Here is a 144,179-nt window from a genome sequence, read left to right as displayed (position 1 = left end):
TCCTCCCTAATTGCCCTTGAGAAGGTGGTGGTTCTTGAACTGCTGCTCTCCATGTAATGTAGGTACACCCACTGTGCTATTAGGGGGAAAGTTCCAGGATTTTGACCCAGAAACAGTGAAGGAACAGCGATATATTTCTAAGTCAGGATGGCCTGGAGGGGAACTTGCCCGTGGTGGTGTTCCCAGATATATACTGCCATTTTCCTTCTAGATAGTACCGGTCGTGGGTTTGGAAGGTGCTGCCTAAGGAGCTTTGGTGAGTTCCTGCAATGCATCGTGTAGATGGTACACACTGCTGCCACTGTGCATTGGTGGTTGTGGGAGTGAATGTTTGTGAAAGCAATCAAGTGAGCTGCTTTGTTCTGGATGGTGTCAACCTTTTTGAGTGTTGTTAGAGTTGCACTCGTCAAGTCAAGTGGGAAGTATTCCATCACACCCCTGACTTATGCCTTGTCGATGGCGGACAGGCCTTTGGGGAGTCAGGAAGTGAATTATTCGCCTCTGTCTTGCTCTTGTAGCCACAGTCTTGAGTTGTTACATCTGTTCTGAATCTATCCCATTTAGCACAATGATAGTGCCACACAGCACGATGGAGGATATCCCCAATGTGAAGGCAGTACTTCATCTCCATAAGGACTGTGTGGTGATTACTCCTACCGATACTGTCATGGACAGATGCATTTGCGGCAGACAGGTTGGTGTCGATAAGGCAATATGTTTTTCCCTCTTGTTGCTTCCCTCACCACCTGTCGCATTCCCAGTCAACAGTCATATCCTTTCGGACTCAGCCAGCTCAGTCAGTAGCAATGCTACTGAGCCACTCTTGGTGATGGACATTGAAGTCTTCTACCCAGAGTAAATTCTGTGCCCTTGCCACCCTCAGTGCATCCTCCAAGTGGTGTACTTATTATAGACAAAAACAGAAAATACTGGATAATCTGAACAGCATCTGTGCAGAGAGAAGAGAGCTTACATTTCGAGTCTGGATGTCTCTTTGATTGTGGAGTACTGATTCATCAACTGACAGTGGACGTCATGTGATAATCAGCAGGGTGCTTTCTTGCTCATGTTTGACCTGAAGCCATGAGGCTTCATGGGGTCTAGAGCCGATGTTGAGGACTCCCAGGGCAACTCCCTGCCGACTGTGTATCACTATTCCCCACCTCTGCTGGATTTGGCTTGCCGGTGAGACAGGACATACCCAGGGATGGTGATAGTGGTGTCTGGGACTTTACTTGTAAGGTATGATTCTGTGAGTATGACTATGTGAGTGTGGGGCGGCACAGTAGAACAGTGGTTAGCACTGTAGCTTCACAGCGCCAGAGTCCAGGATCGATTCCCGGCTTGGGTTACTGTCTGTGCGGAATCTGTACGTTCTCCCCGTGTCTGCGTGGGTTTCTTCCAGGTGTTCCAGTTGCTCCCACAAGTCCCGAAAAACATGCTGTTAGGTAATTTGGACATTCTGAATTCTCCCTCTGTATACCCGAACGGGCGCTGGAATGTGGCGACCAGGAATTTTTCACAGTAATTTCATTGCAGTGTTAATGCGAGCCTACTTGTGACAATAAAGATTATTATTATTATGTCAGGCTGTTGCTTGACTAGTCTGTGAGACGAGTCCCAATTTTCCCAATTGTGGCACAAGCCCCTAAATGTTATGAAGGAGATTTTGTAGGGTCAACGGGGTTGAGTTTGCCGTTGTCATTTTCAGTGGCTTGGTCAATGCCATTTAGTCCGTTCAGTTTATTTCCTTTCTTACTGCTGACACAGTAGTTGGTTTCTGAAAAACAACATTTTTTTCTAGTTTAGCTATTAGGAATAATACAAGCCTGTCATCGTGTGTTGTTGAGGACGTTAACATGCCACAAGCTTGAGTATTCAGGCCAAACAATCTGGACCTGATGATGAGGGACTGTTTACAATTAAATACACAAATGAATGCCAGACTGACCCAACCCAACTTCTTTGTCTTCCTTTGACAAATGGTGTGTCCTCTCTCAGGAAACACTGAAGACAGCTTTAACATTAATAGAATCCTGGCAAGTAATCCGTTCAAAATAAACAAACTCTGGTCTGAAAATGCAACCTCGGATGAACCTGGTTTTACCACAGCAGACTAATGTAGGAGTAAATGAATCTGGCCTGGAGCCAGAATTTTGGCCAACATTTTATAATCATAGTCAAAGAGATATATGATCCTATAGGACACACTGGTGTTGAGATTTTCCCCTTTTTGTGTACAAGGGTAATTATGTCTAATTTGACGGACCCGCGGAAGGTACATATCTCCTCTGGGTGACAAGGCAGCTTAAATATCATTGGCTACATATTAAGGATTTGCAGTAAATCGCAATCCTGTTCCCGAGATTTGGCCAAATTAAAGGCCTGTAACACTCTTTTGGGCATTGGCAGCAGTTTTCCTCTGTCAGGAAGGAGGGCGGGAACTTGGCCAGGAACTGCTGAATGATGGCTCCATCGGGGTCTCTGGTGATTTGGAAAACTGATTTTGAGGTTAGATGTAATAGTTCTGTTCCATGCCTGTGCCAGATGGAGTCTGGGAATTTTCCAGATTGGCCATCTTGTCTGCACATTATTTAACGGGATGGGGGTGTTAGAATGTTTCCAATCTCTCCTTGTAGCAACATTGTTAATTCCTTCAATAATATTTCTCTTTATTTCTTGTAAAATCATAAACATGTTATTTTAAAACAGGTTCAATATTTCACTGGACAGAATGAATGGAGAAGGTATTTAAACACATTTCGTACGTAACCACAAATAATGGCAAATTCCCATCCTGGGTCCAATGACATGTTGATATGATTTGCTATAACCAAGCAGTAAGCTGCATTTTGAGGGTATTTGACACAAAGCTTGGAGAGATCCCTCTTCAATTCTTTAATTCATCGATGAGGCTACACATGTGTGTTTGGATTATTCAAGCTGAGAATGACAATGTTTTACTCTGTCAAAAGCACAAGATAAATTAAAGTTGTTGATTCATTGAACATGATTCGGAACGGTGATCAGGGAATTGAGTCAAGTGCTGAGTTATAGAGATAGACTGGGATCATTCGACTGAGAACAAAACGGAATGATTGAAGTTGAAATATTCCACACAGCTACCGATGATGATCGATTTTAAAAAACTGCCCACAGTTTGGTGTAAATCCCAGATGAACTGGGAAAACTGAATATGTCACCGGATCCGCTAATATGGAAATGAATCACTCACATTGTTACGGTTACATTGTGAGAGTGAATGAAGAGAATTTTACCTGTCTGTGTTTTGGAATACCTGCCCTTAACAGAAAGCGTGGGAAAATATTCCTCTTTTCTGAATCTCTTGCCTCAATAAAGTCAAAATATAGCAAAGAAAATTAAAATATGAAGGGATGGAGGTGACAGGGATCTCCTGTCCTGTCCTGGCAGAGCCAGCAGGAGTCCAGCATCACCTATTTCAGGGAAGGCCCATTGAATTAAGTGCTACTCAGGCACTAAAATGGGCCTTTCCTGAGATCAAGGACACCGGCAGTTCTGCCTGTTGAGAACTGCCAGTCAATCAGAGTTATCATGGCTAGATTGCAGATTACAGTTGAGTGATGGCAGGAGAGGGATCGTGATAGAGGAGTGGAAGGATTGACAGCAAGGCTAGAGAGGTAGCTCTCAGCAATCCCTCCCCTTCTCGATTAGATACTGGGTACCTGACAATGAGGGGAATCCCCCCCCCCCCCCCCCGCCCCTCCCCGTCTCCTGGGATTGTTCTCCCAACATTGTTCACCCCCCCCATCCCTCCCTCGCTCACTGCTGGATTAATAACAGTGCATAAACTCCTGTATAATTCAAAAAGCTTGAACACTTTTCTCCTGTAGTATAAAATGTTAGTGATGTTCTAAAATTTGATATTCTTGTGTTTGTCCTGAAGAATGCACGGTGAAAAGCTTTGGCAACATGTCTCTCATTTCATCATGTGGAGATGCCGGCGTTGGACTGGGGTGAGCACAGTAAGAAGTCTTACAACACCAGGTTAAAGTCCAACAGGTTTGTTTCAAACACTAGCTTTCGGAGCACTGCTCCTTCCTCAGGTGAATGGAAGGAGCCTTCCTCACCTGAGGAAGGAGCAGTGCTCTGAAAGCTAGTGTTTGAAACAACCTGTTGGACTTTAACCTGGTGATGTAGGACTTCTTACTGTGCTCATTTCATTAGCACAAAAAGTTAATTGGCACTTGGAAAAGTATGGGTTTATAAATGAAATGCTTGATTAACTCGATTGTGTGTTTTGATGTGAAAGAGGATGGTAAGATGCTTGATGTATCAGAATCCAGGAGGATGTGGACAGAGAGGTAAAATGGGCAAATACATGGCAAGTGAAATTTAACACAGGAAATTGTGATCCATCTCGGCATGAAGAATGGGTTGAGGTGATATGAATTAAATGTTGCAATTTTTAAGGTTGCGCAGGAATGGATTGACAAGGTAATGTATGTAAAAATAAAGAATATGAAGGTGGCAGAACAAGTGAGAAAATTATTAAAAAGGTGTACAGAATCCTTGGCTTGATGCAACCAGAAATGCAAGGAAGTTATGCAAAGCCATTATAAAACACTGCTTAAGCTTCAGCTGGAGTATTGTGGCCAATTCAGGGCAACACACTTTAAGAAGGATGTCAAGGCTTTCGAGAAAGCACAGAAGAGATATAGAGATATGCTGAGATTGAGAGGCCTACATCATGAGGCTAGTGGGTTTCCCTGTGCAGGCTGGTGGTAGACAAAGTTAATGGACCCACTAGGCCCATCAGATGCTAACCCCGCCCCCTCACCCAACAAGGTTTTATTCTCCCAGACAACAACATAGAATACTGGAAGAACACAGCAGGTCTGGCAGCATTTGTTAGGAGAGAAAACAGAGTTAACATTTCAAGTCATTTGGCTCTTCGTCAGAACTGAAGGGAGGGAGAATGTGTTAGAGCTGTAAGAGTTTGCAACAAACAGTAGCAACTTTAAGAATAAAAGACTGAAGGCCTAGTGTGAGAGGGAGATTTTAATTGAGATAATACATGATAATACATGATATTCAAAAGCGGGTTTAAGATGGAGGAGAAAGGTCACAATTTATTTATTTATTTTTAAAAATATGTTTATTCAAGGTTACTATCTAACAAACTAAGAACAAAAATGGGGCAAACGCCCCTTACAATAATACAAACAAGCCAACCCCCACCCCCCCTCTTCACCCTGGGTTGCTGCTGCTCTTGACCTCTACCTAACGTTTCGCGAGAAAGTCTAGGAACGGTTGCCACTGCCTGGAGAACCACTGCACAGACCCTCGCAAGGCAAACTTTATCCTCTCCAACTTGATGAACTCTGCCATGTCATTAATCCAAGCCTCCACGCTTGGGGGGGTTTCGCATCTCTCCACATTAGTAGGACCCTCCTCCAGGCTACCAAGGACGCAAAGGCCAGAACTCCGGCCTCTTTCGGCTCCTGTACTCCCGGCTCATCTAATACCCCGAATATTGCTATCCCCCAGTTCGGTTTTACCCGCGTGTCCAAGACTTTGGACATAGCCTTTGCGAAGCCCCTCCAGAACCCCTCTAGCACTGGGCACGCCCAGAACACATGGACGTGATTTGCTGGGCTCCCCGAGCACCTCACGCATCTGTCCTCCATCCCAAAAAACTTGCATATCTTTGCCCCTGTCATATGTGCCCTGTGAACCACTTTGAACTGGATCAGGCTAAGTATGGCGCAAGACGAGGAGGAGTTAACCTTGCCCAGGGCCTCATCGAGTTTCTCGCCCAGCTCCTCCTCCCACTTGCCCTTCAGCTCCTCCTCCCACTTGCCCTTCAGCTCCTCCACCGAGGCTTCTTCCGCCTCCTGCAGCTCCTGATAGATCGCCGAGACCTTGCCCTCTCCCACCCATACACCCAAGGTCACCCTGTCCTGAATTCTCCGTGCGGGAAGCAGCGGAAATTCCCTTACCTGCCTTCTCACAAACGCCCTCACCTTCATGTACCTAAAAGCGTTTCCGGGGGCTAACCCAAGTTTCTCCTCCAGCGCCCCCAGGCCAGCAAAAGCCCCATCGATAAATAGTTCCCCAATCCTTTTAATCCCAGCCTGATGCCAGTTTAGGAATCCGCCATCTATCCTGCCCGGTGCAAACCTATGATTATTCCATATTGGGGACCAAATTGAGGCCCCCAACTCACCCCTGAGCCGTCTCAACTGCCCCCAGATCCTCAGTGTCGCTGCCACCACCGGGCTCGTGGTGTACCGCGTCGGCGGTAGCGGCAAAGGTGCCGTCACCAGCGCTCCCAAGCTAGTGCCCACGCATGACACCGCCTCTAATCTTTTCCACGCCACCCCCTCTCCCTCCATTACCCATTTCCGAATCATTGCCACATTGGCTGCCCAGTAATAACTACACGGGTTCAGTAGTGCCAGCCCACCCTTGTCCTGACTACGCTCCAGAAACAGCCACTTGACCCTCGGGGTGTAACTTGCCCATACAAACCCCATAATGCTCCTGCTTACTCGCTTAAAAAAGGCCTTGGGGATGAGGATGGGCAGGCACTGGAACAGAAACAGGAACCTAGGGAGGACTGTCATCTTAGCGGACTGCAACTTGCCTGCCAGGGAGAGTGGCAACATGTCCCATCTCCTAAAGTCTTCCTCCATCTGGTCTACCAACCACGCCAAATTAAGTTTATGCAGGGCCCCCCAACTCCTGGCCACCTGAATACTCAAATATCGGAAACTCCTCTCCATCCTCTTAATCAGCAGTTCCTCCAGCCCCCTTTCCTGGCCCCCCGCATTGACCACAAAGAGCTCACTCTTCCCCACGTTAAGCTTGTAGCCTGAGAAGTCCCCAAACTCCCTAAGGATCCGCATGACCTCCACCATCCCCTACAATGGGTCTGCGATGTACAAAAGCAGGTCATCAGCATACAACGAGACCCGATGTTCCTCCCTCCCCGGACCCACCCCCTCCAGTTTATAGATTCCCTCAACGCCATGGCCAGTGGCTCAATTGCCAAAACAAACAACAGAGGGGACAGGGGGCACCCCTGTCTCGTCCCATGGTACAACCTAAAATATTCTGATCTCTGCCGGTTCGTAGATACGCTCGCCACCGGGGCCTGGCATAACAATTTGACCCATCCTATGAACCCCTCCCCGAACCCAAACCTGCCAAGCACTTCCCATAGGTACTCCCACTCCACCCGATCAAAGGCCTTCTCTGCGTCCATTGCTGCCACCACTTCTGCCTCCCCACCCTCCGAGGGCATCATAGTCACATTCAGGAGCCTCCGCACATTTGCATTTAACTGCCTGCCCTTCACGAACCCCGTCTGGTCCTCGTGTATCACTTCTGGGACACAATCCTCAATCCTTGTGGCTAGGACCTTTGCCAGCAACTTGGCATCTACATTAAGGAGCGAGATCGGCCTATCCGAGCCACACTGCAGCGGGTCCTTGTCCCGCTTAAGGATCAGCGAGATCAGCGCCTGAGACATTGTCGGGGGGAGAATCCTTTCCTCCCTCGCCTCGTTGAAGGTTCTCCCCAGCAGCGGACCCAGCAGATCCACAAACATCCTGTAAAATTCAACTGGGAACCCATCAGGCCCCGGGGTCTTGCCCGCCTGCATGCTCCCCAAACCCGTAACCAGCTCCTCTAGCCCAATCGGGGCCCCCAGGCCTTCCACTTGCCCCTCCTCCACTCTCGGGAACCTCAATTGGTCCAGGAACCGCCGCATCCCCTACCCCCCCTCCGGGGGTTCTGACTTATACAGGTTCCCATAGAAATTCCTGAATACCTCATTTATTTTAGCCGAACTCCGTGTTCCCCCCTCTGTCCCTGATTCCTCCAATTTCCCTCGCCACCTCCCTCTTGCGCAGCTGATGCGCCAGCATCCAGCTCGCCTTCTCCCCATATTCGTACACTGTCCCCTGCACCTTCCTCCACTGGGTCTCAGTTTTCCCCGTGGTCAACAAATCAAATTCCGTTTGGAGGCTTTGTCGCTCCTTCAGCAGCCCCTCTTCAGGGGAATCCGCATACCTCCTATCCACCCTTAATATCTCCCCCACCAACCTCTCCCTCTCCATCCTCTCTCTCTTCTCCCTGTGAGCCCTAATTGAGATTAACTCTTTCCTAACCACCTCTTTCAGAGCCTCCCAAACCACACCAACCGGTACTTCCCCATTATCATTGGCCTCTATGTATCTCTGAATGCACCCCCAGACCCGCCCATAAACCTCCTCATCTGCCAACAGTCCCCCGTCTAAGCGCCACAGCGGGCGCTGGTCCCTTTCCTCCCCCAACTCCAACCCCACCCAGTGCGGGGCATGGTCCGAAATCGCTGTGGCCGAATATTCCGTTCCCTCTCCTCTTGGAATCAGTGCCCTGCTCACCATAAAGAAGTCTATATGTGAATAGGCCTTATGCACGTGGGAGAAAAAAGAGAACACTCTGGCCGCCGGCCTAGCAAACCTCCGCGGATCCACCCCCCCCAGCTGATCCATAAACCCCCTGAGAACCTTGGCCGCAGCTGGCCTCTTGTCAGACCTCGACCTGGATCGGTCCAGTGCGGGTCCAGTACCGTATTAAAGTCTGCCTTCAGACCCGTGAACACCCGGGCCCTCTTGACCGGCCCGCTCAGGCCCCTCATGTTCCATGTGATCAGCAGGATCGGGGGACTGCCCACAGCACCCCCCCCCCCCCCCCCCCCCCCCTGCCGACAAGCCATCTCCTATCTTAGGCCTGCCACGAGCCCACGCTTCCCGCACTCTCCAATCCCCCAGGCTCCCCAGCCCCCACCCCGACTCTCCCTCTCACCTCCAGCTCCCCTTCGGTCAATACAGCAGCAACCCAGTTCCCCCCCCCCCTCGGCTAGAAAACTGTCTAGCCCCCTTGCTCCCCCCATTGCACTCCTGTAAGTCAGCTGACTCCTGCTGACCCCAGCCGCTCGCGCCTTGACCACCGATCCCCCGTTTAGATTCCCCATCAAAGTCCCCCCCTCCCCCTTCAAGTCGATACGGACACCCCTCTGGCACTGCCCCTCCTGTCGGGCCACGCCCCCCCTTCTTTAGCGTGGCTAAAAAGCCCACAATTTTCTACCTGAGCTGACCTCGCCCCCTGTGACGCAGCTCCTTTCTCCTGCAGCCTCTCCTCAATTCCCAACGACCCAGGACCTCTTGCCCCCCCCTCCCCCCTTCGAACGTGAGGAGCGGCCCCTCCAAAACAATACCCATGCCCATTAAAACACACATCACATCCAATCCCCACTTCCCACTCCCCAGCTTCCCCAAAGCCCACAGCAAACCATTAGTTCAAGTCCAATTTTTCGTTCTGAATAAAGGTCCACGCCTCCTCCGGCGTATCGAAATAATGGTGGCGGTCCTGAAAAGTGACCCACAATCGCGCTGGCTGCAACAGCCCGAACTTCACCCCCTTTCGGTGGAGAACTGCCTTGGCCCGGTTGAATCCTGCCCTCTTCTTGGCCAGCTCTGCACTCCAGCCTTGGTAGATGCGGATTTCCGTATTCTCCCACCTGCTGCTCCGTTCTTTCTTTGCCCATCTCAGGACGCACTCTCTGTCCGTGAAGCAGTTAAACCTCACCACTACAGCCCTTGGCTGCTCATTTGCCTTAGGCCTCCTTGCCAGGACTCTGTGAGCCCCATCCAGCTCCAGGGGCCTCAGGAAGTCTCCCGCGCCCATTATCGTATTCAGCATCGTGGCTACATATGCCCCGATGTCGGACCCCTCCACACCTTCAGGGAGACCCAGAATCCGGAGATTCTTCCTCCTCGACCTGTTCCCCAAGTCCTCAAACCTTTCCTGCCACTTTTTATGCAGCGCCTCGTGCGCCTCCACTTTCACCGCCAAGCCCAGGATCTCGTCCTCGTTTTCAGAGGCTTTCTGCTGCACCTCTCTAATCGCCGTCCTTTGAGCCTTCTGGGTCTCCACCAGCCTCTCAATCGATGCTTTCATTAGGGCTAGCATCTCTGCTTTCAGCTCTGCAAAGCAGCTTTTCAGGAACTCCTGCTGCTCCCGCGACCATTGCGCCCACGCTGCCTGGTTTCCGCCCGCCGCCATCTTACTTTTTCGCGCCCGTTCTCCTCTTTTCTCCAAGATCACTTTTTTGACCGCTCCACTCCTGGTCCCCTCCATGCAATGCTGGGTGAACCTTACTCCTGCCTTCCCACAGCAGGAATCATCGTCCAAGTGCCGCTGGGGTTCCTCAAGAGGGCCCAAAAGTCCGTTCACGGTGGGAGCTGTCGAACATGCGACCTACCCAGGCTTAGCCGCAACCGGAAGTCAAAAGGTCGTAATTTAAAGTTGCCGAACTGAATTTAAGTCCTGAGGGATGCCTTGTGCCCAACCAGAAGATGCGATGCTGCTCCTCCAATTTGCGCAGGGCTTCATTGGAGCATTGCAGAATGCCAAGGCCGGACATGCGGGCATGAGAGTGTGGTAGTATGCATTAGGGGTCATGTGGGACTGTGAAGCCATGATGTCATTGGCTGACAGATCCCGGGTCCTGGTTGGACGTTGACCTCTTGCTCCGCCCTGAAGGCGGAGTATAAGTACCTGGAGCTCTCCCCCGCAGGTAGTCTACTACTGAACTGTGGGGGAAACAGTCACGCTTAATAAAGCCTCATCGACTTCACTCTATTCGTCTCTCGGAGTCTTTGTGCGCTACAATTTATTAAGCGTGCCTAAAAAGGACTATGGAGCTCAGGATCATCCCGGAATGCCTGAGGATCAGCCCCCACGCAGTGAACGCGGCAGCAGCTTTCAAGCATTGGCAGACTTCGAGGCCTACCTCAGAACGGCCACCGGCCGGGTCACAGAAGACCAAAAACTACAGGTCCTGCACTCGAGGTTAAGCACGGAGATTTTCTCTTTCATCGAAGACGCAGAGGATTTCCAGACGGCGTTCGCAGCACTGAAAAGTCTCTATGTCCGCCCAGTAAACCAGATATACGCTCGCTATCAACTTGCAACGAGACGGCAAAGTCCCGGAGAATCGATAGATGAATTCTACGCCGCGCTACTAATTTTGGGACGAGCCTGCAGCTGCCCGTCAGTGAACGCAAATGAACACACGGACATGTTAATGCGCGATGCTTTTGTGGCAGGTATGAACTCCTCCCAAATCCGCCAAAGACTTCTAGAAAAAGAGTTGCTAGGACTCTCAGAGGCACGGGCCCTAGCAGCCTCCCTAGACGTGGCCGCGCGTAATACCCGCGCCTACGGCCCCAACCACGTGGCAGCCCATTGGGCTCCGTACGTACCCGTCGCGACAAACCCCCCCCCCCCGGACACCCCACAGGCTTGCGCGGTCCAAACACCAAGTCGCACCGGGGGCGCCCGCTCCAATTCTGCGGCCAGGCGAAACACCCCCGGCAGCGCTGCCCGGCCCGTGCAGCAATCTGCAAGAGCTGCGGGAAAAAGGGCCATTTCGCGGTTGTGTGCCGGTCCCGCGAGGTCGCCGCTGTCCCGGGAGAACAGGGAGCCCTGCACGCCGCTTACGCTCACCAACCCCCCCAGCGCCCCATGTACGACCCGCAGGCGCAGCCACTCTGGGTCCCGACCACCGCGGTCCCGGGTGAACAGGGAGCCCTGCACGCCGCTTACACTCCCCAACCGCCCCCCCCCGCGACCCATGTATGACCCGCCGGTGCTACCACTTTGGGTCCCGACCACCGCTCTCCCCGGGGAAGAGGGAGTTCTGCGCGGCTCTAACGCCCCCCAAACCCCCCACCGCGCCCCACGTATGACCCGCCGGCGCTACCAATTTGGGTCCCGACCACCGCTGTCCCCAGAGATGAGGGAACCCCGCGCGTTCCTAACGCTCCCCAAACCCCCCAGCGCCCAATGTGCGACCCGCAGACGCCGCCATTTTGGGTCCCGGCCACCACAAGGGGAGGAAGGGCGCCGCCATCTTGGACCACCCCAGACCTGTACGACGCATGGGGGCGGCCATTTTGTCCACCCCCGCCGCCATCTTGTGACCCCCAGCCATGTGCGATGCATGGGGGCAGCCATTTTGTTCATCCCCGACGCCATCTTGGACGGCAACAACGGACCCCAGTGTCGACGGCTCCACGGGGTTCGAAGAAGACGCTCCACTACTACAACCACGTCTCGCTGCAATAACGCTGGACCAAGCTCGGCCCCGGACACTCCAGACGACGACGACAACGGTGCTGATAAACGGGCACGAGACACCATGCCTAGTCGACTCCGGGAGCACGGAGAGCTTTATCCACCCCGACACGGTAAGACGCTGTTCCTTGACCATCTATCCCAGCGCACAAAAGATTTCCCTTGCTGCAGGATCCCAGTCCGTACAGATCAAAGGTTTCTGCATAGTTACCCTAACGGTGCAGGGGAGGGAGTTCAAAAACTACAGGCTCCACGTCCTTCCCCAACTCTGCGCCCCCACATTACTGGGATTAGACTTCCAGTGCAATCTACAGAGCCTTACCTTCAAATTCGGCGGCCCAATACCCCTACTCACTATCTGCGGCCTCGCAACCCTCAAGGTGCAACCCCCGTCCTTGTTTGCGAACCTCACCCCGGATTGCAAACCTGTCGCCACTAGGAGCAGACGGTACAGCGCCCAGGACCGGACCTTCATTCGGTCCGAAGTCCAGCGGCTACTAAAGGAAGGCATAATCCAGGCCAGCAATAGTCCCTGGAGAGCACAGGTGGTAGTAGTGAAGACAGGGGAGAAGCAAAGGATGGTCATAGACTATAGCCAGACCATCAACAGGTACACACAGCTAGACGCGTACCCTCTCCCCCGCATATCCGACATGGTCAATCGGATTGCCCAATATAAAGTCTTCTCCACCGTGGACCTCAAGTCCGCCTACCATCAGCTCCCCTTCCGCCCAAGTGACCGCAAGTACACAGCCTTCGAGGCAGACGGGCGATTATACCATTTCCTAAGGGTCCCATTTGGCGTCACAAACGGCGTCTCGGTCTTCCAACGAGAGATGGACCGAATGGTTGACCACCACGGGTTGCGGGCCACGTTCCCGTATCTCGACAATGTAACCATCTGCGGCCACGACCAGCAGGACCACGACGCCAACCTCCAAAAATTCCTCCAGACCGCTGAAGCCTTGAACCTCACGTACAACGAGGACAAGTGCGTTTTTAGCACCAACCGGCTAGCCATCCTGGGCTACGTAGTGCGCAATGGGATAATAGGCCCCGATCCCGAACGTATGCGCGCCCTCATGGAATTTCCCCTCCCGCACTGCTCAAAAGCCCTGAAACGCTGCCTGGGGTTCTTTTCATACTACGCCCAGTGGGTCCCCCAGTACGCAGACAAGGCCCGCCCTCTAATACAGACCACAACCTTCCCTCTGACGACAGAGGCTTGCCAGGCCTTCAGCCGCACCAAAGCGGATATCGCAAAGGCCACGATGCGCGCCATCGACGAGTCCCTCCCCTTCCAGGTCGAGAGCGACGCCTCCGACGTAACTCTAGCGGCCACCCTTAACCAAGCGGGCAGACCCGTGGCCTTTTTCTCCCGAACCCTCCACGCTTCAGAAATCCGCCACTCCTCAGTGGAAAAGGAAGCCCAAGCTATAGTGGAAGCTGTGCGACATTGGAGGCATTACCTGGCCGGCAGGAGATTCACTCTCCTCACCGACCAACGGTCGGTAGCCTTCATGTTCGATAATGCACAGCGGGGCAAAATCAAAAACGACAAGATCCGAAGGTGGAGGATCGAGCTCTCCACCTTCAACTACGAGATCTTGTATCGTCCCGGAAAACAGAACGAGCCGTCCGATGCCCTATCCCGCGGCACATGTGCCAACGCACAAATTAACCGCCTCCAAACCCTCCACGAGGACCTCTGCCACCCGGGGGTCACTCGGTTTTTCCACTTTATCAAGTCCCGCAATCTCCCATACTCCTTAGAGGAGGTCCGTACAGTCACAAGGAACTGCCACATCTGCGCAGAGTGCAAACCGCATTTCTTCAGGCCGGATGGTGCGCACCTGATTAAGGCTTCCCGCCCCTTTGAACGCCTTAGTCTGGACTTCAAAGGACCCCTCCCCTCCACCGACCGCAACATATACTTCCTTAATGTGGTGGACGAGTACTCCCGCTTCCCATTCGCCATCCCCTGTTCTGACATGACCGCGGCCACAGTCATTAAAGCCCTGAACACCATATTCACACTGTTCGGGTGCCCCGCATACGTCCACAGCGACAGGGGGTCCTCTTTCATGAGTGACGAGCTGCGCCAATTCCTGCTCAGCAACGGGATAGCCTCGAGCAGGACGACCAGCTACAACCCCCGGGGGAACGGGCAAGTAGAGAGGGAGAACGGCACGGTCTGGAAGACCGTCCTAATGGCCCTACGGTCCAGGGACCTCCCAGTTTCCCGGTGGCAGGAGGTCCTTCCGGACGCCCTCCACTCCATCCGGTCACTACTGTGTACTAGCACTAATCAAACGCCTCATGAGTGCCTCCTTGTCTTCCCCAGGATGTCCTCCTCTGGAACGTCGCTGCCGACCTGGCTGGCGGCCCCAGGACCCATATTGCTCCGAAAGCACGTGCGGGCACACAAGTCGGACCCGTTGGTCGAAAGGGTTCACCTCCTTCACGCGAACCCGCAGTACGCCTACGTGGAGTACCCCGACAGCCGACAGGACACGGTCTCTCTGCGAGATCTGGCGCCCGCCGGCAACACACACACCACCCCGACACCAATCACCCAACCCCCCCTTCCTGCCACCGCCGCACCCCGCGACCGCCCCCTTCCCAGGAGGATCAGTCCTCCTCCCAGGCCCGACCAGGAATAAAGCCCAAGCTGAAACCGTAAGGCTCCCGGAGAAGACAACACCAGAACAAGCACCACCACCACCGGGGCCGAGGCGATCGACACGGACGACCAGACTGCCCGACCGACTCGTGGCGTCGATCTAACAGTACAATGTGGACTTTTAATGAGAACATTTTGTTTTTCCTGACAATTGCTGTAAATAGTTGAAAAAAAACCTTGTACATACTGTTATATTGAAAGTTTTCCTACCAGGACCAGCCTTGTAAACCCTTACCACCATGCGAAGCATCACCCCGCTAGGTTCATTTTTAACAAGGGGTGAATGTGGCAGTATGCATTAGGGGTCATGTGGGACTGTGAAGCCATGATGTCATTGGCTGACAGATCCCGGGTCCTGGTTGGACGTTGACCTCTTGCTCCGACCTGAAGGCGGAGTATAAGTACCTGGAGCCCTCCCCCACAGGTAGTCTACTACTGAACTGCGGGGGAAACAGTCACGCTTAATAAAGCCTCATCGACTTCACTCTATTCATCTCTCGGAGTCTTTGTGCACTACAGAGAGCAAGATGCTGAGTTAAAATGACAAGCCACAGGAAGATTGGGGTCATGCTTGTGGACTGAGTGAAGGCATTCTGTGAAGTGGTCACCCGGTTTACGTTTAGTCTCCCCAATGTAGAGGAGACTGCTTTGGGAGCAGCGAGTATAGTAGACCAAACTGAAGAAAGTGCAAATGAAACTGCTTAACTTGAGAGGTGTGTTTGGGACTTTGAACGGTGAGGAGGGAGGAGGTAAAGGGGAAGGTGTTGCGCCTTCTACGGTTGCAAGAGAAGGTGTCGCAGGAAGGAGATGGGCAGTTGGACGTGATGGAGGAGTGAACCAGAGTGTCACTGAATGTACCAGGGTGTCATGGTCCCTAAGGAATGCTTACAGACAGGGTGTGAGAAGATGCATTTTATGGTCGTTTTGTGACTGTTCTGCTCCATTTTAAAACCCATTTAAAAAATATGCCATACATGTATTACCGCAATGCAAATCCCTCTCCTCCTCCCACAGCAGGCCATCTGTCTTTTGTTCTTAAAGTTGCTATTTTTTGTTGCAATCTATTAAAGCTCTAATACATTCTCCCTCCCTTCAGTTGTGACGAAGAGTCAAAGGACTTGAAATGTAAGGGGGAATTTTCCTCCCCTCCCCAGTGTTCTACAGTGACAGAGGGCAGTTCGCCAGTGGCCGGCAGCAGGATTGTCTGGTCCCTCCATTGTCAATGGGATTTCCGATTGTACGCACCCCTCGCTGCCGCAAAGTCCATGGTGGAATTGCGCCGTGGCCTGGACTGCAAGATCCCGCCAGCATGAACGGCCAGAAAATCTCACCCGTGAATTCCGCTTTCTAATTATTAGATGCTGCCAGACCTGTTTTGTTTTTTGTTTTTAAAAAAAATTAAATTCAGAGTACTCAATTCATATTTTCCAATTCAGGGGCAATTTAGCGTAGCCAATCGTGATTCTCTGATCCTGAGGCTAAGTGTTGACGCCGTTTGAAACGCCGTCACGTTTCTCGATGGCGTCAACACGGCCCCACGATCAGCAATTCTGGCCCCTACAGGGGGCCAGCAGGGCGCTGGAGTGGCTCACGCTGCTCCAGCTGCTGATCCGGCCGTGGAATGGGCGCCGGGGATACGCGCATGCGTAGTGGGTCCGGTGCGAACCCGCGCATGCACAGTCCCACCTGCAGGATTTCCACGTATGTGCAGTGTCTCCCTTGTCCGTGTCGTCCCCAACCCAACATGGCGCAGGAGTACAGATGCCGGTGCGGAAGGAAGGGAGCCGGGAGACAGAGAGGCCGGCCCGCCAATCGATGGATCCCGATCGTGGGCAGGCCACATTGGAGGCCCCCCCCCCTCACAGGCCGCCACCCAACCCTTCAACGCCGCGGTCCCGCCAGCTCAGAGCAGGTTAGAGCGGCGCCGGTGGGACGCGTTTTTTTTTAACGACCATTCGGGCCGGAGAATCGCGGGGGGCGGGGGGGGGCGCTGCGCCGCTGCGCCGACCACGCCGGCCCCAATGGCGCCGATTCTCCGCTTGAGAATCGCATCCCGGCATTGGGGCGATGCGGGGTCGGAGAATCCCGCCCAGAGAATCTCACCCGAGGACCTGTTGAAAAAAAATTAACCATTCCTTGGGCTGGCTTCTTCAACTGCCGACACCGAAATCGCGTTTGGTGATTGGCTGGAGAATCCCTTTTTATATCAAAATCAGGGGCGAAAATGACGTGTTCGCTGAGTACGCCGCACGTCTTTGGATGGCCTCAGGACGTCACCTGAGGCCCTCCCCCAGGCTCTGCCCCCGATGGCATGGGGGGCATTTGCTCACAGTTTTCGTGGACCTCCTATGGTGGCTGCGGACTGTGTCCAGCGCCGCCACAGTCGGGGTGGGGGGTGGTTGCGGGTAGCCATTCCGCTGGCCGAGGGCCATTGGCGGGGGCTGGGGGAACGGATGGGGAGTAGTCTGGGGGGGCGGTGGGGGAAATATCTGGCAGGCCGTGTCCGCGCGTGGCCGGCGCCATTTTGTATTGCGCGGCCGCTGCAGGGTGCCGCCGTACAAGTGCGCGGCCATGTACCCGCCAATTCTTTCTCCGTATCTGCAGGTAATGCCGGGGGCTCTATGTGGCATGGCTGCTAGCCCCCTACCAGGCGATGGCGATGCTGACATTTTGGTTGTAAGGTTAGACACATGCTCCGGGCGTCGCCTCAAAATCGGAAAATCCAGGGCCTTGTCTTTAAATTTGTTTCCTGAACTATAACTCTTGATACATGTAACAACTAAATTAACTAAAATAATTTTCCTCAGTTAAAAAGTTTGTCTGGGGTCCCACATGCCCCACACGGGAGGTGAACTTTGTGCTCCTATTGCCTAAGCTGGCAATTGTGAATTGATTTCTTTTGAAAGTTTGAATTCTAGTTTAGATTGTATTTGGACGAGGATTTGTCTGTGGTATGCCTGGTGAGGAAGGGACTTTTCTCACAGTACACATCATCCTCTATTTGGAGTGACCATCGGTGTTAATGTAGATCTTCAAAGGCCATAATCCTAACTGTGACTAATTTGTGAGGAATACGAATGGAAGTTTATGGTTTTATCTCCAAGTGACTTAGTTAACTAGGCCAATGGTGTTGACTCATTTCATTGAGCAGAAGTGTATGGCTCTGAAACAAAAAGTCCCATATTGAGGTAAATATTCAGCTGTATGATCTTTGTTGCTTGAGCTGGTGACTCAACAAACTTGAGTCTAGCTTGGGCAAGGAGATGTGAAGTAATCTTCCTCATTGCTCGCGTACAAGAAATATTTTACTTGTGGTAAAATAGACGTGATTAACATCAGAGCAAGAAAGTGATCCGATTTGTATCTCTGTCTTTATGGCTACTTAGATACCTGTTCACATGTTAAAATGTGGTTCCAAGAATTTGAATGTAGGGGCAGTAAGAATAGTGAGAGTGACTTCCCTTAATGGCGAGCTCATCCCATGGGTTGAACTTGGTTCACTTTATGACTTCAAATGATCGGAGAAGCAGTCCTGGAGATTTTCTTTCCCCTAAAAGCCCACAAAACCCAGAGACAGCTGAACTGCCATTGGGGAATGAGATGATAGCAGTGTCAGTTGTCTGAATAGACTCTTGCTCCCAGCGGTGCTGCTCTCCCTTCTGGAACTGGTGTCAGAAATCCACAACGCTGTGGCTTCCACTTTGGGGTGGGAAGCAGCATTTCGGAAAGTGCGGGTTGAGCATCAGCCTAGTAAATTCTGCTAAGAATCTGAGAGTTCTCACTGCTATTACTGATGAGCTTTGCTGGAGATGAGTGCAAAGGGCATTAGTTTTGTGAAGTCGCTCCTCACTGTAACAATTGTCATGTGTATCAATCGTCATATTTATCAATGACTTGATGTAGCACATTTAACAGAATAAAATGAATGTGTTTCAAGAAGTGTTTTTAGGCACAATTTGACATTGAACCACGTGAGATTTTTAAGACATCATTTAAAGGAGGAGAGGTAGGAAAGTTGAGAGATTAGTGAGTGAATTCTAATACTTGTAGTGACTCCAGGCAGCAAAAGGTATGACCGCCAATGGTGACGTGAAGGAAACGGGTGATCTGCGAGAGAGCAGAACTGGAGGAACACAGAGATTTTTGAGGGCTATAGGGCCAGAGGATGATACAGAGATCGATCATGGCGAGATTGGAATACAGCAGCATAAATTTGAGGCATTGCTGAACTGGGAGCCAATGCAGGTCAATAAATACAGGGGCAATGGGAAAATGGGACTTGAGATGAATTAGCATCACGACACCAAAATTTTGTGAGACGACAGTCCAGCATCAGAGTTGAAATTAATAGGTTTTAATTCATTCCAGGGAGAAAATAAACAGTGTTATTTCAAGTGATATTTTAATTAGGGCGTCACGATGGCAGAGTGGTTAGCACTGTTGCCTCATGGCCCCGAGGACCGGGGTTCAGTCAGGGCCCTGGGTCACTGTCCATGTGGAGTTTGCACATTCTCCCCGTGACTGTGTGAGTTTCGCCCCCACAACCCAAAGATGTGCAGGGTAGGTGTATTGGCCGCACTAAATTGCCTTTTAAGTGGAAAAAAATAATTGGGCACTTTAAATTTATTTTTAAAAGTGACATTTTAATTATAATTGGGTGCTTTTAATGTTAATGAACATCGACTTGAGTGGGGTCTGGCAAATATAGAAAGGAAAACTTGTTTTTTTGGTAATACCTTCATACTCTTCAGATGTCCTGAAGTGCTTACCAGCTAATTATTACTTTTGAAGTAATCACTGTTTAATGAAAGTGAGAATTGCATCTAAATCTATGCACCAAGAAATCATAAGATGCATCAATAATGACCTGATTTGGTTTTGTCTGAAGGGTGAATGATATCCAGGACATTGAGAGACCACAGCAAACTAAACAACATGGATGTGCTTTACGCATAATTACTATTTGGGACCCTATTTTAGTTCTTCTCTCTCAACACAGGTTTAGGTGGAGGACCGCATTCATCGATTTGATTATACCCTTCCAGAAATTCAACCCTCCTAACTTCCCATTGTAGCTTTTCATTCCCTACCTCAAATCACATCTAAAATACAGCATATCCGGCAACACTGCAATCTTTTAGTGCTGGCCCAGCAGATTGTGGATTATGTACGCAAATTCTGGTAATCTACTCAAACCCATAATTTCCAATCTGCAGGCAAGAGCGTCACCATCCTAGCCAAGCCGTCACTTAAATATTTCATTCTTAACAAACTATCTTGCAAAGGACCAAAATTAAAAACAATGCAAAATGGTGCAAGTACATCGAGCGAGTCTGAAATGTAGACATGGCATTTCCTATTGCCTTTGTGAGCTCTGTAGGAGAACTGTAGGAAGCAGTTAAATAGTGCGCAATATGACCAACTAAAGCCTATCCAGGAGGGAAAAACAGTAATGTGGGGAAATAAGAATGCTGGTCTGAACTGGTCTTGTATATTTTAAAATGGAACACCAATAAAATGGGGGGAAATAAGAATGCTGATTCAAACTGCTTTTTACTTCTGGGACTTGAGGCACGGATGGATGTATGTTTGTATGTCTAAAATTTATATTTAAAAGCAAAAAAATCTTTTTTTTATGCACTCCCTTTTTCATTTGCTTCCTTTTTTGCGTTTCAGGAACACAGATTGTTATAACATGCACTTTCCATATATCTGATTGAATTTGATGATTAGCTACAGTGATCAGTCACTTACGTTTTTTCAAAGAGCAAAAGTGACTTTTAAGTTTGTGTGCTTGTAGATGGAAACATATGCAGCAAAGTACAGACAATGAGTATATGACCAGGATGCTGACTAAATACACCTTCAATGCAAGACACATTTTGCTTGTGACTGGAGACTTCTGGTTACTTGAAACTCACCCATCTTCGAGAAATGCTATGCTTTTGGTCCATGTGGATTGGGAAATGTGAAGTCAACATTAAGACTGGAAAGCTTCATTTGATCTCCTTCCCCTAAATGACTACATGATGGTTAGTTACATTTGGACTTTATAAGGATAATGAAGAGCAGATGGTAGCATTTACAAAGCTTAAAACCACAGGACCAGCTGATCGGTTTGGGAAATAAATAAAATTGAACAAAAACATTGCAGAGTTCAACTCTGCCTCTGTAATAATGGTAATACACGGCAACCTGAAGCTCTGGGATCGCATGCTGACCCCTAGCGTCAGCATGATATGGAGAGAATAATTCTCCAGGACATCTCACTCTGCTACATTTAAGGATGGAGAAAGCATTAAAACAACATAAATAAGGTGCTTCACTTTGACTCCGGCTTCATCCTCTTGGCTTAGCACTTGGCAGATACCGAATTGTTGTGGTGCCCGCAACTTCTTTACCTTTGCAGTCAATGCCCAGTACCTGTAAAGTACCCGTAAAGAAGTTGAAAAAAAATAAACTTTCATTTATATAGTGCCTTTCACAACCACAGGATCTCCCAAAGAATTTGATAGCCAATGCATTACATTGAAATTTAGTCACTGTTGTGATGCATAAAATGTAGGAGCCAATTTGCACATCGCAACAGCAACGTGTTTGCAATAATTCCAGGAGGCCCGGGCTAAAAGGCAAATCAGATTTATTCTGCAATACAAGTAAAGCCAGAGCCTTAGAGTACAAAACAAATGTCTCAGTTAGGACTATCGGGTGCTGTCGATCTGGGTTTGGGGGTCGACATTTAAGGCCCTGCTCATGAGTCTCTATTGGGTGGGCCTCCGCCCGTTCAACATGGGAACACATTCTACAAAGCCCATGGGGAGATCAATCTTCATAAGCATTTAAACATCCCTCCCCCTTCAAGTTCATTTCATCCCTTTCACTCCCGCGGCGATTGGGTCTCCTTTGCCTTTTGGCACTAGGCCTTAAAACTTGGTAGGTGGAGTTGGATTGGGGGCATGAAGCGGTCTGAAGACCTCCCCTTCCTTGGCGAGCACCTGAGAGGTACAGAAGGGGGCTCATTTTTGGAGCAGGCCTCTGGAGGATAACCAGTCTCTTCAGCCTCCATCTTGTATCCCGAGTCTTCATTGTCAGGGGAAGCGATCCTAGGGTCCCCAGTGGGCTGAAACCCTGCGCATGGAGTGGCTGCAAATGGCGGTGAGGATGTAGTTTCCACTGGAAGTGGCTCCCTACTTCTCAGGTGGTTCACATGTTATTTCATGGCCTTTCCTTGGACCTCGACTTTACAGGAGACTGCCCCTGTTTAAAAAAGGAGGTAGGCAGAAAGCGGGTAATTATAGGCCAGTGAGCTTAACTTCGGTAGTAGGGAAGATGCTGGAATCTATCATCAAGGAAGAAATAGCGAGGCATCTGGATGGAAATTGTCCCATTGGGCAGACGCAGTATGGGTTCATAAAGGGCAGGTCGTGCCTAACTAATTTAGTGGAATTTTTTGAGGACATTACCAATGCGGTAGATAACGGGGAGCCAATGGATGTGGTATATCTGGATTTCCAGAAAGCCTTTGACAAGGTGCCATACAAAAGGTTGTTGCATAAGATAAAGATGCATGGCATTAAGGGGAAGTAGTAGCATGGATAGAGGATTGGTTAATTAATAGAAAGCAAAGAGTGGGGATTAATGGGTGTTTCTCTGGTTGGCAATCAGTAGCTAGTGGTGTCCCTCAGGGATCAGTGTTGGGCCCACAACTGTTCACAATTTACATAGATGATTTGGAGTTGGGGACCAAGGGCAATGTGTCCAAGTTTGCAGACGGCACTAAGATAAGTGGTAAAGCAAAAAGTGCAGAGGATACTGGAAGTCTGCAGAGGGATTTGGATAGGCTAAGTGAATGGGCTAGGATCTGGCAGATGGAATGCAATGTTGACAAATGTGAGGTTATCCATTTTGGTAGGAATAACAGCAAAAGGGATTATTATTTAAATGATAAAATATTAAAACATGCTGCTGTGCAGAGAGACCTGGGTGTGCTAGTGCACGAGTCTCAAAAAGTTGGTTTACAGGTGCAACAGGTGATTAAAAAGGCAACTGGAACTTTGTCCTTCATTGCTAGAGGGATGGAGTTTAAGACTAGGGAGGTTCTGCTGCAATTGTATAAGGTGTTAGTGAGGCCACACCTGGAGTATTGTGTTCAGTTTTGGTCTCCTTACTTGAGAAAGGACGTACTGGCACTGGAGGGTGTGCAGAGGAGATTCACTAGGTTAATCCCAGAGCTGAAGGGGTTGGATTACGAGGAGAGGTTGAGTAGACTGGGACTGTACTCGTTGGAATTTAGAAGGATGAGGGGGGATCTTATAGAAACATACAAGATTATGAAGGGAATAGATAGGATAGATGCGGGCAGGTTGTTTCCACTGGCGGGTGAAAGCAGAACTAGGGGGCATAGCCTCAAAATAAGGGGAAGTAGATTTAGGACTGAGTTTACGAGGAACTTCTTCACCCAAAGGGTTGTGAATCTATGGAATTCCTTGCCCAGTGAAGCAGTAGAGGCTCTTTCATTCAATGTTTTTCAGATAAAGATAGATAGTTTTTTGAAGAATAAAGGGATTAAGGGTTATGGTGTTCGGGTCGGAAGGTGGAGCTGAGTCCACAAAAGATCAGCCATGATCTCATTGAATGGTGGAGCAGGCTCGAGGGGCCAGATGGCCTACTCCTGCTCCTAGTTCTAATGTTCTTATGTTCTCCAACATTTACTCAAGGGATTCAACTGGAGCCACCCCATACATAAATGACAAATTCTGTTTAAAATGTTCACTCGGGCTTCCTGCCACTGTAATTCCTCTTTTAGTTCTCCTGCTTAGACACCACCTTCCCCATCAAATTGGGAAATGGCAGAGTCAGCCTGATGCACTGTCGCTGTCCCATCAATGATACCGCCAGGGTGACTCCCATCGTGGTGTGAGGCGTGGTTCGGTAGTCAAACAAGTATCGGGCCAACCTTGTGTCCATGTGACCCGCTCACTGTTCCTTCATTCCATTCTTGAATATTTGTACAGTCCACTTGTACAGACCATTGGACGGTGGGTGGTATGGCGCCGTCCGGATGTGCTTGATGTTGTTCACCTTCAAGAACGCTTGGAACTCCCCACTGGTAAAGACGATACCATTATCAGATACTAGCACCTCTGGTATGCCGTGAGTACAAAAACTGCATGCGCAGCCACGGACCCGTCAATTCTTCGGGGCGTATTGACAGCTAGAGCTGGGTGCTCTAGCATGCTAGCCCCCAGCTACACGGAGGTTCGGTGACCATTTTATGGTGAATTTTCGGGCATAAAACGCCACCGTTCCTGCGCCGGTGTGAGGACATAGCCTTACAATCGGAGAATCCAGCCCACGGTTCAGATCTGGAATGCCCTGCTGGAAGCATGGCGAAGGCAGGTTCAATCGAGGCACTCAAGATGGCATCAGATGATTATTTGAATGTTATAAACGTGCAGGGGTACAGTGAAAAGGCAGCAGAATGGCACTAAGTCATAATACTTGTTTGGAGGGTCAGTGCAGACATGATATGCAGGATGATCTCCTTCTGCACCATAACAATGCCGTGATTCTAATTCCGGGTCCCATCTGCGCTCTCAGCGAGATCAAAAATATCCCATGACGTTTTCACAAGCTGGACAGGGGATCCACTCCTGATCATTTTACTGATGCCTATGCTTATAGGTGGCACAGTAGCACAGTTGTTAGCACTGTTGCTTCACAGCTCCAGGGACCGGCTTGGATCAGTCCGTGCAGAGTCTGTACGTTCTCCCTGTGTCTGCATGGGTTTCCTCCAGGTGCTCTGGTTTCCTCCCACAAGTCCAGAAAGATGAGCTGTTAGATAATTTGGACATTATGAATTCTCCCTCTGTGTACCCGAACAGGCGCCGGAGTGTGGCGACTAGCGGCTTTTCACAGTAACTTCATTGCAGTGTTAAATGTATGAAATGAAATGAAAATCACTCATTGTCACAAGTAGGCTTCAAATGAAGTTACTGTGAAAAGCCCCTAGTCGCCACATTCCAGCGCCTGTTCGGGGAGGCTGGTACGGGAATGTAAGCCTACTTGTGGCACTAATAAAGATTATTAAATCAAAATAATTGAATCTGGTCATGAACACTGTTATAACTCTCACAAAGACCACGGGAGATCGCTGATTGATCTCCCCTGGACTTTGTAGAATATGAGTTCCTATGTTGAGGGGTGGAGGCTCGCCCAATAGGGACTCACCAGAGGGGCCTTAAATATCATCCTGCAGACCCGACCGACAGCTCCCGATAATCCCTAGCTGGAACATTGTTTTGTACTCCGCAGCTGCGACTTTATTTGTGTTAGAGAATAAACTTGCTTTGCCTTTTAGACTGCGATATTGAGGACGTGGTGAAGCCCCTTGTGCCAGGAAAACCAAAGGCTCCCACTTTCAACCACCTTACACTCATGGGAGTGGCTAGGAAAACCATGCGTACGGGTGAATGTAGACTTCGCTGATCCATTGTTAGGGTCAATGTTCATCCTTATTATAATAATAATAATAATAATCATTATTATTGTCACAAGTAGGCTTACATTAACACTGCAATCGAGGCTTTATTACACTAAGATGTGTGGCCTCCTACAGCAGCTGGCGAAATGGCTGCTGTACGAGGAGCACACATGTTTATACTCCGCCTACTGGGCGGAGCCAGCAGGCAGGGAACTAGCCCCTTACCTGTAGTACAGTGCCTTAGCACAAAGCACCTAATATATACATCAAGTGGTGACTACCACACAGAGCTTGATCGAATGCTGGATGCGGTGAAGGATGGAGGGACATCCTCTTCCCCAGGGTGGGCAGGAGACTTGAGCCCACCATTGACAATAGGGCCTGGTGAGTCACCACCTTTGTGCCCCTGGCATCACTTCCATCCCTCTCTCCTCACATCAACCCCACTACCCCAAAGGGCAGCCAAGACCGACCAGCCTGCATCTTCCTTACATCCTACCCATCACCAAACCCCAACACTTGTGTTGGTGCCTTGTCCACAAATGCCACCAGCTTCAGACCCGCTGTCGAACTCTCCTCCATGCATCACACTATGTCCTTTATGTGTCTCCTAGGACAAGGTGCCCCATAATCAAAGGGAGTACCAGAAAACCGGCGGGGGCATCTCAGACCTGCGTGTGTGGATCCCCTGGGGCAGAGGGTTAACAGGTGAGGCAGCAAAGAGGGCAGTCTCAGAAGTGGAGGTTGGCATGCAGCCAAATGAGCTCGCAATGCAAAATGCGTCCCTATGGCATGTGAGTGAACCCTCGCCCACAGAACCTCCTCCCCAAGATCTCACCATGTCTCTTATCTTTTGTTTTGCGGAACCACCATCAGGAGGCAGTACTGCCTGGGGTTGCTACCCCCCCAGTCACATTCCTAGCACCAGCCGAGGGAAAACATTGATTTCCCGTCACTGCTGTCACCTACACCCTCCATCATCGCAGAGACGATCACCTTGGTGAGGCATTTTAGTGAAGAGGCTCCTGGGTCATCTTCTGGTGCACACTACACACATGCTGCAACACATCAAGTGGAGCAGGTACTCCCGAGGGAATGGATAGTTGGAGGGCTGCCTGATCCCAGGAAATAGCTGCAGCCTCGATAGGTATCATGCTTCTGGAAAGTATGGTCTGGGAGTTTGAGGGCGGGAAGATTGGTTTGTGGGTGGGGGGTGGGGGCGGAGTAGATGCTCTGTCAAGAGATCAATCCAGGCTACCTCCTGTATCACAGTTCAGGATTGAACTCAGATATCTTTGGTGCAAAGCCTTTTTTATCGCATCAATTGGCCAAGGCAGATGGTCTGAACCCACAATTTAAGGTGGGGTGAGTTCAGGCTGGGTGTGCTTTGAAGTTATGCATTTTCAGAGGAATGAGGAAAATCGGCCAGATGCTATTCGCTCCGGGTTGTTGCTATACATTAGGCACATTCCATCATTCACCCAAATCGGATACCAAAAAGAAAATATTTAAAACCTGAGGACTGCATAAAATTAAACGGCGGGGGATTGCAAACTTAAATCACAGTCGCAGTTGCTCCACAATCTATATTTCCAATACCTGGTAGAAAACCGATTGCTTATGTAAGGAGAAGAAAAGTACATGAGTTTCCGTCTCCGTTTTTCCATCTTGACTGATTGACATCTGTTTTTTGCTTCCGATGCAGTTGCATCAGAGATTGCAGCATCGCACTAGCACTCGCTGCATCTTGTATTGGGCACCCCTGTTTTTCTAGATATAATACTAGAACACAATGTACAAAGCCAAAATCTTTCAACATGCTGGGTATTACTGCATCAATTTCTTAAAAAGAAATTGCAAATTCATTAGGTTACATCATCTTTTTTTAATTAAAATTTTTTTTTTTCCAATTAAGGGGCAATTGAGCGAGGCCAATCCAGCTACTCTGCACATCTTTGGGTTGTAGGGGTGAGACCTACACAATTAGGTCACATAATCAACACCAATGTTATAACTGGACGGGAAGATTCCATATTGGAATCCTGGCTCAAAAGACGGTCGGCATAAATGTTGACGCCGGTGCAGGATTCGTGGACTTCTACGACAACAAAACTGGCGCCTCACGTGGACTGATTCAGTGACCATTGGGGGATAGCACCGGTGCCACGTGGAACACAATCGATTCCGATGAGAAACGGTGCCGGATTCACCAGGTTTGCAATTGACACTCAGGATGCTGACTAGCTGTAGCCGCATATACACACTGCACTCTCCACACACACCATCCCAGCCAACAAGATGACAGAGAGCAGAGTTTCACGGATGTCGGGCTCGTGATCCTGCTAGACGCCGTGGAGGAGAGATGGGCGACGCTGTTCCCCGAGCCGGGAAGGCGCCTGCCTGCCGCCAACGTTCGCCATGCCTGGACGCAGGCTGGGGAGGTCGTCAGCGCCGTGGGCAACATTGTCCGTACCGGCCAGCAGTGTAGGAAAAAACTGCATGACCTTCTCAGGGCGGCCAGGGTGAGTAGTGCCCCAGGACCCAGTTTCCGTCACACCTGTAACCTCACTTACCCTCCACCCAGAGGCTGCCCGAACCCCCACCCTGCACCACATGTCAGCACCCATACCAGCCGCCATAGCCCGGTGCCCTGGCCACTGATGGCACCAGTTACCCACCCCCTGGGCGGCATGTGTCGTACTGTCTAACACTGTACATTTTTTGTTCCCCCCCCCACATCCCCCCACCCCCCAGGGGAAGGCCACCCATTACTGCTGGGAGCGGGAGAAGGCTGGAGGGGGGGCCACAAGGCCTGCAGCCCCTCACCGCAGGAGAGCAGCAGGCCCTGGAAGTGGGAAGTGGTCGGCAGACCACAAGAAAGGGCAATTGCCGGGGTGCAGGTCAGCATCGGGCGAGGAAGTGTGGCCCCTGCTGAGTTGCGGTTCCTATGACACGTGTGTCACAACCATCACCCCTACACCACCCTCACACCCTCCACCACTGCCACCCCACCCTCACACACACACAGCCCCCACTCCACCGCCAGCCCTATGCCCCCTCCCACACACACGCCCCCTCCCACCCCACCCACACCCCCCACCAACTCACTCCCCCCCGGCCCGCAGTCTAGTCATGTGTCTTGCCTTGTATGTTGCAGGGACAGCTGGTGCTGGGGTGGGTCCATCCGGTGTCACCCACCCCCGACCCCAGCCACAGAGACAGCCAGAATCCCAGGTGTCGACCAGCGACGAGGTCGATACTGACACGGACGGGATACATCGACCCGAATCCCAGGACACCCCGGAGCTCAAGTTCCAGGATGACACAGATTTCCCGTCACAGCTGCCTCCAACACTCTCCACCATCCCAGAGACACTCACCTCAGTTGGGCATGTTAGTGAAGAGGCTCCTGGGACACTATCTGGTGTGCACCGCACACATGCTCCGGTACAGAAGGTGGAGGTAGGAACTCCCGTGGGGATGGAGGGTCAGAGGGCAGGCCAACCCCAGGGACTAGCTGCTGCCCAGATGGGTGTCAGGCTTCTGGAACGGATGGTCCCATCGATAGTGGAGATGCAGTTATAGAGCCAGGAACTACATGAGGGGTTGTCGGCGGGCATGCAGCACTTGCAGGTGCAGTTGGCGGAGTCCAACTGTGTGCAGGAGCAGGAGGTGGTGCCGGCCATGCATGCCATCCGGTCAACACTGCATGGGTGGCGTCCGCGGTGGAGACCTTGGGGGTGAGGGTTTCGGCCATGGATCTGCATGTCCAAGTCCTGGAGCAATCTGAGCAGGTGGTGGCTGAGACCCAGGGCAGGGCTGCCCTATCATAGATAGCCATGTGCCAGGACCACTTGGACTTTGCAGCGTCGTTTCTGAGCATGGCGCAGTCACAGCAGTCCATGGCTGAGAACATCGGCGGCATTGCCCAGGTACTGGCCGATGTGGCACAGACACAGAGGGAGGTGGTCCAGCCCAGAGGGAGATGGTGCAGTCCTGAACAGAGGTTGTCAATTCCCTGGCCTTGAGGGTAGTGTGCCTCCAGGACTGGCAGAGTCAGCTGGTGGAGGGGGGGGGGGGCCCTCGGGCACCCAGAGGGAGGAGGAGGTGATGGGGCCCATGCCGTTGACTCCTGAAAGAGATCTGCCGGAACACCGCTGTGCCTCGGACTCCTCCCATCCTGTCCCTGATGCATCTGGTGGGCATCGGGCAGAGCAGGGCGGCACCATGCCACCTGGGACACCCGACCAGCAGCCCAGCCAATCAAGGCCCGGTCACCTCAGACGATGGCCACCAAAGGGGATCCAGATCACAGGGCGGGAATCATGGCAGGCTATCTCCACTCCTGATGTACCATCTGGGATTCCACTTCGGCATAGCGTTAGGGCCCGTAAAGGTCAGAAAATTAGACACTAGTTAAGTTATCAAGGGTGCGGGTGCGGCATGTGGCACAGTGGTTAGCACTGGGACTACGGCGCTGAGGACCCGAGTTCGAATCCCGGCCCTGGGTCACTGTCCGTGTGGAGTTTGCACATTCTCCCCATGTCTGCGTGGGTTTCACCCCCACAACTCAAAGATGTGCAGAGTAGGCGGATTGGCCATGCTAAATTGCCCCTTAATTGGGAAAAAAGAAAAATAATTGGCTACTCTAAATTTACCAAAATAAAGTTAGCATGAGTGCAGGGCACAGTTTAGCGATAGGGACAAGGGCTCCAATCCATCACCACAGGGATTCAATGGCGCCTTGTGATGGAATGGCCAGCTCGCATGCAAGGATCACCCCAGTGGATGGTGGAAGATGCTACCATGGGCAGCAGTCAGATGTTATGAAACGATGTGGAGCACCAGAGAACATTGCAGAGTGGGTTGTCATCATCCTCCGTCCCATCGACCATATCCACTGTTAGTCTCAACCCAGGGCCCACACCCCATAGTACGGCAGGTATGTATCACGGAGGGATTGCAGGTGAGGAGGTGGCTGGGGGGGGCGGGGGTGAGTGGAGATGGGATGTGGTGTCTGTGTCCGTGGCCAGTCGGTGAACCTGGAGGCGATCAGAGTGTCCATGCACATTGCCCCTGGGGCACACGTGGTGAGGCCTCCTGTCCCTGCCTGAGCCCCATGACCTGCCCTACCTAGCCCTCCCTGGCATTCTCCTTGTCAGACGAGCCTGGCGTTCATCCTCCTCCTGCAGCACGTCGTCCCTCTGCTGCACGATGTTGAGGAGGATGCAACAGGCCTCCACATTGTGGGCGTCCCTCCCAGTGCTGTACTGGAGGGTCCCTCCAGAGTGGTCCAGGCACCTGAACGACATCTTCAGGAAAGTCCCTTTTATTCACACAAGATAACTGTGGGCAAATACACTCTCCACTTTGAATCCAAAGTGAACATTTTTGGATGTTTCCTCAGAATTCCTCCAGATGATTGTCACGTGAAAGTTTCCAAACTCCACTCCTAAAAACACACTTTAAAATCTTCTCTCATAGTTATGGCGTGGATTCTCCATTTTTGGGACTAAGTCCCTACACCGTCAGGAAAATTGTGGTAATTTATGTCAGGAAACCTGGCATCAAAAGGCCACAGATTCCATGTTTTACTCGGGGCTAGCAGGGAGCCGTCGTAGAGCTCGCAGCTCCAGCTGCCGATACAGCCCCCAGCACTTCCAGGTCAGAGGATGCACATGCACACGGCGGCGGCCTACAGCGGCCATGCCGTGCACCATGGCGGACCCAACCCTTGGATCTGGACCGGCAAAGTAGTGCCCCGCATTGGCCGCTTGCGAGCCCCGGACTGCCCGCCCACAATGTCCCCAGCCCCGAATGATGCCTCCAACTGTGGCAGCCCCGGACTGAGTCCGCAGCCACCACACAAGGGTCCCAGATGGTGTGGGCACGCATAAGCCATGCCATGGGAAATTCGGCCGGTCAGCAACAGAGCATCATGGGGTGGGCCTCAGGCAATGGCCTGAGGCGGTCGATAATTGTGGCGGCATACTCCACAAGTACGCCGATATTTGGGGGGTGGAGAATTTGGCTCCCGATTTCGGCACCAAAACGGATTCTCCGCCCTGTTGCCGAACGCGATTGCGGTGTTGGGGGCGGAGAATCCAGCCCGTTGTCTCTTTGTGGTTTGCATTCCGAAATCCAGACCAGGTTTTCCAAATGTCACTTTTAAACAAAGCTTCCACTCCAAATTTAATGGTGTATCCAGTCCAGGATTTTACACCAACCCATTTCGAATTCCCTTGGCTTGACTGCTGTGCAATGTGCTCAAAATTGCTTTAACTCTCAATTCCTAGATTGTATTAAATTACAGCAATTCTGAAGTCTGTAAATTTAAATCTCTATACTGCTATTGTCTCTTTTAAAAGAGTGGGAGCTGAGAGTCAGAGTGGAGATTTAAAACGAGTGGGAGCGGAGAGTCATAGAATTTCATAGAATTTACAGTGCATAAGGAGGCCATTCGGCCCATCGAGTCTGCACCGGCTCTTGGAAAGAGCACCCTACCCAAGCCCACACCTCCACCCTACCCCCATAACCCTGTAACCCCACCCAACACTACGGGCAATTTCGGACACTAAGGGCAATTTAGCATGGCCAATCGACCTAACCTGCTCATCTTTAGACAGTGGGGAGATTTAAAAAGGGCAGGAGCCAAGAGTCAGAGGTGAGATTTAAAAAGAGCGGGAGCTGAGAGTCAGAGCGGAGATTTAAAACGGTGGACTTCCTGGGGAAGGCAAAAAGACGTTCATGGGGGTTTTGTTAGTCGCCGTGCACAGGAGCGACCGAATGGAGTGAAGTGCGTCGGGGAGGACCTCCTGCCAGCGGAAGGTCGGGAGATTTCTGGACTGTAGGGCCAGCTAGACGGCCTTCTAGACCGTCCCATTCTCCCGCTCCATCTGCCTGTTTCCCCGGGGGTTGTAGCTGGTCGTCCTGCTCGATGCAATGCCCCTGTTGAGCAGGTACTGGCGCAGCTCATCGCTCATAAACGAGGAAGTACTGTCGCTGTGGAAGTAGGTGGGGAAACCGAACAGAGCAAAGATGGTGTTGAGGGCGTTGATGACGGTGGCAGACGTCATATCGGGTCATGGGATGGCAAAGTGGATTCTGGAATATTCGTCGATCACATTGAGAAAATACGTGTTGCGGTCGGTGGAGAGGAGGGGCCCTTTGAAGTTCATGCTGAGGTGTTCAAAGGGGCGGGAGGCCTTCACCAGGCGCGTGCGGTCTGGCCGGTAGAAGTGCGGTTTACACTCCGCGCATACCTGTCCGTCTCTGGTGACAGCCCTGACTTCCTCGATGGAGTAGGGCAGATTGCGAGCCTTAATGAAGTGACCCCTGGGTGACAGAGATCGTCGTGTAGGGTTCGGAGTCGGTCCACATGTGCGCTGGCACATGTACCTCGGGACAGGGCATCAGGGGGTTTGTTGAGCTTACCTGGGCGATACAAAATCTCGTAATAAAAGATGGAGAGCTCGATCCTCCACTGCAAGATCTTATCATTTTTGATCTTACCCCGCTGTGTGTTGTTAAACATGAACGCAACCGACCATTGGTCTGTGAGGAGAGTGGATCTCCTGCCGGCCAGGTAATGCCTCCAGTGCCGCACAGCTTCAACGATAGCTTGGGTCTCCTTTTCGACGGAGGAGTGCCGAATTTCGGAGGCATGGAGGGTGTGGGAAATGAATGCCACGGGCCTGCCTGCCTGGTTGAGGGGGGCGGCCAGAGCGACATCTGATGCATCGCTCTCGACTTGGAAGGGGAGCGTCTCGCCAACCGCGTGCATCGCGGCTTTGGCGATGTCAGCCTTGATACGGTTGAAGGCCTGGTGAACCTCGCCGTCAGTGGGAAATCGGTGGAGTGGATGAGTGGGCGGGCCTTGCCCGCATAGTTTGGGACCCACTGAGCGTAGTACGAAAAGAACCCCAGGCATCTTTTGAGGGCCTTGGGGCAGCGGGGAAGGGGAGATCCAGGAGGGGGCGCATGAGATCGGGGGCGTGCCCTAGAACTCCGTTCTGAACCACATAGCCGAGGATGGCTAATCAGTTTGTGCTGAACACACACTTCTCCTTGTAGGTTAGGTTGAGGAAAGGTTAGCGTCGTGGTCCTGCTGGTCATGGCCACAGATGGTGACGTTATCCAGGTACGGGAAAGTGGCCCGCAGTCCGTACTGGTCAACCATTTGGTCCATCTCCCGCTGGAAGACCGAGACCCTGTTAGTGATGCCGAAGGGAACCCTAAGGAAATGGTAAAGGCGGCCGTCCGCTTCAAACGCAGTGTATGGGCGGTCCGCCTTGCGAATGGGGAGCTGGTGGTAGGCAGATTTCAGGTCCACTGTCAAGAACACCTGGTACTGTGCAATCTGATTGACCATATCAGATATGCGTGGGAGGGTACACGCGTCGAGCTGCGTGTACCAATTGATGGTCTGACTGTAGTCAACGATCATCCTGTTTTTCTCCCCCATTTTCACCACTACCACTTGGGCTCTCCAGGGGCTGTTGCTGGCCTCGATGATACCTTCCCGCAGCAGCCGCTGGACCTCAGACCTGATGAAGGTCCTGTCCTGGGCGCTGTACCGTCTGCTCCTGGTGGCGATGGCTTTGCATCCGGGGTGAGGTTTTCAAACGGAGAAGGTGGGTCGACCTTAAAGGTCATGAGGCCGCATACAGTAAGGGGTGGTAGGGGCCCGCCAAATTTCAGGGTTAGGCTCTGGAGGTTGCATTGGAAGTCCAGGTCGAGTAGCAAGGCAGCGCAGAGGTTGGGGAGGATGTATAGCCGGACGCAGCTGAACTCTACGCCCTGGATGTTGAGGGTGGCGATGCAGTACCCCGGATCGCCACGGAGTGGGATCTGGAGGCCAGGGAGATTCTTTGGTTAATGGGGTGTACAGCGAGGGAGCAGCGCCTTACCGCATCGGGGTGGAGGAAGCTCTCAGTGCTCCCGGAGTCCAGAAGGCAGAATATCTCATGCCCGTCGACCTTCAACTTTGTCGATGCGGTCGCGAGGTTGTGCAGTCGGGACTGGTCGATCGTGACTGAGGCGAGACGCGGCTGGTCGTTGGCGGTTGCAGGTGATGAGCGGCACGATGAGGTACCCGACGGGCAGGGGTCCTAAGGCGGGGAAGATGGCACCACCCACGGGCCGCACGTGTCCTGAGGCAGGCAAGATGGTGGTGCCGTCGGGCCGCACGTGCCCTGGGGCAGGCAAGATGGCTCCGCCATTGGTTGTGAGGCAAGCAAGATGGCGTTGCCCATGGGCCGCACGTGTTGTGAGGGAAGCAAGATGGTGGTGCCCACGGGCCGCACGCGGGGGATGCAGGGACAATAGCGGCGATTGAGCGGGCCTGGCATACTGCAACGAAATGTCCTTTCTTGCTGCAGGCCTTGCAGAGCGCGCTCCGCGCCAGGCACCGCTGCCGGGGGTGTTTTGTCTGGCCGTAGAAGTAGCACTTGGATCCCCTGAGGTTGGTTGGCTGCCGCGAGGCTCAGGCGTGGGGTTGGCTGGGGGTGGTCGCTGATGGGGTCCACGATGGGGTGGCCACTGGCGGGGTCCACGGTGCCCAGGAGGGGTGGGCCGTGCGGTCGGGGGCATACGCCTGTACGTTGCGTGAGGTGACTGTGAGCGAGAGCGAGAGTTTCTTGGTCACCGCGAGGTCAAGCGTAGCCCCTTCTAAGAGGCGCTGGCGGATGTAGGCTGACCCTATGCCCATAATGAACACATCTCTCATTAGCAGGTTCGAATGTTCAGTGGCCGAAATGGCCTGCCAGTCACAGTCTCACACCAGGGCGAGCAGGGCACGCCAGAAATCTTCCACAGGCTCACTGGGAAGTTGGTGCCGTGTGGACAGGAGGTGCCTGACGTAGATCTTGTTGGTCTGCGGAGCGTAGTTCTCCTTCAGTAGCGCCATGGCCTCTGCGTAGGTAGGCGCATCCTGGATGAGGGGAAAGACATTGGAGCTCAGCTGCGTGTACAGAATCTGGAGCTTCTGTGCTTCTGGGATTGGGTCTGTCGCAGATCCGATGTATGCTTCAAAGCAAGCTAGCCAAGGTGCGAAGTCCTTTTTGGCGTTGTCTGCTTGAGGATGCAGCTGCAGGCGATCTGGCTTGATGCGGAGATCCATCTTTGTAAAACCTCTGTGTAATAAATTGATGCACTATCAATTACGACGAGACGAGAGTAGAGAGTAATCGAGGCTTTATTACACAGAGATGTGTGGCCTCCTACAGCTGCTGCCGAAATGGCTGCAGTTTGGAGAGCACACACATTTATACTCCACCAGGACACGTGCGGCCTGACGGCACCGCCATCTTGCCTGCCTCAGGACACGTGCGGCCCGTGGGCGGCGCCATCTTCCCCACCTCAGGGCCCCTGCCCGGGGGTTGATCCCAGTAGGCAGGGATCAACCCCCGTACCTGTAGTACAGGGGCCTTGCCGTAATACCCTCGTATGCAGTGCAGTATATACAATATAATACAACAGTGGTGACTACCACAGTGTGCTGAGAGTAAGAGTGGAGATTTAAAAAGAGCAGAAACAGAGAGTCAGAGCAGAGATTTAAAAAGAGTGGGAGTTGAGAGTCAGAGCGGAGATTTATAAAGAGGTGTGAGCTGAAAGTCAGAGTAGAGATTTAAAAAGAGGGGGAGCTGAGAGTCAGAGTGGAGATTTAAAAAGAGCGGGAGCTGAGAGTCAGAGTGGAGATTTAAAAAGAGTGTGCGCTGGGAGTCAGAGCGGAGATTTAAAAAGAGTGGGAGCTGAGAGTCAGAGTGGAGATTTAAAAAGAGCAGGAACAGAGTCAGAGTGGAGATTTAAAAAGAGCAGGAACAGAGTCAGAGTGGAGATTTAAAAAGAGCAGGAGCTGAGAGCCAGATTGGAGATTTAAAAACAGCTGGAGCTGAGAGTCAGAATGGAGATTTATAAAGAGCGGGAGCTGAGCCAGAGCGATGGTTGAAAAAGAGCGGGAGCTGAGAGTCAGAGCGGAGATTTAAAAAGAGCGGGAGCTTAGAGTCAAAGTGTGTGGGGTTATGTATTAAGGGTAATACGGTACACCATGAATGCCGAGGAGCCATTGGAGGACAGATGCTGGATCCCGATTGGATCCGCCGCCTACTGGGATCCACCCAGATAGGCGGGGTATAAGAACCTGGGTTTAATTCCCGCAGCTGCATTCTGTGACTGAGCTGCTGGGGAACGAGTCTGAACAAGTCTGTGCAATAAAGCCTCGATTGAAGTTCTTTACGTCTCGCCTCGTGTGTGATCGATGGTGCTACAAAGTGGCAATTTAAAAAAGTGGGAGCTGAGAGTCAGATTGGAGGTTTAAAAAGAGCGTGAGCTGAGAGTCAGAGCCGTAATCTAAAATGACCGGGAGTGAGGGCAGCACAGTGGCGCAGTGGTAGCACTGCAGTCTCACGGCGCCGAGGTCCCAGGTTCGATCCCGGCTCTGGGTCACTGTCCGTGTGGAGTTTGCACATTCTCCCCGTGTTTGCGTGGGTTTCAGTCCCACAACCCAAAGATACGCAAGGTAGGTGGATTGAACACGCTAAATTGCCCCTTAATTAAAAAAAATTAAATTGAACAAAATGACTGGGAGCTGTGAGTCAGTGACAGACCCCATTGTGGTTCCTAGTAACCACATCTGCAGTAAGTGTTGGTTGGTTCAGGAACTCCAGCTCAGAATTGATGAGCTAGATTCTGAGCTCCAGACGCTACAGCACATCAGAGAGGGGAAAAGTACCTGGATATTCGGCTGGATTCTCTGATTCTGCGGCTATACCCACAGGTTCTGTCTGGTCTTATGACCAAACAGTTGGTGTCGCCCCCGCACCGATGCTCCGCCCGGTGGGGGGGCTAGCAGCCGCGCTACATAAAACACCCGGCATTACCTGCCGATACGGACGCAGAATGGCCGGGTCCGTGGCCTCACGTGCGCACGGTGGCAGCCTGCGGCGGCTGTGCCGTACAACATGGCAGCGGCTGCGCGCGAACCCGGCTTGCCAAAAACTGCTCCCCTGTAACCCCCCTCGCTACCTCCCGGACCACCCCCCACCAGTCCCTCCAGTCCCCGCCAAAGCCCTTCCTGCCAGAGGAACGGCTCCCCCGCCCCTCCCGCCCCCCACCCCAACTATGGCGGCGCTGGACACAGTCCGCAGCCACCACGCCAGGTTTACAAAAAGTGAGAGGACACGCGGCCTACGCCGTCAGGAAGTCGGCCTATCGGAGGCGGAGCATCGGGGGAGGGCCTCAGGTGGCGTCCTGAGGCCGTCCCAATGGCGTGTGGTGTATTCCCCGAGTACGCCGTTTTTGAAGTGGTGGATCATCAGAAAAACGGCGCCGCCCCGCTTTTGGCGTAAAAATCGATTCTCCAGAGAATCCCCCCCCCCCCCCATGTTTCAGGAGGCAGTCACATCCCTTAGACTAACTGATGCACGATCAATGACCACTAAAGCGAGGTTGTCGTCCAACTGAAGGCTTTAATAAGCTAGATGTTTCCCCAGCAGCTCAGGTACAGAAATGAGGACTGCTAGGTCGGCATGGGTTCTTATACCCTACTTATCAGGGCGGAGCTATTATACACTCTAGCCAATAGCAAGCAGACAGGTTCTACCAATGGTACTTAGCCTCTCAGGTACCGTAATACCTATAATACCACATTCACCCCCTGTTAAAAAGAAGTCCGGCGGGGTTGGTGGCCAGAAACTACAAAACATAACAACATGGTACAATTAGTTATGGAGGTACCGTAATACCTCCGTACAGTGTTTAGTAACTATTTACAAGTCTGGTAGCTATGTACATTTGGTGTTTTATATTTACAGATTACAGTTAAAATGAAGCAATCAGTCGATCGGGGGCCCTGGTCGTCCTCTGTGATTGTCGGAGCCTCGGTGGTGACTCTGGTGGAGGCTCGGGCGTCTGTGACTCCGGGAACGTGGCTTCGATCTCCATGGCAGCTTCGTCACCCCTTGACGGTGCTGGTGGGAAAAATGGCTGACCTGGGAGGGAGCGCCTGCGGGGGGCGTCGGTGGGTGGGGGGGCCTAGACAGGGACGGCAAAAGGACCGGTCCTCCTGTAAGGTGCTGCGGTGTAGGGGAGGGTGGGACTGGTGGCTGGAATGTGCGTGGGGTTCCGGCGGGCGCCAGGTCCCGTAGGGAGACCGTATCGTGTCGGCTGTCGGGGTACGCCACGTAGGTGTACTGGGGGTTAGCATGGAGCAGATGGACCCTCTCGACCAACGGGTCTGACTTGTGCACCCGGACGTGTTTTCAGAGCAGGATGGGTCTGGGTGCTGCCAGCCAGTTCGGGAGCGAGGTCCCAGAGGAGGACTTCCCAGGGAAGACAAGGAGACGTTCGTGAGGTGTCTGATTGGTGGTTGTACAAAGTAGTGACCAGATGGAATGGAGGGCATCCAGGAGGACTTCTTGCCAGCGGGAGACTGGGAGGTTCCTGGATTGTAGGGCCAGTAGGACGGTCTTCCAGACCGTTCCGTTCTCCCTCTCTACCTGTCGTTACCCCGGGGGTTGTAACTGGTCGTCCTGCTCGAGGCGATGCCCTTGCTGAGCAGGAATTGACGCAGTTCGTTGCTCATAAAGGAGGACCCCTATCGCTGTGTATGTAAGCGGGGAACCCGAACAGTGCAATGATGCTATGGAGGGCCTTGATGACGGTGGTTACGGTCATGTCGGAGCAGGGGATGGCGAATGGGAACCAGGAGTACTCGTCAATCACGTTCAGGAAGTACGTGTTGCGGTCGGTGGAGGGGAGGGGGCCTTTGAAGTCCATGCTGAGGCATTCAAAGGGACGGGAAGCCTTTATCAGGTGCGCTTTCTCTGGCCGGTAGAAGTGCGGTTTGCACTCCGTGCAGATTTGGCTATCCCTGGTGGCAGTCCTGACCTCCTCGATGGAGTAGGGCAGGTTGCGGGTCTTGACGAAATGGAAAAAGCGAGTGACTCACGGGTGGCAGAGGTCCTCGTGGAGGGCTCGGAGGCGGTCCACCTGTGCGGTGGCACATGTGCCGTGGGACAGGGCGCCAGGAGGCTCATTTAGCTTCCCGGGTCGATACAAGATCTCGTAGTTGTAGGTGGAGAGTTCGATCCTCCACCGAAAGATCTTGTCGTTTTTTATCTTGCCCCGCTGTGCATTATCGAACATGAAAGCCACCGACCGTTGGTCCGTGAGGAGAGTGAATCTCCTGCCAGCCAGGTAATGCCTCCAATGTCACACAGCTTCTACTATGGCCTGGGCCTCCTTTCGACTGAGGAGTGGTGGATTCCGGAAGCATGGAGGGTACGGGAGAAGAAGGCCACGGGTCTGCCCGTTTGGTTGAAGGTTGCCGCCAGAGCTACGTCGGACGCATCGCTCTCAACCTGGAAGGGGATGGACTCGTTGATGGCGTGCATTGTGGCCTTTGCAATGTCTGCTTTGATGCGGCTGAAGGCCTGGCGGGTGTCCACCTACAGGGGAAAAGCTGTGGATTGGATCAGGGGACGGGCCTTGTCCGCATAGTTGGGGACCCACTGGGCGTAGTAGCTAAAAAACCAAAGGCAGCGTTTTAGGGCCTTAGCGCAGTGAGGGAGGGGGAACTCCATAAGGGGGCGCATGCCTTCAGGGTCGGGGCCTATAATTCCATTTCGCACTATGTAGCCGAGAATGGCGAGAGACGGTCGGTGTTAAACACGCATTTATCCTTGTTGTATGTTAGGTTAAGGATTTTAGTGGTCTGGAGAAATTTTCGGAGGTTGGTGTCGTGGTCCTGCTGGTCATGGCCGCAGATGGTGACATTATCGAGATACGGGAATGTTGCCCGTAAACCGTACTGGTCAACCATTCGGTCCATCTCGCGCTGGAAGACCGAGACCCCGTTAGTAACAACAAAGGGAACCCGTAAGAAGTGATAGAGCCACCCATCTGCCTCAAAGGTAGTTTATTTGCGGTCACTAGTGCGGATGGGGAGCTGGTGGTAGGCGGACCTGAGTTAAACCGTGGAGAAGACCTTATAATGCGCGATCCTGTTTACCAGGTTGGATATGCTGGGGAGAGGGTACGTGTCCAGCTGCGTAAACCTGTTGATGGTCTGACTGTAGTCGATGACCATCCTATGCTTCTCCCCGGTCTTTACCACCACTAATTGAGCTCTCCAGGGGCGGTTACTGGCTTCAATTACCCCTTCCCTCAGTAGCCTTTGGACCTCTAACCTAATAAAGATCCCGTCCTGGGCACTGTAGCATCTGCTACAGTGGAAAATTAGGAGAAAGGTTAAGAGGAAATATAACTTAGGCGAGGTTACTGATCGAGGTGTTAAGATTCAGAACAGAGGTAAAAAAGCCAACATAAGTGTACTTTACCTGAATGCTCGTAGTATTCGGAATAAGGTAAATGAGTTGATGGCGCAAATCATCATGAATGACTATGATTTAGTTGCCATTACTGAAACATGGTTAAAGGATGGTCACGACGGGGAGTTAAATATCCGAGGGTATCAAACTATTCGGAAGGACAGAGTGGATGTAAGGGAGGTGGTGTAGCTTTGTTATTTAAGGATGACATCCGGGCAACAGTAAGGGATGACATCGGTGCTATGGAAGATAAGGTTGAATCCATTTGGGTGGAAATCAGGAATAGTAAGGCGAAAAAGTCACTGATAGGAGTAGTCTATAGGCCACCAAATAGTAACATTATGGTGGGGCAGGCAACAAACAAAGAAATAACTGATGCATGTAGAAATGGTACAGCAGTTTTCATGGGGGATTTTAATCTACATGTCGATTGGTTTAACCAGGTCGGTCAAGGCACCCTTGAGGAGGAGTTTACAGAATGTATCTGCGATAGTTTCCTAGAACGGTATGTAATGGAACCTACGAGGGAACAAGCGGTCCTAGATCTGGTCCAGTGTAATGAGACAGGATTGATTCAGGATCTCATAGTTAGGGATCCTCTTGGAAGGAGCGATCACAATATGGTGGAATTTAAAATACAGATGGAGGGTGAGAAGGTAAATTCAAGCACTAGTGTTTTGTGCTTAAACAAAGGAGATTACAATGGGATGAGAGAAGAACTAGCTAAGGTAGACTGGGAGCAAAGACTTTAATGGGAAACAGTTGAGGAACAGTGGAGAACCTTCCAAGCGATTTTTCACAGTGCTCAGCAAAGGTTTATACCAACAAAAAGGAAGGACGGTAGAAAGAGGAAAATCGACCGTGGATATCTAAGGAAATAAGGGAGAGTATCAAATTGAAGGAAAAAGCATACAAAGTAGCAAAGATTAGTGGGAGACTAGAGGGCTGGGAAAACTTTAGGGGGGCAACAGTGAGCGACTAAAAAGCTATAAAGAAGAGTAAGATAGATTATGACAATAAACTTGCTCAGAATATAAAACAGATAGTAAAGGTTTCTACAAATATATAAAACAAAAAAGAATGGCTAAGGTAAATATTGGTCCTTTAGCGGATGAGAAGGGAGATTTAATAATGGGAGATGAGGAAATGGCTGAGGAACTGAACAGGCTTTTTGGGTCGGTCTTCACAGTGGAAGACACAAATAACATGCCAGTGACTGATGGAAATGAGGCTATGACAGGTGAGGATCTTGAGAGGATTGTTATCACCAAGGAGGTACTGATGGGCAAGCTAATGGGGCTAAAGGTAGACAAGTCTCCTGGCCCTGATGGAATGCATCCCAGAGTGCTAAAAGAGATGGCTAGGGAAATTGCAAATGTGTTAGTGATAATTTACCAAAATTCACTAGACTCTGGGGTGGTCCCAGCGGATTGGAAATTAGAAAACGCGACACCACTGTTCAAAAAAGGAGGTAGGCAGAATGCGGGTAATTAGATGCTGGAATCTATCATCTATCAAAGAAGAAATAGCGAGGCATCTGGATGGAAATTGTCCCATTGGGCAGACGCAGCATGGGTTCATAAAGGCAGGTCGTGCCTAACTAATTTAGTGGAATTTTTTGAGGACATTACCAGTGCGGTAGATAATGGGGAGCCAATGGATGTGGTATGTCTGGATTTCCAGAAAGCCTTTGACAAGGTGCCACACAAAAGCTTGATGCATAAAATAAAGATGCATGGCATTAAGGGGAAAGTAGTAGCATGGATAGAGGATTGGTTAATTCATAGAAAGCAAAGAGTGGGGATTAATGGGTGTTTCTCTGGTTGGCAATCAGTTGCTAGTGGTGTCCCTCAGGGATCAGTGTTGGGCCCACAATTTACATAGATGATTTGGAGTTGGGGACCAAGGGCAATGTGTCCAAGTTTGCAGATGACACTAAGATAAGTGGTAAAGCAAAAAGTGCAGAGGATACTGGAAGTCTGCAGAGGGATTTGGATAGGCTAAGTGAATAGGCTAGAGTCTGGCAGATGGAATACAATGTAGACAAATGTGAGGTTATCCATTTTGGTAGGAATAACAGCAAAAGGGATTATTATTTAAATGATAAAATATTAAAACATGCTGCTGTGCAGAGAGACCTGGGTGTGCTAGTGCATGAGTCGCCAAAAGCTGGTTTACAGGTGCAACAGGTGATTAAGAAGGCGAATGGAATTTTGTCCTTCATTGATAGAGGGATGGACGTTAAGACTAGGGAGGTCATGCTGCAATTGTATAAGGTGTTAGTGAGGCCACACCTGGAGTATTGTGTTCAGTTTTGGTCTCCTTACTTGAGAAAGGACGTACTGGCACTGGAGGGTGTGCAGAGGAGATTCACTAGGTTAATCCCAGAGCTGAAGGGGTTGGAATACGAGGAGAGGTTGAGTAGACTGGGACTGTACTCGTTGGAATTTAGAAGGATGAGGGGGAATCTTATAGAAACATATAAAATTATGAAGGGAATAGATAGGATAGATGCGGGCAGGTTGTTTCCACTGGCGGGTGAAAGCAGAACTAGGGGGCATAGCCTCAAAATAAGGGGAAGTAGATTTAGGACTGAGTTTACGAGGAACTTCTTCACCCAAAGGGTTGTGAATCTATGGAATTCCTTGCCCAGTGAAGCAGTAGAGGCTCCTTCATTAAATGTTTTTAAGATAAAGATAGATAGTTTTTTGAAGAATAAAGGGATTAAGGGTTATGGTGTTCGGGTCGGAAAGTGGAGCTGAGTCCACAAAAGATCAGCCATGATCTCATTGAATGGTGGAGCAGGCTCGAGGGGCCAGATGGCCTACTCCTGCTCCTAGTTCTTATGTTCTTTTGCTCCTGGTGGCGACAGGTTTGCAATCCGGGGAAAGGTTCGCAAACAGGGAAGACGGGTCGACATTAAGGGTCGCGAGGCCGCAGACAGTAAGGGCGGGGGGTAGGTTACACTGGAAGTCTAAACCCAGGAGTGTTGCCGCTCAGAGGTGGGGAAGGACGTAGAGTCGTAAATTTTTGAACTCCCTTCCCTGGACTGTGAGGTTTGCTACACAAAACCCCGTTATCTCCACTGAGTGGGAACCGGAGGCCAGAGATTTTTTGATTAACAGGGTGATGAGGAGGGAACAGCGCCTTACCGTGTCGGGGTGTATGAAGCTCTCCGTGCTCCCAGAGTCAATTAAGCAGGACGTCTCGTGCCCGTTGATGAAAACGGTCATCGTAGCGGTTGAGAGTGTTCGAGGTCAGGACTGATCCAGAGTCACCGAGGCCAATCGCAGTTGTTGGGAATTCTGTTCAGGCAGTGTGTGGTCGGCCGAGTTGGGGTCCTGGGGGTTCATCCAAGATGGCGTCTCCCATACGTCGCACATGGCCGGGGGTGCACAAAATGGCGGCGCCCATCCCTCAAGCGTGGCATCCGTGGAACACGATGGCGGCGCCCAGGGTCCGCACGTGGCCTTGGGATACGGGGATGGCAGCAACCGCTGGCCACATGGGGCCCGTGGAGAAGTTTGTGGTGGCAGTCTGGATTCGCCGCTGGAGACCGCGGCCACCGCTCGGGCCTGACATACCCCCACGAAATGGCCCTTTTTGCCACATCCCCTGCAGGTGGATGCGCGGGCCGGGGAGTGCTGGCGGGGGTGCTTGGCCTGCCCGCAAAAGTAGCAGCGGGGCCCCTCGGGGTTGCCAGGCCGCCTTGCAGCGCAGGCCTGTGGGGGAACGGGGGAAGTCTCGGGTCGGTCGCTGCATGGTTCCACGCTGCCCAGGGGGCTGCCGCGCGGTCGCGAACGTAGGCGCGGGCTTTCCTGGAGGCCACGTCCAGGGAGCCTGCAAGGGCTTGTGCCTCCCTGAGACCCAGGGTGTCCTTCTCTAACAGGCACTGGCGGATTTGTGATGAAAGCTACCTGCCACGAAAGCGACCGGACTAAGAGTTCCGTGTGTTCGCTCACCGAAACTTGCGGGCAGCCGCAGCTTCTGCCCAGCACCAGGAGTGCGCGGTGGAATTCCTCCAACGATTTCCCTGGGGTTTGCCGTCTTGTTGCAAGCAGGTGCCGGGCGTAGACCTGGTTTACCGGGCGAATATAGTGTCCTTTTAGCAGCATTGAAGTCTTCCGCTTCCTCGATGAGGGTGTAAATCTCCGGGCTCACCCTTGAGTGCAGGACGTGCAGTTTCTGCTCTCCCGTGGGTGCGTTTTCTGCCGTCTCGAGATACCCTTTAAAACACGCCAGCCAGTGTTTAAAGAGTGCCGCTGAGTTCGCCGCATGGGAGCTAAGTTGCAGACATTCCGGCTTGATTCGGAGCTCCATCCTTTCTTCTTAAAATTCTAGCTTATTAATTTGATGCACGATCAATGACCACTAAAGCGAGGTTGTAGTCCAACTGAAGGCTTCAATAAGCTAGATGTTTCCCCAGCAGCTCAGGTACAGAAATGAGGGCTGCTGGGACGGCACGGGTTCTTATACCCCGCCTATCAGGGTGGAGCTATTATACACTCTAGCCAATAGCAAGCATACAGGTTCTACCAATGGTACTTAGCCTCTCAGATACCGTAACACCTATAATACCACACTAACTAACTTGGATTCGGCCATTGGGCAGGGACAGGAGGGTGTGGCTGCGACTCAACACAGGACTGAGGGAGTTGTACCTAAATATGCACAGTATACAAAACAAGATGAATGAGCTTCTTGCGCACATTGAAATTGGTGGGTATAATGTTTTGGGCATCACAGAGACCTGGCTGCAAGGGGATCAGGGCTGGGATCAAAATATCCAAGGATATATGTTCTATTGAAAGGACAGGCAGATGGGCAGAGGGGGCAGAGTTGCATTGTTAGTAAGAAATGAACTTAAATCGATAGTAAGTAGCGATACAGGGTCGAAAGGCATAGAATCTGTATGGGCAGAGTTGAGGAATCACAAAGGAAAAATTACCCTGATGGGAGTCACGTACAGGCCCCCTAGCAGTAGTCAGGATATGGGGCAGAAAATACATCAGGAGATAGAACAGGCATATGAGAAAGGCAACATAACAATAATCGTGGGGGACTTCAATATGCAGATGAACTGGGAAAATCAGGTTGGTAGTGGATCCCAAGAAAAGGAATTTGTAAAATGTCTATGAGATGTTTGTTTGGAGCAGCTTGTGGTAGAGCCCACTAGGGAATTGGCAATTCTGGATCTGGTGAAGTGTAATGAGGCAGACTTGATTAGGGAACTTAAGGTGAAATAACCCTTTAGGGGACAGTGACCACAATATGATCAAATTCACCCTGCAGTTTGAGAGGACTTTTGGACACTAAGGGACAATTTGGCATGATCAATCCACCTAACCTGCACATCTTTGGACTGTGGGAGGAAACCAGAGCATCCGGGGGAAACCCACATAGACACAGAGTGAAAGTGCAAACTCTGCACAGACAGGCACCCAAGGCTGATCTTGAACCCGGTCCCTGGAGCTGTGATGCAGCAGTGTTAACCACTGTGCCACTGTGCTGCCTATTGCACGGTGGGACGGAGATTTATTCAATTTTTACAACTGAATAAAGGTAACTACAAAGACACGAGGGAGGAGTTGGCCAGAGTTGATTGGAAGGGGAGCCTAGCAGTGAAGACAGTTGAACAGCAATGACAGGAGTTATGAGGAGGCACAACAGAAATTCATCCCAATGAGGCGGAAACATGCTAAGAGGAGGACAAGGCAACCATGGCTGACAAGGGAAGTCAAGGACAGCATAAAAGCAAAGAAAAAAGCATACAATGTGCCGCGGATTAGTGGGAGGCCAGACACAAAGGGTGGTGAGCACCTGGAACAGGCTGCCAGAAGCAGTGGTAGAGGCGGGTACAATTTTGTCCTTTAAAAAGCAGTGAGAAAGTTACAGTGGTAGGGTGGGTATAGAGGGATATGGGCCAAGTGCAGGCAAGTGGGACTAGCTTAGTGATAGAAACTGGGCAGCATGGACCAGCTGGGCCGATGGTCCTGTTTCCATGCTGTAAACATCTATGACTCTATGACTCTAAGCCTTTAGAAAGAAAGCAGAGGACAACTAAAAAAGTAATATTGGGGGAAAAGATGAAATATGAGGGTAAGCTAACTGGTATCATAAAAGATTGCAAGAATTTTAAAAAATATATATAACGTAAGAGAGAAGCAAGAATGGACATTGGATCACTGGAAAATGAGGCTGGAGAAGTAGTAATAGGGAACAAAGAAATGGCAGAGGAACTGACCAGGTACTTTGCATCTGTCAGTAGAAGACACCAGTGGCATATCAGAACATATCAGAGAGTCAGGGGGCAGAGGTGAATGGAGTGGCCATCACTTTAGAGAAGGTGCTGGGGAAACTGAGAGGTTTGAAGGTGGATAAGTCACGTGGACCGGATGGACTACACGCCAGGGTTCTAAAGGAGATAGCTGAGGAGATTGTGGAGGTATTGGTGGTGATATTTCAGGAATCACTGGAGGCAGGGATTATGAAGATTATGAAGGGCATAGGCAGGGTGAATAGGGAGAAGCTGTTCCACTCTGAGTTAGACCATAAGACCATAAGACATGGAAGAAGACTTGATGGGCTGAATGACCCAATTCTGCTTCTATGTCTTCTGGTCTTATGGTATAATTCGAAACACTTTATTTATTCTTCCTTGAATTCTTCGGAGCAATACCTCAGTTCTCTTAACTTCAGGTGTGTTAAATATTCTTTCTGTCCCAATTCCCTGGTTTTCTGGATTGTATCCTGTTCCTTAGGAAGCCTGCATTTTTGCAGGACCCTTGGCCTGTCTGGCATCTCCTGACAGAGCTGATAGCTGTTCACTTCCCAGTGTCCTGACTCCAAATGCCCACAAATTCAGCTAAAACTAAAATTTAAATCCTTGCATGGCCCCAATTACTAAGCAACCACTGCTGGTTTATTTATTCTTCACACCATAGCCCTCGATAAGCACAGTAGAACAAATTTGGAACGGAACTAACCCCCACACATACAAACACCTTTAACAAGCATGAATCTAACTAGAGGTTTTACCCTTCTAGGCACAGAAACATTAAATTTAACCCACTTAAAACTATACCTTATTCCTGTTTACCAATATAATTATAAATCCCTTAAAACTAACTTTATTTTCCTAACACCAATTGTATCTAGTAACCACCCTTACTAGTCTGCCTACCTACTCCTTACTATGCAAAGTAGAGTGGGTGGATTACACTGTAGATGCTCAACAAGGTTAAATTCAAAGTGGCTCCCACTTTATGGTATTGTGGTCACTTCCTAAATATTTATTTTTGAGAAATACTGCAGTTTTGAATACAGTTGCAATATTTCTCCTTTGCTCAGGAAACATAACACTCGGGCATTGTTCATCAATTTTTTCAAACCCATGACCACTACCATCTGGAAGACCAAGGGCAGCAGATACTTGGGAATGCCACCACCTGGAACTTCTCCTCCAAGTCACTCACCATCCTGATTTCTAAATATATTGCCGTACCTTCACAGTCATTGGGTGTCCAAATTATGGAAATCCCTCTCTGCGGCACTGTGGATGTTGTTACACCACATGGACAGCAGTGGTTCAAGAAGGATGGCACAGTAGTTAGCACTGCTGCGTCACAGCACCAGGGATCCTGGTTCGATTATGCCCTTGGGTGACTGAATCGCAAACTCACAAAATAATACAGTGCAGAAGAGGCCCTTCAGCCCATCTAGTCTGCACCGGTGCACAAAAGACATCTGACCTGCTTAGCTGATCCCATTTGCCGGCACTGGATCCATAGCCTTGAATGTTACAGTGTGCCAAGTACTCATCCAGGTACTTTTTAAAGGATGTGACGCAACCTGCCTACATCACCCTCCCAAGCAGTGCATTCCAGACCGTCACCACCCTCTGGGAAAAAAGTGTTTCCTCAAATCCTCCCAAACCTCCTGCCCCTCACCTTGAACATGTGTCCCCTCGTAACTGACCCTTCAACCAAGTGGAACAGCTGCTCCCTATCCACCCTGTCCATACCAATCATAATCTTGTACACTTTGATCAGGTCACCCCTCAGTCGTCTCTGCTCCAGTGAAAACAATGCAAATCTATCCAACCTCTCTTCAGAACTTAAATGTTCCACCCCAGGCAACGTCCTGGCGAATCGACTCTGCATCCCTTGCAGTGCAATCATATCCTTCCTATAATGTGGCGACCAGAATTGCACCCAGTGCCCCAGTTGTGGCCTCACCAAGGTTCTATACATCTCCAACATAACTTCCCTTCTTTTGTGATCTATACCTCGACTGATAAAGGCAAGTGTCCCATATGCCCTATTCACCACCCTATTAACCTGCCCTTCTGCCTTCAGAGATCTATGGACAAACACGCCAAGGTCCCTTTGTTTCTCGGAACAATCCAGTGTCAGGCCATTCATTGAATACTTCCTTGTCAAATTACTCCTGCCCGAACTTCGTGGTCCACTCCACCCGATCTTCACGACCCACCATTTTCACTTACCTTTAATGTGACAGGGGAGCCTGCTTGGTCCTCACAATCTCACTTGCTTTGTCATTCAAGGTTACAATTCTGCTAAGGACTTTAGCTGATGATTTAAGATCTCAGTGCATCCATTGAAAAAATCAAGAGGTTTGTCCTCAAACTCGCCATGCTTAATCTTGAAATGCCTTTGAACTTTTCAGGGTTTTAATCTTTCATTTGCCAGTACTTCACTGCATATAACGCACACGGACTTTGCAACCTGATTTGCAGTGGCACAATTAATAAACCCACATCTCAAGAAATCATCTTTATGGTGTTTTGTTCCTGTTTTCAGCTTCTTCTTCATGGGTTGTCCACCAGATGCCCTGTAGCTCACACCAGCACTGCTGGCAGCCAAAAAATGGAGGAATCTCTCTTGCGCCCAGAGCACATGATGTCAGTGTCTTGGGCGTGTGACCTGTTCTCTGCCGTCACTCCAGGCAGGAAGATTCTATTGATTTTTAAAATAATCTGCTCCTGGGTCAGTGCACTGAGGGGGCACGCATGTGCGAGACGGGCAGCATTTTGAAATCCGGTTGTGGACGGCATATTTAAAAGCTGGTCACCACTGTTGGGCACTTCTTCACGTGATCAGGAACACCGTGACCAATGGCCCCACGACCCTCCCGACACCCACCCACGACCCAACCGCAGGTCGCGACCCTGACATCGAAAATGACTGGTTTATATAAATGACAAACAGTAGGGGATCCAGCACAGATCCCTGTGGTATGCCACTGGATGCTGGCTTCCAGTTACCCTCTGTTTCCTACAGCTAAGCCACTTTTGAATCCACTTTATCAAGTTCCCCTGTATCCCATGTGCATTTGCCTTCTTTATAAGTCTCCCATGTGAGACCTGGTCAAAGGCTTTGCTGAAGTCCATGGAAACTCCATCAACTGCACTACCCTCATCTACACACCTGGTCACATGCTCAAAAACATCAATTAAATTTGTTAGGCATAACCTCCCTCTGACAAAGCCATGCTGACTATTCCTGATCAAACCTTGCCGCTCTAATTGCAGATAGATTCTCACTGGCTGTGTGGAGTTTGCACATTCTCTTCGTGTCTGTGTGGGTTTCCTCCCAGTGCTTTGATTTCCTCCCACAGTCCAAAAGATGCGCAAGTTAGATTGGGTTACGGGGATAGGTGGGGGAGTGGGCCTGGCAGAGTGTTCTTTCAGAGGGTCGGGGCAGACTCAACGGGCCAGATGACCTCATTCTTCACTGTAGGGATAAAAAAATACAGCTCACCACCACCTTTGCAAGCGCGGGGGAATAAATGCTGGCCTAGTCCACAACACTCACATCCCTTAAATAAATAAATACATTTTTAAAAATCCTTTCACCAGCTAATACCAATTTTCTGTTACCAGCCTGAACAGAATTCTGGCAATGAAGCAAGCCTCTACAATCTGAATGTGCCTCAGATCCTTTGTCTGAGCAATTTACATTTTGACAAATTCAAGAATCTTCAAGATCATCCCCCTTAATGGTATTGCAAATTTAATCCATCTTGATTCCCTTCCTAATAGCGTATCTACACCAAATGGATTGCAGCTGTGCAATAAGGTGGCTCACCACGATGTTCTCAAGTGCAATTCGGGAGTTGAATGCCAGTGGCATTCAAATCCAATTAATTTTTTTAAAAATGTGTGCTGTGCCATTTTCCTTTATTGCAATGAAGAGTGATAAACTGGTCAGGCAAGGGTTCTGTTCCTGTTCTTATTCACCTTTGGCTTCAGTCCCCTGAAACATGGGTCAGGAATGCATCCTGAACCCATGATGATCACATGTTAGCAGTGTCATAATATACACCAATATATTATGGTGCAGACACACACACACACACTGATGGACATGCAGTGGGAACAATCAGCATACACAATACCGCAGCCAATCACCAGTGAGAGCACATGCACTATAAAGACAGGGGACAGGAGAGTTCCCGCTCATTCTAGTAGCAGCCAGCTCGGAGCACAGAGCTCACAGCCTGCAACACAGACATTCACCATGTGCTGAGTGCATCACCTGGTTAGGACTAGGCAAGGGTCAACAGTTAAAGCTGGTATTGCATTTACCCACAGTTCAAGTATGTTAATATAGTTAACCTTATAATAAAATAGAGTTGCACCACTTCCAGTGTTGGTGACCTGTTTGTGATCCAGAACACCCAACACATCAAGCAGTTTTTGTTGGAGGTCAGCAAAATAGTTGTAGTGTGCAAAAGCTTAATGTCAACCCATGTTTGCAAGCCACACTGACCGCAGTTACGCCAATCTAATTCACAAGTGGCGATCACGACACTACAACATGCTTTTGACAGGTTTTTACAAGAACAAAAATAAATCAGAAACCACCATATACTTCTACGGCTTGAAGATAGACAATACATTCGGGAGCTATGTATGGGTTAGAGTGAGTAATAAGTCTGCAATTTGCCCAAAGAGTTCAAGCAACACAATAAGCTGTAAACCATGAGTATTTTGAGGACAGCATCTGAACCTCAGGATCAAAATAGAATTATGTGCATATGCTAAAGCATACAGTGTAAGACTTAATAAAGAGAAGGCAATGTGATGATATTCAATAACCATCTAAATGACTTATGTTTTACTCCTTGCAAAACAGGCACATGAAAGGCTGAAGCTTTTACTGGTGCTACATTCAACAGGGACTGGGAAACTTATGATTCTTCTGGGACATTATGAAATTTTACTATTTAATGTTTTATATTCTGGTTTATTCTTAAGTATATTTATACTTTACAATTAATAGATTTCATTTATTAAGATTTCAAAACAGTTGTTGTAACGTTCTAGTTATTTTGAGTCGCACATCCACATGCAAACCGTTCCTCACCCTGTACACAGGAGCCCTCCACCCTTCAAAACCCAGTAGGAAGAGATACTGAGCCACAGCCACTCCCCCACACTTTCGTACAAATTTTCTACTCCCCAACAACATTTCCGCAATTCATGCCCCCTCCCCCATGCAAACGGGCATCATTCTTCTCATTCAATCCAATTCAAAATTAATCTATTACTTCCTCCCTTCCTCATCCAAGCAGAAGCTTTCTTCACACACCCACATCCCCTCACCTATTTCATTCCCACCTTCATTTGGCCCAATCCTCTCATCCCCCCCATTGCTCCCATGCACTCTTCCTGACACTATCTGTTACATGGGGTTGATTTTGATTGCAGCTGGGCATTCTTGGACTCATGGAAACTGCTGTGCACAGTTCAATGTGATTGCAATCACTTCCATTAAAAAAATCCCTTAGGTTTGACTTGTATGGTATATGGCAACCTAAAACTTAAAATACACCTGACCTGCCAGTAGTACTTTTGGACAACTCCCGTGTGACAGGTGGGATTACTAACCACTATACAAACGAGGAACGCTGCTTAATGGTCCTTCCATTACCAATGGAACCAAGGAAGTGGTGGAGATGGATGGCCTGAGTCGGAGTTGATTTTGGTCAGCAAATGCCAACATGCGGACTGGATCATCAGAACGGTATGTGTAAGCAGATGTATCGGTGGCAATAGCAAAGGGAAGCTCATCAGATTGACTAAAATTGCTGCGTTGTAAGGAGCTGTCAGGAACTGGCTTTATAGGTGCCTTAACAATACAGGTAGGCCCTACAATAGCTAATCGGCTTTCTTTGCCCTCAGCAAAATTAAAGTTTAAAAAGAAAATTTAAAAAAATAAATACATTTGGAGTACCCCATTATTTTTTTCCATTTAAGGGGCAATTTAGCATGGCCAATCCACCGACCCTGCACATTGTTGGGATGTGGGGATGAGACTCACGCAGATACGGGGAGAATGTGCAAACTCCACACAGACAGTGACCCAGGGTCCGGGATCGAACCCAGGTCCTTGGCGCCGTGAGGCAATTTAACAAGAAAATGTATATACTCAGTAACTATTAGTTGTTTGTTGCAATAATTATGATGAGGCAGCTCCCTGAATAGGTTTGTGGTTTATGAATGTTGTGATGTCGAAATCTGTCCTCTGAAAATTTCACCCACTGCTTGACTTCCTGTAATTGTCTTCTTATTTAGTCTCATTGCTTCATCGTGTTAATAACCATCTTTGGAAGGTTGTTGCTTTAAAATGCTTCAAGGAACATTGAAAGAAAATTATGCTTTAATTGTCGGCCATACAGAGAGAACTCCGAACTGAACTCCTTGAACCTAGTTGACCAGCCCCAGAATAAAGAAGGAAATAATATCCACTCAGGTGGAAAAAAAGGTTTGGATCAGGGTGATGTGTTTCGTGAGTTGCTTCAACGTTGACTGCAACTGGATGCAGTGAAACTAGAAACAGGCCTCCGACACAGGAGATGGTCCAACACTGTTTTATTGAACTTGCTGATTGCTGTACATAATCTATTGTGGGTTGACACTCTATTAATCTAACTGCTAACCTCCTACTGGCTTGACCAGACTAGCTCTCTACCACAGGGCGATGGTGCTCACTGGCTTGTGCACTCTAACTATCTCAGTAGCTGTGTCCTGTGAGAGAGGGAGAGTCTTAATGCCCTGTGGGCTATATAGTGGTGGTGTCCTGTCTGGTGATTGATTGTTCTTTGTCGTGTGTGTTCATTGGTTATCCTGTGTGTCAATCACGGCCTGTCTGCATCTCATTATATGCATGAGTGGATATTATGACACAGGGATCACAGTTCCCTGTTTTACTGGTGTTCCATTTTAAAGTATACAAGACCAGTTCAGGCCAGTATTTTTACTTCCTCATTTTACTGATTTTTCCTTCTGGACAAGGAATGGTCAAGATATTTTCTTCAACTAGTGTTCCAGGAACTTCAGCTGCAATATGAACTCTTTACCTGGTTAGGTGAGAAATGCTAATGGAAACTTTAGGCAGAAAATTAAGGGATTGCCTGATCTTGGTTTTCCACCAGTTGACAATAACAGTCGGATAACATCCCACTATTTTTAACAAGCACACACTTTGGAGCCTACCTTGATACTTTGTATGTTTTTTGAAATGGTTTGTGGGATGTGAGCATCACTGACAAGGCCATCCCTGTCGATATGAGATTCTCTTGCAAGTTCAGAGAGATGTGTATTTGTTGGCAATAGGCCCTATTTCCAGTGCACGCCCAGTGCTTACTGTTTGCCAAGTTAGCTCCAATGTCCACGATCTTTAGTGCAACCGGTCAAGGAAACGTTTGTGTAAATGTTTTAACTTGTATTCCGCAAGACATTTAAATTGAAAGAAAACAGAAGATCAATAGCAGAAGCAGGAACAGCTGATGTATTTTTGATTTAGCCACTGGGCAGTGGCTCAAACAGCCTCAAACTTTGTGGAAATGCTGCTTTTATTACGATGTTGAATGGACTAAGCCTTTTGCCATTGAAGAGCAGAAACTAAATCTGCACAATCATGTCGACTCCTGAGTACCAACAAAAAGACTATAATTTACAAAGTGCTCTTCTCAAGCTCAGGACATCCCAAACCGCCTGACAACCAAATTTGAAGAGTCACTGTCATAATGTAGGAAATACAGAAACCAATTTTCACAAAACAACATCACACAAACAGCAGTAGGATAACGACCAGGAAATCACTGTAATGGTGTAGCTTGAGGCAGAAATATAGCCCAGTTTGTTAGTCAGGATTTTCTGGCCATGTCCTCCGCCTGGATCTCGCTGAAAGTCAATGGCGGCTTGGCTGGGCTGCCCAATCTCAAGGCAAGTCTCACAATGACGGGACTGGAAAATCCCAGCCAAACATTGAGTGCCCTCTTGCTCATCGCCTCCATCCTACCCTCAAATGTGTTTTTTTTTAAGCTCCTTTTGGCTCACCAATTTTTTTTGCCTTTTCACTGCCACTCTTTCTTTGATTGGCTCCCGAGACCGTTCAAACCAAGCATCAACAGAATTGTGTTATTATTCAATGAGTATTTTGCAGATCTCCGGTCTGAACATCGATTTTAGTCATTTCAGAACAAGCCTGTCTCACCCATAATCCTCCTGATTTCCCCCATCCACTAAACTGCATTCTACGTGGATCACTTTGATTGTGACCTTGATTGATTCAGCTTCTAGCTTCCAACATCTTTTCCACTCGCTTAAAAGATTGCACTCGCATGCAGTTGAACCCATCAGTTACTTCTCTGTATTAACATCTGGAAAATTGGGGTGTGGAAATTTTAAAGAATTCTTGGTCCTAACTATTACAAGTGACCATTTCTGTGTCACATAGGGGTGAACTATTCAGTAATGAATATTGTATTAAAACATCAAATGCTGGAAATTCAGCACAAATAGAATTCGGGGGTAGAAACACTCTTGAGACTCAAACTGACATGTGAGGCCAGGGTAGACAAGGACAGAGGCTGGAAAAGGATAAATAAAGATTTTGTTGAAGATTTTCCAGCATTTCATGTTTTCATCATTGAATAACCCACCTTCTTGAGAATTTGCATTTCCCAGCATTCCAAAATCTTAGTCATCTCTGTTATTTCCAGTGCTGCTCAGGCATACCGACCTAGAGTCACAGATAGTGAACTCGCCAACATTGAGGGCATTTAAAAGTTTATTGGATAAGCATATGGATGATAATGGCATAGGGTAGGTTAGATGGTTTGTTTCGGTCCAACATCGTGGGCCGAAGGGCCTGTACTGCGCTTTATCGTTCTATGTTCTATATAGGTTGCGAGGCGATAGATTTCGAACTGAGATGAAGAGGAACTACTTCTCGCAGAGGGTGGTGAATTTGTGGAACTCGCTGCCCCATAGTGCGGTGGAACCTGAGTCATTATATGGTTTCAAGAAGGAGATAGATATGTTTCTGACATAAATCGTGTTAAAGGGAATTTGGGAACAGGTAGGGAGGTGGATTTGAGACCAGGAAAAGATCAGCCATGATCTGATTGAATGGTAGAGCAGTCGCGAGGGACTGAATTGTCTTCTTTTGTTCCTAATTCCTATGTTCCTAAGTAGAGTCCAGCATCTGTAAGGCCAAACGAGAGGCATGCTTTAGCTATGGTATTCCATCCTTTACATATGTACCCAGGGAAGCCTGTCCTGGGAACTATCTGCAGACGAGAAGCTAAGTAACATACCTGAATGTTGAGCTGAGAAGAACAGGAGTGCACCTCCCGAATCCAATGTAAGGACTCTCCTAGCCCCCATGACTCCAGGTACTGATCGGATCTGATGTCCCTTATCCCCCATCCCCCAGCCCCCACCCAGCCTCCTTTTGCTTGGTTCCCCAATCCTGGACCTAAGAGTCACTACGTCAATAGTAGCAGGTCAATACTTGTTTCCCCTCTCCAAACATCACTGGCATGATGTTGCACTACATCAGACTTGATTACAATGAAGACACAGCTCACGATCTTTGTGTTGTCAGAGTGGACTATTCAAATATAGGGAACAATTCCTGTGTGCCTGAATTTCTGGGCCACTGAATCTACCCTGCTGAGGTTGTTTACTTGTCATAGTATTTCAAAGACGATTTGGGATGTGGAATGCACAATTTCAGGCTATGCAATTTCAAAACTGTAATGATATCATGGTTGTGTTGTAATTCACAGACTGGCCACGAGGAGTCTCACTAGTATATATGTGAGTGTTAGAGTCAGGTGACCTCAGACTGACTGGAATGCAGGAAGAGAGAGGTTGCTTGTGCATGATCATACTGTTATTCATCTGTTTTGTATATAGTTGTCCCACAGTTAATTCTTTATAGCTTTAGCTAGAAGAGTTCTTATAATATAAATCAGGCCATCTGACAAGAACATTACATGGCACCATGGCTGGTTGGTATTAAACACTGAGAAAAAACTATCAGCCTGCCACGAGGTCTGCAGAGATTTGAAGATTTTGCAGACTGCCAAAATTAACAACATGGAATTGTTGAAGCCACCAATGAGTCTCAGGTTTCACGGTAATGTTGTTAGCATTAATCTGTTAATTACTGCAGTAATTTTAGGAGATTAATCAGATTTGTGCAAGGTAGCGATACTCCTAACAGCGGCAGGACCAAAGCAATTGCTGTGTTTAATATGTTTAGATTTGCAACGATGTAGATAGTAAAAATTTTAACAAAGTAATTTGAAGATTTGATGCACATTGCACCCTCAGAAAGAGTGAAATTTATGAACGCTATGTGTTCAGATCATGTTTACAGATGACAGAAGAGTCCATTGATCATTTCATCACTGATTTCAAAGCTAAACCTGTAATTTTTCAGCGGTGGAATCTTCCACGATTCAGGACCAAATTATGTTTGGTGTGAATGAAAATAAGCTGAGGGAACGGTTACTGAGGGAATTGTAGCTGTCCTTGGAACAAACAGATAAGATATGTCAGGCTCACAAGCTCGCAGCACAGCATTCTAAAATGTTTCTCAGTAATGGCAGCGTCGTCTTGGAGGAAAGCACTCCGGTTGCTGCCCTTTTTCCAAAATGTTGGGAAACTTAAAAAAAAACCCCGGAAAAGTTCCTGCAGCTTCTCGCACACCAACACACAGGTTAAAGATCAGGACAAAGTATTTCTGTGCAAAAGATGTGGTCAAAGGCAGAAATTAAGGCACTGTCCAGCATTTGACAAGTTTTGTTCCAGATGCAAAGGATAAAAATCACTTTGCTCAGAATTGTTACTCTAAGCTCAACCCCAGATCAGTCAACATAGTGGAAGACACAGTCGCCAGTGATGAAACATCATTGTTTGTTGGAGTAATAACAGGGAAGAATAATTTTGGGGAGACATCAAAAAATTCTCCAGCACCTGAAAAATGCAAACTGATACTTCATTTAAAATAAAAGTCGGTTGATGAGGACAAATGGCTGCTACCACTTGAAATGAATGGTACAGTGGTCCAATTGAAGTTAGACACTGGTGCCAAAGCCAATTTAATCAACATGGACTGATATTAAAAATCTAAAAATTCAGCCAATTAGACAAAATCACAAAATATCTCTGAGAGTTTATAATGGTTCAACATTAAATGTTATGGTGCTTGTGACCTTAGTGTGGTGGTGAAGAACACCGTCTATTTTGCATCTGAGGGCTTGGATTCATGATTAGGTGATAAGTCCTGTGAAGAATTAAGTTTAGTGCAGTTGGTATATAGCATTCCACAACGGATTGGATCAACACTCCGACGATTCTGAGAACATTATCAGCAAATTCAGTGATGTGTTCATAGGTTTTGGAGCACTACCATTCACCAGAATATACAACTCAAAGAGGATGCAAAACCTGTGATGTAGGCACCAGGAAGAGTACCTGTACCCAGGGTAGTGGGTGCCTGGAACTCGCTACCGGAGGAGGTGGTGGAAGCAGGGACGATAGTGACATTTAAGGGGCATCTTGACAAATACATGAATAGGATAGGAATAGAGGGATACAGACCCCAGAAATGTAGAAGATTTTAGTTTAGTCGGGCAGCATGGTCGGCATAGGCTTGGAGGGCCGAAGGGCCTGTTCCTGTGCTGTACTTTTCTTTGTTCTTTGCACCTCTTCGGGATCGCCTCAAAAAAGAGCTAGACAAAATTAAAAGTAATCAGAAGAACCTGTCAATCATGGTCAATATATCTTTTGAGACAGTATTTACAGTACAGTATAATGGCAATCCTGTTACTGTCTTAAAATGGGAGAAAATAGGATGCATTTAAAGTGATTTTGCTCCCTTTTACAATTATTATAAACCCTTCCAGACTTTCACATGAGGTGCAGGAACCTGAGGGGTGTCAATACACAAATCTTTGAAGATTGCAAGGTAAGTTGAGAAGGCTGTAAAACAAATAATATGGGATTCTTGGCTTGATAAAAAGAGACTGAGGGGCGCGATTCTTCCAAAAGGGAACAAAGTCCCACCACAAGCGGATTAGCCACGTGTTTCCCGGCACTCACAGTGCCGCGAAATACAAGGCTATTCAACGTGACTCGTGTTGAATAAGGGGCCTGAATGGGGATTGCACGGCCGAGGCTGCACATAGCCCCATTTTGTACAGTGCGGCGCTCCGCTCGCTGGAACTCCCATTGTAGCAAGATTGGGACAAATTGGAACCACATTTTTAAATGGCGTCCCAATCTCCGAGGCCCCCAAACAATCCCCAACCTCCCCCAGCCTGAATGCAACATGGGAGGGTCCCTGCCTTTTAACAGCTACGTCAGCCAACCCTGGCCCGATCGCACACGTGCAAAATATGCAAGCTTGGCAGTGCCAACCTGGCAGTGCCCATGTCAGCTGGCACCACTAAATGGGCACCTTTGCAGTGTCAAGCCGGCACCCAGGTGGCACTGCCAGGGTGCACAGATGATACTAGCAGTGCCAGAGGACCACCCTGCCCAAAGGCATACAGCTGGCGGCCTCCGATCTTTTGGGAGACTCCCACGAGTGCCGTACCACCTGGATCCCGTTTGTGGGGACCAGTGCTAAATGGAGCTCGCCCAAGTTCTCTGTGGTGAAGGGGTTGAGTCCCAAAGCCTCCGGTATCTCGGGAATCTGCACATTAGAGTGAGGCTGACTGTCTTGCTCTAATATGCAGATTTGCGAAAAAGTGACCCCACCCATTGTGGGTGGGATTCAATCACAACGTCTCATGAGATTGCGTTGAATCTCCCGAGGCACTGCGAGCCAGGTAGATCCTGGGAGCAGGGTCTCCCGGCTTTCAACCGCCACACTGAGCAAGGGCGAGCTGCTTTTCCAGTATAGCATGGCCATACGATTAATCGTGCCCAAAGGATACAAAATCAAGGAAGCTTATAAAACATTGGTTCACCTGTTGGAAAATTGTGGTTAATTCTGAGTAGCACACTTTAGGAAGGATGGCAAGTCCTAGGAGAGGCTGCAGAATTATGGCAGGGGTTGGATTCTCCGGCCTCTCAGTCACGTGTTTCTCAGCTGCGGGTTTTTCAGCTCCCGTCACTCTCAATGGGAATTCCCATTAAAACCACCGCACGCCACTGGGAAACCCGTGGGCAGGGTGGCGCTGCCAGCGGGACCAGAGAATTCCAGCGAATGGCCGGAGAATTCCAGCCAGTGGTGAGGAACTTCAAACATGTGGAAAGGCTGGAGAAGCTGGTGTCATTATTCCCAGACCAGTGAAGACTCAAACATATAAATTTGATGGAGCTGTAAACCATGAATGATTTGCATAGAGTGAGTCAGCAGTTACCACTTGTAGAAAGGTTTGCAATTAGGGGGCACAGAATTTAAGGCGCTAGGCAAAGAAGCCAGACGCACCGTGAGGAATCTTTTTGTTTTAACACGAGTTGTGGAGGGATACATTTGCTGAAAGGGTGGTGGAAGCAGATTCAACTGCAAGTTTTGAAAATAAATTGGATAAATAGTGGAAGAAAATTGGAGAAAAAATGGAAACCGAACGGGAGGGCAGGATTTTACGTGTCCCCGCAGTTGTGATTCTCATGGGGAGGCACATAAATTAGGGGGTACCCTTTCCACCACCTTCCCGCCCACCCCTGAGCTCTCCCCCATGAGACAGGGTGGCGGCTAGGCTGCTGATTTTGACACCAACCCACCATATTTAAATAAATAAGGATCAAATAGCTTGTTGTCAGGCCAATTGAGCCTGATAACACACTGTGCACACCATAAAACGTTTAACATGGGCAGCCATGCAGGAGTGGGAAGCCCGATTTCTTTTAACCTCAAGTGCATAAACGGCGGGAAATAAGGCAGGGGTCACTCTTTGGGGGATGCCATTTGCAGATTGTGGGGCAAACCCCCCTTAGGTCAACCCCCCCCCCCCCCCCCCACTTCCGTCCTACCAGCTCCCTCACTTAAGACCATCCCCTCAGCCCCTCACCCTAACACCCAAAACCTCTTGGTCCAATGCTCCAGACTTACCTGCTTCAGGGAGACATCCTCTTCCTCTTCTGCAATCCCGGCAGTGGCTATTGCCGCTTTCCTGGTGCTGCTGTGACTGATAGAACTGCTGGATAATTGAATTGGCTGGCAGCTTCATCACCCCTACAGCACTTAATGACTGTGAGACTGTGGGACGGATTGGAGTGGAACATGTTGACTCCACTATAGCATTGTTTCAGGGAGTGTGTGGATATCACTTCCAAAGAGCCATCACAGCTATGCTGAGCTGAGAGGTCACCTTCTGTGCTTTCAATCATGATAATGGCCGGAATTCTCCGGCTGTTGGGATTCCTTGTTCCCGCCGGCAGCACACCCCCCACCCACGTGTTTCCCGGTGGCATGGGGTGGCTTCAATGGGGAATCCCATTGACAAGCGGTGGGAATATAGAATCCCACTGCCAGCGAACGGCACGCGGCTGAGAAACACGCGGCTGGGGGACTGGCAAATCCAGCCCAATATTCCTTCATATGTTCTAGGTCAGTGCATTTCCTTTCATCTGCAGGCTGTCTTTGATTATTTACAAATCTTTAATGAGCATTTAAATCCAAACATATGTACCATGGGAATAATGGTCAGGGAAAGACTAGCTAAACCCTCAAGCCAGCCTTACACTCTTAAACCTAATGCAACATGACTAGACACATTCCACCTCCTTCCTGCCATGTGAAGAAAGAAAGCATTTACATAATCCATCTTTGACTCCCACCGGTGACTGGAACCAGTCCCGGAGATCACATTGACCTTTCACGCATAAATCACTTGAAAAATCGAAATTCTCCTGTACCTTCCTGATATTGGCACAATATCTCTAATACTAAATTTGTGAATAGTTCCATGACCAGAGTAGTAATTAACAGCAAGCCTCACTGCGCACGTAAAGACATCTATGACTATTGTCTGAATAAAATAATTTAACACTTTTAAAGGCAGCCCATGGAGTGTGTATCACTTTTGTGCTTCTTTATCATGGAAAGTCACCATTTTCCCCGATGACCATAAGCTGAATTCCCCTCTGAGGGGGACAGCTGACTGGTGGCGGTTTAACCTGAGGGTCACCATGCCTCAGGCGAGGGACAAGGTTGAGAAGGTGAAGCCTTCGTGAATAACCTCAGCCCGTAAGGGAATTGAGCCCGCACTGTTGGCCTCGCTCATGCATCATGAACCAGCTGTTCAGCCAACTGAGCTAACTGAGCTAAGCTGTCCCCCCATCATGTATGCTACAAAAGACTGTGTAACGTTGCTATGGCGTTGTTTCATGAATTGTGTGTTTAAGTTTCATTAGTTGCTGAATTCGTAATTATTTCAATAGATTTATTGACTCTAACCTGAGACGATGTTCTATATTGCAATAGAACTGGTCTAAATGCAGTAAAGTGGCCTTGCTGCTGTTTTCATTGAGGCACAGATCTTGCAATACTAGCGCTTCCAGGGTTTTGTGATGCTTCAGTTAGAGAGGAGATAAAGTCCCAGAAGATTATGCTGTTACCATAATAATAATGTTATCGACTAAAGAAATGGGGGAGTGGGGATTTTACGCCCCCATTTCCAGCAATTGGGAATGGTGGAGGGGCTGGAGAACGGAGTGGAAGACCCAAAATAGCTTTTCCGCCGGTGAGGTTTCCCTGCCCATCACTGTTCCCCGCCCGTGAAGTAATGCAATTCCCGCCATGCAATAATGGGAACTCCATTTGATTACATTTCAATATAATTAGCGGGCCTCCCCACTGTGACATCCACCTGTTTAGGAAACCCCCACAGGGTTTACAACAGGTTTTAAAAACAGGGAACTGGCTAACAGAACCTTTCGGGTAAGTACAGGTAAGTACAGCCCCCAGTGGGAGAGGGTCATATCTGAGCAGTACCCAGGCACTGCATCCTGGGTTGATATTTTTGAAACGCTCCTTTACCACAAATGTTCCTTTTATAAGTATGAACAAGAAAAAGATAGAAATTTCCAATGAGTCATTTACCACCTTTCTCCCACCCACTTGTTCCCATCCCTCTCCCAAACACATACTTACACCACGGCCATTGATGACAGGCTCAGTTTGGACCGGGATCAGGAAGCACAGGTGTGTCCAAATACGAATAGAATTTGCCCGAGTCTTGTCTTCACAGCCTAAGGCAGCATTGGCATAACCTTGCAAAGTGACTAGGGCAGTACCTTCCGTTAAATGAACACAAGACAAAACACACCTTTCAGTGAGTCTCTGAATGAGTCAGCGACTACGCTTGTCTGGTTATATTTTGAAGGCTGTGATTAAATACCGACTGGATAATACTGAACAGTGTAACAGATTTGAACCCATATTTTGGAAGAGGGTATCTAGTCTGTTGGTTCGTTGTCGAGAAAACCTGCTGCTGCAAACATTCCCATTCTCCCCTCATGTTTGGGATTAGATTGCTCAAAGGGAAACAAAGAGGTTTTTGTAAAATTGTGAAGATTGGAGATAAGAGAATCTTCAGTTTTAGAACCAAAGTTTTGGGGCAGGCATGGAAGTGAGAGTGATTTCTGCTGGGGGGTGGGGGGAGGGGGAGATGGCTAACCATGCACGACCTTGTGCTGTTCAGCTCATTAAATTTGCATCCATGAGGAGATCAATGATTCTTGCATCAAGTGCAGGCAGGATAGTGCAGCCCTGCCCCGCTGTTACCTCATTGGGTTGAAGATCCAGGAACCATATTTAAATGCGACGTGGGCAGCCTGCATTGTCCCTTCCAACTTTGGCCCGGTCACTGCCCTGCTCCACCCTTCCCTGTTGACCGTTCCTCGGTCACTCTCCATGCAACTTGCCCCGCCACCACCCGGCCTCAAGCAAAGGCAGCCATTTGCAGACGCTCTCCAAGGAGGGCAACGCAACGGAAACTCACCATTAACCATGGAAGAAAGCTACCTCGCCACTCAGCGCTCAGTCGCAGTCCAGCTGGCGGAGAACTTAATTTAGTGGGGGTGGGCGAATTGAATTCCAGCGAGGAGGCCTTTTAATGGGCATCATGACATGCTGATGCATGCACAAGGACCTCCTGACATTGATCGGCAGAAAGCTCGACCCACCTTTAACACGTCTTTAAACCCCTGAGAACATCATTGCTAAAATTCGCCCCATCAGTGGGAAACTGATATTTGGCTTTACACCAAATTAATTTCCCCTCCCCTGCTAAATTAATTCCACCCCCCCACCCCCACCCCCACTCCACCATGCTTTCCGCAGCTGGTGAGACCAGAAGACTCTATCCAATATGGGAGCAATGAAAGATTTGGGAAAAAAGACTGAGGGATTTCGAGGTCGTCTCTATATAAATCACAATATATCTTCCTGGAGGCAGAATCAGGGGTGGAAGGGTGACCTGCCGAGAGTTGGAGGGCCTAAATCACAAAATCACATAGTACAGAAGAGGCCTTTCAGCCCATCGAGTCTACACCGACATGTGAAAAACCTCTGCCGGGATTTGCACTCCAGTTAGGCTTTGCGGTTATCATAGATTATCATAGAATTTACAGTGCAGAAGGAGGCCATTCGGCCCATCGAGTCTGCACCGGCTCTTGGAAAGAGCACCCTACCCAAGGTCAATACCGCCATCCTATCCCCATAACCCAGTAACCCCACCCAACACTAAGGGCAATTTTGGACACTAAGGGCAATTTATCATGGCCAATCCACCTAACCTGCACATCTTTGGACTGTGGGAGGAAACCGGAGCACCCGGAGGAAACCCACGCACACACGGGGAGGATGTGCAGACTCAGCACAGACAGTGACCCAAGCCGGAATCGAACCTGGGACCCTGGAGCTGTGAAGCAATTGTGCTATCCACAAGGCTACCGTGCTGCCCCGTTATCTCTGCCTGCCGAGTGAGAGTTTTGACAGAAGGTCACTCTGTGGAAGGGTTTCCCCTCCATAAAGACTCTGCCTGCTGGGGACAGTTTTTAGTTCAATTTCTTTTGAGAAGGAGCTTCATGATAGGAGAGCCCGCTAACTGTATAATAATCAAAATATAACTTTGTACAGCGGTATATGGATAGTTGCTGCCCTGTGCTTTGAAATATCTAGTGTGAGAGAATAAATGAGGACAAGTGCCAGCTGCCAGTGAGGTCCAGATGTTTACTTAGCTAGACAAGAGGAAGTCTGGGTGAATCAATCAATTGCTGCTGAACAATATTGGTCATTTCCTGCTGAAAAGCTAATGCTTTTTAATCATCTAAATTTAATGTTAATTTTGATAGTTACATCAATGACATCATTGTACCGATTATAGGGGCTAAATATAGGCATGAGAACAGAGGTGGGGGAAATTGCCTGATATTATGCTGCCTTGCCAATAATATCCCACTCTCAGGCCATTTTCTCAGAGGCAGGATTGGGTGTGGAAGAGTTACCAGCCTGGGTTGAAAGGGATGCAGGGGCAGGTCTGCCCTCCAGCCAGGCCCTGAGCTTCTCTCTGCCTATATGGAGCCAAAGATTTGACTGTAGGCTGCCCTGTGGAAGAGTTTCCCATCTCCAAAGATTATCTGGCTGCTGGGGCCATTTTCTTTAGTTCAATGTCCGTTGCGTTGCTGAGGAGAGTCATGATGGAGGCGCCCTCTACCTTCCTAACCTGCAATGGCAGGCGGAAGCAACATTCGTGCTGGAAGTCCTCTGAATGGCCCTCTGGCTCTGTCAGCCCACCCACAGTCCTTAACTAGATGTTGAATGCGGCCTCTGGCCGCTAATTGGCCAAGTTAGGGAGGCTGGTCACTACTTCATGGTGTCCGAAGCAGAATTTTCCATGACGTACACACATATCCATCTCCATATTAATCAGCACAATTGAAGCAATACATTTAATTCCAACATCTTTTTAAAAAATTTGTTCATGGACGTGAGTGTCGTTGGTTGGGCCAGCATTTATTGCCCATCTCTAATTGCCCTTGAGGGGCAGTTAAGAGTCAACCCTATTGCTGTGGATCTGGAGTCACATATAGGCCAGACCAAGAAAGGATGGCAGATTTCCCTCCCTAAGGACTCTAGTGAACTGGATGGGTTTTTAAGACAATTGACAATGATTTCATGGTCATCACTAGACTTTTACTTCCAGATTTTTATTGAATTCAAATGTCACCAACTTCAGTGGCGGGATTTGAATCTGGGACCCCAGAGTACTCTGGGTCTCTTGATTACTAGTCCAGTGACCACTACGCCACCACCTCCTCCAGAATCCTCCCCAAAGTGTCTGATGGAAACAGTTTTGCTTTGTGAGAGAGATGTCTGAAAACCACATTGGCCTCTTCAGCAATTTCTTTGCAATGTCTAAGCATGGTTGGTAAGATGTTTTGAAATAGGTGCACCTTGCCACTTAGATGAGAACCTGTTTTCATCTTGTCATTGCATTTAGTGAAGGATGAACTGAGCTGTACACAAATGACCCAAGCTGAGCTATCTTCAGTCAGTGAGGTCTAAATGACCTATTTGGAGAACTGATTTTTTTTTCCAAAGTCATTTCCTGTTGCTATGAGGAATAACCAGTGAGCATTTTCTCATTTTGCTGAATCATGTTTACACTCATCGAGAGGGTTGAAAGAATGAATGTATTTTATGTTGTATTTACTAAAATAGCTATGTATCCATCACCAGCAACAGAGCCCTACTTAATTACTGGGAAACAAAAACTGATCTTCTTTGGAAGAATCAGGGGAGCAACCTTCTTCAGGGTAATAGATTCCAGCATCTGCAGTCATTTGCTTTTATTATTGCCTTTGTGATGGACAAAAGTCCCATTTTGCAGGATGTGATTGTAAAATGTGGCCTGTTTCAAATGTGTAAGAAAAATGTACTCATGTCCCTGTCATGATATTCAGGTAAACATCATGGTACAAACATACATACACACTAATGGACAGATCAACGGACCAATCAACACACACAACACCACAGCCAATCACAGGTAAGAGCATACACACTACAAAACAGGGAACACGACACTCCCGGCTCATTCCAGCAGGAGACAGCTCAGGGCACAGAGCTCACAGCAAGCCACTCAGACATCCACCATGTGATGAGTGCCACTCCAAGATAGTGTTAGGAATAGGTCCACAGATTCAAGGGTTATGATCGAACCTCAGTAACCAGTTTACCACTGTAAATATATGTTAGTAATAAAACTGAGTTGTACCATTCGCAACTGTGTTGGTATGTCTGTGTAGCAGAGCACCCAACACATCAGTCCCCTTCTTGCATTCATTCATAGACAGATCCATAGACATTTACAGCACAGAAGGAGGCCATTCAGCCCATTGCATCCTCGCCATCAACAAAGATCTGACTACACTAATCCTGTTTTATGGAGACAGATATATGTGTACTTACTGGAGAATCCTGCTTCGGACACCATATCGTGGTTGTGGTCTGAGAGTGGGAGTGTGTTGTGGTCTGAGAATGGGAGTATGGTAGTGGTCTGAGAGTGTGGTAGTGGTAGTGGTCTGAGAGTGGGAGTGTGGTAGTGGTCTGAGAATGGGGGTGTAGTGGTCTGAGAGTGTGGTAGTGGTAGTGGACTGAGAGTGGGGTGTGGCAGTGGTCTGAGAGTGGGGTGTGGCAGTGGTCTGAGAGTGGGGGGTGTAGTGGTCTGAGAGTGTGGTAGTGGTCTGAGAGTGTGGTAGTGGTCTGAGAGTGGGGGGGTGGTAGTGGTCTGAGAGTGGGGGTATGTGGTAGTGGTCTGAGAGTGGGGGGGTGTTAGTGGTCTGAGAGTGGGGGGGTGTTAGTGGTCTGAGAGTGGGGGGGTGGTAGTGGTCTGAGAGTGGAGGTATGTGGTAGTGGTCTGAGAATGGGGGGTGTGGTAGTGGTCTGAGAGTGGGAGTGTGGCAGTGGTCTAAGAGTGGGGTGTGGTAGTGGTCTGAGAGTGGGGGGGTGGTAGTGGTCTGAGAGTGGGGGTGTGGCAGTGGTCTGAGAGTGGGAGGGTGGTAGTGGTCTGAGAGTGGGGGTGTGGCAGTGGTCTGAGAGTGGGGGGGTGGTAGTGGTCTGAGAGTGGGGGTGTGGTAGTGGTCTGAGAGTGGGAGTGTTGTAGTGGTCTGAGAGTGGGGGGGTGTGGTAGTGGTCTGAGAGTGGGAGGGTGGTAGTGGTCTGAGAGTGGGGGTGTGGTAGTGGTCTGAGAGTGGGGGGGTGGTAGTGGTCTGAGAGTGGGGGGGGTAGTGGTCTGAGAGTGGGGGGGGGTGGTAGTGGTCTGAGAGTGGGGGGGTGGTAGTGGTCTGAGAGTGGGGGGGTGGTAGTAGTCTGAGAGTGGGGGGGTGGTAGTGGTCTGAGAGTGGGGGGGTGTGGTAGTGGTCTGAGAGTGGGGGGGTGGTAGTGGTCTGAGAGTGGGGGGGGGTGTGGTAGTGGTCTGAGAGTGGGGGTGTGGCAGTGGTCTGAGAGTGGGGGTGTGGCAGTGGTCTGAGAGTGGGGGTGTGGCAGTGGTCTGAGAGTGGGGGTGTGGCAGTGGTCTGAGAGTGGGGTGTGGTAGTGCTCTGAGAGTGGGGGGGGGTGGTAGTGGTCTGAGAGTGGGGGTGTGGCAGTGGTCTGAGAGTGGGGGGGTGGTAGTGGTCTGAGAGTGGGGGGGGGTGGTAGTGGTCTGAGAGTGGGGGGGGGGTGGTAGTGGTCTGAGAGTGGGGGGGTGGTAGTGGTCTGAGAGTGGGGGGGTGGTAGTGGTCTGAGAGTGGGGGGGTGGTAGTGGTCTGAGAGTGGGGGTGTGTGGCAGTGGTCTGAGAGTGGGGGGGGGTGGTAGTGGTCTGAGAGTGGGGTGTGGTAGTGGTCTGAGAGTGGGAGTGTGGTAGTGGTGTGAGAGTGGGGCCGTGGCAGTGGTCTGAGAGTGGGGGTGTGGTAGTGGTCTGAGAGTGGGGTGTGGTAGTGGTCTGAGAGTGGGGGGGTTGTAGTGGTCTGAGAGTAGGGTGTGGTAGTGGTCTGAGAGTGGGAGTGTGGTAGTGGTGTGAGAGTGGGGCCGTGGCAGTGGTCTGAGAGTGGGGGTGTGGTAGTGGTCTGAGAGTGGGGTGTGGTAGTGGTCTGAGAGTGGGGGGGTTGTAGTGGTCTGAGAGTGGGGGTGTGTGGCAGTGGTCTGAGAGTGGGGGGGTAGTAGTGGTCTGAGAGTGGGGTGTGGTAGTGGTCTGAGAGTGGGAGTGTGGTAGTGGTCTGAGAGTGGGGGGGGGTGGTAGTGGTCTGAGAGTGGGGGGGGTGGTAGTGGTCTGAGAGTGGGGGGGGGTGGTAGTGGTCTGAGAGTGGGGGGGGGGGTTGTAGTGGTCTGAGAGTGGGGGTGGTAGTGGTCTGAGAGTGGGGGGGTTGGTAGTGGTCTGAGAGTGGGGGCGTGGCAGTGGTCTGAGAGTGGGGGGGTGGTAGTGGTCTGAGAGTGGGGGGGGCGTGGCAGTGGTCTGAGAGTGGGGGTGTGGCAGTGGTCTGAGAGTGGGGGGGTGGTAGTGGTCTGAGAGTGGGGGGGTGATAGTGCTTGAGAGTGGGGGGGGGGGGTGGCAGTGGTCTGAGAGTGGGGGGTGTGGTAGTGGTCTGAGAGTGGGGGGGGGCAGTGGTCTGAGAGTGGGGGTGTGGCAGTGGTCTGAGAGTGTGGTAGTGGTAGTGGTCTGAGAGTGGGAGTGTGGCAGTGGTCTGAGAGTGGGGGGGTGGCAGTGGTCTGAGAGTGGGGGGGGTAGTAGTGGTCTGAGATGGGGGGTGCCAGTGGTCTGAGAGTGGGGGGGTGGCAGTGGTCTGAGAGTGGGGGGGTGTGGTAGTGGTCTGAGAGTGGGGGGGGTAGTAGTGGTCTGAGAGTGGGGGGGGTGGTAGTGGTCTGAGAGTGTGGGCGTGGAAGTGGTCTGAGAGTGGGGGTGTGGTAGTGGTCTGAGAGTGGGGGGGGTGGCAGTGGTCTGAGAGTGGGAGGGGTGGTAGTGGTCTGAGAGTGGGGGGGTGGTAGTGGTCTGAGAGTGGGAGTGTGGTAGTGGTCTGAGAGTGGGGGGTGGTAGTGGTCTGAGAGTGGGGGTGTGGTAGTGGTCTGAGAGTGGGGGTGTGGCAGTGGTCTGAGAGTGGGGGGGTGGTAGTGGTCTGAGAGTGGGGGGGGGTAGTGGTCTGAGAGTGGGGGGGTGATAGTGGTCTGAGAGTGGGGGTGTGGCAGTGGTCTGAGAGTGGGGAGGGGGTGGTGGTGGGTTGAGAGTGGGGGGGTGGTAGTGGTCTGAGAGTGGGGTGTGGTAGTGGTCTGAGAGTGGGGGGGTGGTAGTGGTCTGAGAGTGGGTGTGTGGCAGTGGTCTGAGAGTGGGGGGGTGATAATGGTCTGAGAGTGGGGGTGTGGCAGTGGTCTGAGAGTGTGGGTGTGGCAGTGGTCTGAGAGTGGGAGTGTGGTAGTGGTCTGAGAGTGGGGGTGTGGCAGTGGTCTGAGAGTGGGGGGTGTGGTAGTGGTCTGAGAGTGGGGGGGGTAGTAGTGGTCTGAGAGTGGGGGGGGGGTAGTGGTCTGAGAGTGTGAGCGTGGCAGTGGTCTGAGAGTGGGGGTGTGGTAGTGGTCTGAGAGTGGGGGGGTGGCAGTGGTCTGAGAGTGGGGGGGGTGGTAGTGGTCTGAGAGTGGGGATGTGGTAGTGGTCTGAGAGTGGGAGTGTGGTAGTGGTCTGAGAGTGGGGGGTGGTAGTGGTCTGAGAGTGGGGGTGTGGTAGTGGTCTGAGAGTGGGGGTGTGGCAGTGGTCTGAGAGTGGGGGGGTGGTAGTGGTCTGAGAGTGGGGGGGGTAGTGGTCTGAGAGTGGGGGGGTGATAGTGGTCTGAGAGTGGGGGTGTGGCAGTGGTCTGAGAGTGGGGAGGGGGTGGTAGTGGTCTGAGAGTGGGGGGGTGGTAGCGGTCTGAGAGTGGGGTGTGGTAGTGGTCTGAGAGTGGGGGGTGGTAGTGGTCTGAGAGTGGGTGTGTGGCAGTGGTCTGAGAGTGGGGGGGTGATAATGGTCTGAGAGTGGGGGTGTGGCAGTGGTCTGAGAGTGGGGGTGTGGCAGTGGTCTGAGAGTGGGAGTGTGGTAGTGGTCTGAGAGTGGGGGTGTGGCAGTGGTCTGAGAGTGGGGGTGTGGTAGTGGTCTGAGAGTGGGGGTGTGGCAGTGGTCTGAGAGTGGGAGTGTGGTAGTGGTCTGAGAGTGGGGGGGTTGTAGTGGTCTGAGAGTGGGGGTGTGGCAGTGGTCTGAGAGTGGGGGTGTGATAATGGTCTGAGAGTGGGAGTGTGATAATGGTCTGAGAGTGGGAGTGTGGTATCTTATGATAGAGTTATCATCAGAGCTTAACAGTAAAGAGCTTTGGGAAGTCTTTGGTTGCAAGCTCTTGCTGGTTGACTTCAATCTGTTGCTGGAGGTTAAGCTTGATACAGGCATTGCAGCTTCGACCTGATTGTGGACCACAAGGGAAGGTGCTTAGGATGTTTTGTTCTTGTACTGCAGACTGGTCTGCATGGTGCCCTTTATTGGAAGGCGGAGTCCTCCGGGCACAAAAAGCAGAGTTATGTAGTGTTCACGTGATGACATGGCTACAAAAAGGTCACATGTCGTGGGTGCGGGGGCTCTCCTTGGAGCACAGGTAGAACACCAGCATGGAGTATCTGCTCAGATAGTGAATAAAGCATTGTTTGTTACAAGTCCTTGGTGTCAGTTTTTGGGAAACCAACAGTTTTACACGGTGTTTGAAGCTTGAAGTCTTTTAGCCACGGTTCCTTGTCTGACTGGACTGTTATGTTGGCCCCTGAACCAAATTTAACATTTGTCAGATTACTACTTACCAGGATGTCAGCTCAGTAATCCAAAATGAAGAACCACATTCTTTGATCCCACAAGAAAAGAACGACAGGCTTGCTGTTTAGGAAATCAGATGGTCACAGGGCACCCGAAGTAGAAGAAAATAATTATTAATTTTTTTTTTGCTGAATTCGGCAGTCGCGTAATGGGACTCGGAGTCGGGATCGGGATTAAAGCCGGATTTCTTTCAAACGGCCCTCCTGGCTGAACAAAGAAAATGGGGTTTCGCAGGACAGGCTGAACCTTAATTTAAAAAAAAAATGATCTCACCCTTTCGGGCTGTGAGCACTGCACGGGGAAGCTGGACATCCAAGGGAGAATCGATGGACTATAATGCTGCCAGGTCCTTCTTTCTCTGTGTCTGTCACTTCAGCTGAGACTTTGCGTCAGTTCAGAATCCATTATAAGTGTTCCCTTTCTGAGATTCTTGAGAGAATAAGGGATTTTGATCTGAACGTTGCCACCGTGAAGAGTCCTGCTTCAGATACCATGAATTAGGCTCCATAGGCGTGAGCACAGTAGCAGTAAGTTTGTATTAACAACCTGTAACTATATACATAGCTACAGTAGAAGGTGCAATTATGGAGTTGACACCATCTGAGGTCTTTATACATCTCTGACTCTGTGTGGGCGGTACGGTACGACGGCACGGTGGTCAGCATTGTTATCTCACAGCACCTGGGTTCAATTCCGGCCCAGGGATAGGTTGGGGGAATGGGCCGAGGTAGGTCGTCTTTCAGAGGTTTGGTGCAGACTCAATGGCCTCCTGCACTGTTGGAAATCTATGGTTCTATGGCTCTATTCTACTGTACTCAGTCCCACATTAACCCTCTATGTACCAGACCCTACTACTACACATCGTACTTGTGACCACAGATGGAAATGTATTTCAGGCATAACTAGATAAATACATGAAGGGGAAAGGGATGGAAGGTTATGCTGATAGAGGTAATTGAAGAATGGTGGGAGGAGGCTGGTGTGGAGCATGAAACAGATTGTCCTCTTTCTTAGCTGTCCATTCTGTGTAATTCTATGTAAAAATGTGCTTCAGTGTTTCCCTGCAGTAAATTGGGAAAAGGTAGCTTGGCTTTGATTGTTTAACTTTGCGAGTAAGTGAATATTGCAAGCTTTTACATTAGAAACATGGTAATCCCCCAAAACTCATTTCCTTCATGTCACACTACTTCCGGTCTGGCATAATTGTGTAACATCAGTTGAGCCCTTCCTTTCACGTTGTGGTCTTGAATCTTAATCCTCATGTATATGAAACATCGCATTGACTGTAAATGTTGTGGACAGTCATTAACCAAACCAAGTCCTTTTTTGTTTTGTCTTTGTCAATGGGTATCTGTTATAATTTTGCCGTGGTTTCGATATGAGTATTCTCATGAAGAATAAATAAAAAGCATAAGCATGTGGGGGTCTCAGTTTAACTAAGTGCATTGCAGTTGAAGATGGGTAGTGAAAGAGAAGGCAGCTCTCACAGCTTTGCTCGAAGAAAAGCTATACCATGGAGTAATGGTTAAGAAAACAAGTGCAGGGATCTGAAGTTAAGCTCGTTAAGGAAACCAGAGAAATTACATACTGTTTCAATGGATTCTTCAAGGTACTAGAAAAAGCAATGTTCAGTGAAGACAGACAGAGCTGAGAAGAAGGTTGAGACACCAGAAACATAACTGAAGTGATTTTGAGGTTTGTAAGATTTCACTATCAACTGCGGAACATGAGTTGAAATAATTATGGAAATTTGTGTTTGGATCTTAGAGTTGGTGTGAAAACAGTTAAGACAAAGGAAACCTAAATCCTGATGGATGGAGGGGATCCATACAACCATAGAGTTCCTACAGCACAGAAGGAGGCCTTTTGGCCCATCAGGTCTGTACCAACCCTTTGAAAGAGCACCATACCTAGACCCACTCCCCCAACCTATCCCTGGACATTAAAGGATAATTTAGCATGGCCAATCCACCTAACCTAAGGGTGGCATGATAGCACAGTGGTTAGCACAGTTGCTTAACAGCTCCAGGGTCTCAGGTTCAATTCCCGGGTTGGATCACTGTCTGTGCGGAGTCTGCACGTTCTCCTCGTGTCTGTGTGGGTTTCCTCCACGTGCTCCAGTTTCCTCCCACAGCCCAAAGGTGTGCAGGTTAGGTGGATTGGCCATGTTAAATTGCCCTTAGGTTAGGTCGGGTTACAGGGATGCGGTGGAGGTGTGAGCTTAAATAGGGTGCTCTTTCCAAGAGCTGGTGCAGACTCAATGGGCCGAATGGCCTCCTTCTGCACTGTAAATTCTATGGTCTATGATCTAACCTGCACAACTTTAGTATTTGCCCATAGTCATCTTCTGTGCTTACAGATGGTTGCTGGACAGGGCAAGACTACCACAGGACGAAGCAAGACGGAAATGGAAGAATGAATTCGGACGGAAGTGGGTTGGGGACTCTGGAGCGAAGCACTAAGCAGAGCCAACTCCACGTCCTCCTGCGCTAGGCTAAGCCTCATGCTTTTTAAAGTGGTGCACAGAGCCCACCTGACTAGAACCTGAATGAGCTGGTTCTTCTCGGAGGTAGAGGACAAATGTGAACGGTGCCTGGGAGGCTCGTCCAACCACACCCACATGTTCTGGGCATGCCCCAGACTTGTGGTGTTCTGGACAGCCTTCTTCAAGGCAATGTCCAAGGTTGTGGGGGTGAGGGTGGAGCCGTGCCCGAGAGTGGTCGTCTTCGGGGTATCGGACCAGCCAGATCTTCAAATGGAGAAGAAGGCCGACACCCTGGCTTTTGCATCCCTAATCGCACACCGGAGAATCCGGCTTGGCTGGCGATCAGCAGCACCACCCATAGCTGCAGACTGGCTGGCAGACCTGGAGGAATTTCTCCATCTGGAGAAAATCAAGTGCACCATCCGAGGGTCGGATGAGGGCTTCCACAAAGCGTGGGGGCCATTCATCAGCCGGTTCCAATATCTGTCCAAGGCCAACAGTGACTAGGAAGAGAGAGGGGGTGGGGGGCGGGGGGAGAAGAGAGGGAGGAAGACAAGGGAAGGCAAACACAAGAGAAAGGGGCGGAGGAGAGAGAGTGGAGGGAAGGGAACCCAAGGGAAGCACCAAACGAAGTATGGGGACAAAGGGAGGAGGGGAAGGGCCACGCAGCCCCCTCTACTCCCAACAATAAAAACTAAAAGCCCCAGCAGAAAGAAGCAGAGCACAGTAAGTGGCACACAGGGCAGAAGGCAACACTAAGAGGGGAACTAAACTACCAATGACGGAAGAATAGGGGAGGGGGGAAGAGAGGGCGGGAGGGAGGGGGACCTCATGTAAATCCATTGTAAATAAGACACAAACTTGTTTGTAAATACCAGATACACTTGAGCTGTTACTCTGTAAAAACTGGAAAATACCAATAACGTTATTGGTGTTAATAGTGTTAATGAGGCCATTGTAGATTAAGATGTACTTTGTATCCCGTGTTAATCCTTAAACTTGTGTATAATTGTTAAACTAAGGGAGGAGTAAAGGCGCATCATAATCCAATTTTTTCTATATTTTTTTCTTTTAAATTAAAAAAAATTATTTTATAAATTCAGAGTACCCAATTATTTTTTTTCCAATTGAGGGACAATTTAGCGTGGCCAATCCACCTAGCCAGCACATCTTTGGGTTGTGGGTGTGAAACCCGCGCAGACATGGGGAGAATGTGCAAACTCCACACGGACAGTGACCCAGTGACCCGGATTCGAACCCGGGTCCTCATCGCCACAGTCCCACGTGCTGACCTAAATGTTTTCAATATTTACCAATATTTAATAAATGTTTTTTTCTTGTTGTTAAAACTAATTAACAGTCCAGTGACTCTGTTCCACATTGTTTTATGCAAAAAGAAATAAAGGTTATGGGGCCGGATTCTCCATTTCCGAGACTAGTGTTAACGCCGGGACTGAATCGGTGGTGTTCTGTGACCCATGGATCCCACTGCCAGGACCAGCCCGCAGTGCCGTAAAAAGCTGCACGATCTCCTCAGAGCGGCCAGGGTGAGTAACCAGCACCCTGCCCCTGGCACCTACATCCGTCCCACACACATATACTCCCCACCCAGAGGGTGACTGAACCTCACCCCTGCTCGCACCCCACCTTGCACCACATCCCAACACTCATACTGCCCACCATAGCTGGGTGCCCTTCACACACAGGCCGACTGCCTCACACTGTGCAGCTGCTGTGGGCATCCCCCTTGAATGGGCTGTGTGATGCCCTGCCACCAGGGTAGCAGCTGGTTGAGGGTGTAGGGGTGGGGTGGGGGCACCCCTATGGCCAGTGTTGCTCTGCGCAACCATGTGCCATGGTGGGTGGTCAGTGGGGTGTGCAGCAAAGTGGCTGCCCTGTGGGCTGCGGCAGTGGCGATCCATGTCAGGACACCTCGGTCCTGGGGGGACACCCCCACTCCCCGACTCTGGCAGACGCCCACCCCCAGCCAGCGGTAGCCCACGGTTGCGCCTTTATGGAACATGGCCTGCCTCCTTCGTCTCCCTCAGCAGCCAAGGCACCTATTTCCCAATTTTAAGCACCACAAGTGAACCTTGCCATCGGTAATTCTCCTGGCAGAGGTGGAGCATTGTGGGAAGCCAGGAGAACCGATGTCCTAGGTGGGGTGTTTGCTAGAGCTATTGGGGAGGGTTTAAACTAATGTGGCAGGGGGATGGGACCCGATGCAGGAAGTCGGAAGGTAGTAAAACAGGGACAGAAACAAAAGGCAGTAAGGGGGAAAGTGTAAGGCAGAGAAGCCATAGTCAAAAGTCAAAAAGGGTGACAGTACAAGGTGTAGTGACTGAGGGGAGCTCAGTGAATAGGCCCAGTAATACTAAAAGGAATAAAACGAGAAGTAAAAACATAAATGATAAGCGACGTGGCAGGTTGTTACATGAAGATATGGATTAAATGACAAGGAAAATTAGGAGAAAAGTTAAGAGGGAATATAACTTAGGAGAAGTTACTGATCGAGGTGTTAAGATTCAAAACAGAGGTCTAAAAGCCAACATAAGTGTACTTTACCTGAATGCTCGTAGTATTCGGAATAAGGTAAATGAGTTGATGGCGCAAATCATCGTGAATGACTATGATTTAGTGGCCATTACTGAAACATGGTTAAAGGATGGTCACGACTGGGAGTTAAATATCCGAGGGTATCAAACTATTCGGAAGGACAGAGTGGATGGAAAGGGAGGTGGTGTAGCTCTGTTATTTAAGGATGACATCTGGGCAATAGTAAGGGATGACATCGGTGCTATGGAGGATAAGGTAGAAACCATTTGGGTGGAAATCAGGAATAGTAAGGTAAAAAAGTCAATGATAGGAGTAATCTATAGGCCACCAAATAGTAACATTATGGTGGGGCAGGCAATAAACAAAGAAATAACTGATGCATGTAGAAATGATACAGCAGTTATCATGGGGGATTTTAATCTACATGTCGATTGGTTTAACCAGGTCGGTCAAGGCAGCATTGAGGAGGAGTTTATAGAATGTATCCGCGATAGTTTCCTCGAACAGTATGTAATGGAACCTACGAGGGAACAACGATCCTAGATTTGGTCCTGTGTAATGAGACAGGATTGATTAATGATCTCATAGTTAGGGATCCTCTCGTAAGGAGTGATCACAATATGGTGGAATTTAAAATACAGATGGAGGGTGAGAAGGTAAAATCAAACACTAGTATTTTGTGCTTAAACAAAGGAGATTACAATGGGATGAAAGAAGAACTAGCTAATGTAGACTGAGAGCAAAGACTTTATGGTGAAACAGTTGAGGAACAGTGGAGAACCTTCCAAGCGATTTTTCACAGTGCTCAGCAAAGGTTTATACCAACAAAAAGGAAGGACGGTAGAAAGAGGGAAAATCGACCGTGGATATCTAAGGAAATAAGGGAGAGTATTAAATTGAAGGAAAAAGCATACAAAGTGGCAAAGATTAGTGGGAGACTAGAGGACTGGGAAATCTTTAGGGGGCAACACAAAGCTACTAAAAAAGCTATAAAGAAGAGTAAGATAGATTATGAGAGTAAACTTGCTCAGAATATAAAAACAGATCGTAAATGTTTCTACAAATATATAAAACAAAAAAGAATGGCTAAGGTAAATATTGGTCCTTTAGAGGATGAGAAGGGAGATTTAATAATGGGAGATGAGGAAATGGCTGAGGAACTGAACAGGTTTTTTGGGTCGGTCTTCACAGTGGAAGACATAAATAACATGCCAATGACTGATAGAAATGAGTCTATGACAGGAGAGGACCTTGAGATGATTGTTTTCACTAAGGAGGTAGTGATGGGCAAGCGAATGGGGCTAAAGGTAGACAAGTCTCCTGGCCCTGATGGAATGCATCCCAGAGTGCTAAAAGAGATGGCTAGGGAAATTGCAAATGCACTAGTGATAATTTACCAAAATTCACTAGACTCTGGGCTGGTCCCGGCGGATTGGAAATTAGCAAACGTGACACCACTGTTTAAAAAAGGAGGGAGGCAGAAAGCGGGTAATTATAGGCCAGTGAGCTTAACTTCGGTAGTAGGGAAGATGCTGGAATCTATCATCAAGGAAGAAATAGCGAGGCATCTGGATGGAAATTGTCCCATTGGGCAGGCGCAGCATGGGTTCATAAAGGGCAGGTTGTGCCTAACTAATTTAGTGGAACTTTTTGAGGACATTACCAATGCGGTAGATAACGGAGAGCCAATTGATGTGGTATATCTGGATTTACAGAAAGCCTTTGACAAGGTGCCACACAAAAGGTTGCTGCATAAGATAAAGATGCATGGCATTAAGGGTAAAGTAGTAGCATGGATAGAGGATTAGTTAATTAATAGAAAGCAGAGAGTGGGGATTAATGGGTGTTTCTTTGGTTGGCAATCAGTAGCTAGTGGTGTCCCTCAGGGATCAGTGTTGGGCCCACAATTGTTCACAATTTACATAGATTATTTGGAGTTGGGGACCAAGGGCAACGTATCCAAGTTTGCAGACGACACTCAGATGAGTGGTAAAGCAAAAAGTGCAGAGGATACTGGAAGTCTGCAGAGGGATTTGGATAGGTTAAGTGAATGGGCTAGGGTCTGGCAGATGGAATACAATGTTGACAAATGTGAGGTTATCAATTTTGGTAGGAATAACAGCAAAAGAGATAAAATATTAAAACATGCTGCTGTGCAGAGAGACCAGAGTGTGCTAGTGCATGAGTCGCAAAAAGTTGTTTACAGGTGCAACAGGTGATTAAGAAGGCAAATGGAATTTTATCCTTCATTACTAGAGGGAAGGAGTTTAAGACTAGGGAGGTTATGCTGCAATTGTATAAGGTGTTAGTGAGGCCACACCTGGAGTATTGTGTTCAGTTTTGGTCTCCTTACCTGAGAAAGGACGTACTGACGCTGGAGGGTGTGCAGAGGAGATTCACTAGGTTAATCCCAGAGCTGAAGGGGTTGGATTACGAGGAGAGGTTGAGTAGACTGGGACAGTACTCGTTGGAATTTAGAAGGATGAGGGGGGATCTTATAGAAACATATAAAATTATGAAGAGAATAGATAGGATAGATGCGGGCAGGTTGTTTCCACTGGCGGGTGAAAGCAGAACTAGGGGGCATAGCCTCAAAATAAGGGGAAGTAGATTTAGGACTGAGTTTAGGAGGAACTTCTTCACCCAAAGAGTTGTGAATTTATGGAATTCCTTGCCCAGTGAAGCAGTAGAGGCTCCTTCATTAAATGTTTTTAAGATAAAGATAGATAGTTTTTTGAAGAATAAAGGGATTAAGGGTTATGGTGTTCGGGCGTGAAAGTGGAGCTGAGTCCACAAAAGATCAGCCATGATCTCATTGAATGGCGGAGCAGGCTCGAGGGGCCAGATGGCCTATTCCTGCTCCTAATTCTTAAGTTCTTATGTTCTTAATATTGGGTGGTCTGTTGATTATATGTCAACGACGTTTATTGAACGTGCAATGTAAAATGTATTCACGCCACTGTCGAGGCACTGGAGCACGATATTCTGTTGGGCGCCCGGCGCTGGCCTCGATTTTCGGCTGACGCGCGATTCTTCTCCCGATCGTGCTTTGCGATTCAGTTGTCGCTGGACAGAGAATCCTGCCCATGTGTACGATTCTCCAGTCGTCCAACCATGCATTGCTCGCTGACGGTGGGAAATTGTCAATAGGATTTCACATTGTAATCACCCCATGTTGCTGCAAAACACACTCGTGGGGGTGTGCTGCCAGCAGAAACATTAAGAGCGGGATTATCCGTCCCGCCTCACCCATTTTCTGCTGCGGCGCACCCCCGCCGGCGAGGGGATCCGCCGTCCTGGCAGCCGGCCAATGGGGTTTCTCATTGTGGGTACCCCCACGCTGCCGGTAAATCCGCGGGCGTGAGTGTACGGCCGGTGAAGTGGAGGATCCCACCGACAGAGAATCGAGCCCTGAATCGAAATGACCGGAGAATTCCGGACCACATTTTTGCTTCCAGTCGATCTATGATCGGCAAGCAAAATAATTACAGTTGAAGACTGTTTTTAAGTCTTATGAGTGTATTGTGAGAAAGGGCTTTGACTGGGTTATTGACTCCAACCCTGCGCTCCCCCCCTCCCCAACCCCCCCTAAAGATCAGGTGGGTTGGGAACAAGTAAGGGGTAAAAATCTGTGATTTTCGAGAGGATATACAACCTGGCTCCAACATGTTGACTTCTGAGTTTAACAAAGATGTTGGCGAGAACTCCCTGAAGCCAAAAATTAACTGCTGGAGGTAGATGGGCACTTACTATCTCAATTAGGACTGATTAATGATCTTGTTTTTAACTAGGCCCCAAATGTAACCAAAACAGAATAGGCTCCTTGGAAATATGGAAAATGGCCAAGAAAGCGATATTGAGCAGCAGATTACACAGGTATTTAAACTTCCCATTGTCCCACCTGAATTAAAGATTAATTACTGCAAATGTTGGCTCCTCTGTGGTGAGATCAGCACAAACACAGGAGGGAGATGCACAGGAGCGAGGTTTGCATAAGGAAGTGCACAGAATAGGACCCGAGGTTCCATGTCCCAGGGTGTACAGGCCGAAACTAAGCTTCCTTCACATCTCAGAAGAACTGAGCATCCACAAGCCAAGGTTGTTTGTATCAGGCAAACATTTGCAACTTCTTACAAGAAGATTTATTCTCTGCTGGACCTGGTGACCATTACCAGTTATTGTGAAAGCGATCATCCTCCTCAACTATTACATCTTTGCCATCACACATCACATGCTGCGCAGCGTGGTGACATGAAACCAGACAGCAAAATGAACCAGAGTTGCCAATAAATGTTGACTTCTATCTTTTGATGTGAACCACAAGCTGTTTCTTATGTTGACCAAATGACCAGGGAAAGGGTTGGCCCACTGAAGGACACAGTACGAAGTCTTACAACACCAGGTTAAAGTCCAACAGGTTTGTTTCGATGTCACTAGCTTTCGGATCACTGATCCTTCCTCGGGTGAATGAAGAGGTAGGTTCCAGAAACATATAAATAGACAAAGTCAAGGATGCAAGACAATGCTTTGAATGCGAGCATTAGCAGGTAATTAAGTCTTTACAGATCCAGAGATGGGGTAACCCCAGGTTAAAGAGGTGTGAATCGTCTCAAGCCAGGACAGTTGGTAGGATTTCGCAAGCCCAGGCCAGATGGTGGGGGTGAATGTAATGCGACATGAATCCAAGATCCCGGTTGAGGCCGTGCTCATGTGTGCGGAACTTGGCTATAAGTTTCTGCTCGCCGATTTTGCGTTGTCGTGTGTCCTGAAGGCCGCCTTCGAGAACGCTTACCCGGCGGTTACCTGACTCAAGACACAGTCATAGTTCAAGCCTCATGTTAGTAACCTTTCTCCTATCAGTTTCCCCGTAATACATTTGCGTTAATGCAAGGCAATTAGTCGACCATCCTCACACTCCCACGGATACACATCATGGCTACTGAAGGACAGGCAAGGGAATCTAAGTGTGGAGTCAGAGGAAATGGGCGAGGTATGAAATTAATACTCTCCATCAATATTCACCAAAGAGAAGGAATTGGTGGATGTTGAGTCTGGAGAAGGGTGTGTAGCTAGCGTGGGTCGCATTGAGATCCAAAAAGACGAGGTGTTGGGCGTCTTGAAAAATATTAAGGTAGATAAGTCCCCAGGGCCTGATGGGATCTACCGCAGAATACTGAAGGAGGCTAGAGAGGAAATTGCTGAGGCCTTGACAGAAATCATTGGATCCTCACTGTCTTCAGGTGATGTCCCGGAGGACTGGAGAATAGCCAATGTTGTTCCTTTGTTTAAGAAGGGTCGGAAGGATAATCCAGGGAACTACAGGCCGGTGAGCCTTACGTCAGTGGTAGGGAAATTACTGGAGAGAATTCTTCGAGACAGGGTCTACTCCCATTTGGAATCAAATGGACGTATTAGCGAGAGGCAGCATGTTTTTGTGAAGGGGAGGTCGTGTCTCACTAACTTGATAGAGTTTTTCGAAGAGGTCACAAAGATGATTGATGCAAGTAGGGCAGTGGATGTTGTCTATATGGACTTCAGTAAGGCCTTTGACAAGGTCCCTCATGGCAGACTGGTACAAAAGGTGAAGTCACACGGGATCAGGGGTGAGCTGGCAAGATGGATACAGAACTGGCTAGGTCATAGAAGGCAGAGAGTAGCAATGGAAGGGTGCTTTCTGATTGGAGGGCTGTGACTAGTAGTGTTCCGCAGGGATCAGTGCTGGGACCGTTGCTGTTCGTAGTATATATAAATGATTTGGAGAAAAATGTAACTGGTCTGATTAGTAAGTTTGCAGATGACACAAAGGTTGGTGGAATTGCGGATAGCGATGAGGACTGTCAGAGGATACATCAGGATTTAGATCGTTTGAAGACTTGGGCGGAGAGATGGCAGGTGGAGTTTAATCCGGAAGTAATGCATTTTGGAAGGTCTAATGCAGGTAGGGAATATACAGTGAATGGTAGAACCTCAAGAGTATTGAGTCAGAGACCTAGGTGTACAGGTCCACAGGTCACTGAAAGGGGCAACACAGGTGGAGAAGGTAGTCAAGAAGGCATAAGGCATGCTTTGCCTTCATTGGCCATGGCATTGAGTATACAAATTGGCAAGTCATGTTGCAGCTGTATAGAACCTTAGTTAGGCCACACTTGGAATATAGTGTTCAATTCTGGTCGCCACGCTAACAGAAGGATGTGGAGGCTTTAGAGAGGGTGCAGAAGAGATTTACCAGGATGTTGCCTGGTATGGAGGGCATTAGCTATGAGGAGCGGTTGAATAAACTCTATTTGTTCTCACTGGAACGACGGAGGTTGAGAGGCGACCTGATAGAGGTCTACAAAATTATAAGGGGCATGGACAGAGTGGATAGTCAGAGGCTTTTTCCCAGGTTAGAGGGGTCAATTACTAGGGGGCATAAGTTTAAGGTGCAAGGGGCAAGTTTTAGAGGAGATGTATGAGGCAAGTTTTTTACACAGAGGGTAGTGGGTGCCTGGAACTCGCTGCCGGAGGAGGTGGTGGAAGCAGGGACGATAGTGACATTTAAGGGGCATCTTGACAAATACATGAATAGGATGGGAATAGAGGGATACGGACCCAGGAAGTGTAGAAGATTTTAGTTTAGACGGGTAGAATGTTCGGCACAGGCTTGGAGGGCTGAAGGGCCTGATCCTGTGCTGTACTTTTCTTTGTTCTTTGTTCTTTAAACTGGAGCAGACCAACCTCCATCTGGAATTTTGATTCTGATGGTATAGCGATTCCAGAGTGGTTGCATGTCTGTTGTAGTTGTATGTTTGAGCATTATGAAGCTGTTTCATCTTCTCTATCACCGGTTGGTGATCTGGATCAGGTAGTTGCATAGCTGGAAGTGTAGTTCGCAGATCCCTGTTCATCAGAAGTTGAGCTGGTGACATGCCAGTCAATAATGGGGTAGCACGATATGAGAGTAGTGCTAAGTGAACGTCAGATGCTGAATCCGAGGCTTTGTTGATCAGCTGTTTGACTATGTACACCCCTCTTTTCAACTTTGCCGTTGGACTGTGGGCAGCGCGGACTAGAGGTGACATGCTTATAGTTGTAGCATTTTGCAAATGCAGTCCAGTTTTGACTGTGAAAGCAAGGTCCGTTGTTAGTCATAACAGTGGTCGGTATGCCATGACGAGAGAAAGTTTCTTTGCATGCTCTGATCACGGTCTTTGAGGTGAGGTCGGACAGCTTCATTACTTCAGGGTAGTTCGAGTAGTAGTCTATAAGGAGTATATAGTCACGACCATTGGAGTGGAATAGGTCAATGCCTATCTTGGACCAAGGAGAGGTTTCTAAGTCGTGTGGTTGAAGAGTCTCCTTACACTGCGCTGGTTGGAACTTTTGACAGGTCTCACATTCCGAGACCATGCCCGTGATGTCCTTATTGATGCCAAGCCAGTCGATGGCATGTCTGACCCTTTGTTTACATTTTTCTATCCCGAGGTGTACCTCATGAATTTGGCGAAGTACCATAAGCCTGAGATGCAGTGGAATTACTGTTCTGTCCAGCCACAGCAGTATTCTATTAATCATCGTTAAGCCCTCTTTAACATTGTGGAATTGCGGACATTGCCCTTTCAGCCACCCATTATTGAGATTATGAATGACTCGTTGCAGCAATGGATCTTTTTTCATTTCTTCTCTGATGAGAATAAGTTTTTTGTCCTGTTGCAGGAAGAATGTCTGCGCACATTTGTACCTGAGACTCGATGTGTTGGATTATCTCTACTGGTTCACTTGGTGAAGTGACTGAACGAGACAACGCGTCTGCAAAGATTAGATCTTTGCCAGGCGTATATACCAGATTGAAATCAGGGGCGAGATTCTCCGACCCCCCGGCGGGTCGGAGAATCGCTGGGGGCTGGCGTGAATCCGGCACCGGATATTCGGCGGGGGCGGGAATCGCGCCGCGCCGGTTGGCGGGCCCCCCCCCCCGGCGATTCTCCGGCCCGGATGGGCCGAAGTCCCGCTGTTGGAATGCCTGTCCCACCGGTGTGGTTTAAACCACCTCTCTTACCGGCGGGACAAGGCGGCGCGGGCGGGCTCCGGGGTCCTGCGGGGGGGGGGGCGCGGGGCGATCTGGCCCCGGGGGTTGCCCCCACTGTGGCCTGGCCCGCGATCGGGGCCCACCGATCCGCAGGCGGGCCTGTGACGTGGGGGCACTCTTTTCCTTCCGCCTTCGCCACCATCTCCACCATGGCGGAGGCGGAAGAGACCCCCTCCACTGCGCATGCGTGGGGATGCCGTGAGCGGCCGCTGACGCTCCCACGCATGCGCCGCCTGGCAAAGTCAGTTTTGCGCCAGCTGGCGGGGCACCAAAGGCCTTTCCCGCCAGCTGGCGGGGCGGAAATCAGTCCGGCACGGGCCTAGCCCCTCAAGGTTACGGCTCGGCCGCTCAAAATGCGGAGGAATCCGCACCTTTGGGGCGGCGCGATGCCGGACTGATTCGCGCCGTTTTTGGCGCCGGTCGATGGACATCGCGCCGATTGCGGAGAATTACGCCCCAGATCTCCGACGTTTGAGTAGTATTCTTTGTAATCGAGGAGTCATGTCATTTAGATTATTTTGAATGATGTGCACCAGCGATCTATGATCCGTTTCAACGGTGAATGTTGGTAGGCCGTAGACATAGTCATGGAATTTTAGGATGGCCAGTGAGGAGACCTAAACATTCCTTTTCAATTTAAGCCTACCGAGTCTCTGTCGGTGTCATTGCACATGTTGCATATGCTACTGGAACCCATGACGAGGTGTCATCGTTCTGTAACAACACTGTTCCAATACCATCCTGACTTGCGTCAGTCGAGATCTTGGTTTCACGATCTGGGTCAAAGAACGCTAAGACTGGTGCAGTTGTGAGTTTCGCCTTTAACTCCAACCATTTTTCCTGATGTTCCGTTGTCCCCTCGAACGAGGTTGATTTTTTGATTAGATTTCTGAGAGATGTTGTGTGGTTGGCCAACTTTTGGATAAATTTGCCTAAAAGATTTGCCACTCCAAGGAGGCGAAGAACTGCTTTCTTGTCCTCAGGGACTTTCATAGCTTCAATGGCTTTTATCTTGTCTCTGTCCGGTCGTACACCGTGTTCCAATATCTGGTCACCAAGGAACTTGAGCGTGGATATTCCAAAGCTGCATTTGGATTTGTTTAGCTTGAGATCATGCTCGTGTATGCATTTGAAGACTCTCTGCAGTCTCGACACATGTTCCTCTGGAGTCGAAGACCAGATGATTATATCATCCACGTAGACACGAACTCCGTCTATTCCTTCCACCATCTGTTCTATATACAGTGGAATATTTCAGACGCCGAAATGATTCCAAATGGCATCTGATAGTAATAAAATCGGCCAAAAGGTGTATTGAAGGTGCAGAGCTTTCTGCTGGTTTCTTCTAGTTGTATTTGCCAGAATCCTTGAGATGCAGCCAGCTTGATGAAGATGCGTGCGTATGTCACCTCGCTTGTAATCTCTTCCCTTTTTAGTATCGGGTAGTGTTCCCGTATTATGTTCTTGTTTAGGTCCTTAGGTCTATGCAGATTCTTAAATCACCCAAAGGCTTTTTGACGCACACCACTGAACTGACCCATTCAGTCGGTTCAGTGACTTTGGAGATGATGCCTTTTTTCTGTAGACTTGCTAGCTCTGATTTTAACCGTTCCCTCAGTGGAGCAGGGACTCTCCTTGGTGGGTGAACTACAGGTTTTGCATTATCACGCAGCAAAAGTTTGTACTCAAAAGGAATGTGCTCATTCCGCTGAAAACATCTGGATATTGATCCAGTATTCCTTCAATTCTGCTCTGAAGAGCTTGACGAGGAGACGTCAATGTGTAAATCCTTTGAATAACGTTTCATTGCTTGCAGGCTTTCGCACCTAAGAGCGACGACTTGTCTGATTGGACAAACTCAAACCTTAGGCTCATCTCTTTGCAGCAGTGTAGCAGAGAGGATCTCAGCCCAGACACCACTAAATGGCATGACCCCAATAACGAGATGGCATTGCCATTGTAGTCTTGATGTTTGCAGGCAGCTGGAAGGAGCTTGGGAGCCGGCTTGAGCTTCAAGACGTTGAGCTTCGAAAGCAGGTTAGCGGAGGCACCTGTGTCCAGTTTGAATTTAATGGGGCATCTGTTTACATCCAACACTGTTCCATTCGGAATCAATGGCATGGATTGATTTTACTTGCGATGTATTCTCTCTGGAGTTTTCAAACTTTTCAACAATTCCCACTTGGAATGTTTTATCCAGGTAATAATCTTCTGGATCTGTTGCACTATCTTGATCAGACTCATCTGTTTTAAGTTGTACACTGCCAATGTAACACTTCCTGAAATTCTGTTTGTGAGTTTTCAATTGGGGTGCAGGTATGCACTGTGCAGCATAGTGATTTAGTCTCCCACATTGGAGAAATTGTTTGCTCGTGCATGTCATCGCGGCAACATCATGACGTTCCGTGTGTCTTCGCGCATGCGCAGAACGGTTCTCGGCTGTCTCACACTTTTTTACGAAGTACGCATGTGCGGGGCCCGAGTGTGCGCACACAAGATGGTTGCCATCCGAAACATGGAGCCTTTTTAATTGCGACACTGCCTTGATACACTGAACCTCGTGGAGGGTTTTGCCACCACTTTCACCAATTTTTTACTGTAGGTACTGATTTTTGGACTGTTGATGCACCAAACACATTTCAATAGCGACTTCAAGCGTCAAATCGTTTTGCTGAAGTAGTCTCTCTCTAAGGTGTTCATCAATAATTCCAAACACTATTTGATCACAAATCATTGAGTCAGTTAGTGCAGCAAAATTGCAGGATTGAGCTAATAGTTTAAGATCAGTAAAAAAGCTGTTAAAAGATTCCGCTTTCCCTTGCATACTTTTCTCAAAGATGTCGCACTCAAATATTTCATTTGACTGAACTTTACAGTGACTATCAAATTTCTCAAGGATGGTCTCATACTTCGGTTCATCCTGACCTTCTGTGCAGTTAAAAGAGTTGTAGATCTCTATTGCGTGTGGACCAGCCATAGTCAATAAAAAAGCAATTTTACGAGCATCTGGCGCGCTTGTTAAGTCAGACGCTTCTAAATACAGTTGGAATTGTTGTCTAAACAACTGCCAGTTAACATTAAGGTTACCGGTGATCCTGAGGTGACAAGAAGCTTGTGGTCTGTTCATCGTGCCGGGAATCATCAGGTTTTGTTCCAAAGGCGATGCTTCTGTTGTCAAATAGCTGTCTATTCTTCTCTCTGTACTCACTAAATTTAACTAGGTACATTCACTAGCCACTCGTGATACCATGTTATATTACTTGGTTTAAGTAATATATGTCGTTACTAACTGTAGATGATGTTGAAGAACAGTTGAGTCTTCAAAGTAAACTGAAAGAATTTATTAAGTAACGATAAAACTAATAAATGAGTTCGACACTCCACTGAATTAACTCTAGCAATAAAGTAAGAATGAATAACTGTACAAACTGTATCTAAGCTACATGTGGTGTCTGGGCTGAGATCCTCTCTGCTACACTGCTGCTATCTGATTACTCGTGCATGGAAAGAGAGCTGAAAGAGAGCTAGAGCTCTGGGAACTCCATTATATAGTGGATCTAGTAATGCCCTTTATTGGTAGTATTACAGCTACATGTTGTGATTAACCCTTTAGTTACATGTCTGTCTACATATCATTACACTCTCTATTTATCTTTTCTGCTGAGATCCTTGTTCAGCTGCCTCAGGTGGATCCTACCCCTTTCCCAGTTCTGATTCTAGTGTCCAATGAATTAAAACCCCTTCTTCCAGCATCACTCCTTCACCCATGTATTGACCTCCCTCATCTGCTTATCCCTCTGCCAATTTGTACATAGCTTGGATAATAATCCAAGGTTGCATTCTTTAATTTAGCTCCTCGCACCCTGCTGTACCCAAACTGGACGTCTTCTCTACTCATCCTAATGTTGTTCCTCCCAACATGAATCACAACAACTGGACCTTCCCCTCCTTCTCCACTCTCTTATCAAGCTGGTTCAGGATTGGCTTCCAATTGGCATTTGTATGTGGAGTCATGGGATCAACCTCCATCCCAACACTGTGATTGTGGTCATCCACACAAACCTAGTGATAACATTGTTGTTTCCCTTCTGCAGTTGTATGTTTGGCTTTTTAAAGTTCAAGGGTATGAGCAGAACACAAAGTGTACATTGTCAAAACAATTTAAGAGATTTTGCAATTTCCTAATTACTACTGATAAGGACCTGTGGTTTTAGACTCAGCGAGATTGCAGATTTCCTATTGCCCAAGGACACATTTTAAACTTGTTGCAGAATCTGACAATGAGTTGCTATAATTGACTACTTAAGAAGCAGTATGTTGCGATCAGGTTGAGGGAAAGTGACCGACAAAAATGTGGCACAAAATCAGTCAAGTCACAAGGGTGATGGAGATGTTTCCGTTCGAGAGTTGGTGTAGGGTCTGCTGTTTTCACAGGGTCAACTTTGATATTATCGTCATGGGGGAAGCTGAGCGGCTGCACAGGAGGAGACAAAAAGGTTAACTTGCCCACTTAAAACCCCGTTTCTGATTTTAACTGGCGGGGTAATGCATGCAGTTGTAGTGCCCACCTAAAGCAGGAGGGGAACGTCATGGATTTCAGGAAGCCAAGATCCTGTTACATCAAAGGGATCCCAATTGAATTTGAACTGGAACCTAAGGTGGGAAGCGGTTCCAGGTTTACCCCCCAGACTGAACCAAGTCAGCAGGCAGGAGGCTCTCTCCAGGTTGTGTGTGTAAAATTCCTTTGTGGGGGCCAGGAGGAATGGGTTTGCCACATCACACCCCCACTGGGAATTTCACGACTACCCGCCTCCCCTCCCTTCTCAAAACCCTCTTGAAACCCCTTCACCACAATGTACTTGCTTGCCAGCAAGCTATCCTTCAGTGCCAACCAGCAGCCTTTGGCCTTCGGTCATTTGGATGACTCCTCCCACCTAGTGGCCAACTGCAACACTCCATTCTCTCAGGTAATCAGCTGACCAGTGATATGCAGATGAAGCCAGTCAAAATATCCTGGCTCTGAAACTCAGTCAAACACAGTTTTTTGTCATTTCCACCTGTTCAATAGGGATACTTCACTTGCCCCTACCCCACCCCACCCCATCTCCGAAACGTAATTGTAAAGTCTCAGGCAAGCGACCACTCGGAAGCGATGACTGTAGAAAAGTTTTGAAGTATTCTCCTTACTATTTACACCTCCTACTCCCCAAAGGGTCTCCCGCACCCGGCCTACACCTGGGCCAGAGTATTTATGTCCCAGCAGTCCTAGGATAAGTGGGGTGGGGGTAGCTTCACCCCCCTCATCTGGGTAAATCGTACTCAGGTGAGGCCAGAGGGACACTGAGGGTGCAGATCCATGGTCCTTCTGTAGGGTTTGTGGTGATGTGCATCAATGTAAATGCATGTAGGCTAGCTAGACACTAGAGGGAGCACCAGAAACATCACACACACATGCTCAACCAATAGATCTGTTAGACAGGACATGACCAATGGACATTCACGATACACACAGAGGTGACACCACCACAGGAGGGCATTACACCAACCCATATATAAAGGACACCACACACATGATCTGCCTCTTTCCAGTGGAGACAGTCAGTGAGTAGAGACACAGGGTTGATTCAATATTACACCCACCACGTGGATTGCAGCAACTGGTTAGTCAGTCTGGGTAGCTATAGTAGGATTAGCAGTCGTGTCGAACCCGAGTAGGAGAAGTGTAAATAGTTTAATAAACGTGTTGAAGTTATCTCCACGTCTGAGCCTTCCTTTGTCAAGTGCACCACAAGGAAGCCGCTTATGTTACACCTAGAACATAACAAATCAGGGTTATAAAAGTAATATTACATGTAGAATGTCTTAATATTGCGTGCTGAGTACGTTGATACAATGCTTGCTTCTCTTCTGTACATGTAGCTGCTGATGTTCACCTGCAGGCTTCACTCCAACCTCATTTAACTTACTGGAAATACTAATCAAAATCTAGTGTTTTCGCTGCCAGGACCTTACACGCGACTCTCATTATTTGTGCAGCAACCTGTTTTACAGGCAGTAAATATGGAAATTCATCGTATGCCATACCACAACTGCACACCCTGGTAGTGTGGAATTCCTGAATTTGAGTAGCACTTCACTCTTGTTTACCTTAGTTAGAGTTTCGGCCCTTGGCAGGGTTTTTAAAAAAAAGGCATTTATAGTTTTATAACAACAAAAGATACAAATACAAATGTAACCATAGTTCCGTGCGTAACACCCCCCCCCCCAACCAACAACCATACCCCGCTAACTTAGCTTATACACACACGCCCCAAGTCGCTCCATCTCCTCTCGCTGTTCCCGCCTTAACTGAACTAATCTAAACTAACTCCCCGTCCCCCCTTATACCCTAACAACCCCCTTCCCTCATTGTATCTGCTAACAGTTTAGTTTCCCCCAAAGAAGTCGATAAACGGTTGCCACCTCCGAACGAACCCCAGCACTGATCCTCTCAGGACGAACCTAATTTTCGCAAGCCTGAGAAACCCAGTCATGTCGCTAACCCATACCCGTGATTTTGGGGGCTCCGAGTCTCTCCACACCAATAACATCCGTCTCCGGGCCACCAAGTAGGCAAAGGCCAAAACATCAGCCTCTCTCGCCCCCTGGACTCCCGGGTCTTCCGACACTCCAAAAATTGCCACCTCTGGACTCAGCGCCACCCTCATTTTTAGCCTGGGGCCTGTGCCGTCGGCTGGAGGACCTCTGCGGCTTCCGCCAGCCTCCGCGTGGCTGACCGATCTGTCCTCGGCCACCCCCGGTCACCTTCATGGCCCGCTCCTCGAAGGAGGTGAGGATTCTCAAGTCCGGCACCCCTCTGCCAGTCTGGGCCATCTCCCGCCAATTGTGGGAGAGCTTTTCTTTTCCAAGCACCAACCCGGAAAATGCTGCATCCCTTTGAAATTCCCTTTACTTTTTCCTTCGTCTTGCATCTACTCCCCGAGAAATGAAATTTCATGAGGATCCTTCCTTTGGCTTTTGGATATGCAATCCTCCAAATTCTCTTCAAAACCTCACCACTGTGAACCTTTCGATTCAAACTTGGTTGGAGAATGCAGTGAAGTCTGACTGAGATTTTCATTATGAGGGTTACTGTAGCTCCCAAGCTAGACAAATCTTCCAGCTTCTTTCCCCCTCACAAGCTCGAGCTCCCACCCGCATTCCACGTGGTGAACGATAGTTATTGTCATCCCTGTTTAAGATGCAGGCATGAGCAACATTCACCTCCTTTTGCTCCCCCAACTTGCTGAGCACAGCCTACACAAGACCAAAACTGCAATTGCCTTCCGGCCCTTGGCAGGGTTGAGATCGTAGGCGAGCAGGGGTTAACAGGCGAGCAGGGATTAACAATCACTCCAATGGCCAGTGGGACCTTTACCTGGCCTCATCCTGTCTCCAGGTCATTTTTGCAGATAATGGGGCAGAGGTGGGGGATTGTAAGCAGGGCTGCCTGTCCACACATGCCATGCAGCTGACCAAACTCATTAAGAGTGCACAAGGCTGATTAAAGGAGGGTGACTGGAAAATTCCAGTCAGTCTCCAAGTTTTGTCTGGTGGCATGAGCAAGTTTAGGTGCTTGGAGGTGGGCATTTGGTAGCAGGCGGAGGAGGGGCAGGGGTCCAGTGATCCAAGTAGGCCTAGAGGCCTTCCCTATTGTGGTATACCACTGATCATACACCACATGTATTACGGTACTGCCATTGTACTCCAGTCATTACAGTAAATCCCGGCCTGCTGGCTCCATCCAGCAGGCTCTGTATAAAAGTGTATGCTCTCCTGCACTGCGCCCTTTCCTGGGTCCAGCTGCAGGAGGCTTAACAACTAGCACAATAAAGCCACAATAGTTCACCTTTTGTCACGCAGTCATTGATGGCACATGGGGGATGTTGCGGTAGCGATGCTGGGCCTAGAAACGGCAGCGACCGATTGGGCCTGGCAAACGTTGACGAAGTGGCCCATCTTGCCACACCCGTTGCAGGTCGTGCTCCATGCTGGTGAAGGCCTCCTGCCCTTTTGAGCGCCTCAGCATCGATTTCAAAGGGCTCCTCCTGCCACTGACCGCAACGTGTACTTCCTCACCATTGTTGATGAGTACTCCCGTTTCCCTTTCGCCATCCCATGCCCTGACATGACATCTACCACTGTCATCATGGCCCTACACAGTCTCTTCACCTTGTTCGGGTTCCCCACCTACATCCATAGCGATCGGGGTTCCTCATTCATGAGTGACGAGCTGCGTCAGTTCCTGCTCAGCAAAGGCATCGCAACGAGTAGGACGACCAGCTACAACCCCTGGGGAAACGGACAGGTCTGGAAGGCCATCCTTCTGGCCCTTCGGTCCAGAGGTCTCCCAGTCTCCCGCTGGCAGGAGGTCCTCCCCGATGCGCTCCACTCCATCCGGTCGCTCCTGTGCACTGCTACCAATGAGACCCCTCACGAACATGTGTTTGCCTTCCATAGGAAGTCCACCACCGGGGTTTCTCTCCCGACCTGGCTGACAGTTCCTGGGCCCGTCATCCTCCGGAAGCATGCGAGGCGCCATAAATCAGACCCCCCTCGTCGAAAAGGTCCTCCTCCTCCATGCAAACCCACAGCACGCCTACGTGGCACACCATGACGGGCGGCAGGACCCAGTCTCCCTCCGGGACCTGTCACCCGCTGGTTCCCCATCCACCATCACCAACACCCCTGACCTGGTACCGTCTCCTCCCCCTCCGGCCGCCATCCCCGCCCCTGCGTCGCTCCCCGCCCCCACCAGCGACTATCACCGCCACCCCCGCCCCGGCAGCGCCCGTCCCCCCACCGGCTCCACTACTGGGTGATGAAGGAGAGGACAACACGCTCCCGGAGTCGCAGGTACCCACATCGGCACCCACACCACAGCCGGGGCTGAGGCGATCGCGGCGGAGGGTCAAAGACCCCGACGGACTCGACCTGTAACTTCGCTTAACCCCCGCTGGACTCTTTTTTCAAACAGTGGGTGAATGTGGTGAACCACTGATCATACACTACATGTATTACGGTACTGCCATTGTACTCCAGTTATTGCAGTAAATCCCGGCCTGCTGGCTCCACCCAGCAGGCTCTGTATAAAAGTGTATCCTCTCCTGCACTGCCCCCATTCTTGGGTCCAGCTGCAGGAGGCTTACATCTAGCACAATAAAGCCACAATAGTTCACCACTCGTGCCGTAGTCTTTGATGGTACATCACCTATCTGCTTGGATGCGGGAGGAACCACAGTCTGCCCTGTAGTGTGGATTCTTTCCGCCTTCCCCCACCCCACCTCTATCCCCCAACCACCCCGTCCACCCACACAGTGGTACCCTACTTGCTAAAACTAGTTAGTAAATAAAGGCTTGAACACATGGAATGTTACATTTTGAAGTGCCCTCTCTTTTGCCGACCTTTTATTCTGACCAGCTGCTCTCTTCAATCTAAAGGCCTCTGATGGGCCATGCAGTTTTGAGATGCTGGTCACTACCCTTAATTGTGTGGTGAACCTGTTCTCTGACCATCAATTGGCAGGCTTGGAAAAATAATAGGTTAATGACTGTTTCTCTCTCTCTCCCCCCTCCCCCCGACCCCACAAATGTGTGTTCTGGACCTGGAAACAGTTACATTCTATTTCCGACCCCAAAAAATCTGGTGTTATAATGTACTGAAACAGGGGCTGTTTAGCACAGGGCTAAATCGCTGGCTTTGAAAGCAGACCAAGGCAGGCCAGCAGCACGGTTCGATTCCCGTAACAGCCTCCCCGAACAGGCGCCGGAATGTGGCGACTAGGGGCTTTTCACAGTAACTTCATTTGAAGCCTGCTTGTGACAATAAGCGATTTTCATTTCATTTCATTTTCATTTCACGCGTGAAAAGTCCACCTGTTATGACCGTCAGAAACTGTGCTCAACCTAAGAATCTCACTGGCCGACCAGTCACCATTAATTAAAAGTAATTATACTTCTTCAAATGTAAGTTGGGGAAAACAATGCAGCAAAAAGGTTAACTTCGGTAGAACTAAAGAAGACAGAAAATGTTTACTTCAAATAGGTAGATATTGGTACAACGGGCTGGATTCTCCATTTGGGAGACTATGTGCTGATGCTGTCGTGGGAACAGTGGCGTTTTACGCCTGAAAAAATGGCACAAAAGTTGCACCGATCCTCCGCCTGGTGGGGGGCTAGCAGGCACGTAGCCTCGAGCCCCTGGCTGTAGCTGTGAATACAGCCGGAGAATTGCCTGGTCCGTGACCGCCCATGTGCATAGCGGTGGCCTGCAGCAGCCGCACTGTACAACATGGCACCGGCCGCACGCGGACCCGGCCTGCCAAATAGTGCCAGGCTCACCACCCTCGGACCATCCCCCACCAGTGCTTCCAGCTCCCGCCAAAGTTCCCCCTGCCCATGGATTGGCTACCCCCACCCCCGACTGGCGGTGCTGGACTAAGTCCGCAGTCACAAGGCCGGGTTCCCGAAAATAAATAGCACACGCGCTCCACGCCGCCGGGGATTCGGCTAATCGGGGGTGGGGCACCGTGGGAGGGCCTCAGGTGACGTCCTGACGACGTGCATGTACGCCATTTTGGAGAGGACGGAGCAATGCAAAAGTGGTGCCGCCCCCGATTTCGGTGCCAACAGGGATTCTCCGGCCGATCGCCGAACCCGATTTCGGTGTCAGAGACTAGAGAATCCCGCCCAACATCTTTAAGCATTTATTGGTTCCGTGACTGAACGGGAAGGTTAAATGCTGGCCCAGAAAGCAAAAGAACTAATTTAAAAATGACAGTTAAAAGCATGCTTTGCTTCCGTTTTCAGCTGGGTGTGTCCTGACTCACGATCATCCCTCACGCAGTCCTGTTGAGGAACACTGATACACGATCAATTGCACAAAGACTAAAGTTGGGTACAACTGTGGCTTTATTACAGTCAGATGCGTGGCCTCCTGCTGCAGCTGGCGAAATGGCAGGGCACTGGAGGTCATGCATATTTATACAGTTCTCCGTGGGCGGAGCCAGCCGGAAGGAGCTACCGGCGAACCTGTAGTGCAGGTCCTACCTTACATAGAACATAGAACATAGAAAATACAGCACAGAACAGGCCCTTCGGCCCACGATGTTGTGCCGAACCTTTGTCCTAGATTAATCATAGATTATCATTGAATTTACAGTGCAGAAGGAGGCCATTCGGCCCTTTGAGTCTGCACCGGCTCTTGGAAAGAGCACCCTACCCAAACTCAACACCTCCACCCAACACCAAGGGCAATTTGGACATTAAGGGCAATTTATCATTGGCCAATTCACCTAACCCGCACATCTTTGGACTGTGGGAGGAAACCGGAGCACCCGGAGGAAACCCACGCAGACACGGGGAGGACGTGCAGACTCCGCACAGACAGTGACCCAAGCTGGAATCGAACCTGGGACCCTGGAGCTGTGAAGCAATTGTGCTATCCACAATGCTACCGTGCTGCCCTTGAGAACAAATGAATCTACACTATATCATTTTACCGTAATCCATGTACCTATCCAATAGCTGCTTGAAGGTCCCTAATGTTTCCGACTCAACTACTTCCACAGGCAGTGCATTCCATGCCCCCACTACTCTCTGGGTAAAGAACCTACCTCTGATATCCCTCCTATGTCTTCCACCTTTCACCTTAAATTTATGTCCCCTTGTAATGGTTTGTTCCACCCGGGGAAAAAGTCTCTGACTGTCTACTCTATCTATTCCCCTGATCATCTTATAAACCTCTATCAAGTCGCCCGTCATCCTTCTCCGTTCTAATGAGAAAAGGCCTAGCACCCTCAACCTTTCCTCGTAAGACCTACTCTCCATTCCAGGCAACATCCTGGTAAATCTTCTTTGCACCTTTTCCAAAGCTTCCACATCCTTCCTAAAATGAGGCGACCAAAACTGTACACAATACTCCAAATGTGGCCTTACCAAAGATTTGTACAGCTGCATCATCACCTCACGGCTCTTAAATTCAATCCCTCTGTTAATGAACGCGAGCACACCATAGGCCTTCTTCACAGCTCTATCCACTTGAGTGGCAACTTTCAAAGATGTATGAACATAGACCCCAAGATCTCTCTGCTCCTCCACATTGCCAAGAACTCTACCGTTAACCCTGTATTCCGCATTCATATTTGTCCTTCCAAAATGGACAACCTCACACTTTTCAGGGTTAAACTCCATCTGCCACTTCTCAGCCCAGCTCTGCATCCTATCTATGTCTCTTTGCAGCTGACAACAGCCCTCCTTACTATCCACAACTCCACCAATCTTCGTATCGTCTGCAAATTTACTGACCCACCCTTCAACTCCCTCATCCAAGCCATTAATGAAAATCACAAACAGCAGAGGACCCAGAACTGATCCCTGCGGTACGCCACTGGTAACTGGGATCCAGGCTGAATATTTACCATCCACCACCACTCTCTGACTTCTATCGGTTAGCCAGTTCGTTATCCAACTGGCCAAATTTCCCACTATCCCATGCCTCCTTACTTTCTGCAGAAGCCTACCATGGGGAACTTTATCAAATGCCTTACTAAAATCCATGTACACTACATCCACTGCTTTACCTTCATCCACATGCTTGGTCACCTCCTCAAAGAATTCAATAAGATTCGTAAGGCAAGACCTACCCCTCACAAATCCGTGCTGACTATCCCTAATCAAGCAGTGTCTTTCCAGATGCACAGAAATCCTATCCTTCAGTACCCTTTCCATTACTTTGCCTACCACCGAAGTAAGACTAACTGGCCTGTAATTCCCAGGGTTATCCCTAGTCCCTTTTTTGAACAGGGGCACGACATCGCCACTCTCCAATCCCCTGGTACCACCCCTGTTGACAGTGAGGACGAAAAGATCATTGCCAACGGCTCTGCAATTTCATCTCTTGCTTCCCATAGAATCCTTGGATATATCCCGTCAGGCCCGGGGGACTTGTCTATCCTCAAGGTTTTCAAAATGCCCAACACATCTTCCTTCCTAACAAGTATTTCCTCGAGCTTACCAATCTGTTTCACACTGTCCTCTCCAACAATATCGTCCCTCTCATTTGTAAATGCAGAAGAAAAGTACTCGTTCAAGACCTCTCCTATCTCTTCAGACTCAATACACAATCTCCCGCTACTGTCCTTGATCGGACCTACCCTCGCTCTAGTCATTCTCATATTCCTCACATATGTGTAAAAGGCCTTGGGGTTTTCCTTGATCCTACCCGCCAAAGATTGTTCATGCCCTCTCTTAGCTCTCCTAATCCCTTTCTTCAGTTCCCTCCTGGCTATCTTGTATCCCTCCAATGCCCTGTCTGAACCTTGTTTCCTCAGCCTTACATAAGTCTCCTTTTTCCTCTTAACAAGACATTCAACCTCTCTTGTCAACCATGGTTCCCTCACTCGACCATCTCTTCCCTGCCTGACAGGGACATACATATCAAGGACACGTAGCACCTGTTCCTTGAACAAGTTCCACATTTCACTTGTGTCCTTCCCTGCCAGCCTATGTTCCCAACTTATGCACTTCAATTCTTGTCTGACAACATCGTATTTACCCTTCCCCCAATTGTAAACCTTTCCCTGTTGCACGTACCTATCCCTCTCCATTACTAAAGTGAAAGTCACAGAATTGTGGTCACTATCTCCAAAATGCTCCCCCACTAACAAATCTATCACTTGCCCTGGTTCATTACCCAGTACTAAATCCAATATTGCCCCTCCTCTGGTCGGACAATCTACATACTGTGTTAGAAAAGCTTCCTGGACACACTGCACAAACACCACCCCATCCAAACTATTTGATCTAAAGAGTTTCCACTCAATATTTGGGAAGTTAAAGTCGCCCATGACTACTACCCTATGACTTCTGCACCTTTCCAAAATCTGTTTCCCAATCTGTTCCTCCACATCTCTGCTACTATTGGGGGGCCTATAGAAAACTCCTAACAAGGTGACTGCTCCTTTCCTATTTCTGACTTCAACCCATACTACCTCAATAGGGTGATACTCTTCGAACTGCCTTTCTGCAGCTGTTATACTATCTCTAATTAATAATGCCACCCCCCCACCTCTTTTACCACCCTCCCTAATCTTATTGAAACATCTATAACCAGGGACCTCCAACAACCATTTCTGCCCCTCTTCTATCCAAGTTTCCGTGATGGCCACCACATCGTAGTCCCAAGTACCGATCCATGCCTTAAGTTCACCCACCTTATTCCTGATGCTTCTTGCGTTGAAGTATACACACTTCAACCCATCTCCGTGCCTGCAAGTACTCTCCTTTGTCAGTGTTCCCTTCCCCACTGCCTCATTACACGCTTTGGCGTCCTGAATATCGGCTACCTTAGTTGCTGGACTACAAATCCGGTTCCCATTCCCCTGCCAAATTAGTTTAAACCCTCCCGAAGAGTACTAGAAAACCTCCCTCCCAGGATATTGGTGCCCCTCTGGTTCAGATGCAACACGTCCTGCTTGTACAGGTCCCACCTTCCCCAGAATGCGCTCCAATTATCCAAATATCTGAAGCCCTCCCTCCTACACCATTCCTGCAGCCACGTGTTCAACTGCACTCTCTCCCTATTCCTAGCCTCGCTATCACGTGGCACCGGCAACAAACCAGAGATGACAACTCTGTCTGTCCTGGCTTTTCACTTCCAGCCTAACTCCCTAAACTTGTTTATTACCTCCACACCCCTTTTCCTACCTATGTCGTTGGTACCAATGTGCACCACGACTTCTGGCTGCTCACCCTCCCCCTTAAGGATCCTGAAGACACGATCCGAGACATCCCTGGCCCTGGCACCCGGGAGGCAACATACCTTCCGGGAGTCTCGCTCGCGACCACAGAATCTCCCATCTATTCCCCTAACCATTGAATCTCCTGCAACTATTGCTTTTCTATTCTCCCCCCTTCCCTTCCCAGAGCCAGACTCAGTGCCAGAGACCTGGCCGCTAGGGCCTTCCCCCGGTAGGTCATCCCCCCCAACAGCATCCAAAACGGTATACTTGTTTTGAAGGGGAACGGCCACGAGGGATCCCTGCACTTTCGGCCTGTTTGTTTTTTTCCCCCTGACTGTAACCCAGCTATTCCTGTCCTGTACCTTGGGTGTGGTTACCTCCTTGTAACTCTTCTCAATCACCCCCTCTGCCTCCCGGATGATCCGAAGTTCATCCAGCTTCAGCTCCAGTTCCCTAACACGGTCTTTGAGGAGCTGAAGTTGGGTGCACTTCCCGCAGGTATAGTCAGTGGGGACACCGGTGGTATCCCTCACCACCCACATCCTACAGGAGGAGCATGTAACTGGCCTAGCCTCCATCCCCTCTTACCTTACAGAATATAGCTGCCGTGTGGACTAACTAGATCTCCGCCCTCCGACTCTGCTCCCAGTCAGCTACACTTCCTGTAAACTTCTGGCTCTCTTCGCACTCTTTGCGGAAATGTCGGAAACAAAATGAAAGGAGCACCTTACTCCCTCCTCACCTAACTCCCTCGGTCACCAAACTCTCACTATCGCACTCAAATGCACCAAATTCAGCACTCCCTCGGTCACCAAACTCTCACTATCGCACTCAAATGCACCAAATTCAGCACTCCCTCGGTCACCAAACTCTCACTATCGCACTCAAATGCACCAAATTCAGCACTCAGTGCAAACAAAGTCTGCACTGTAGGGGATCACTTTTATACTGTGAATCTAGCCTCTGAAAACTGGCCTAATCCAATTAACTAATTAACAAGCTCCAGCTGCAAGTGCCTCCAAGTAGAAGCCTGTTTAAAGCTTATTGAAAATTCACCTTCTTCTAAACCAAACAGCAACTTTTAAGTTAATTAACTAAATAAAAGAAAGACTAAACTTTAGATAAAAATGAAGCCTTATACTCCCTCGGTCACCAAACTCTCACTATCGCACTCAAATGCACCAAATTCAGCACTCAGTGCAAAACATCTCCTATTACAGTAGTTCACCACAAACACAACACGCAAACTTCGTGCTCACATTTCATTTCAATGATTGTAGTGTTCAGCAAGGAATGAATCATGCCAAGACTGGCAGTGTGAGTGACTAGCATATGTTCTAGCTAGCCTGCACCTCTAAAAAGTAGTCTGTCCCTCTTAAAGGGCACTGCACTCATTGCAAGAGTGCTGCTGTTGAATGTCTGCAGGAACTGCTGTCAGCAGAAGTATCCCAAATGAAGCACAGGGCTTCTTGGATGTGATGCCGGAGGGTTTTGTCCAGGAGGTTAACAGCAGGAGGGAGGACACGTTTCCTTGCCAGGGCGGGAAGAGAGGGTCGAGGGGAAGATTCAGGGGGAAGATGCAGGATGCCTTCAAAACCTCAGAATGGAAGGGTGTAAGTGACAAGTAAAGTCAATTCACAGAGGGCACGATCTTCCGACCGATTACGCTCTCGCTGAAGTGAAATGAGGTCGGTGAATAGCGGGAAAAGCTCAAAATTAGATCCGCGCCAGGCGCCAAACAGTTTGCGATGCAACTGGCCCGCTCCCCTGGGCGAAATCAGAATTTCACCGTAGAGTGGAGAGAAACCATTTATCACCACTTAAGTCCCATTTCCATACAAATAATGAGAACCATCCCTTATCCAACGGCCTTCCGTCATTCAGCGGCCTCTCCAGCAAGTGCTCACATTGGCACAGATTATTACTCCTTTTTTAAAACGTGAACCTGGCGGAAGGGCTTCTGTGGGGAGCCGAGGAGGTGAGTGGCCATCTTTGCTCACAGGCAAAGAGCCAGGGGACGGTGGGAGGGGTGCTGGGGGGGCAATCGCTCGCAGCACCACCATTCCATCTCCTGGATCATGTGTACCCGTTCCGAGGGCAGCCCTTGTCCTTGCCCGTCCGTCCCAACAACCACACATAATCCCCTGTGCAGCTGAAGGCTATAGTTTCTCGGAAATTGGCTACCGTTGTTCAGTGAACAATTCACACAACCCAAGTAGATTCCCGTGGGTGGGCAAGCCATGTAGCATGTCGGAATCATGGACTAGCATCCCAATTGGACCCCGATGTCTGACGTTGTACCTGAACAGTACGGGAGGCAACACCACATACACAGCAGCCAACATCCGAACACCCAGGGAATGGGACATCGCTCCGGGGGACATGTCCACGGGCAGAGGGTGGGTGAGTGCCATGGTGAGGGGACCAGCGCCCGGTCCAGTTGACATTGTGTGCGGGTATCTGGGGTACAGGCTCTGGGGTCCGGTGAAGGGGGCCCGCTGCATTTGGATGTGCGTGGGTAGGGTGCTCTGTGTGTGTGTGGGGGGGGGGGGTGGTGGATTTTGTCACTCCAACACCCTCTTCCAATGCCTTACAGATTTTGAGCACTATGGCAGGGGTGATGGACGCATATGTCGCCCTAGTGCTGGTGCTATGCGATGCGGCCGGAATACGGAGAAGGCAGTAACAATAGCATCTGCAGATGCTCGAGGCAGCAGCCCATGCGCCGGACCCCGCCCCACACCCTGAGGACCCGGCCGCCCATTAAGCTCGGGAGGGACCCAGAGGGGGAGTCCCACGACGGCACGAGGTGTACGTGCGCCACTGGTCATTCCAACAAATGACGGACAGCGCATGCTGCAGGAGGCTCTGCCTCAACAAGGAGATGGTGCGACACCTGTGCCATGTCCTCGCAGACTTGGCACCATGTGGAGGAGGAGAACACCCGTTCCCGGCGGCAGTCAAGTTCACTGCAGCACTGAACCTTTACGCCACGGAATCATTCCAGGGTTCGAGCGGGGACCTGTGTGGTATCTCACAGGCCACAGCCCACAGGTAAATCTGGCAGGTCACGAATGCCCTGTATGCCCGGGCAGAAGACTACAACGTCTTTGACTTGGGCCAGGCTCAGCATGTTGCCCTGGCAGCGGGTTTCTCCGCCATCGCTGGGATGCCCCAAGTCTGGGGGTAATAGATGCCATGCGTTTCACCCTGCGCTCACCGGGCCATCTAGAGATGCCCTATGTTAACTGAAAGGAGCTCCACTCCCTCAGCAAACAACACGTGTGTGGCCACCAGATGAAGATAATGCACGTGTCTGCATGCTTCCCGAGGGTGTGCAGAACAGCTACAACCTGGAGCAGTAGGTCATTCCCGGCCTCTTCGAGGAGCACCCAGGATGGGAGTTGCCTCTTGGGGGATAAGGGGTAACCACTGCATGTCCTCCCCGTGTCTGCGTGGGTTTCCTCCGGGTGCTCCGGTTTCCTCCCACAGTCCAAAGATGTGCGGGTTAGGTGAATTGGCCAATGATAAATTGCCCTTAATGTCCAAATTGCCCTTGGTGTTGGGTGGAGGTGTTGAGTTTGGGTAGGGTGCTCTTTCCAAGAGCCGGTGCAGATTCAAAGGGCCGAATGGCCTCCTTCTGCACTGTAAATTCAATGATAATCTATGATTAATCTAGGACAAAGGTTCGGCATAACATCGTGGGCCGAAGGGCCTGTTCTGTGCTGTATTTTCTATGTTCTATGTTCACTGAGGATCTGGCTAATGACACCAGAACAGAGGCCGGAGACTGAAGTGGAGACCCGCTACAACGAGATCCATACAGCAACCTGGGGTGTCATTGAGTGGTGCATTGGACTCCTCAAGTTGTAGTTCTGATGCCTCGACCACTCCGGTGGTGAACTCCAGTCTGCCGCCCGGAGGGTCACCCGCTTTGTTGTGGTCTGCTATACCCTCCACAATCTCGCACAGCAGCGGGGCGATGGGATGGAGGTTGGTGATGAGGAACATGTGGCCACCTCCGAGGAGGAGGGGGTCGAGGTTGAGGAGGACGAGGATGATGAGGAGATGCTGGACCAGCAGGGGCTGGAGGCTGAGGCCAGGGAGGAACATGAGGCCCAATCGGAGGCTGCAGTACAGGTGGCAGCGATGAGGGACCAGGGAGGCGGTCATGTTCGCCCACTTCACTTAGGAAATGGCCTGGTTCATCATCGCAACCTTACCCACCCACCAGCCCCATTTCCCACCCTCCCAGGCTATGTGTCAGATCTCTCCAGAGTGCTGGGACTGTGTCAGCACTGTCAGCGGGTCACTGTCGAGGGTAGGGGGGGTAATGATAACCCACAGAGAGCTGAGCGCCAGTGTTCCTCAATCTATGCCATAGTTTGACCCCTGCCTGTCTGCTGAATGCTTGCTCACCCCCATCACATGCTGGTGGTGGTGCATTGCAGAAGAAAGTGGCAGAGGCATCCTCGTAGTTGTGCACAATGGTGTGTTTTGTTCAATATATGTCCCCACTCTCTCAATGGCCCCCTCCCCCAACGTACCCCAATGTCTGCACCATGGTGTCGACGCCCTTGATGATGCTCCTCAGTGACTGGGTGCCTCGGCTCTGCAGCGCCTCGGCCATGCCCATCTGAGAGTGGTCAGCCTGGTACTGGGTCACAACCCCCAGCGAGTCGGACATTCTGCCGAGACCCTCAGCCATGGCCGTCACCTACTGAGCGACACCATGGACACCTTCACTCATGGTGCCGACTTTGTGCACCAGGCTTTACACTGTGGTCGCCACCCGAGCAGTGTTGGCCTCGATGCCACTCATCGGCGGCGTCATCTCCTGCGCCCGTAGCCTCTGGGACTCCTCCAAGCGGCTATAGATCTGCTGGAGTGTCGCTGACATCTCCCTCTGAATGTCCCGGCTGCTCCCTATCGTCTCCATCAGCTCCGGGTAACTCTCTTCCAGAGGCTCAGAATCAGGCTGGGATCCAGCTGGGTCCTGGGATCCAGCAGCATTCCGACCGCTGTCTCGCCTGAGGGTTCCTGCCTCCACCTGATGTACATCAGCAGCAGTGTGGTGCTCAGCAGATTGTGCCCCAGAAGCCTGACCACTAATATTTCCCACTGACATGTGTGCATCTGCGCTGATGGAGGGTGGGGATGACAGCTGCGATGTGACTATAATGGTTTCATCCTCGGAGCTGTCCTCCTCGGTGTTTTCCCCGGAGTCAGGAGAGGGTGCCGCCCGGGATGGTCTGGCGCTGACGGCCTCTGGGCCTGCAGGCGAATGGACATGTGGTCAGTGGGAGGGATGGGTCAGTCAGTAAGGCAACCAGTACTCGCATTTGACAGGCTCTCTGGGTGGAGCCCAGCGTCCGCCAGCCTCCGCATGGGTGACCGCTCTGTCCTCAGCCACCCCCGTCACCTCTGGGGCCCGCTCCTCGAAGGAGGTGAGGATTCTTAAGTCCCGCACCCCACCATCAATCTGGGCCCTCTCCTGCCGATTATTGGAGGGCTTTTGTTCAGGAGACACAGAGAGGGCATTGTTAGCCATACGTGTGGTTCACAGTTGTGGGGGGGGGGTGAAATGAGGATTGGGTGGGGATGGATGAAGGGATGTGTGGAGGGAGGGTTGACGGGTGTTGGTGAGAGGGTTGGGGGTTGCCTGGGGTGTTGGGGGGAGTGGATGTTCCCTTGGTGCATTGGGGGGGGTGCCTTCGTGTCTACTCACTCGTGCTGCCCAGTGTGGGTCGTTGACCTTCTTCCGACACTGGAGGCGAGTCTTCCTGGTCACACCCCCTGAGCTGACTGATGCTGCCACCTCATCCCAGGCAGCACGGGCTGCCTTGTGGCTCACCCTCCAGCACCTCCAGGGGAACAGGACATCCCTCCTGACCTCTACCACGTCCAGGAGCCTCCCCAGGTCAGCGTCCCTGAATCTTGGGGCCAGTCTCCTCAGAGCCATTGCTGTGAGCTGGCTGGCTGGGGTTGGCTGAACAGGTGCTGCTTAAGTGCTGCTCAACCTTGTTAGCGGGGGACTTGTTAAATGGACCAATTAACGTTGAATTGCGTTGCCGGCCTCGCTGGGCTGAGCGCTGGGAAGCTCGCGGCAATTCCCGCTCGCTACCACACAGAAATTGTTTCGGAGAATCGCGCCCAGAGTCTCACCCGGAGACCCTGGTAACAGTGCCACAAGAAATCAATGACCTCATGCAGATGGTCAAGGTCAGTCAATATATCCTCGCACAGCATCTCCTCCCCAACACACCATCAACTGCACAAAAAAGCACACCCCAGCATCACTCATCCAGCAACATTCGCCCAGCAGCATTTTCTAGCACTCAGGGCTCAGGCCTAACATTTAGAGACCAGACATTACAGATATAACGATAGGTCAGCTCACATCCACCTCTCTCTGCTTCCACATATCTCCAGCGATTCAGCTGTCGCAGGTATGATGCATTCCATGTCCAAATGCAACAAGACCTGGACAATATCCAGGCATGGACTGACAAGTGGAAAGTTACATTTGTGCCACGCAAGTGCCAGGCATTGACCATCTCCTACGAAAGAGGGTCAAATGGCATAACCATCGCTGAATCCTCCACAATCAATATCCTGGAGGTTACCATTGACCAGAAACTGAATTAGACTAGCTACACTAATACTGTGGCTATCAGGGCAGGTCATCGGCTAGGAATCCTACGGAGAGTAACTCACCTCCTGACCTCCCAAAGTCTGCCCACTATCTAGAAGGCACAAGTCAGGGGCACAAGTCAGCCTTCACCTGAGGAAGGAGCAGTGCTCCGAAAGGTCGTGATTTGAAACAAACCTGTTGGACTTTTACCTGGCGTTCTGAGACTTCTTACTGTGCTCACCCCAGTCCAACGCCGGCATCTCCACATCAAGTCAGGAGTGTAATGGAATGCTCTCCACTTGCCTGGATGAGTGCAGCTCCAACACCACTCAAGAAGCTCAACATCATCCAGGACAAAGCAGCCCGCTTGATTGCTCCTCTTTCCACAAAGATTCAAACCCTCCACCACCGACGAACAGTGGCAGCCTCGTGTACCATCTTCAAGATGCACTGTATCAAGGTTCCGTAGGCAGCACCTTCCAAACCTACACCACTACCATGTAGAAAGACAAGAGTAACAGATACCTGGGAACCTCACCACCTGGAGGTTCCCCTCCAAGTCACTCACCACCCTGACTTGGAAATATATCGCCACTACTTCACTGTCGCTGGGGCAACATCCTGGAACTCCCTCCATAACAGCACAGTGGGTGTACCTACACCTCAAGGACTGCAGTGGTTCAAGATGGCAACTCACCCCCACCTTCTGAAGGGCAACCAGGGATGGGCAATGAATTCTGGCCTAACCAGCGACACCCACATACCGTAAATTAATTTTTTAAAAAGGGACATTACTCACACACAGTTCAATGCACTCACTCGTATTCTTCCCTCTCTCTTGCAGGACTAGGTGACCCATAACTACAGAGAGCAGAACAAAACCAGAAGGCAATCGCCTAAGAGCACTGTGAAGAGATTGTGTTCAGCAGCATGCAGTTGTCTCAAGCAGGAGAATCCAGCACTGCCAAGAACATGCAGCATGTAGCCATGTTACTGCATTCCTTCTCACATCATACCTCACCCTCACCATCCTATCTGATATAAGGTGCAAACTGCAGATGGTGTGGCCATAGACCTCTAGTGTTCCACCCATTCCCATTCCCCCCAACTTCTCCACTTCTAATTTTCTGCTTTCATCTTCTAAGGACATATCTGTGAGATTGGACCAGGTGAGGGAAACAGCAAGAGGGAAAATTGATCTTTCCCTCACCAATTTACCTGTCATAGGTGCATCTGTCCTTGGTAATCTTGAGTGACCATTACGCCATCCTTGTGGAGCCGAAGTTCCGTCCTCACTCTGAGCATACTAGATAGATAGATAGATAGATAGTTAGATAGATAGATAGATAGTTTGATAGATAGATAGATAGATAGATAGATAGATAGATAGATAGATAGGTAGATAGATAGATAGACAGATAGATAGATAGATAGACAGATAGACAGACAGACAGACAGACAGATTCCAACTGGGTCTAGCAAATCAAAACTGGGCATCTGTGGGTCATCATCAGCAGAACGTTACACAACCACAATCTAACCTCATGACATTGATTCGATCTCAGTGAATATGAGAGCAGTTGGAATCGTATTTGGGACCGGTTGACCGTCAGGGTGGCACACCACTCATCGTCTGGATTGATGCTGTATACCGACAGCGGGGACAGCCTGTTTTTCGTTACGACACCGACTCGAAAAGGCGCCTTTGGGTCCTCGGTGTCACTGCTGTGTGGGAGGTCGGAATCGGACTCGGTGACCGTGGGTTGAATTGCCCAAACATTCCTGTGAGGCTGGCTGAAGCGATATGAATTGGAAGGCTGAGCTGCTCGACAGCAGGCAGCATAGTGGCCAAGTCTTCCACATAGTAGGATTTTTTGTCGAGATTTTGCGGGGCATTGCCGCTTTAAATGGGCGGAGCCACAGTTGCCGCACGTCGTGTCATCACACGTTCGCTGCGCCACCGCACATGCGCGGTGCGGTCCTGCGTGGTGCGCGCCTGCGCATTATGTCGCCGTCCCCTCGTTTGGTGTGTACAAGCGCGGGAGTCTACGAAAAGTGGGCGAAATGGCCGCCCTCATCCACGCTGAGGCCCTGGAGATGTTCAATCACTTGGACCCGTTCAGCCTCGTGGGGACCTTGCCGCGCCGTTTCAGCCGCTTGTATATGGGAGTACCGACTGGTGGCATTTTAATGTCGGACACAGGTTTCGATGGCGGTCGCTAGGGTGAGTTGCTTTACTTTGAGGAGCTGCTGACGTAGGGGGTCCGACTGAACACCGAAAACGATCTGGTCGCGCATCGTGGAGTCGGAGGTGGGCCCGTAGCTGCAAGATTGTGCAAGGATGCGGAGGTGCGTTAAAAAGGATTGGAAAGGATCATCCTTACCCTGCAAACGCTGCTGGAACACGTAGCGTTCAAAACTTTCATTCACCTCTACGCTGCAGTGAGTGTCAAATTTGAGGAGAACCGTCTTGAACTTCGTCTTGTCTTCGTCATCTGCAAAGGTGAGAGAGTTGAAAATGTGGATGGCATGGTCCCCGGCCGTGGAGAGGAGAAGAGCAATCTTTCTGGTGTCCGGGGCGCCCTCCCTGTCCGTGGCTTCGAGGTAGAGCTGGAAGCGCTGTTTGAAAATCTTCCAGTTGGCCCCGAGGTTGCCGGCGATGCGGAGCGGCGGCGGGCTGATGTTGTCCATGTTGCAGGATGATGGAGTGCTGGCGGAAGGCAGATCACTTGCAGGTAGGTCTAAGAAGTGCTAGTGTGCAACCACGCCTGGTATAATGATGTGTTGGATGCTCTGGATCACATACGTGTCACCAACACTTGAAGTAGTGCAACACTATTTTATTAAAAGGTTAACTATTTAAACATACTTGAACTGTGGGTAAATACAATACCAGCTTTAACTAAAGACCTTTGCCTTGTCCTAACCAGTTGAAGCCCTCAGCACATGGTGAATGGCTGTGTTGCAGGCTGTGAGCTCTGTGCTCCTAGCTAGCTGCTACTTGAATGAGCGGGAACTCTGATGTCCCCTGTCTTTATAGTGCGTGTGCTCTCACTGGTGATTGGCTGCGGTGTTGTGTATGTTGATTGGTCCCACTGTGTGTCCATCAGTGTGTGTCTGCACCATGATATACTGGTGTATATTATGACAGCCCACTTTTATATAAAAAAATGTGACTGCAAAATAAATAGTGTGTGGTGAATGTTCCTGACTACGTGTGTGCGAAATATTTACAGGACTATGTACATAAAACTAAGCTATTTACATGGGAAGGTGCCTGGTGCAGAAAAAAACAGTGTCACACAAATAACGAGATGAACACTATATACAAACCACTTGAACGATTAAACGGAAGAATAGAACAGACCAGAGAGTCCATTAGTGCAAAGTTCACAAATCAAGTCTCTGAGGTGGGCGACGAATTCTGGTTGACCGCCTCAAGGGTGGATCAGGAGCCAGCAGCTGAGGAGCAGGCTGGGCTGCATCAGAGTGAGGAGGATGCAGAGTAACCGGAATCTCTGCATAGTCCAGGTCAGGGGCAACAGGAGGGTGTGGCACTGGCAGAGGATCACGCGCAGAAGGAGATGAAGGGCACGTCGATTATGGCACCGAATGGAACCATCCGGTAGATGAACCAGGAACGAGCGGGGAGCCACCTGCCGAAGAACCACAGCAGTTGCAGACCAGCCACCATCCGGACGATGGATGCGGACATGGTCATCTGTAGCCAGAGCAGGGAGATCAGCTGCACGGGAATCATGAGCCGCCTTGTGCTGTGCATGAGACAGTTGCATTCGTTGAAGGACCGGAAAGTGGTCGAGGTCTGGGACATGAATGGACGGCACCGTCGTCCACAGGGTGCGACCCATGAGCAGCTGGGCTGGCGACAGGCCAGTGGACAGTGGGGCCGAGCGATAGGCCAGCAGGGCGAGGTAGAAGTCGGATCCCGCATCACCAGCCTTGCAGAGGAGCCGTTTGACTATGTGGACGCCCTTCTCCGCTTTGCCATTGGATTGGGGGTAGAGGGGACTGGATGTCACATGCACAAAGTTGTACCTCTTGGCAAAGTTGGACCATTCCTGGCTTGCAAAGCAGGGGCCATTGTCCGACATCACAGTGAGTGGGATGCCGTGACGAGCAAACGTGTCCTTGCAGGCACGGATGACTGCAGACAATGTGATGTCATGCAAACGTACCACCTCCGGGTAGTTTGAAAAATAGTCTACAATCAGAACATAGTCCCTGCCGAGCGCATGGAACAGGTCGATGCCAACCTTGGACCAAGGGGACGTGACCAACTCATGAGGCTGTAGGGTCTCACGTGGTTGGGCCGGCTGGAACTGCTGACAGGTGGGGCAGTTGAGCACTGTGTTGGCGATGTCGACATTGATGCCGGGCCAGTACACTGCCTCTCGGGCCCGGCGGCGGCACTTCTCCATGCCAAGATGGCCCTCGTGTAGCTGTTCCAAGATGAGCTGGTGCATGCTGTGCGGGATAACAATGCGGTCCAGCTTCAGGAGAACACCATCGACTACCGCCAGATCATCTCTGATGTTGTGGAACTGCGGGCATTGGCCCTTGAGCCACCCGTCTATTAGGTGGTGCATGACACGCTGTAGCAGGGGGTCAGCCGCAGTCTCGCGGCGAATTTGGCCGACGCGTTCATCCGTGGCTGGTAGATTGGAGGCCACGAAGGCACAAGGGCGACAACCTGGCAGACAAATCCCGCTGGGTTACACGGGGTGTTGACTGCCCTGGACAGAGCGTCGGCTATGATCAGGTCTTTGCCCGGGGTGTATACGAGCTGAAAGTCGTATCGCCGGAGTTTGAGCAGAATGCGCTGGAGGCAAGGTGTCATGTCGTTCAAGTCTTTTTGTATTATATTGACCAGCGGGCGATGGTCGGTCTCGACGGTGAATTGGGGCAGGCCGTACACATAATCATGAAATTTGACGAAACCGGTAAACAGGCCCAGGCACTCCTTTTCTATCTGCGCGTAGTGCTATTCTGTGGGGGTCATTGCGCGTGACGCATATGCAACTAGGGCCCATGATGAGGCCTCATCGCGTTGCAGGAGCACTGCCCCAATGCCAGATTGGCTGGCCACCAGCTGAGGAGGTCTGGGACGTGAATGGACGTCGACATTTTTGTCTCTTTCGTGGATCAAAAAAGGCCAATACCGGGGCCGTGGTAAGTTTAGTTTTAAGTTCTGTCCATTTGCTCTTGTTGGCAGGAAGCCATTGGATGTCTGACCATGTTCCTGAGAGCTGTGGTACGAGAGGCGAGGTTAGGGATGAACTTCCCTAGGAAGTTGACCATGCCCAGAAATCGGAGGACTGCCTTCTTGTCCTCTGGCTTTTTCATGGCTGTGATGGCAGCCACCTTGTCTGCATCCGGCCGCACACCCAACTGGGAGATGTGGTCCCCTCGGAACTTGAGTTCCGTCTGGCCGAAGGAGCATTTGGCTCTGTTGAGGCATAGGCCCTGCTCCCGTATGCATTTAAACATGCGCTGGAGGCGACTGATATGTTCCTGCGGGGTGGTGGACCAAATGATTATGTCGTCAACATAGATGCGAACACCTTCAATGCCTTCCATCATTTGTTCCATGATCCTGTGGAATACGTCTGACGCTGATATGATCCCAAACGGTATCCTGTTGTAACAATATCTGCCAAAAGGGGTGTTAAAGGTACACAGTTTCCTGCTAGATCTGTCTAGTTGAATTTGCCAGAATCCTTTCGAGTCATCAAGTTTGGTGAAGAGCTTGGCCCGAGCCACCTCGCATGTGATCTCTTCCCGCTTGGGGATGGGGTAATGCTCCCTCATTATGTTGCGATTCAGATCCTTTGGATCAATGCAGATTCTGAGCTCGCCGGAAGGCTTCTTTACGCACACCATGGAACTGACCCAGTCGGTTGGTTCCGTAACTCTGGAGATCACTCCTTGGTCTTGGAGGTCCTGCAGCTTCTGCTTGAGGCGGTCCTTGAGGGGTGCTGGGACTCTGCGAGGTGCATGCACCACAGGCGTGGCGTTCTGTTTGAGTAGGATCTTGTAAGTATATGGGAGCGTGCCCATGCCTTCAAAGACGTCGTGGTGCTGGTCGATGATGGCGTTGAGTTGCGCCCTGGAGTCAGCATCCTGGAAGGCAGACGTGTCATCAGGAGAGAGAGAGTGAACTCTTTGAATGAGGTTTAGCAATTTGCACGCCTGTGCGCCAAGCAGAGAGTCCTTCGAGGAGCCCACGATCTCGAAAGGAAGGATGGCTTTTCGTGACTTGTGCGTCACTTCGAGGTGACATAAGCCGGTAGCAGGAATGATGTTGCCATTGTCGTCCAATAGCTGGCAGGCCGATGGGAGAATGGTTGGTTTGACACGAAGGCTTTGGAAAGCAGACCACGCCATGAGATTGGCGGAGGCACCAGTGTCCACGCGGAATCGTATCTGGGACCGGTTGACCTTCAGGATGGCACACCACTAATCATCTGGATCAATGCTGTATACCAACAGCGGCTGGTGTCTTTGCTTCGGGGACAGCCTGTTTTTCGTTACGGCACCGACTCGAAAAGGAGCCTTCGGGTCCTCGGTGTCACTGCTGTGTGGGATGTCGGAATCGGACTCGGTGACCGTGGGTTGAATTGCCCGAACATTCCTGCGAGGCTGGCTGAAGCGATATCAATTGGAAGGCTGAGCTGCTGAACAGCAGGCAGCATAGTGGCCAAGTCTTCCACATCGTAGGCATTGTCGAGATTTTGCGGTGCATTGCCGCTTTAAATGGGCGGAGCCACAGTTGCCGCACGTCGTGACGTCACACGTTCGCTGCGCCACCGCGCCTGCACGGTGCAGTCCTGCGTGTTACGTTCCTCCATGTCGCCGTCCCCTCGTTTGGTGCGTACAAGCGCGGGAGTCCGCGAAAAGCGCGCAAAATGGCCACCCTCATCCAGTCTGATGGAGATGTTCAATCACTTGGACCCGTTCCATCTCGTGGGGACCTTGCCATGCCGTTTCAGCCGCTTGTATATGGGAGTACCGACTGGTGGCATTTTAATGTCGGATACAAGTCTCGATGGCAGTCGCTAGGGTGAGTTGCTTTACTTTGAGGAGCTGCTGACGTAGGGGGTCCGACTGAACACCGAAAACGATCTGGTCGCGTATCGTGGAGTCGGAGGTGGGCCCGTAGCTGCAAAATTGCGCAAGGATGCGGAGGTGCGTTAAAAAGGATTGGAAAGGATCATCCTTACCCTGCAAACGCTGCTGGAACACGTAGGCGTTCGAAACTTTCATTCACCTCTACGCTGCAGTGAGTGTCAAATTTGAGGAGAACCGTCTTGAACTTCGTCTTGTCTTCGTCATCTGCAAAGGTGAGAGAGTTGAAAATATGGATGGCATGGTCCCCGGCCGTGGAGAGGAGAAGAGCAATCTTTCTGGTGTCCGAGGTGCCTTCCCTGGCAGTAGCTTCGAGGTAGAGCTGGAAGCGCTGTTTGAAAATCTTCCAGTTGGCCCCGAGGTTGTCGGCGATGCGGAGCGGCGGCGGCGGGCTGATGTTGTCTATGTTGCAGAATGACGGATTGCTGGCGGAAGGCAGATCACTTGCAGGTAGGTCTAAGAAGTGCTAGTATGCAACCACTCCTGGTATCAAATGTGTTGGGTGTTCTGGATCACATGCAGGTCACCAACACTTGAAGTAGTGCAACACTATTTTATTAAAAGGTTAACTATTTAAACATACTTGAACTGTGGGTAAATACAATACCAGCTTTAACTTAAGACTTTTGCCTTGTCCTAACCAGTTGATGCCCTCAGCACATGGTGAATGTCTGTGTTGCAGGCTGTGAGCTTTGTGCTCCAAGCTAGCTGCTACTTGAATGAGCGCAAACTCTGATGTCCCCTGTCTTTATAGTGTGCATACTCTCACTGGTGATTGGCTGCGGTGTTGTGTATGTTGATTGGTCCCACTGTGTGTCCACCAGTGTGTGTCTGCACCATGATATACTGGTGTATATTATGACACAGCCTTTTGCTAAACACTTCTTTAGCTTGGCACTTCGCCCTTTCCATCAATTAGTGCGTATGAGTGATGCAATGATATGTTTTGACAACTAAGTTGAAAACATTTGCACCCAACATTAAGTTTCTCAAACGGATGTTGTGGAAAATCCCAGCCAAAAAGTTGATAGATGTTTTGCATTGTGTTAAATGTTGTGTATTAAGGGCTATTTGTGTTTTATTCTGTTTCAGGGTGTGTGTGTTGCTAGCAAGGTGAACATTTATTGCTCATCGCTAGTAGCTTTGAGATAGCTCTTGTGGGTCTTCATACAGCTGAATAAATTGCTGGCAACTTCAGTCAACAGTTAAGAGCCAATGACACTGGTGTGGGACTGGAGTCTTAAATCAGGCATAGGTGGCAGGTTTCCTTTCCAAAGGGGCAGTATAATAAAGCAGTTGAGTTTTAACGACAGTCCAACAGCTTCCTTGGTCATTTTTTACTGATCCCAACTTTCCATTTCTTAAGTGCGCCAAAGCTGTTTAATGGTTTGGCGCAGCCCCTTCTCACCCTGAACAAGGTAGGAGATCAAATCTGAGTCACCAGCCTCCCTCCTTCCATTCAGTGAGGGGTGAGCACAGAGTTTGTTTTTTAGAGCTGTTAGGTGGGGAAGACTGCACAGCTGGAGGCACAGGGTGAGTTTGCCAGATTTCCGTGTGCTTTTCTGAAGTCCCTACTTGCCTGAAAACTCCCCTCAGAGACTTGAACAAACATGACCAATTTCAGCAAGAATTAATGATAAATATCACAACGTAACACAAATAGACTGGCGTGGGTTGGCAGTGAACCAATTTGTTCTATCCTCTAGTTATCATAAGCAAGCGTGGGCAGGAACTTTGACTATACTCCTGACTTGCACTGTAATGATTAAAAGTTAAGCCTCTCCCTCAGCTTACAGTATCTCTCTTCGTTTTAACCCCAAAGTGTGTTAATTGAATGTTAAAATTCACATTTATATTTAATTTTATTATCCAGTGTAAGAAACAGAAAGGGCACTGCTTTCACATCTTGTGGGGTAGAAATTGAATCTAGCTGCATCCATTTTTGAGCAACAATGACGACCCAGTGAGGTCCAATTGTAGGGACCAATGGCCTGCACTCATTTGGATTCGGATTGGATTTGTTTTATTGTCATGTGTGTCATGATATCCACATCAGCATATCATGGTGCAATCACACACACGCACTGATGGACAGGTAGTTGGACCAACCAACACACACACAACATCGCAGCCAATCACCAGTGAGAGCACACGCTCTATAAAACAGGGAATACCACAGTTCCCGCTCATTCTAACAGGAGATAGCTCAGAGCACAGAGCTCACAGCGTGCCACTCAGACTTACACCATGTGCTGAGTGCCTCACTAAGATAGTGCTAGGGCTGGGTCCACAGGTTAGCTGGTGAAGTACGAACCACAGCCAGAAGTTAATAGTTATTATTGTACAGAATAATAAAACAGAGTTGTACCATCTACAACCTTGTTGGTTCGTTTGTGTATCGGAACACCCAACACGACAGTGTGTACCAGTGTAAAGTATTATTCTGCATACAGTCCAGACAGATCATTCCATACATGAAAAAAACATAGGACATACATAAATACACAATATATATACTTCGACACAGGCAAAGGGTGAGCATACGGAGTGCAGTACTACTCAGTAGAGAAGCTGTGTGAAGAGATCAGTTCAGTCCATAAGAGAGTCATTCAGGAGTTGGTAGCAGTGTGGAAGAAGCTCATTTTGAATTTGTTTGTATATGTCCTCAAACTTTTGTATCTCCTGCCCAATGAAAGAGGTTGGAAGAGAGAATAACCCATATGGAGCGGGGGGGTTCTTTGATTATGCTGCCCACTTTCCCAAGGCAGCGGGAGGTGTCGACAGAGTCAATGGATGGGAGGTGGGTTTGCATGATGGACTGGGTGTGTTCACGACTCTCTGTAGTTTCTTATGGTCCTGGGCGGAGCAGTTGCCATACCAGGCTGTGATGCAGCCAGATAGGATGCTTTCTATGGCACATCCGTAAGAATTGGTAAGAGTCAATGTGGACATGCCAAATTTCCTTAGTTTTCTGAGGAAGTATAGGCGCTGTTGCGCTTTCTTGGTCGCAGCGTCGACGTGGGTGGACCAGGACAGATTGTTGGTGATGTGCACACCCAGGAATTTGAAGCTGTCAACCATCTCCACCTTGGCCCCGATGATGCAGACAGGGGTGTGTACGATACTTTGCTTCCTGAAGTCAATGACCAGCTCTTTAGTTTTGCTGGCATTGAGGGATAGATTGTTGTCGCTGCTCCACTCCACTAGGTTCTCTATCCCCCCTCCTGTATTCTGACACATCGTTGTTCGAGATCCAACCCACTATGGTCGTGTCATCAGCAAACTTGTTGTTGGAGTTTGGAACCAAATTTTGCCTCACAGTCAAGTCATCATTAAGAAATGTGCTTCTCTTAACACTACAGAATTTAGGATTGTACCTTCCCCATTCCCTCTCTATTGCAGTGTAAAGAGTGAACAGATGGGATAGGTTAATGTATGATGTAGATGTGTTTCCGACATTAGTAAGTCATGTGTTAGACTCTAAAGAGACAGATGTTGGAATCATGCTCAGGAGCTACTTGCCTGCTCTGTAAACTGTTTAGAAGTAGTACTAATAAGCAAGCGTTAAGCAGATACCAGAGTATGTCTACAGTCTGCCTAAGAACCAGCGGAGGATCTCACCGACGGAGAATCACGCCCATGGAAATTGAACAAGTGTGTTTTCTGATTGAATGATGCGTCAGGAGTATGGTATTTTCCTGTGAAGTCTGTTCTGTTGAAAATTGGTGGCATTCAGTTCAAGGCGGACCCCACAACGTTCTACTGGCACCACAGGGAGAAACTCGTTAGAATTTTCACCATGCACGTTGATGATTTCCTATGGGGAGGCACCAATGAATTTGAGCAATCGATGATCGAGAATAAAGAAGGAATTCAAAGTAGGAAGTCGTCAAGGGCCTTTAAATACATGGGTTTAGATAGTAAACAAAACCAGTCAGGAGTGAATCAGCAGACCTATCTAGAATATGTTAATCACATCCCCATAACTCGAGTTAAATCCTTAAAAAAGAGGATCCAGCTGCGAAGAAAGAAATAGAACTGAGAAGTTTGATTGGGCTGTTGAATTGCGTGTACATTCAAACTAGACCTGATCATAGAATTTACCTTGCAGCAGGAGGCCATTCGGCCCATCGAGTCTGCACCGACCCATTGAAAGAGCTAATTAAGCCCATCCTCTACCCTATGCCCATAACCCACTAACCCTAGCATGATGCTAGCTATGATGCATTAGAGCTAAGCGTTAAGTAATGGGTTAAGAGACATTGCAATTAATTGTCTCATTTATGTTAAGTATCCATTAATTGACACTGATATGTAAAGGGGCTTCAGGTGGCCTCTGTCAGGTGATGTGTAGTTAGAGTTTTGTGCAAAGTCTGTTGGAATGAAATAAATGTGTGTTAGTGAAAAAGGAACAGAACTTTAGACTATGATGTAGATGTGTTACCGACATTAGTAAGTCATATGTTAGACTCTAAAGAGACAGATGTTGGAATCATGCTCAGGAGCTACGTGCCTGCTCTGTAAACTGTTTAGAAGTAGTACTAATAAGCAAGTGTTAAGCAGATACCAGAGTATGTCTACAGTCTGCCTAAGAACCAAGTCCCATGCCCAGGGCGGAATTTTTCTGAGGCCAATAGCAGGTGGAAAAAGTGTCGTTGAAACTGTCGGCACCGATGCAGCTTTCTCTGCTGTATCATCCCAGACTTAGTAAAAAATAGCAAGGGGAGGATTCCACTGCACCACGCTGTCCTTCCCCACCAGCAACATCATTTCTTGAACTCCCCCATCAACTCAAACCCCCCTACTAGCCCCAACCTCTGGAAATTATGGTCCTGATTTTAAACGTCAGGAACCCCGTTACTTCACTGGTGTTGGGTGGGGACAATTCCATCAAACTTTTATGTCCGCATGAAACACGATTTGGGCGTCTCACAAGATTTTCCACTCCCGTCACCAAACCCACCCAGAAGGGAACGATCAACCAGTAGCAGAACAGAATGAGCTACCAGGCGGGAGAGGGGATGTAGTTTATCAAGATCTCGGGACATGAGTAAGACTACGAATACTAATAGGAGTAGAAGCCCACATGCACGTAAGATTTTGGTGGCTTCAAATAAATTAGATGAAAAAGTTATCAAAGATGCTAAACAGCAAGAATTGCATAGTTGGAGTGAATTTGAGGTATACACGGAAGTACCGGATAGGGGACAAAGAGCTCTATTCCACAGATGGATTTGCACGGAAAAGGTTCTTCCAGGTGGAACTTATAAGGCAATGGCCAGGCTTGTGGCAAGGGGATTTGAAGAAAACTTGCACGCTTGGGGGCCTCGCATCCTTCCACTGTAGCAGAATCCTCTGCCGGGCTACCAGGGACGCAAAGGCCAGAATACCGGCCTCTTTCGCCTCCTGCTCTCCCGGCTCGTCCGATACCCCAAATAGTGTGAGCCCCCAACTCGGCTTAACCCGGGTGTTTACCACCTTAGACACCGTCCTCGCAACGCCCCTCCAGAACCCATCCAGCGCTGGGCACGTCCAGAACATGTGGGCATGATTTGCTGGGCTCCCCGAACACCTCACACACCTGTCCTCTACTCCAAAAAAACGACTCAGCCTTGCCCCAGTCATGTGCGCCCTGTGCAGAACCTTAAATTGTATCAGGCTAAGAAGAATTTACCCTACCCAGGGCGTCCGCCCATGTACCCTTGTGTATCTCCTCCCCCAGCTCCTCCTCCCATTTACCTCCACCGAGGCCTCCTCCTCCTCCTGCATCTCCTGGTAGATCAGCGAGACCTTGCCTTCTCCAACCCACGCCCCCGAGAGCACCCTATCATGGATCCTACGTGCTGGCAGCAGCGGGAATTCCCTCACCTGCTGTCTTACAAACGCCTTACCTGCAAGTACCTGAAGGCATTTCCAGGGGAGAGCACAAATGTTTCCTCCAATGCCCCAAGGCTCGCAAATGTCCCATCTATAAACAGGTCCCCCATCCTTCTAATACCTGCCCTGTGCCAGCTCAGGAACCCCCCATCCATTCTCCCCGGGACAAACCGATGGTTCTCTCGGATCGGGGACCACACCGAAGCCTCTGCCTCCCCCCTGTGGCGTCTCCACTGCCCCCAAATTTTGAGGGTAGCCGCCACCACTGGACTCGTGGTGTACCTTGTCGGCGGGAACGGCAGCGGTGCCGTCATCAGCGCGCTCAGGCTCGTGCCCACACAGGACGCCATCTCCAGCCTCTTCCACGTCGTCCCCTCCCCCTCCATTACCCACTTGCGTATCATCGACACATTGGCAGCCCAGTAGTACCCACACAGATTAGGCAACGCTAGCCCTCCTCTGTCCCTGCTCCATTCCAGAAACACCCTTCTCACCCTCGGGGTCTTTTTCGCCCATACAAACCCTATGATGCTCCTGCTGACCCGCTTAAAAAAGGCCTTAGGGATCAGGATGGGGAGGCACTGGAATATAAAAAGGAACCTCGGGAGCACTGTCACCTTCACCGACTGTACCCTACCCGCCAGGGAGAGTGGCAGCATATCCCACCTTTTAAACTCCTCCTCCATCTGCTCCACCAGCCTCGTCAAGTTGAGCTTGTGTAGGACCCCCCCAGCTCCTGGCCACCTGGATCCCTAGGTACCAAAAACTCCTTTCCGCCCTCTTCAGTGGAAGCTCGTCTATCCACCTTCTCTGGTCCCCTGGGTGTATCACGAATAGCTCACTCTGCCCCATGTTGAGCTTATACCCGGAAAAGTCTCCAAACTCCCTGAGGATCCGCATCACCTCCGGCATCCCCCCAACTGGGTCCGCCACACACAGTAACAGGTCGTCGGCATACAGCGATACCCGGTGTTCCTCCCCCAACCCCCGCACCAGCCCCCTCCAGTTCCTGGACTCCCTCAAAGCCATCGCCAAAGGCTCAATTGCCAACGCAAATAGCAGGGGGGAAAGGGAGCACCCCTGCATCGTCCCCCGGTACAGCCAAAAGTATTCCTACCTCCTCCGATTTGTGGCCACACTCGCCACCGGGGCTTCGTACAGTAACCTAACCCAACTAATGAACCCCTCCCTGAACCCAAACCTCCTCAACACTTCCCACTGGTACCCCCACTCCACCCTATCGAAGGCCTTCTCCGCATCCATAGCCACCACTATCTCTGCTTCCCCCTCCACTGCAGGCATCATGATTACATTTAGGAGCCTCCGCACATTGGTGTTTAGCTGCCTTCCCTTCACGAAACCCGTCTGGTCCTTGTGGATCACCCCCGGGACACAATCCTCAATTCTGGTAGCCAACACCTTCGCTAACAGCTTTGCATCCACGTTAAGGAGCAAGGTTGGCCTATACGACTCACACTGTAAAGGATCCTTGTCACGCTTCAAGATCAACGAGATCAGCGCCCTGGACATCGTCGGGGGTAGGACCCCCCCCCCCTCCCTCACCTCATTGAAAGTCCTCACTAGTAGTGGGCCCAACAGGTCCATATACTTCCTGTAAAGTTCCATCGGGAACCCATCTGGCCCCGGTGCCTACCCCGCCTGCATACTCCCCAGCCCCTTAGTCAGCTCATCCAGCCTTACCGGTGCCCCAAGCCCCGCCACCTGCCCCTCCTCTACCCTGGGGAACCTCAGCCGGTCCAGAAAATGACACACCCCCCCCTCCTCTGTCGGGGGCTCAGACCTATACAGCCCCTCATAGAAGTCTCTAAATACCCCATTTATTCCCACCGCACTCCGCACCGTGTTCCCCCCTTTATCCCGAACTCCCCCAATCTCCCTCACTACCTCCCGTTTCCGAAGCTGGTGTGCCAGCATCCGGCTAGCCTTCTCCCCGTATTCATACACCACCCCTTGTGGCTTCCTCCACTGCACCTCCACCTTCTTTGTAGTCAACAGATCAAACTCGGCTTGGAGGCTTTGTTGCTCCTTGAGTAGTCCCTCCTCGGGGACCTCTGCATACCTCCTATCTACCCTTAAAATCTCCCCCACCAACCTCTCCCTCTCTTTCCTTCCCCTCCTTGTGGGCTGTGGTGAACCACTGTATTAGGGGATGTAAGGTAGGACCTGCACTACAGGTTCGCCGGTAGCCCTAGCCAGCTGGCTCCGCCCACTAGGAACTGTATAAATATGCATGACCTCCAGTGCCCTGCCATTTCGCCAGCTGGAGCAGGAGGCAACGCATCTGATTGTAATAAAGCCACAGTTGTACCCAACTTTAGTCTTTGTGCAATTGATCGTGCATCATGGGTCCTAGTGGAGATTAGCTCTCCCTAATCACCGCCTTCAGCGCCTCCCAGACCACCCCTACCTGCACCTCCCCATTATCGTTAACCTCTAGGTATCTTTCAATGCACCCCCGGATCCGCCCGCTCACCTTTTCATCCGCCAGCAAACCCACCTCCAGGCGCCACAGTGGGCACTGGTCCCTCTTCTCCTCTAGCTCGAGCTCCACCCATAGTCTGAGGTGGCTATGGCCGAATACTCCATGTCCTCCACTCTCGGGATCAGCGCCCTGCTCAAAACGAAGAAGTCAATCCGGGAGTAGGCTTTATGGACGTGGGAAAAGAAAGAGAATTCCCTGGCCCCCGGCCTAACAAACCTCCATGGGTCCACTCCTCCCATCTGGTCCATAAACCCCCTCAACACCTTGGCCGCCGCCGGCCTCTCACCCGTCCTGGGCCTAGAGCGGTCCAATGCTCGATCCAATATCGTATTAAAGGTCCCCCCCCCCCCCAATTATCAAGCTCCCTGCCTCCAGGCCCGGAATCCGGCCCAACATGCGCCGCATAAATCCGGCACCGTACCAATTCAGGGCATACACATTCACCAAGACTACCTGCACCCCCTGCAGCTTACCACTCACCATCACATACCTACCTCCATTGTCTGCCATGAACACACGGGCCCTCTTGACCGCCCATTCATGCCTCTCACATTCCAAGTTATCAGCCGGATCAGTGGGCTGCCCCCCCCCCCCCAACCGATTAGCCATCTCCCTTTTCTAGGCCAGCCACTTGCCTGCGCCTCCCGTACTCTCCGTTCCCCCCAGCGGCAGACCCCCGCCCCGACTCTCTCTTCAGGCTCCAGCTCCCCTTTGGCCAACACAGCATCAACCCAGTTACCCCCCCCCCCCTCACCCCCAGGTAGGTCATCCCCCCTAGCTGCGTTGCTCCCCCATAGCACTCCCGTAAGTCAGCTGACTCCTGCTGGCCCCAGCCGCTCCCGCCTCTCCATCGACCCCCCCCGTGTGAGAATCTACCCCCCCCTCCTGTCCATCGGCGGGTGCTCCTCTCCAGCACCACCCCTCCCACCCCCGACCCCGTCCCCTTCCTTCCCTAGCGCGGGAAAACGCCCGAGCTTTCCAGCAAGCCAGCCCCGCCCCCTCTGGCGCAGCTCCCTTTCGCGGCCTGATCCCAGCTCCCCCACCTCGGGCCTCCCCTCTCCCCCAATAGGGGCCCCTCTTCCAACCACCGACGCCCAGACTCTCACCAAACCCCCACTACGAACGATTTCACCCTACCCCACCCAGCAACCAAAACATTCCCCCAAAACACAATCACATCAATCCCCTCTCGACATCCCCTCTCGGCCGACCCTCAATCCGAGTCCAACTGTTCGACCTGGGTAATGGTCCACGCCTCCTCCGGCGTCTCAAAGTAGTGGTGGTGGTCCTTGAAAGTGACCCACAGTCGCGCCGGCTGCAACATTCCAAATTTCACCCCCTTCCGATGCAGAGCCGCCTTAGCCCGATTGTACCCGGCTCTCTTCTTGGCCACCTCCGCGCTCCAGTCCTGGTATATCCAGACCTCTGCATTCACCCACCTGCTGCTCCGCTCCTTCTTTGCCCACCTTAGGACACACTCCCTGTCCATGAAGCACCGCCAGCGGCAGCTCGTTGGGCTTGGGCCTCCTCGCCAGGACTCGTTGGGCCCTCCTCCTGCTCCAGGGGCCTTGGGAAGGCCCCCGCGCCCATCAACGTGTTCAGCATCGTGACCACGTATGCTCCAACATCCGACCACTCCACTCCCTCCGGGAGACCCAGAATCCGCAGGTTCTTCCTTCTCGACCAATTCTACATGTCCTCCTGCCATTTCTTATGCATCGCCTTGTGCGCCTCTACCTTCACCGCCAGGCCCAAGATCTCGTCCTCGTTCTCCGAGGCCTTTTGCCGCACCTCCCGATCGCCGCCCCTTGGGCCTTCTGAGTCTCGAGCAGCTTGTCTATCGAGGCCTTCATCGGCTCCAACAGCTCTGCCTTCAATTCCGTGAAGCAGCGCTGGAGAAACTCCTGTTGTTCCTGCGAGCACTGCGCCCACGCTGCCTGGTCTCCACCTGCCGCCATCTTGGTTTTCCTCCCTCACACTTTTCGCTGCTCCAAAACGACTTTTTTCACCGCTCCACTCCTGGTATAATCCATACAGTGCCAGGGAAATGTTACTGTCACCTTCCCACACTGGGAATCATCAAACAAATGCCGCTGGGGGCCCTAAAAAGAGCCCAAAAGTCCGTTTATGGCGGGAGCTGCCGAACGTGCGACTTAGCTCCGCATAGCCGCAACCGGAAGTCGCCCTTTACAATATTTTCTGTATGTTATGGGCAGCATGGTAGCATAGTGGTTAGCATTGTGGCTTCACAGCGCCAAGGTCCCAGGTTCGATTCCCGGCTTTGGTCACTGTCTGTGCGGAGTCTGCACGTTCTCCATGTGTCTGCATGAATTTCCTCCGCATGCTCCGGTTTCCTCCAACAAGTCCTGAAAGACGTGCTATTAGGTAATTTGGACATTCTGAGGTGTACCCGAACTCGGGGTTTTTCACAGTAACTTTTTTGCAGTGTTATTGTAGGCCTACTTGTGGCAATAAAGATTACTATTAGGATTATTATAATATTATTATTATATTTGGTAAAGGGATCACAGGAGTAATTGATGTGGAAATGTGGCATTGTTTACTTTTGTTTAGATTCAAAATAAATTTTTTTTCTCTTTCTAAACTCAACGAAAAGAGAGTAATCTATCAATATACTATTAATCACTGGGTATAACAATTACTTTGTTAAGGGAATTACAAGTTAAGCATTTTCCTATAAATACAGACAGCTGAACACTTTAGTGTGAGAACTTCTTGTGGGTTAGTTGCTACGAGGAAGTGTCTTACAAAAAAATTGGCTTGAACCTAAAAGACCAGACCAGATTGGATTTATTCTTCCACCATACCCTTTAATTGTGGGTAACGTCATCTTTCCCATTGATGGGTGCACCTTATGATGTCCCTTTTGCCATTTTAGAAGAGAATGAGTTGAACATCGTTCAGATCTCAGTTCCACTAAATCTACCGATGTATTGCCTACTTTATCTCCTGTTGTTCAAAGAGTCTTCTGCAGGGAATGTGTCACCTGAGTCCAGGTCAGATTCCACAGAAGATCACACTGCTAAAGAGCTGGTCCCTTCCCAGGGAGGTCAATTGATACCCATTCTTCAGTCCCAGCAGAAACTCTTCTTCTCCCGAGAGATGGATGTCAGTACAGAAGCTAAGACTGAATTGTCAGCACTTCCAATACTGCAGAATTATGCACAGCAATCTTACCTCCAAATTGACTGTCGACAGGAAATGTTGTCCCACTGCAGAAGATGATGCTGTCTTATCTCCATATCCCCAGCAATTCTTCCCATTGCCCACAGTACAGAGTGAAATGTTTCTCTCTTGCCATTGCCCCAGTAAGTAGAAAGTCATCCAGTGGTAAATCATTTCTTCTTCTTTTCATCTCAGTCTTACAGGAAGTTGGCTGAATGTTTTCCCTTTGTCATGAAGTTTATTGAAATATCTTGGGCGGGATTCTCCGTTTGCTGACACCAAAATCATGAAATGCAATTGGGTGGAGAATAGGCTCTGATGACAAAATCACGACTGGCATCGATCTGACGCCAAACCATGATTCTCAGTCACCTCAACAGTGTCGCCAATGCATTCCGGAATGCACGTACAGAAAATACCATTTGCATATTGATGCTCGATCAATAACTCCAGAAGCGAGATTGGAGACAATTGAATGCTTTATTACGCTAGATGTTTCCCCCAGTAGCGCAGGTACAGCAGGCAGCTGCTGGGGAGACACGGGCTCTTATATTCCGCCTTACTGGGGGGAACCAGCAGGCAGGCTGTAGTGCAACAATTACTCACAAGTCGAGAAGTGATGAAGTCAATCGAGACTTTATTAAGCAAGACTTGTTTCCCAGCAGCTCAGTTACAGAATGCGGCTGCTGGGAGAACCCGGGCTATTATACTCCACCTTGCTGGGTGGAGCCAGCAGGCGGCAGATCCAACCAGGAACCAGTGTCTGTCTGCCAATAGCCTCTCGGCTTCACAGGTACCGTACTACCCCTAATACATACCACCACACAGGCTTAACCAATGAAAACAGTACCTCCTACACCAATGGTCTTACAGCATTACACGGTACCGTAATACCTCTAATACCGACTACCACTTTCACCCCCTGCTAAAAAAGAGTCCGTGGTGGTGGTGGCCTCGCATTACACAGTGGTAGAGGTTAAGGTTATGGAGGTACCCGGTATACATCAGTACAGTGGTTTTGCCTCGTTACATCGCAACAATTTACAAAATTTATTTACAGTTCAGAATGAAGCAATTAGTCGATTGGGGGCCGTGGTCATCCTTTGCGATCATCGTAGCTTCGATGGTGATGCAGGCGCCGGCTCGGACATCTGTGGCTCCGGGAGGGTGGCTTCGGCTTCTTCGGCAGCTTCATCACCCCTAGACGTGACCGGTGGGAGGACCGATCCACCTGGGAGGGGGCGGCTGTGGGGTGCGCCGGTGGGAGGGAGGGTGGGATTAGTGGTGGGGGTGTGTGTGGGGATCCAGCAGGCGCCAGGTCCTGTAAGGAGACCATATCCTGTCGGCCGTCGGGGTACGCCACGTAGACGTACCGAGGGTTAGCATGGAGGAGATGGACCCTCTCGACCAATGGGCCCGACTTGTGCACCCGCACGTGTTCGCAGAGCAGGATGGGTCCAGGAGTTGCCAGCCAGGTTGAGAGCGAGGTCCCGGAGGAGGACTTCCTAGGGAAGACAAGGAGACGTTTGTGAGGTGTTTGGTTGGTCGTGATACACAGCAGTGACCGGATGGAGTGGAGGGCATCTGGGAGGACCTCCTGCCAGCGGGAGTCTGGGAGATTCCTGGACAGTAGGGCCAATTGGACGGTCTTTCAGACCGTTCCGTTCTCCCTCTCTACCTGTCCGTTTCCCCGGGGGTTGTAACTGGTCGTCCTGCTTGAGGCAATGCCCTTCCTGAGCAGGAATTGACGCAGTTCGTCGCTCATAAAGGAGGACCCCCGATCGCTGTGTATGTAGGCGGGGAAACCGAACAGCATAAAAATACAGTGGAGGGCTTTTAAGACGGTGGCTGCGGTCATGTCGGGGCAGGGGATGGCGAATGTTGCGGTCGGTGGAGGGGAGGGGCCCTTTGAAGTCCATACTGAAGCGTTCAAAGGGACGGGAAGCCTTTGTCAGGTGCGCTTTCTCTGGCCTGTAGAAGTGTGGCTTGCGCTCCGTGCAGATTTGGCAGTTCCTGGTGGCTGTCCTGACCTCCTCGATGGGTCGGTTGTGGGCAGGTTGTGGGTCTTGACAAAATGGAAGAACCGAGTGACCCCCGGGTGGCAGAGGTCCTCGTGGAGAGCTCGGAGGCGGTCCACTTATGCATTGGCACATGTGCCGCAGGATAGGTCATCAGGAGGCTCGTTTAGCTTCCCGGGATGGTATAAGATCTCATAGTTGTAGGTGGAGAGTTTGATCCTCCATCGTAAGATCTTGTCGTTCTTTATCTTGCCCCGCTGTGCATTATCGAACATGAAGGCCACCGACCGTTGGTCAGTGAGGAGAGTGAATCTCCTGCCGGCCAGGTAATGCCTCCAATGCCGCACAGCTTCTACTATGGCCTGGGCCTCCTTTTCAACTGAGGCATGGCGGATTTCTGAAGCATGGAGGCTGTGTGAGAAGAAGGCCATGGGTCTGCCCGCTTGGTTGAGGGTGGCTGCCAGAGCTACGTCAGACGCGTCGCTCTTGACTTGCAAGGGGAGGGACTCGTCGATAGCGTGCATCGTGGCCTTTGCGATGTCTGCTTTGATGCGGCTGAAGGCCTGGCGGGCCTCTGTTGACAGGGAAAAAACCATGGATTGGATTAACGGGCGGGCCTTGCCTGCATAGTTGGGGACCCACTGGGCATAATAAGAGAAAAATCCCAGGCAGCGTTTCAGGGTCTTGGAGCAGTGAGGTAGGGGGAACTTCATGAGGGGGCACATGCGTTCAGGGTCTGGGCCTATAACTCCATCATGCACTACGTAGCCGAGGATGGCTAGATGGTAGGTGCTGAACACGCATTTATCCTTGTTATATGTGAGATTAAGGATTTTTGCGGTATGGAGGAATTTTCGGAGGTTGGTGTCGTGGTCCTGCTGGTCGTGGCCGCAGATGGTGACATTATCGAGGTACGGAAACGTGGCCCGCAAACCGTACCGGTCCAGCCATTCGGTCCATCTCTCGTTGGAAGACCGAGACTCCATTAGTGACACCGAAGGGAACCCTTAGGAAGTGGTAGAGCCGCCCATCTGCTTCAAAAGCAGTGTATTTGCGGTCGCTAGGGCGGCTGGGGAGCTGGTGGTAGGCAGACTTTAGATCCACCTTGGAAAAGACCTTGTATTGTGCGATCCTGTTGACCAGATCGGATATGCAGGGGAGAGCGTACGCGTCAAGCTGCGTATACCTGTTGATGGTCTGGCTATAATCGATGACCATCCTATGCTTCTCCCCAGTCTTTACAACCACTACTTGTGCTCTCCAGGGATTGTTGCTAGCCTCAATGACACCTTCCCTCAGTAATCACTGGACCTCCGACCTAATAAAGATCCGGTCCTGGGCACTGTACCGTCTGATCCTGGTGGCGACGGGTTTGCAATCCGGGGTGAGGTTCGCAAGCAGGGAAGGCAGATCGACTTTGATGGTCGCGAGGCTGCAGACAGTGAGAGGGAGTATAGGGCTGCTGAATTTAAAGGTTAAGCTTTGGAGGTTGCATTGAAAATCTAACCCTAGGAGTGTGGCAGCGCAGAGGTGGGGAAGGACGTAGAGCCGGTAATTTTTAAACTCCCTTCCCTGGACCGTGAGGTTTGCTATGCAGAACCCCTTGATCGCCACTGAATGGGACCTGGAGGCCAGGGAGATTTTTTGGTTAACTGGGTGAACGGGAAGAGAACAGCGCCTTACCGTGTTGGGGTGTGTGAAGCTCTCCGTGCTCCCAGAGTCAATCAGACAGGATATTTCATGCCCATTGATGAGCACGGTTGTCGTTGCAGTCAGGAGTGTTTTGGGCCGAGACTGGTCCAGTGTCACCGAGGCTAGTCGTGGCAGAAGTTGGATGTTCTCCTCAGGCGGTGTGTGGTCATCCGAGTCGGGGTCCTGAGAGTCGGGGTCCAGCCAAGATGGCGGCGCCCACTGGTTGCACATGGCTGGGGGTGCACAAGATGGCGGCGCCCATCCGTCACACGTGGTGTCCGAGAGACAAGATGGCGGCGCCTGGAGGCCACACATGGCCCTGAAGGAGGAAGATGGCGGCGCTCGCTGGCTGCATGTGACCCGTGGAGAGGGTTGTGGTGGCGGTCCTGATTCGTCTGAGACCGCAGTGACTGCCCGGACCTGGCATACCGCCACGAAGTGGCCCTTTTTGCCGCATCGTTTGCAGAGGGATGAGCGGGCCAGACAGCTTGTCGGGGGTGCTTGGCTTGCCCACAAAAGTAGTAGCGGGTCCCCTGGGGTTGCCTGGCAGTCTCGCAGCTCAAGCCTGTGGGGGGGATTGGGTATGCATCGGAGTCGGTAGCGGGGGGGTTCCACGCTGCCCAAGGGGCTGCCATGCGGTCGGAGACGTAAGCGCGGGCGTTTCGGGAGGACACATCCAGGGAGCTAGCAAGGGCCCGTGCCTCCTTGAGGCCTAGTGTGTCTTTCTCCAGCAATTGCTGGCAGATTTGGGAGGATAGTATACCTGTAACAAATGCGTCCCGGATCAAAAGTTCTGTGTGATCGCTGGCTGAAACTTGCGGGCAGTTACAGTTCCTCTCCAACACCAGGAGTGCACAGTAGAACTCCTCCAGCGATTCTGCAGGGATTTGTCGCTAGTAGGTGCCGGGTGTAGACCTGGTTTACAGGGCGTATACAGTGTCCGTTCAGCAGATTCATTGCAGCCTCGAAATCATCCGCGTCCTCAATGAGAGTGTAGATCTCTGGGCTCACCCTCGAGTGCAGAACTTGCATTTTCTGGTCCTCTGTGGGTGTAATTATGGCCGTCCTGAGATATCCATTGAAACACGCCAGCCAGTGCTTGAAGGTTGCCGCTGAGTTTGCCGCTTGAGGGCTGAGTTGCAGACACTCCGGCTTGATTTGGAGCTCCATTCTTTAAAATCTAGTGTAATAAATTGATGCTCGATCAATAACTCCAGAAGCGAGATTGGAGACATCTTTATTACACTAGATGTTTCCCCCAGCAGCGAAGGTACAGAAGGCAGCTGCTGGGGAGACACGGGCTCTTATACTCCGCCTTACTGGGCGAAACCAGCAGGCAGGCTTAACCAATGAAAACAGTACCTCCTACACCAATGGTCTTACAGCATTACAGGGTACCGTAATACCTCTAATACTGACTACCACACATATTATTAGGGCCTGACCTAATCTTCTCCAGGGACTCCGCGATGCTCCGCCTCCGATGGGCCGGGTTCCCGACGGCGTGGTTCACTTGTGCTTTTAAAAATCATGAAAACAGCGTCATGGCTGCTGCGTGAGAGGCAGGGGGTACGGAAAGTGTCCAGCATCGCCATAGTGTGATGACAGTTGTGCTGCTGGCTGGGGGCCTCTGCCAGGGCAGGGGGGGGGGAATAGCGGGGGATGGCCAGGAGGTGGGCTGTGGGGTTGGGGTGGACGGACACGGAACACCATTACTGCAGCCGGCCAGGCGGCCATGCAGCTGCACATGCTGCAAACTACCCACTGTGACCTTAGTTCCATGAGTTGTATAGGTATCCCGCCAGGGCACCCCCACCAGGTGCCCTCTGTGGGCACACTCCAGCACAAGCAGTGCCATCTTGTTGGCTGGGATGAGTGTGGATGGGGAGTGTAATATATATGTGCGGCTGCAGCTTTTCGGCCGCCTGGGTGTCAATCACGATTTTTCGGTCATAAAACGGCATCGTTCCCACATGTCAGGACATAGCCTGAAAATTGAATCCAGCCCATTGTCTATTGTGCAGGGGCTCGGTGTTTATGAGGCCTCGGCCAACAGCAAGAAAAGCTGTTTAACTCCCAGCAAACAGTATCTGTGAAGAAAGCTTGTCTTGAGAAAACAGCTGTTTGTTCTATCTCAGACGCAATCCCAAGGAGAGATAACTGCCTGATACTGGGTTTTTACAGTTTTTAAAAACAATTAGGTGTTTGGAACCTTTTGGGGAGTTAGTTCTGATGGTAGCGAAGTACAGAATGCCTGGAACTTTGCAAGATCATGATACTTTGTATCGCCATTGTCTTAGTTAAGCGTACGTCTAGCATATTTATTAATATTAATTGCTTAATAAAAATTAATTTTATTTATAGTTATCACAATATGCTGGGATGCCTATGTCTGGATTTCAAACCTTTCCTCACCGTTAAATCAAATTGCAAAAAATACAATTGAGTTGTTTCAAATTTCCCTTCTGGGATTTGGAATAATTCAACGTTTATCATCTGCTGTATGTAGTAGAGGTTCCAAGGAAGGAAATTTACCATTGTAGCGGGCACAAACCACTTTTGGGTCTTTTTAAGAAGGCAGGGCTGTCATGCCAATTGAATCAGCAAGGATTCTGTGTTGGGCATGAATCTCATCAGCATACGCTCTCTGGAACGCAGATAGCAAATGCGGATGCACTGAGTCGCCTACCATTGCCTGAGACTGTAGCACCCCTCCCAGTACCACAGGAAATTGTGATGGTGCTAAATTTCTTGGTTTCATTGCCAGTTTCGGCACAGCAAATCAGATATTGCCCCAGTAGAGACCTGCTATTGTCCAAGATGAAGCTCAGAATACTAACAGGATGAACCAGTCAGCCAGTGTTTGAAGTGATGAAACCATATTGTATTCGGAAAGATTAATTAAGTTGTGATACATTGGGGAGCAAGAGGAGTTGTCCCTGTGCCAGAAAGGGAGTTGCTCTTGGCTGAATTACATAGTGCCCATCCGGGTGTGTCAAAAATGCAAATGCTCGCCAGGACCTCCTTGGTGGCCTGGCATAGATGCTGACATTGAGAGGTTAGTGGAGCACTGTGATCAGTGCCAGTTGTGACAGGTGTTGCCTGCTACAGCCCCTTTGCACCCTTGGGAATTTATTGGGGATGGTATTTTTCAAGTTATCGTTGCATAAAAGAACTTGGAGGAGGCAGTATCTGGTGTCTGGCCCATTTTCTATTCCTTCTTCCACCATGTGGAGTGATCAACTGGGAGATGGTTCTGCTCACGCTCTGATGTGGAAAACAGTGGAAATGCACCCTTATAATTTATTGGGAGAAGTGCTCCTCACCATCCTGCTCTCAAAGAGCTTCTAGTATCCGAGATATATCTAGTGATGGTTGAATCCCATGATTGCAGCTGTCAAACAATTAATGTGGGGAGGGAAGTGACTGTCTTTGGGGTTGAAGTTGCTTTATAATGACAAGCCTTACAATGAAATTTAAGGCTTTGTGGCAGTCTTAGTTATAAAAACCTGTAGCAGACAGGCCCACAGTAAATTGGGAACTTGAAAACAGCAGATAATCAACAATCCACCCTGGTTTACTAATAGAATCCATATCAGTCAAGCTCAGTGTAGATCACTCTCAGTTGTTTGAAGTGCAGACTGTTAGTGATGGATTTCTGCTTGTGTCAAGCATCTGGCTGACCAAAATGAAAATATAACCAGAGGAACATTTTTGTGGTCCATTTTCTTATCGCTTCATTCTGTAAATATTCCTCCTTCATGTAATCACATGCATTATAACATAATAAAAAGACTGAGTGCGGTTAGTTTATATATGCTGTCCACCATGCACATGTCTACAGAACAGTCAATAAAGTCCTGATTTACTGCAATTTATCTAAATGCTCCCGAATTCTGAATATTTTAATGGTGTGTGGAATCCAAACTTTCCCTCCATAGTTCTTTTTCTAAGTAAATTCATAGTACCCAATTATTTTTTTCTAATTAAGGGGCATTTTAGTGTGGCCAATCCACCTAATCTGCACATCTTTGGGTTGTGAGGGCGAGACCCACGCAGATACTGGGAGAATGTGCAAACTCCACATGGACAGTGATCCGGGGCTGGGATCGAACCCGAGTTCTCAGCGCCATAGACAGCAGTGCTAACCATTGTGCCACCGTGCTGCCCCTTTCCCTCAATAGTTCTTTGTTATTTGTTAAACTTAACCCTTGCCCAACTGAACAAGCTCAAAGATGGATGGCCACCCGTGCAAAGATATTGATTATAATATATTAAGAGCACCATTATTTCAGAAAGTGGCAGTTCCAATGGTCATCATTGGTGATGTGCTAGTGGATGATGCAGTCCGAGACAAGGCAAGGCAGGCGAAAGCCTTTGTTATCCAATATTAATCTTTATTACATGCTGTTTACATTGTACATTTCGCAGAGTGAAAATCCTAACAGCTCTGGAGAACATATTACAAATATCTGCTCGTAAATGTTCTGGTATTGCCAAACAGTGAGAGAGTTGTTAACTTTTCTTATCATGGAATCCTGAAGTGGAATTTTCAAATCAGTGCTGGTTTGACAGGAAAACTGGTGTGTAGTTCACAGGCTGCACAGCTGGTTTTTCTAGCTGGAAAGTCCAGCATTGATGCAAAAATTCTGTAGGCTTCGTCCACACCGTTACGCTGGTGGGGCGGAGCTAGAAAAAGCTGGCAGCTGGAAATCCAAAGAGTAAGACACCTTTATAAAGGGTCCCCCGATCTCCAATAGAAAACACAGAAACTGCCCCCCCCACCAACACGGAGTTGCCCCTCCTCCCCCCAACATACACAAGGCTGAAACCTCCCTATGGACACGGATTGATCCCCCCTGGGACACAGGGGAGGTGCCAGGGTACAATCTGGTGATGTCGCTCTCCCCCTGGTGGCCATACGTGCCTGTGTACCCCCGGCAGGTTCCCTCCACCTGGTTTTAGTTTTTAAAGACCAATATTGGACGACCATTTGACGGGGAAGCCCTTTCAGTAGATTATAATTTAGTTACGTCCTGGGCAGAGGGTGGAGGGGAGAATTGGAAAACGAGATCCTACTGGCAAGATTCTCATTTTCAACTCTCGCCATATTTTGCACCCACGTGGCCATTTACGCTCGCGGTTGAATCCCGGCAAGAGAGTGATATTGTATTCTTGACCAAGACCCTGCTTGATCGGCTTAATAGATGCAATAAAGACACCTGAATTTAGTACTACTCTTCAAAAAAGCTAGCTTAATCGTGATTACTGCGAATATAGTACAGAGATGACTCCTCATTGCGGAAATCTTAGTATTGTCCCTACTGGGTGAGGGAGCTGGCTAGGCTTCAGTCACTCATTACGGATATCTTCTTCTTTGAGCTCAAGGTCTTCTTTCCGCAATGGCTGCTCTTCCTCTCTAAGCTCCAAGCTCAAGGTCCCCCTTCTGCAATGGTTGTTCCCCTTCTCTGAGCTCTGAATTCAGGGTCCTCCTTCTGCAATGGTTGTTCTTCTTTGAGCTCAGGGCCTTCCTTCTGTAACAGTAGTACCCCGGTTGTAACGCTTTCCTTCCTCCATGCTCCGAGAGCATTTCTCTTATACCGAGTCAGTAAAGTGATCAACCATGACTTGCCTCTATCAGGTTTCTGCTCCGGGCTCACAAGATGCCCTATAGTTGGCATTTTTCCTGCTATATTCACCTGCCTGCCTGTTTCAGCACAGAAGCACAGTTCACGATAACTGCAATGACTCTTTAGTAGAACTATCCATTTATCCTGCACTCACCTGCACTTTTCTATAGTCCTGTGCATTTTTTCTCTTTAACTATTTTTCCAATTCGATTTGAAAGTTACTATTCTGCATGACTAATTTATGGTCAGGACAAATCAGAAATAGCAAGATACTGGCACTGAGCTGGCAGTATAAATACACCTGAATGAATGCAGGCACCGGCCAATGTGGAAATGGAACCTCCTGTTCCACTTGAATCGACATCTTGAACACCATTGGCCCACAGAATTACAGTGGCACAATGCACAGGATTTGCAAAAAAGTAAACATTTCAGTAGTGGCTACAATATAGTGTTTTACTCAGCCACATACCAATGAAAATAGAAGCAGTAGAATAAAATAAAATAATGCAGAAGCTTGAAATATGATCAGGACTATAACAAAAAACATACATGATTGTGAACCCAACTGAAGTGGCAAACTAAATTCAAATTATTCAAGCTTCAGCTGCTTTGCACTGTGTATTCTGTGGAGCATGTTTGTTAATGTCTATGTGAGCTATATGAGCATGTTCATTTACAATAATTCTTATGAGTTTTCTTTCAATGTAGTTTTAACCAATTTCAACAAGGATTTCAATAGCATCATAAAATAATCATTAATTTTCAAGCAAAAGATGCATTTAAACTCAAAGTGATGAAAAGTGAGGGCACTGCAAGAATTGTAATTGGTTGGGCTGTACCTCATGTAAAAGAGAGACATCAGCATTGCTTACCCATGTTCTAGTGTCATTGAAATTATAATACAGGAAGAGGCCATTCAGTCAAACCTATTTGCGCTGGTGCTTATTCTTCAATTCGCGCTTCCGCCTTCTCATTCCTCTTTATAGTTTCAAATACTTATCCATTTTCTCTTTAAAACTAATGTTTTGCACAAATTCAGTGCCACTCCGTTGTTTTTACATTTAAACATTACCACAACCAACAGATCAGCATAAAGGTTTCAATAGTATGTCAACTGCAGTCGGCTATGTGATGGTACAGGCTTCTGTTTTTCAAGGTCGTAGGTCAAGTATCACTCTGGAGACCAGAGCATGCAAGGTGAGCTGGTGATGCTGAGAAAATGTGCACTGCTGGAGGTGCCAAGTTTTGGATGGTATTTTAAACCCTGACCCTGTCTTCCCTCTCAGGTGAACATAAGATATGCACTGGCACTGTTTTGAAGAACAGGGAAGTTCTCCAATGTTTGGCCAACATTTATCCCTCAACACCTAAAACATTATTTTGTCAGGATCACATTGTTGTGTATATAAAAGTCTTTGGATTGCCCTGAGGGGGTGCTACACAAATATAACTTGTTTTCTTTCCTTATTTTTTTACGGCATCATTTCAAAGCCATTTCTCAAACATCTTTATTTCCACATGTACAATTTATTGGTTAAACGACTTTGCACCAAATTTTCTGGCATTTCTGATTTCTTTTTGTATGGACTGACATTTGCTAAAAATAATTTTCCTTCTATTGATTCTATTTTTGTACGCGCAAGGCAGGACAAATGGTGGGGTACCAGGGAAGTCTGCACTGAAAAACAGACTGTGGTTTCAAGCTAATGGCTACCAGCCGCTACCCTACTACCTACCTTTGCAAATGGGGTATACCTGTCAAGCAATGAAGCTAAGGGAATGACCACATGAGTTCTGGGCCAACAGATAACCAAGTGCAGAGTTGTACCTTTATGAATCTTGTGGTTGGCGCTGTCAGTGGCCATAATTTAAACCAAACATCATCTTTCTTGGCCACTATTCAGTCATTCCGCACTGCTGCCTCACTTAAAGCATATCCCGAAGCAAAGAAATTAGTGTCACCATCGTCACTTCTCACTTCACCATCCTCATTCTGTACCAACTCCACTTCACAAGCCGCAAAACAGGGAGTTGGATTGAGTCAGTCCATTACTTGGTCACTGACTCAGTTTCCTGCCTCCACATTCAATGCATTAGTCATGGGGTTTCCCAAATAATTTTGTTACCCAAAGGAGGTGGAAATATACATTAATAATAGAAGCAGCCTTTCAAAAGACCACACATGTTTTTAATGCCTAAATGTGGCCATCTACTTTTGATGCTTTGATTAGGCACTCAATTTTTCACTTGTAACTGAGGTGATAATTACTGTGGTACACAATAAAAAGCCACGTGAACCATGAAAGCATTTTATTCTAATCAATCATTTTTAGATGCAGATGTTAAGCAGATATTCTGTTGACATATTCAGACCAGGAAATTGGTCTCAGGGTAGCCAGTCATAGACTGGTACACGACCAAGCTTAATAAGCATGAGTTTTATAAATAATAATGAATGAACACCATTTGTGTGTGTGAGATTTTACCTCAAATGGCTCATGTGGGAAATCCTGCATGCAAGAGCTTCTAGTTCAAGTCAAAAACACAAATTGCATTACTAATTTCTCTAAATTGGATCACATTGCAGCCTGTGTGGGTAGAAGAAAAAATGACTGTTGTAAGTATTGTTGGAGAGTAAGGCTCTTTATCGTACTATATTCTGAATATGCCATGCATTGTGTCTGATTTGGGACTGTTCACAGTGGCAGAAGTGTCGGTAATCAGAGATTTAAGGTAGTTGGCAAAAGCCAAGGAGTTTTTTTTTGCACAGCAAGTTAATATGGCCGTCACTGCCAGAAAGGAAGATGGAAGCAGATTGAACAACTTTCAGAAGGGAATCCGATAAAAAAAATAACAGGGAGATGGGGGCATTGGAGTTGGGACCAATAGGAAAGCACTTTCAAGAATTTGGCACAGATCATAGATTTATCATATCATAGAATTTACAGTGCAGAAGGAGGCCATTCGGCCCATCGAGTCTGCACCAGCTCTTGGAAAGAGCACCCTACACAAGGACAACACTTACACCCTATCCCCATAACCCAGTAACCCCACCCAACACTAAGGGCAATTTTGGACACTAAGGGCAATTTATCATGGCCAATCCACCTAACCTGCACATCTTTGGACTGTGGGAGGAAACCGGAGCACCCGGAGGAAACCCACGCACACACGGGAGGATGTGCAGACTCCGCACAGACAGTGACCCAAGCCGGAATCGAACCTGGGACCCTGGAGCTGTGAAGAAATTGTGATATCCACAATGCTACCGTGCTGCCCCTATATTGCACCATAGAACTCCCACAGTGCCAAAGGAGGTCATTCAGCCCATCAAGTTTACTCTGAAAGAGCACCCTACCTTTTGACACGAAGGGACAATTTAGCATGACCAATCCACCTAACCTGCACATCTTTGGACTGTGGGAGGAAACCAGTGCACCTGGACGAAACTCATGCAGACACGGGAGAATTTGCGAACTGCACACAGAGAGTCACCCAAGGCCTGAATTGAACCCGGGTCCCTGGTGCTGTGAGACAGCAGTGTTAACCACTGTGCCACCGTGCTGTAGGCGAATAGGGAAAGTCAACATGGCTTTGTGATGGAAAATCATGTCTCATGAATTTGATTGAATTTTTTGAAGGGGTAACCAAGAAGGTAGATTAGGGCAGTGCAGTCGACATTGTCTACATGGACTTTAGCAAGGCCTTTGACAAGGTAGCGTATTGTGGGTTACATGAGGTGAAATCTCACAGGATCCAGGGTGAGGTAGCTAATTGGATACAAAATTGACTTGGTGACCGAAGTCAAAGGGTGGGTGTGGAGGGTTGTTTTTCAAACTGGAGGCCTGTAACCAGTGGTGTGCATCAGGTATCAGTGCCGGGTCCACTGTTCTTTGTTATTTATATTAATGATTTGGATCAGAATTCAGGAGGCATGATTAGTAAGTTTGCAGATGACACCAAGATTGGTGGCAAAGTGGACAGTGAAGAAGATTATCTAGGATTGCAACAGGATCTTGATCAATTAGGACAGTGGGCCGATGAATGACAGATGAAGTTTAATTTAGATAAGTGTGAGGTGATGCATTTTGGTAGGTCGAATCGGGGCAGGACCTACTCAGTTAATGGCAGGGAGTTGGCGAGAGTTACAGAGCAAAGAGATCTAGGACTACAGGCTCATAGCTCCTTGAAAGTGAAGTCACAGGTGGACAGGGTGGTGAAGAAGGCATTTGGCATGGTTGGTTTCATTGATCAGAACATTGAATACAGGAGTTGGGATGTCTTGCTGAAGTTGTACAAGACATTAGTAAGGCCACACTTGGAATACTCTGTACAGTTCTGGTCACCCTATTATAGAAAGGATATTATTAAACTAGAAAGAGTGCAGAAAAGATTTACGAGGATGCTACCAGGACTTGATGGTTTGAGTTATAAGGAGAGGCTGGATAGACTGGGACTTTTTTCACTAGAGCGCAGGAGACTTAGGGGTGATCTTTTGGAGGTTTATAAAATAATGAGGGCAATAGATAAGGTAGATAGTCAACATCTTTTCTAAAGATAGGGGAGTCTAAAGGGCATAGGTTTAAGGTGAGAGGAGCGAGATACAAAAGAGTCCAGAGGGGCAGTTTTTTCACACAGAGGGTGGTGAGTGTCTGGGACAAGCTGCCAGAGGCAATAGTAGAGGCGGGTACAATTTTTACTTTTAAAAGGCATTTAATTAGTTGTATGGGAAAGCTGGGAATAGCAGAGTACACGGAGAACAACCACATTGTTCACCCTCCACGTGGTCTCACCCTCCACGTTCTGGGAAGCGCTAAAGGCCGTACTAAGAGAGGAAATCATCGCTTTCAAAGCACAAAGAGATAGGGAGGAAAGGTCGGCTGGGCAGCAGCTGGTCGACTCCATACTGGAGTAGACCGTAAATACTCCGAGGCCCCGACGTAGAGCTCCTGGTGGAAACGAAAGAGCCAGAAAGGAACTTTGATCTGCTCTCCACCAGGAAAGCAGTGCACCAACTCCGCCAGGCACGTGGACCCTATACAAACACAGAGACAAAGCCAGCCGCCTGTTGGCACACCAGCTGAGAAAGCAGGCAGCCACCAGAGAAATTGCACAAATCAGGGATACCAGAGGCACATTAGAAACAGAACCAGAAAAGATCAACAAAACATTCAAGGCCTTCAACCAAGGGCTGTACATCTCAGAGCTCCCAATGGGGGACTCCGGGATGACACGGTTCCTTGATGGACTGAACATTCCAGTCGTGAGGGAGAGCAGAAAACGGGGCCTGGAAGCACCACTAACACTGGGAGAGATCATGGACAGCATTAGCTCCATGCAGGCGGGGAAGGCGCCGGGACCAGACGGGTTCCCGGCAGACTTCTCCAAAATATTTGCGACAGCACTGGCACCGCACCTGCGGGAGATGTTCACAGACTCGCCAACTAGGGGCACACTGCCACCCACGCCAGCACAGGCCTCAATCTTGCTGATACCTAAGAAAGACAAAAACCCAACGGAATGTGGGTCATACAGACCCATCTCACTGCTTTTTTAAAAAAATATATTTTTTTAATTAAAGTTTTGCAAAGTTTTTCGTAATAAATAGTAATAATCCTAACACAGCAAAATAGAGTGAACATTAACATAGTGCAAAAAGAGAATATACAATAGCAATTGACTAGACGTGACCCCACGCGCCTCAGTCTTCCCACACCCTCCCAACGGAGCACTCACCCCCACTCCCCACGGGTCGCTGCTGCTGACGTTTTCATTTTCCCTGAGAAGCCATCGGACGGTATTATGCCCCCGCTCAACAGCAGCAGCTCTGTACACTTGGCAAAATTATTTACACACATAAGTAGGCATCTGTTCGTGGTGTTGTCGTCCCTTGCTCCTCCCAGACGGAGTTCGCTGCTGTTGTCGTCTCATTCCGCTTCTGCCCACTTCCGCTTCTGCGGCCCTCCCGTCTTCTCCGTTTTCTCTGTTCCTGTGGACATTAAGTTTGTTAACGTTTCCCTGCCTCCCCCCCTCCCCCTCCCTGGCTCTCCTTTATTGTTCCATCTCTTTCCCCCCCCCCCCCCCACCCCGTGGCTCGCCTTTCCTTCCTCTTAGATTTAGCTGCCTCCCCCCCCTCTCCCGGTCTATCTCTCCCTCGCATGCTTTGGCTACTCTCCCCTGTTTCTTGGCTACCTGGCTATTCTTCTGCTTATTTGTTGGCCACAAACAGGTCTCGGAACAATTGGGTGAATTGCTCCCACGTTCTGTGGACGCCGTCGTCTGACCCTCGGGTGGCGAATTTGATTTTCTCCATTTGGAGAGATTCCGAGAGGTCGGACAGCCAGTCTGCAGCTTTGGGTGGTGCTGCTGACCGCCAGCCGAACAGGATTCTACGGCGGGCGATCAGGGAGGCAAAGGCAAAGGCATCCGCCCTCCTCCCCAGGAATAGATCTGGCTGGTCTGTGATGCACGATCAATTGCACAAAGACTAAAGTTGGGTACAACTGTGGCTTTATTACAGTCAGATATGTGGCCTCCTGCTGCAGCTGGCGAAATGGCAGGGCACTGGAGGTCATGCATGTTTATACCGTTCTCCGTGGGCAGAGCCAGCCGGCAGGAGCTACCGGCGAACCTATAGTGCAGGTCCTACCTTACATCTCCTATTACAGTGGATCACCACATTCACCCCTTGTTAAAAATGAGTCCGGCGGGGGTGACGTGAAACTATATACAATTAGTGGAATTATGTACAGTGGTAGGGAAAGAAAAGTCCATGTTGACGGTCCGAAGTCCGTCAAAGGTTCAGCCGGTCCGGTGCTTTGGTGCTTCATTGGGATCGGCGTAACGGTGGCGGCGAAGTCGGTGCTGGCGGTGGTGGAGGTGGCGCCGATGGCAGTGGTGGCGGTGCTGATGCTGGCCAGTCATCGGGGAACTCCGGGAGCATGCCAAAGTCCTCTTCTTCCTCTTGTGCGGAAAAGGGGAGAGGGGGCAGTGGTCTGGTGGAGTCAATATTGGTGGCGCGGTGGGAGGTGGGGGGGGGGGCACATTGGTGGGGGTGTGTGTTGGGGTGGAACCTGACGGTGCCAGGTCCCTGAGTGAGACAGTATCTTGGCGGCCGTCGGTGAACTAAACGTAGGCATATTGAGGGTTGGCGTGGAGCAGGTGAACCCTGTCCACCAATGGGTCCGCCTTGTGGAGTCGGACGTGCCTACGGAGAAGGACCGGTCCTGGAGCCGCAAGCCAAGTCGGGAGCGACACCCCGGATGTGGACTTCCTGGGGAAGGTAAAAACACGTTCATGGGGTGTGTTATTAGTGGCGGTGCACAATAGTGACCGGATGGAGTGCAGAGTGTCAGGGACGACCTCCTGCCAGCGAGAGGCTGGGAGGTTCCTGGACCGTAGGGCCAGCTGGACGGCCCTCCAAACCGTCCCATTCTCCCGTTCTACTTGCCCGTTTCCCCGGGGGTTGTAGCTGGTCGTCCTGCTGGAGGCTATACCCCTGCTGAGCACGAACTGACGCAGCTCATCGCTCATGAATGAGGATCCCCTGTCACTGTGGATGTAGGCGGGGAAACCGAACAGAGCGAAGATGGTGCTGAGGGCCTTGATGACGGTGGCAGACGTCATATCGGGGCATGGGATGGCGAAGGGGAATCTGGAGTACTCATCGACCACACTGAGAATATACGTGTTACAGTCAGTGGAGGGGAGGGGCCCTTTGAAATCCACACTGAGGCGTTCAAAGGGGTGGGAAGCCTTCACCAGGCGCGCACGGTCTGGCCGGTAGAAGTGCAGCTTGCACTCCGCACAGACCTGGCAGTCCCTGGTGACTGTCCTTACTTCCTCGACGGAGTAGGGCAGATTGCGAGCTTTGACCAGATGGTACAATCGGGTGACCCCCGGGTGACAAAGGCTTTTGTGAAGGGCCCGGAGTTGGTCCACTTGTGTGCTGGCACATGTTCCTCGGGAGAGGGCGTCTGGGGGCTCGTTAAGTTTACCGGGGCGATACATGATCTCGTAATTATAGGTGGAGAGCTCGATTCTCCACCGCAAGATTTTATCATTTTTGATCTTGCCCCGCCGTGTGTTATTGAACATGAAGGCTACCGACCGTTGGTTCGTAAGGAAATGAATCTCTTACCGGCCAGGTAATGCCTCCAATGCCGCACAGCTTCGACGAAAGCTTGAGCCTCCTTCTCAACGGATGAGTGTCGAATTTCAGAGGCATGAAGGGTGCGGGAAAAGAATGCCACGGGTCTGCCTGCCTGGTTTAGGTTGGCAGCAAGGGCGACGTCTGAAGCGTCGCTTTCTACTTGGAAAGGCAGTGACTCGTCCACTGCACGCATCCCGGCCTTGGCAATGTCTGCTCTGATGCGGGCGAAAGCATGTTGTGCCTCGGCCGCAAGGGGGAATTGGGTGGACTAAATGAGTGGGCGGGCCTTGTCCGCAAACTTTGGGACCCACTGAGCGGAGTAGGAAAAGAACCCCAGGCAGCGTTTGAGGGCCTTGGGGCAGTAGGGGAGGGGAAGTTTCATGAGGGGGTGCATACGCTCGGGGTGGGGCCCGAGAAGACCATTTTAGACTACATAGCCGAAAATGGCTAACCGGGTCGTGCTGAACATACACACACTTCTCTTTGTTGTAGGTCAGGTTGAGAAGGGTGGCAGTGCGGAGGAATTTATCGAGGTTGGCATCGTGGTCCTGCTGGTCATGGCCGCAGATGGTGACATTATCTAAGTACGGAAAGGTGGCCCGCAAACCGTACTGGTCGACTATTCGGTCCATCTCTCTTTGGAAACCGAGACCCCATTTGTGACACCGAAAGGGACCCTAAGGAAGTGGTAGAGACGACCGTCCACCTCGAAGGCAGTGCATGGCTGGTCCGACTTCCAGATGGTGAGCTGGTGGTAGGCGGATTTCAGGTCAATTGTTGAGAAGACCCGGTACTGCGCAATCTGATTGACCATATCAGATATGCGTGGGAGGGGGTGCGCATCGAGCTGCGTGTACCGATTGATGGTCTGGCTGTAGTCCACGACCATCCTATGTTTCTCCCCAGTTTTAACCACTACCACTTGGGCTCTCCAGGGGCTGTTGCTGGCCTCGATAATACCCTCCTTAAGCAGCCGCTGGACTTCGGACCTGATGAAGGTCTTGTCCTGGGTGCTGTACCATCTGCTCCTAGTGGCAACTGGCTTGCAATCTGCAGTTAGATTTGCAAAAAGGGAGGCGGGATCGACCTTGAGGGTCGCGAGCCCGCAAATGGGAAGTGGGTGTAAGGGTCCGCCGAATTTGAGGGTGAGGCTCTGGAGGTTGCACTGGAAGTCCAGGCCCAACAGGAGTGCGGCGCTGAGATTAGGAAGGACATAGAGGCGGAAGTTACTAAATTCTATGCCCTGGACCGTGAGGGTGACTGTACAAAAGCCTCGGATCGGGACGGAGTGGGATCTGGAGTCAAGGGAGATCCTTTGATTGGCCGGGTGGACCGCGAGGGAGCAGCGCCTTACCGTATCTGGGTGAACAAAGCTTTTGGTGCTCCCGGAGTCCAGCAGGCACGAGGTCGCGTGGCCGTTGATTTTAACCGTCGTCGACGCGGTGGCCTGGTTGTTCGGACGAGATTGGTCCTGCATCATCAAAGCGAGCTGTGGGTAGCCATCGGATGCTTCGGGTGGCGAGAGGGTGCGGTTCCGATGTCGAGATGTCCAGGGACCCTGTGGGGAACAAGATGGCGGCGCCCATGGTGCGCACATTGTGGGGTCGGGAGCAGATGGGAGCTTTACTCGACATTTTGGTCAGGC

This window comes from Scyliorhinus torazame, chromosome 8 (genome assembly GCF_047496885.1).
Source record: "Scyliorhinus torazame isolate Kashiwa2021f chromosome 8, sScyTor2.1, whole genome shotgun sequence".
In the NCBI taxonomy this organism is placed as follows: Eukaryota; Metazoa; Chordata; class Chondrichthyes; order Carcharhiniformes; family Scyliorhinidae; genus Scyliorhinus; species Scyliorhinus torazame.
Note: the sequence above shows the minus strand (reverse complement) of the source record.